General features: G+C 40.6%; 1 protein-coding gene and 1 long non-coding RNA gene across 3 annotated transcripts; one reads left to right on the top strand and one right to left on the bottom strand.

Annotated features, from left to right (window-relative positions):
* Window positions 1-31,895: 31,895 nt before the first annotated feature.
* Window positions 31,896-49,819, bottom strand: ITM2A (integral membrane protein 2A). Of its 2 annotated transcripts, XM_074277460.1 has the most exons (6): window positions 49,439-49,819; window positions 43,169-43,294; window positions 42,632-42,826; window positions 40,922-41,032; window positions 35,600-35,750; window positions 31,896-32,919 (listed from the first exon to the last, which is right to left on the bottom strand). In XM_074277460.1, exons 1-6 carry the CDS (start codon window positions 49,517-49,519, stop codon window positions 32,831-32,833), a joined length of 753 nt encoding a protein of 250 aa, XP_074133561.1. In that variant the 5' UTR covers window positions 49,520-49,819; the 3' UTR covers window positions 31,896-32,830. The 2 variants fall into 2 exon arrangements, with proteins under 2 accessions (XP_074133561.1, XP_074133562.1); XM_074277461.1 differs by lacking the exon at window positions 40,922-41,032 and having other exon boundaries at window positions 49,439-49,772.
* Window positions 49,820-64,638: 14,819 nt separating this feature from the next.
* LOC141548874 (uncharacterized) lies at window positions 64,639-121,460 on the top strand. The gene is made up of 9 exons (XR_012484139.1): window positions 64,639-64,742; window positions 83,611-83,689; window positions 90,091-90,172; window positions 94,378-94,442; window positions 96,031-96,202; window positions 96,602-96,711; window positions 109,649-109,865; window positions 111,080-111,158; window positions 121,360-121,460. It is a non-coding gene; the product is annotated as an uncharacterized LOC141548874 (long non-coding RNA).
* Window positions 121,461-144,179: the final 22,719 nt, after the last annotated feature.

Raw genomic sequence — 144,179 nt, 5'->3', positions numbered from 1 at the left:
TCTTATTATATCCTCCCTTTCTCTTAGTAGTCCCTTCCCTTCCTACTTCCCTGTTGGGTAAGATGGATTTCTGTGCCCAACTCTCTCTCTCTCTCTCTCTCTCTGTGTGTGTGTGTGTGTGTGTGTGTGTGTGTGTAAGCTCTTCTTTTTTTGAATCAGTACAAGTGAAACTGAGGTTCAAGCACTGCCCACTCACTTTCCATTTCCCCCTTTATTTTAAAAACTCTTCCTGGCATGACTCTTTTATGTCAGATAATTTTCTCTTTTTTTTTTTTCTTTTCCTATCTCCCTTTTCCTTTAGATTTGTCTTTCTCAGCCTTCCATTTTTCTTTTGCTATCATCCCAGCATAATAAACTCATACCCATGCCTTCCAAGTACACTACTTCTCACTTCCCTAATGATGATAAAGTTCTTAGGGGTTACATGCATCATCTTCCCACTTGGGAATGTAAAGAGTCTAACCTTATTCTTCATTTCTCATTCATGTTTGTACCTTTTTATGCCTCTTTAAACTCATGTTTGAATGCTGAATTTTCTGTTTACCTATGGTCTTTTTATCAGGGATGACTGGAAGTCTTCTATTTCATTACATTTCCATTTTTATACTCAGTGTTGGGATGGGTTATTTTTGGTTGTAATCCCAGCTTCTTTGCCTTCTGTAATATCATATTCTAAGCCTTCTGCTCTCTTATGGTATAGATGCTAAATCTTGATTGTGGCTCCATGGTATTTGATTTGTTTCTTTCTGGCTACTTTTAATATTTTCCCTTGACCTGGAAACTCTGGAACTTGGCTATATTGTTCTCAGAAATTTTCATTTTGAGATCTCTTTCAGGAGTTGATCAGTAGATTTTTTAAAATTACTATTTTGCCCTCTAATTCTAAGATATTTGGGGAGCTTTCCTTTTTAATCTCTTGAAATAGTCTGGACTCTTATGAAGTATGGCTTTCAGATAGCCATAAAATTCTTTAATTGTTTCTTGAACTATTTTCTAGTAAGTTTTTTTCAATAAGATATTTCATATTTTATTCAATTTTTTATTCTTTTCATTTTGTTTTATTGTTTCTTGATGTCTCAATAAGTCATTAGCTTCCACTTGAATGGTTCTGATTTTTAAGGGATCATTTTCTTCAATAAGGTATTGTATTCCTTTTATCATTTGGACAATTTTGTTTTTTAAGGAGTTATTTTCTCCAGTACTTCTGTGCCTCTACTACTAAGCTGTTAATTCTCCTTTCATAAGTTTCTTTCCTTGTTCTCAGTTCATTCCCGTTTTTTCTTTACCATTCTTATTTGATTTTCAATTTTAAAAACATCTCTTTCTTTAGCTCTTTTAGGAGTTCTTGTTGATCTTGTGTCCAAATTTAATTTTTCTTTGAGGCTTTCCTTATGTTTTCATGTCATTGTACTATTGTAACTTTTCTATGGTCGGATTATTTGTTGTTGTTTACTCATTTTTAGTATATTTCTGGAATTGAAAGTTAAGAGTTGAGATCTGCTTAACTGAGAAGGGGGGGGGGACATCCAATATCCCAGACTAAGGGGTTTTTTGCCCTGCTTTTCCATCTAGTTCTGGGGGCCTGCAAGTTTTTGGTGTTTCCAAGGTTGTGTCATCTGGAGAAATATATGGTCACTGCTGTCCCACTACCTCACCATACCCACTACCATCATGCCTTTCCTGCAACTTGCTGAGTAGAATCTACCTTCTATTGGAGTGCTTTTCCCATATCCTTCCCTCTTCTTATAAATTCTATAGTGTGTCTGTAATAGTATCAATGAGGCTATTCCCATGAAGCAAATAACAATCCATCTAATGTCTACATATTCTGAGCTATTCGGGTCCATGTCCTCCAAATAACATCATTACAGGGGAGTCTATACTCAAGGACTTTTTCACTCTTTCCTAATGTTGTGAGAATACCATTCACACTGTCCATCATTTATCCCTTATTCTTACCTCATAACCAGCCCAGATTCCTTTTAATCTTACATCTCCTAAATGACCTCCTTTGCAGGAGTTATTCTTCATGCTGCCTTATTTTTTATGGTAACGGCCTGTCCCTGCCCACCATATGCCCTAGAGTGCCCTCTGAGTGAGGCTCATTTTTCATTCTTCAGAGACCATAGTGTTCTATAAGTCAGAGCCATACAACAATACTGTGTTTGTTTCAGGGAGAAGGTTGGGGTCATTAAAGGGGGTCTGCCGTTTCTAAAGAGAGTCCAGCCATTTTGCCTCCTCCTTTTTAATTCTTGGCTTAAATTTTCATCCATTTGCAAGTCAAGTCAAAAAGCATTTTTAAGCACTTATTATGTGCCATGTATTATGCTAAGTGCTGAACTGTCTATCAAAGATATATAGAGAAATAGATAAATAATGTGTAGTATATATAATATTTATGTATAGACCTGTTTTATGTTCTTTGAACCCTAGTGGTTGTTTTCAGGGTAACAGCTAATTAATCTGACACTTGCCTGAAGTTTTTAAAAGAGACTACCATTAATGCTACCACTCCCAGGTAATGGGGGGGGGGGGTGTGAGTGTGTGCACATGCCTGTGTGTGAGGAGTGTGTGTGTGTGTGTGTGTGTGTGTGTGTATCAAAAGGACTATTTTGGATAATATAGTGGGGTTTTCATAAACATAGGCAAATGAAATCTTTTCGGACAGGTGAGCAGTTTAGTATATCTCAAGTTATACAACATCAGCTCATTGCTTGTATAGTTTATAAAGCACTTTTATTTGTATTGTCTCATTTGATCCCCATAATAATTCCATGAAGTCATCAGAGCAGCAGTTATCCTCATTTGACAGATGAGGAAACTGAGACCCAGAGAGTTTAGATGCTAATTTTAAGTTATTTGGTAAGCTTATAAAATTTGGAAGTATCAAAAAAGAAACATAAGAAATGAATTAATGGTCCTGATTTTATGGCTAAGAATATATCCATTACACTTGTTCATCTTTGGAATATCTTCAATGAGCAAATCATCCTCTCTAGGTTGCAGCTGCCTCATGTAAACGCAGGAAGCTAGATTATGTGATCATTTGATGTGTATTCTAGCTCTAACGCGTATGGTCCTTGTTGCTGGTCAGTCATTTTTCAGTGACTTTTAAGTCTTCATAATTTCATTTGGAGTTTTCTTGGCAAAGATACTAGGATGGTTTTCCATTTTTTTCTTTAGTTCATTTTACAGATATGGAAATTGAGGCAAACAGAGTGAAGTGTAAACTCATAGCTAGTGAATATCTGAGTCCAGATTTGAACTCAGGTTTTCCTTAGTTCAGACTGCCCATGTATAGTCCAAGGTGCTAGCACTTGTTTACACAAGTTGGCCTAGAAAAAGGTAAGCTGGAGAGCATGTAGAGGAGTGCATCCAGGTTAGTACAAGGTGTCTAGTTGATGTCATATGATGATCAGTTGGAGGAAGTAGCAGTGTTTAGTCGGGAGAAGAGAAGGCCCAGGGAAGATATGATGGTTGCCTTCAAGTATCTAAAGAGTTGTCATGGTGGCCCTCAAAGGTTGCAGATGACTTCCATTTAGTCCCAGAGAACAAAATCAGGAGTAGTGGGTTGAAGTTTCAAAGAAACAAATTTAGACTTGATATCAGCAACAGTGATTATGGTTAGCATTTACATAGCACTTTAAGATTGGCAAAAATGCTTTACAGTTATTATCTCACTTGATCCTTATAATAGCTCTATGGGCATGGATGCTATTATCGTCATCTCCATTTTACAGAGGAAGAAACTGAGGCAAATAGAGGTTAAGTGACTTGCCCAAGAGTCACACAACCAAAAAGTGTCCAACATTGGATTTGAACTGGGCTTCCTGATTCCAGGCATCTTGCCGCAAGGAAAAGCCAAGGAAAACTCCTTTTGTTTTTTCAATAGACTTTTATTTTACCAAAAAGTTATAAAGATTGTTTTCAATATACATTTCTGTAAAACTTTGTGTTCCAAATTTTTCTCTCTCCCTCCCTTACCTCTGCTCTCTCCAAGATAGCAAATAATCTGATAAGTTAAATATGTGCAACCCTTGTAAACATATATTCATATTTGTCATGTTGGGCAAGAAAAATTAGACCAAAGGGGAAAAAACATCCAACAAAAGAAAAGGTGAAAATAGTATGTTTGATCCGTATTTAGCTTCTGTAGTTCTCTCTCTGGATGTGATTGGCATTTTCTATCCCAAGTATATTGGAATTACCCTAGAAAAGCTTCTTACCAAATCAAATTACTGCAAAGTAGAATAGACTGCCCTTGGAGATAGTATGTTTCCTGTCATTGGAGTGCTTCAAGTACAGGCTATATCATACTGGGAATTCTTTTTAGGTGCTTGCTGAGTTAACTTCCAACCCTAAAATTTCATAATTCTGGGGCTCATAGACATTCCCAAATAGATATGTCCCTGTTGACTGTGATCCACAAAGTTTTGGGGTTTGCAGTATTCATTTATCCATTCGTTTGACAGACATTTTACTTTATTTTATTTTATGTTTTATTTTATTTATATTTATTTGGGACACAGGATGCCCAAAAGTCTTTGATCAGTTTAGTAGCTTAAAACTGTGCTCAGACTTTTTAATGACAATCCCATATGTGTAAGGCATTGTGGATGACACCAAGACAAATCAACCAGGACCTGCTTCCCTCAGGGAGTTGCCAATATAGTAAGTCCTTACAATCTAGTGCATTTTAATATATAAATTTTAGTGCAGTTGGTTGATTGTTTTTAAAAGCTTCCAGCCAAATTTGTCTTGATAACTATTTAACAATTAGTTCTCTAAAAATGTATGCCCAACACACTTTAAAGATGAATTTTTTTTTGTTATTGTCCATTACTTTTTGAAATATAGACAATCACCAAAACGACAAATTAGGCCTTGATTTGTAGCATTTTTCATTTTCTGGATATATAAATGTTCACATTAAAAAGCAAATTCCAATATACCCCTGATTTGAGCTCTGCATTCCCAATTCCATGATCCCATGACCTCATTGCCAATTCTCAAACATGGCTGACAAAAAAAGGAAGCCCTGACTTAATGGTGATGCACTCATAGATAGTTTGCAAGAATGTCAGAGATGAAAAGACAAGTGTTCTGGAGATTACAGATCAAGCACAGGTTTGGAGCCTTTGAATTTGGTCTCAATCCAAGCCAGAGCACTGAGATTTCTTGAAACTATGAAATCACACAGTAGGGGGGACAGTGAATCAAAGGAGGAAGAAATTGTTCTAAAGAGAGTTGCATCTTGAAAAGCTGCCTGTACCTTATGAAATGTAACATCAGGGGCCAAGATGAAGCTGCTTATGTCGATGAACCAGCTACTCAAAAAAAGCAGAAAGTCCATTTTCAAACTCTGCAAACAGGCCTGCATCTCACTATTCTCACTATAACAGGGAAATTTATGATGAGTGAATGAGGACAGCAATGTGGACATTCTAGAAATGGGTTTCTCCAAAACCATCCTGCAGACCTAAGCCTCCTCAAAAGTTCCCCAAAGGAGTCTTCCCCAAACTGAAGAATTAAATTCTGGACCCCAGGCAAAAGTCCAAGAACATCCTTCCCTCTAGCTAAGTAAATTGGTTGTGCCCTGGGGAAGCTGCAGGAATGTAACCTTTCCATATAGTGGATGGTAAGGTAGTTTTTATATTATATCTATGCTAGAAATATGCTAGGAAATATGCTAGAAATGCTAGCCTGAAAATTCATCTGCCTTTTGTAGGATTTCTCACCAAGACATCCTTCCAATGGGCCTTTTAATGTGTCCTTGGACCTTTATCACTCTAGAGAAGCAGACCACAAGGAACAACCTATAAGCCCTGAACTGGATTGCCCCAGAGCTACATTCTACCATGGCAGTATATTTTCAAGAGCCTTACATTTGCAGTGGCAGGACTTCAATTCAAATCCCAGATTGTGGCCCTGGACACACCATTTAATGTCTCTGAATTTCAGTATAAAATGAGGGAGGGGAATTTGAAGCTGACCCAGGTTCCTTCTAAATTCAAACAAATCTGGGATGTTAGAGTCCTGGCTTCAAATCAGGGGTTCTTAATCTTGGGATCTGTGAACTTAAAAAAATATTTTGATAACTATATTTTAATAGGATTGGTTTTCTTTGTAATCCTATATATTTTATGTCTTTAAAAATCATGGTTCTAGAAATGAGCTGACTGCACCTACACCCAAGGCTTCATGACCCATTACCTTTCATTTAACTTTGCACTGTGGGACTCTGAGAAGTCACTTATTTTTTCTATGCCTCAATTTCTTCCTCCATAAAATGAGGTGGTTGAAACACATGATCTATCTCAAAGGGCCCTTACAGCTGTCAGGTTCAACGATTCCTCTCAATCACTTAGTGGACATCTGCTGAGTGCAAACTCTGCCCAAGCAACCAGGCTTTGGGTTTACAGTGACTTTTCCTTCAGTCACAAATGCACAAAGACAGTCTTGAACTGGGGGCCGCTCTCCACAGGTTCCCATTGGTGACGTACACTTTTGAAAATATTTACTTGGTCCTAGCCTACTTTGCAAAGCTAACGTACAGTCCTAGGCCATTGGCTCTTATTTCAGGCCACTTGCTGTCAATGACATTTCTGGAGTCTGACCTCGGTGTGTCCATGTGGACCATGAACTTGGCTTCAGTGTCTCCTCCTGCGGCTTTAAGGCCTTTGGAGGACTGTATGCTTATTTCCTGGGGCTTTGGTCCCAGGCATTTCCGAGTAGAGCAATATCAACAGATGGTTAAAACAAAACAAAACCAGAAACAACAGGGGGAAAAAAGGAAAAGCTTTTCATCTGAGAACAGAGAAGTTCTGACTGAGGAAAGGACTCGTAGGGCTGTGGGAACGTGAACCCTTCTCTGCCTTGCAACTGAGGCTCTGAGCCTCAGTTTCCCCAGTGAAAAATTCAAGATGAGAGGCAGCTTGGTTAGAGGGTGAGCCTTGGGGCCAGAGAGACTTGAGTTCCACTTCTTCCCATACAAACCACTTCATGGTGTCCCCTAGCGAATTTCTGAGACTATCATCTACAGAAAAGGTGTTGATCTGCAATGGAGAAGGGAGTTTTCATACTGGGAGATGACCCAGCACTACTGAAATCACAGGTCTAGACAAGAAGAGAACATCCTTGTATTACCTCTGAGTTGTTGTGAGAGGCATTTTTATAATAATAGCTTGTTATTTTTCCAAATACATGCAAAGATAGTTGTCAACATTCATTCTTGCAAAACCTTGTTCCATATTTTCCTCTCTTTTTTCCTCCACCTCCCTCCCTTAGACATCAAGGAATCCAATATAGGCTAAATGCATGCAATTCTTCTAAACATATTTCCACATTTATCATGCTGTACAAGAAAAATCAAATCAAAAGAAAAAAATGAGAGAAAAAAACAAGTAAGCAAACAGCTCAACAGGTGAAAATACTATGTTGTGATCCACATTTAGTCCCCACAGTTCCCTTTGTGGATGCAGACAGCTTTCTATGACAAGACCATTGGAAATGACCTGAATGATTCATTGTTGAGAACTGATCATCACATAATCTTGTTGTTGCTGTGTACAGTGTTCTCTTGGTTCTGCCCATTTCACCCAGCATCAGTTTATGTAAGTGTCTCCAGACCTTGAGAAAGCATTTAATTAAGTATTCAAGACCTTTAGAAATAGGAACTATGATGATGATGATCAAACTTTCATCCTGAATAAAAACAGTGGGGAAAATGGACTGAGGGGGAAGGGGAGAAGAAAGAGCCATACAAGTAGACGAACACTTATAGGTCATCAAGCCCAACTCCCTGATTTTACAGACTAGGAAACTGAGGCTCAGAGAAGAACAATGACTTACCCAGGGTCACAGAGCTATTTGGATCTTCCAGATGAATGGGCGCCTGCTTTGCCCCATGGAAACAAAGCTTGCATCCAATGACCAGTGTGTTGTCCTGGTTTCTGTTGAGTCCTACTCAGTTACCAAATACTTTTTCACTCTGAAGCCCTGATAAGTTGCTACATCCACTTGGATGGTCCTAAAACAAGGTGATCTCAAAGGCTTATGAAACCCTAATTAGCCAGTCCTCTTATCTCATGATCTTTTATTTTTCTCTGGAAAATCAGAAGAACACAGATTCTAATTGGAGGTATAATTAAAGGAACAGATTTTAAGGTGGTTATCATTATGATGAAGATGATCAAATTGGAAAACTCTATTCAGTAACATATTCAGGTGGCATTCTGGAGCATTTTATCCTGGAGGCAATAAGGAGCCACAGAGTATTCCAGAACCAGGGAGATTGAAGTCAGGCTTGTACCTTAAGATTATTTTTGCATCTTCAGAGTAGTTGGATGGAAGAGCAGGAGACTGATTGAGAAGCTACTGAAATATTCTAGTTAAAGGGGATAAAGGTTTGCCTTGGGGTGCTGGCCTTGCAAGTGAAGAAATGAAGAGGTTCTGAGAGAGATTGAGGGGCTGCTTTGGGAGCTATAAGAGAGCAGAGAAATAGGTGCCCCTCTTATTGGAAACTGGGAGAAACATGTGCCTCTTAAGAAATAAATGAAAATAAATGAGAGAGAAGAGAAAAAAAGAGTTAACTTACAGAAACTTAGCTTCCTTTCAAGATAAAACAGTAAGACTGTGGTTGATTGAAGGTTACTTAATTTCAAGCTATTTCTCTTAGCAGAGGGAAGGTGAACAGCAAATGAGGTTTATTTTTGTATACTTTGATCATTGAGTCCCCAGGGAAGTGCTTGGACAGGAACGGAAAGCTCCCTGAGGATTGTTTTCTTTTTGGTCAACAAATCTCCCGATTCAGCATTGGAAACAGTGGTTGGTAATGTGTAGAGAGCAGCAGGTTTCCCCCCCCCTCCCTCTCTTCCCTTCCCCACCTTGGAGAAATATTTTGCTTGCGAGTTTTCTGCTGCAAGGGGCCCATGAACATAGACATGATGGTTGCTGGTGATAACAGCTTGTTGCATAAGCCCTGCTATCTCCTCTAATCAGTAGGAACAGAGCCACCAAACCAACCAGGCTTAGAGATACTTCAGTTGGGATCTTCTCATTTGGATAAGACAGGACCCCTGTAGCCATAGGAAAAGTTCACCATGTCCAGAGCCCAGGAATTGATGTGGAGCCACAGAAGAATTGCTACTTTGACCCAAGTGAGGGCTCCATCTTCAAAGATCAAGTTTTTGTGATTCAAAAAGCCAAGTGTGATTTGGAATCCAGCAATGACCAAATCATAATAAGCCACGATCTCTCTTGCCACACCTGAATGTGACTTGGAAGTAGCAGTGTGGTCTAAAAATGAATCGGCCTTTGAATCAAGAGAACTAGGGGCCTGGAACCCAATTTACCACTAATTCAAAAGTGTGGCCCCAGCTATGGCATCCATCTCTCAAGGTCTCTATCACATCATTTGGAAAATGAGAGGATTGGGCTAGGTTCATTAAATGGTTAGAGTCCTGTTCTTTGTGTGATAAGGGAACAAGGATGAAGGACAACATAATTTCTGCCCTAACGGAGGTTACAGTCCAATAGGGTGAGGAAGCAAATAACTAACACATGAAATCAGAATGGCTGGAGACAGTCAATGAGGAAGGACACGTTCCTAGCTCGATGGTTCAGAGAAGGCATTGTGAAAGGGGTGAAGAAGGACTTCAGTGGGTAGAAATAGGAAGTAGGGGGAGTTCATTCTTGCCATGGGAGATAGTATATGTAAAAGTTCAGAGGTGGGAGAAGGCAAGATGAAGTTGGGTAACAGCCGTTGGTCCAGTTTGGAAAGAAGAATGAATAAAGCAGAATAAAGTGGCATAAAGTAAAAAAGATAGACTGAAAAACAATTCAGACCATTACTACAATAATTCAGGCAGAGGCTATGGTTGTCACATGACTTAGAAGATGGAATAATTTTGTTGGTGGAATTAGCAGAGCTTAATGATTTATTGGATGATGGGAGAGCTAAAAAGTTGAGGATAATTCTCTGTTCTCTCCATTCAGGGTAACTGAACCAACCATAGCACCTTCAACAAAAAGTGAAGTCATGAAGAGGGGCAAATTTGGGGACAGAGGTGTGGGAAGGAGGTCATCTGATGGAATAGAAAAAACATTGGATTTGGGTTCAGATACTAGCTCTACTAGTAACTAGCATTGTGAGCTTGGTCTGTTCCTTCCCCTCTTTGAACCTCAGTTTCTTCATTTATAAAATGAAGGGGTTACATTAGATGACTCATAAGGTCCCTTTCAGCTTGAAACCTATGTCTCCAAATTCAGTGTTCTTTCTGCTGTCTCATGCAAGGTCACATGGTAAATCAACAGTAAGATCAAACACAGGTCTTTAAGCTCCAAATCCATCACGACATGATTGCCCTGGTCGTCCTGATGAGAGATATCAGAACCATCCTTAACATATTGGTGATTTTCCAGTCGTGGGATAGAAGAGAATATTAGATAACTGCAATCCACAGTTAAACAAACCAGTCTTCATACTAGATAAAAAACACTTCCTTCTCCTTCTCCTTCCGCTACCCTACAAACATTTTAGGAAAGGTGCAGAGGAATAGAAAAAGATTGACATTCTTTTTATCAAAAAGTTATTTCCCCAATGCCTCCATATGTGGCAAGAGCATTTTATGTCAGTAGATAGTAAGATTCTTGAACATGGCAACCATATCAATATGGAGGCATGAAGTGAGCCAGCCCAGGCCCGACTATGTATCTCATGAGTGACCCTTTGTGGAATTGTTGCTTCATGTTTCTCATTGGTTACATCTGTAAAATAAAAATTGTAATGATAGTGACCACCCTACAGGCTTGTTGTGAGATCCAAATGAGCTGATGTGGGCAAACCATGCATGGAGCTGAAAGTATGCTAATAAATGTTAGCTCATTATACATCTCAGTAAAAGTCGATTGGAGAGTGGTTAGAGAGCTTTAACCCCAGTCCTAAACCTCGATACCTGCTTATACTCCAAATTTGACTTCTAGGCAGGGACCTTTTTTTTTTTTTTTTTTTTTTTTTTTTTTTTTTTTTTTTGTCTTTTCTTTTCAATAGAAATAGCAAAGCCTTAAACTTGGTTTGCTATCTTCAGAGGAAGTGTTTCCTGTAACTGCTTAAACAGGAACACCCAATAATTATTTGAAAACAGTAATAATGTGGTTTCATCATTGTGTGTCTGCACCGCGGAAAGGTCTAGCTGGCAGCCCCAGAGGGCTTCCAAAGGTTTGAGTGCCCCCTTCTGACTTGTTACACAAAAGGGAGCAAGGTTCAGAAGTTGGGAGCTACCCAATGATCTTTTCTCTTGGTGCTCCATTCAAGTTAATGAGCATTAGTTAAGCACCCACTATGTACCAGACCCTCTATAAGGACAGAAAGACAAATATGAAACAGTCCCTATCCTTGAAGAGCTTATATCTGTTGCACTTTATTCTCCAAGTATTTTAGACTTCAATCAAGAAGCATTTATTAAGGTCTTAATACTATCTGCCAAGCATTATGCTAACTCCTGAGGATACAACCAAAAAAGCAAAACAAACAAAAACCAACAGAGAAAAGGTCATTGCCCTCAAGAAGCTTACAGTCTAATGAGAGAAATGATATGTGTTTAAATACAAGATCAAACAGAATAGATAGAAGGTAACCTTAGAGGGGAAGGCACTCATAGATGGGAAGGACCAGGAGAGGCCTCCTGAACAATATGGTGCTTGAACTGAGTGTTGAAAGAATTCTAAGTAGTTGAGGTGAGATAATTCCAGCGGCATGGGGGACAGCCAGTACTAAGGCATGGTGATGAGCTGGAGTGTCATGCGTGAGGAATAATGATTAGATCAGGTAGGGTGAATGCAAGGGAGCAATAGGCAAAAAAAAAAAAAAAAAAAAAAGAGAGAGAGAGAGAGAGAGAGAGAGAGAGAGAGAGAGAGAGAGAGAGAAAGAGAAAGAAGAGGAAGGAGAAGAAGGAGAAGAAGGAGGAAGAGAAAAGAAAGAAATATAGAAAAGGACCAGGTTGTGAAGAGATGTGGATTCCAGAGTTTAGATTTGATTCTAGGAATAAGTCATTGGAGTTTATTGAGGCCAACTTAGTCAGATCTGAACTATTGGAAAAATCACTTTTTTCAACTAAGTGGAGGATAGATCAAAATAGAGAGAAACCTGAGGAGACAAGGTAACCATTTAGGAGGCTGTTGGAAAGTGAGGTGATGTGATGGCCTGGATTAGTGTAACGAGTAGATAAAAGGAGACACATATAGAAGTTGTAGAGAAAGAAACAAGTTTGGCAGTAGACTGAATGTACAGGGTCAAAGTAAGGGGTTGAAGATGACATTAAGGTTGTGATACCCAGGGAAACTGGAAGGAGAGTAGTCCACATTAGTAATACGTTTCTGAAAAGGGGTGTTGTTTTTGTTTAATTAGTCATTCATATCTGACTCTTTGTGACCCTTTCTGGAGTTTTCTTGACAAAGATACTGGAGTGGTTTTCCATTTCCTTCTCCAGCTTAGTAAGTGCTTGAAGTCAGATTTGCACTCAGGTCTTTCATATTCCAGGTTGGGCACTTGATCTGGTATACCACCTAAGCTACCTGAAAAGGGATGAGTTTTGAGTAAAAGATTATGAGTTCAGTTTTAGACATGTTGAATTTGGAAGTGCCCAGGGGATATCCAGATTAAAATGTCCGATAAATGGTTGGTGATGACAGACTTAAAGGTCAAGAGAAAATGTAGATCTAGATCTACATTATAGATAGATCTAGAATCATCTGCATAGAGATAAAAATTGAAGCCATGGGAGCTGGTGAGATCACCAAGAGATAAAACAGAGATAGAAAAGAAGAAAAAGTTCAAGGGAGTTCCTTAGAGGACTCCTGTGGTTAGTAGGCATGACACTGATGAAGGAACAACAAGAGAGACCGCAGAGTGGTCAGATAGGTAGGAGAACCAAGCGAGATCAGTATCAAGAAAACCAAGAGAGGAGGGAGTATCAGGAGGAGAAGAAGGTTTTTAGTGTCAAAGGCTGCATGTAGGTCAGGAAGGATGAAGACTGAAAAAAGGCCATAAGATTGGGCAGTTGATGAAATTGTTAATAGCATTAGAAAGGGAAATTTCAGCTGAATGATGAAATCAGAAGCCAAATCACATCACAAATAGCAACTATCCAGATTTCCAAAAGAAATCGACTCTTCTGTTCCCCAGTGTCCTGTGAACAGGTACGTCTTACTTGGTGGAATGGATTCATGTTCCTGAAAAATCCAGGCAGTCCAATAACTGCAGTGTATTCAGTACGTGCTAAATAAATGCTTCTTGATTGATCACTTAAATACTTGCTGGTAGATGGTAAATTTTTACAGCCTACGATATTGTGTTGGCAAGTTTCTAGCCTTTCTTTGAATAGTCTACATTGATTGCTAAGTCTGGTGATGATAAACTGGTCCTGAATTACCATCATAAATCTGTATCTACAAACAAATCTGTGTGACTCAGTCCTTTGTTCGATGAAGGAACTGTTTAATGTATTTTGCCCTGGGGCCAAATAGCTTGGTGGCATTCATGTTCATTTCACTTACTAAAGAAAAATTGTTTTTATTCAATTCCCTATTTGATTTAAAAAAGTCTTATTTACTTCTATTTGGGAGAAGTGACTATGGATTTAAAGCTGGGCAAAGCCATAATATTTTAAACTGTCTCCCTGGGGGGAAAAATGCCCTGTTTTCCATCAGTTTTTTGACATTATTACATTTGTGGCATGTTTTAAATAGAGAATAATTTCCCTTGTAGACATCAAATATTCTAGTATTTTCCCTATACTTATACTTTTTTAAAAAATATATTTGCAGGACTTGAATAATCCATGAGTGAGGAATTGAGTCAAAGGCAGAATGAAAATCACCAAAGGTACTATTCATGTTATAGCATTTTATGAAAGCTTTTCTAATTATTACTGGGGCAATTATAAGTTGATGTTTCCACCAGTGGGATTTTCTAGCATCCTCTTTTTGCTCCTCAGCCAATATATTGTTTTCTTGGAAGTATTTATGTGATATTCTTTTTAAGTGATACAATTGGAATGCTAAGTAGGACTTACTTGACTGTGACCTCTAATTTGGAGGGGTTGCTGGTGTTCCACCTTCTGGTGAAGGAACAAGAAGAGAGACGGCAGAGTGGTCAGATAGGTAGGAGACAAGCAAGATCAGTATCAAGAAAACCTAGAGAGGAGGGAGTATCGGGAGGAGAAGAAGGATAATTCCTTGCCTTCTGTTAAGAAAGGTGGGATCAATTTTGTGTCTGAGGGGAAAGCTGCTTTGGCTAACATAGCTAGTAATTCATATGCAACTGTGAAGTAATTGAGCCAATATTATGCATTTTATTCATTGTAACCACTTTCCACTTTTCCACAGCAACAAGTTTGGTTCCCTCTTTTGACAGAACCATTCTGTAATTCGTTATATTAACTTTATGGGAGCTTTGTTTTTCACTCGATCCAATTTATTTTTGTAACCTTGAGGCCAGGGAGACAACCAAAATTTTTTTCTATTTCTTTCTTTCTTTTGGGGGGTTTATCTCTTTTTTAAAAATTCTCAAGTCTCTGTAGTAAAGTTGTTGAATGGTATTGAATCGTTTGCTTTGTTCTTAGTGCTTTTTTCTCTCTATGTAATACCTTAACCTTGTGATTTTTGTTTTCAGTTGTTGATTAAGAGAATGCAAGGTTTTTTATACTTTTGCTTTCTGCCTTCCTTTCCATGCGTTTATTGTCGTTGCATTTAATTGGATAATTTGGCATTCACATACTTTGCATCAATAACTATTTGATACATATGGTAATCTAATGCCTTTCTGAACTTCTTCAATAGCTCTTTCATGTTGTCTTTGCCACAGTGGTATTTGATAATCCACCCTTAGGAGTATTCCTTAATACTTGCTCTTTTCCTCCTTTGCTTCTTACCTCATCGATGCCTGTTACATATACTGAGTACTGGTCCTAAAATATTTTTGCACTTTCTGTCAAATACTGTGGGAGTATGCATTTATTCATGATGTTTATAGAAGAAAAAAAACCAGCTAATCAAAATTATTCTGCTATTGGATTCATCATGTCAAACTTTAAAATGCCAAAAACAATTCAGCTGAGTATTCCCATCTCCTTTTCGAAACTATTTCAAATTGCCTGTTTTAAGAAGGAGTTCAGATAGACAAGGTCCTGGGACAAGTAGTTGTCCTATTGTTATTACTGCTTTACATTTAATGTTCAATGAACTGTTGCAGAGATGGATGCAATAACTGGTTTTTGTAGCTCCGAAAAAGTATTAGGAGTAAGGAGATGAAGAATAGGATTTTTGTATTAGTGTCTGTATTTGTGATTTCACAATGTAGGAATTCTCATTGTCTGTGGACACTTCTTGGTCCAGGCAGATCTGCAGGTACTAGTGTGTCGCCTAAGGCACTGAGAAGTTAAGAGACTTGCTGTCAGAAGCTAACTCAACTGACTTCCTGTATCCAAGACTGGCCCTCTATCCACTTTGCTAAAATGCCTCTCACTTTTATTATCTTCACCGTTAATTTACTCATGATTACAGCTACCCTCAGCAGCAAGATAAATATTGTTTTATTTAACTTCATTGTTACTTAAGACCCTTCTTCTTTTGACTTCTATTAGTCTAAGAAATTAACAACAACAACAGCAATGTAAAATAAAGAGCCCAAGATTTGTGAATGGAAATGGATCCTTTGGTATTGCTAAAACAAGTAGTGACCAGAATTCTTATAAGTGCCCATGAAGCTATTTTTTTCCTGGCAGGTTTTATTCATTCAATTCTTATAGACTGTAAGCTACTTGAGGGCAGGGACTGAGTGATTTTTGTTATTCTATTCCCAACATCTTGCATGATCTCAGTGGAAATGAATTATATTGAAGGTGATAAGATTAAAACTATCAAATGATGGCTTTAAGTTATTAGTATTTGCTGCAAGAGCCACCTCCTGGTGGAATTTTGCATTGGAGCCAAATGAAAGATTTAACACAGCAGTTTAGTAAGATTAGCTGGGATTTTCAGCTTTAGTTTTTGATACATAATACAAAAGAAAACACATTTACTCTTAAGAAACCACTTCTGAGCCTTTAGGACTATAAGCAGTGAAACCACTTTTTTTCTCCATTATAGACTCATGCATCCAGTTTGGATCAAGTTCACTACCACAAGTTTGAGGCAAATCTGGACACTTGGAAGGGGTCAGACTCCTTCTTCTCACACTCTTTGACTATTTACATTCCCCAACTAAGAAACACTTGCTTAAGGCTTAGGTTCAGGGTTTAGGGTCTTTCCAAAGGGAAAGGGGAATGGAAAATTGGAAAGTACTCAAAATAATCTATGAATCCAATATGGGACAGATATTTATTTCCTGTAGGTCACAAAATGCTGAAAGACTCAAAGCTTGCATTGACAGAATAACTTGAAACAGGATTCATTAACTTAATTTTTAACTACTGTTTAATAGCTTGAGAGACTGGTAAACTTCATCAGGACAAAAAGCAGTTGTAAGCAGTTTGACCACTCAGTAGACATGGCCACGTTTCACCTCACTTCTGTACTATCCCACACAAATTATGGTCATCCTCCTAGATAATTTTCAACAATCAAGAAACTCCCCTTCATGTCAGTCCTGCTTACATGAAGCATGTAGTTCAGTAAGGATGTAAGCCTCAGGGAACGATCTCACAAAGTTACCTCTGGGTTCTAACAAAGCCAGTCTCCCTACTGCCTCTTGTAACTGGGCAAACTCTTTCCTCAGCTTGGATTTCTTTTTTCAGACCATTCCAAAAGAGAATCGGCCAGCTGGTAATCTCTAAAGTGGGAAGTGACAATTTAGGAATGACATGGTTACCCTGTTTGCTAGGTGCAAAGCCCCAGGGTCCCTGAGGCTACAGCTGTCTTTACCAAGGAACATGCAAGGGAAGTTCTATAATAAGGGAGCAAATTGACCTCAAAAGGTTAGATTTAATTAATGAACAGAGCCAAAAGTACCAATTAAATTGGGGGGGGGGAAATGGAGGCATTATGTGAGGGACAACTTGCTTACCAGAAGATATTGCTATAATTGTTATGCATTTTCATTTTTAAAAGAAATTTTATCTCTGAAAAACTCCTTCCTATGTATAGGCTTATTCCTGCATCCATCCTCTACAAGTGCTTCTAAGGGAGGTTTTTTTTTTTTTTTTAAACAACCTAAAACTTAGTGTCCAGCTTTTGGGCAGTAAAGATCCTGTGTTGACTTATGGGGTATTTGGAATGAACATCAAGCCGCAGCATTAATGATATTTGCCTCTCTTTCTCAAGTGAACACTGTCTCAAGTGAAAGTTCATTTTAAGATGCTTTTGATGGTAAAGCTACATTAAAAAAGAAAGAGTCCGTTGGCAAAATAAGGCAAAGTACTGTTTAAAATGGCCAGAGGAGTCAGTAATTTTTTTTTCTGAGAACACTCAGTACTCTTTGCATCTGAACACTCTTATAATGTTCTTTCATGTCCTTGTTATTTGCAACTGGTAAGTGCCTACAAGGACAGAACCATGTCTGTTTCAAGTTGTTTTGTTCAATATCTATTTGTGGATGATATATGATGGTTTGTTTTGGAGAAAGAAGCAAAACAAATTTTCAAAGTTATGTAATACATGATTTTAACAAAGGTACAAAATGGAAGCTGAACATTTCCATGTATCATCCCCCCCCCAAAGAGAATAAATGGTACAAAAAGTATTCACAATAATGATTAGAGATAGATTAAATAGCTGGGAATTAATCTACCAAGCTACAGGGGTTATATAAAGATAACTATGAAGCATTTTTATGGAAATGAAAAAGAAGTAAACAATTGGAGAGAAATCCAATGTGTACGATTATATCAAATTAATGTAGTCAAGATGACAATTAACCAAAACAATCTATGGGTTTAATGCTGTACTGAGCAAAATACCGTAGAACTAGATAAAACAATAATAAAATTCCTATGTTAAGAACAAATTGTCAAGAATATTAAAGGAAGATTTTAAAGGAGGGTTTGCAATGCCAGAGTGTCAAATTATTCTATAAAGCATTAAATACCTAAACTTTTCAGGACTAGATTAAAATGTAGATAATTAGATTAGATAATATTAAGTGAGAACCACATGCAGTATACTCATACATACATATACATATATGCACACACACACACACACACACACACACATATATATATATGTGTGTGTGTGTGTGAGGCAGCAAATAAGGCAAATGCTATTTAAAATGGATTAATGTAACTATTCCTCTCTCTCTCTCTCTCTCTCTCTCTCTCTCTCTCTCTCTCTCTCTCTCTCTCTCTCTCTCTCTCTCTCTCTCTCTCTCTCTCTGTTTCTATCTCCCCTTTCCCCTCTCCCCCCTCCTATACAGCAAGTAATCCTCTATAGATCAAACATTTGCAATTCTTCTATACATATTTCCATATTTATCATGCTGCACAAGAAAAATCAGATACATTTAAAAATGAGAAAAAAAGCAAGCAGCAACAAAAAATGAAAATACTATGTTGTGATCCACATTCAGTCCCCTCAGTCCCCTTTCTAGATTGCAAATGGCTTTCTCTCTCACAAGTATATTGGAATTAGTCTAAATCACTTCATTGTTGAAAAGAGCCAAGCCCATCACAATCAATCACAATTGATTATCACATTATCTTGTTGTAACTGTGTACAATGATCTCCTGCTCCTGCTCATTTCATTCAGCATCAGTTCATGTCTCCAAGCCTCTCTGTATTCCTCCTGTTGGTCATTTCTTACAGAACAATAATATTCCATAACATTCATATACCATAATTTACCCAACCATTCTCCCATTGATGAGCATCCATTCACTTTCCAGTCTCTTTCCACTACACAAAGGGCTGCCACAAACATTTTGGCACATATGGGTCCTTTTCCCTTTTTTTATGATCTCTTCGGGAAACAGAGTCAGTAAATAAAGGTTTGATAGCCCTTTGGGTATAATTCTAAATTGGTCTCCATAATGATTGGATGCACTGATGGTCCCAATTTTTCCACATCCCCCAAGACATTTATCATTATCTTTTCCTGTCATTTTAGCTAATCTAAGAGGTGTGTAGTGGTACCTCAGAATTGTCTTAATTTGCATTTCTCTGATCAGCAATGATTTTGAGCATTTTTTTTCATATGACTAAAAATGGTTTTAATGTCTTCATGTGAAAATTGCTTGTACATATTCTTTGACCATTTATTTATCAATTGGAGAATGGCTTGTATTCTTATAAGTTTGAGTCAATTCTCTAAATATTTTTAAAATGAGGCCTTTACAATTCCAATAGACTTGTCATAGACAAAGCCATCTACATCCAGAAAAAAGGCTGTTGGGATGGAATGTGGATCACAACATAGTATTTTCACCTTTTCTTGTTTTTTGTTTGCTTTTTATTTTTTTTCCCCGCTTTTTTTTCCTTTTTGATCTGAAGAATTGTACATGTTTAACATATATTGGATTATTTGCTGTCTAGGGGAGGGAGAAAAATTTGGAACACGAGGTTTTGCAAAGGTGAATGTTAAAAATTATCTTTGTATATATTTTGAAAATAAAAAGCTATTATTAAAAATAAGAAATGAGGCCTTTATCAGAATCCTTGGATATAAAAATCCACACACCCCCCCCCGTTTCCTGCTTTCCTTCTAAGCATTGTTTATTACTTAAGCATTGATTTTGTTTGTATAAAACCTTTTTAATTTAACATAATCAAAATTATCCCTTTTCCCTTTCAGAATATTCTCTAGATCTTTGGCCACAAATTGCTTCCTTCTCCACAGATCTGAGAGAGGTAGACTATCCCTTGCCCTTCTATTTTGCCTATTGTGTCTCCCTTTATGTCTAAATCATTTCAAGCATATCTTGGTATAGCTTATTAGATGTTGGTCAATTCCTAGTTTCTGCCATATTATTTTACAATTTTTCCAGTAATTTTTGTCAGATAATGAGTTCCTATTCCAGAAGCTGGAGTCTTCAGGTTTAGAAAACACTAGATTACTGTTGTGTTGATTGTTGTATCTTTTGAGCCTAACCTATTCCACTGATCAACTATTCTTTCTTAGTCAGTATCAAATGGTTTTGATGAACACTGCTTTATAATATAGTTTTAGAACTGACACATAATTTTAAGATTAAAATCCATTTTCCAATGGAAGACAGTTCTCAAAGATACACAAATTATCAAGCACATGAACATGTTTAAAATCTCTAATAATTTGGAAGAAGAGGGTGTTGGGGTTAGAGGAGAGGAGAAGAAAAGGAAAGGAAGAAGAGAAAGGAAACAGATAATCAGGATAGTTTTGAAAGTTACTAATTTACTTAAAAAAACCCACCAACTCTAAGTGATTGGCATTATTATGTATAATGCCCTCCCATTCTGCAATGTCTGTGGAAATGCATATTTCTTTTTTTATTTAACTTTTTTATTATAGCTTTTTATTTACGAGATATATGCATAGATAATTTTTCAGTATTGACAATTGCAAAACCTTTTGTTCCAATTTTTCCCTTCCTTCCCCCCACTCTCTCCCCCAGATGACAGGTAGACCAATACATGTTAAATATGTTAAAGTGTATGTTAAATACCACATATGTATACATTTCCATACAGTTATTTTGCTGCACAAGAAGAATCGGACTTTGAAATAGTGTACAATTAACCTGTGAAGGAAATCAACAATGCAGGTGGACAAAAATAGAAGGATTGGGAATTCTATGTAGTGGTTCATAGTCATCTCCCAGAGTTCTTTCGCTGGGTGTAGCTGGTTCAGTTCATTACTGTTCTATTAGAACTTTTTTGTTTCATCTCATTGTTGAAGAGGGCCATGTCCATCAGAATTGATCATCATATAATATTGTTGTTGAAGTATATAATGATCTCCTGGTCCTGCTCATTTCCCTCAGCATCAGTTCATCTAAGTCTCTCCAGGCCTCTCTGTATTCCTCCTGCTGGTCATTTCTTACACAACAATAATATTCCATAATATTCATATACCACAATTTATTCAGCCATTCTCCAATTGATGGGCATCCACTCATTTTCCAGTTTCTGGCCATTACATTTTCTTCTCATATTTTTCTTCCTGTAGTTGCCAACCTGCCAACATTGTTGCACATACAGGTCCCTTTCGCTTCTTTAAGATCTCTTTGGGATATAAGCCCAGTAGTAACACTGCTGGATCAAAGGGTATACACAGTTTGAGAACTTTTTGAGCATAGTTACAAATTGCTCTCCAGAATGGCTGGATATGATCACAATTCCACAAACAATGTATCAGTGTCCCAGTTTTCCCACATCCCTTCCAACATTGCACATTATCTTTCCCTGTCATTCTAGCCAATCTGACAGGTGTGTAGTAGTATCTCAGAGTTGTCTTAATTTGTATTTCTCTGATTAATAATGACTTGGAGCATCTTTTCATGTGGCTAGAAATAGTTTCAATTTCTTCATCTGAGAATTGTCTGTTCATATCCTTTGACCATTTATCAATTGGAGAATGGTTTGAAGAAATGCATATTTCATTGGACATTTGTTAAATTCAGAATAGAAAAATAAAAGAACAAAGTCTCTACTACATAAATGCACAATTTGAAAATCAGGATTTTTCTTCCTATACTCATCAAATTGGCAAAGATAATGACAAAATTCATTGCTGGTGTGGCTATAATAAAAGAGGTACAGTAATGTGCCTTTGTGAGTTGGTTCAACCTTTTTTGAAAGTAACCTAGAATTATATCAATTACAAAGATATTCATAAAATTTTGCCCAATGGTATCACTACTGAATTTATTTGCTAAAGTGATTACTGCCAGGGAACAACAGACCTGTTTAAAAATTCATAGCACTACAATTTGTAATAGAAAAACTCTGGAAATAAGCCAGGTATCTGATGATTGGGGAATAGCAGGACAAATTATGGTACAAGAAAAATGGAATATTACCTAATAATGGAATGGCAATGTAATATTACTTTGTCATAAGAAAGAGTGCATCTAAAAATTCAAAAAACCTGGTAAGATCTATGAAGTGACACAATGAAGAAAGCAGAAGCAAAAAGAACAATATTAATACAGACTGCAGTTACATAATTAAAGACAACAATAACAGCAGCAGCAAATGCATATTAAATACATTGAAAAGAAGTTCAGAGGGGATCTTGGAAACAGTCATTTCTAGACAATACAATCTCTTATGTTTTTTAAAAATTCAGGACCATGACATTCATTATAATAATTTCATACAGAAGTGCAACTGATGTTAATCAACTGTGGTAACAAGAAGTCCAAAAGAGCCTAAAGAGTGCCTTAGCCAACAAACATTTGACTTTCTTGCCAAGCCGGAGATAGGGCAGCCAAGGGCAACAGTGACTTAGAACATAAACTTGTATGTAAAATCTTATGGACAAGGAGAGTGGAAGATTATGAGCAGTATCACCTCATAAAACAGAGAGAAGCAGTGAAGGGTAAAACCAGTGTAAAGAAAGCTTGGCAAAGAGACCCAACTAAGCAAAGTTATCCTGGGGCAGTTAAGGTTGAATCTGGAAGGAAGACAACAACCAGACAAAAGGGTAAAAAAAAGATCTCCAAAGATTGCGATGGCAAACTCTTTGCATTATCTAGGATGGTGTAACTACTATGTTGAGACTTTCCCATGCCAGTGATGAATGTGCTTATAAGAAGTAGAAATAGTACTAGAAAGATGAGGTAAAGCAGCCGACTAGGCCAAGTAATGGATCGAAGAAATCTGGGATATGGGGCATTAAGAGATCACTTTTAAGGCAACAAAACAAGGAGGGAAAGATAGCAAGGAGAGGGAAAAATCTGGGATGGTATTAATGCCAAGAAATGTTGACAACATGAGAAAATATCAATGGTTATGCATTTATCTGCTGATTCTTCTATCTATAGAATTTTAATGAGAACAATCCCTTCTATGGGGAAGGGATTAGAAGGGTGCAAGTAAGCTTTGGCAAGCAATATTACCCAGTAGAATGCAGTAGAATGTAGAAAATGCAAGCTCCCACTGTAATAATCATTTGGTAACTAAAAAAAAGTCTCCTAGGAAGGGTAAGTATGGCTGGGCGGCAATGAGCTGCATGTTTGGAGGGAATATCCACATTGATTATAGCACAGAACAGTTTAAGTGGTTTTTATTATCTTTTCTTCTCATATTTTTCTTCCTGTAGTTGCCAACCTGCCAGTCATTCGTGTTTTAAAATCAAAGTTCTCATTCAAAAACTCACTTTACAATTTAGCAGAAATGGAGGCATAGTTGGTCATTGACCATAGTTGGGCATTGGAGAAAGGAAAGAATGAGGACCACAAATCAGAAGACCTTTGTTTCTGTCCATACTCTTACACTGCCTCTGTCCAAGTCATGTTCCCCTGCTCTCAATTTTCTTCACTGTGAAATGAGGGAACTACATGAGATTCTTAAAGTCCCTTCCATACGTACAAAAAGATATTGTATGAAGAAGGTAACTTTTGATTCTTTGAAGTTGATAAGGAGCGCATTCCTGGATGGCTTTTGGCTGTTTTCCCTTCCTCTTTGCTGCTGGTCCTTGGGTTGTTTCCCTCTATCATCAGCACTTCCACCAGATGGCAGGCATGAGCAAAACAACTATCTGCAAAACAGTAGTTGTATAGAATCCTTAGAGACACCCAGTCCAACTCATTTTACAGAGAAGGCATTTGAGTCCCAGAGGAAGGAAATGACTTTTTGAAAGCCTACTAGTAAGTAGAAGACTTGAGATTAAGAAATAAATCCAGTTTCAAAGATTCCAAACTTAATACTCATCTTTCTCTATTTTTCTGCATCTACCAGACATTTTCCTTGTGACTTATAAAACAGTCTGTGTAAATGCATTCTTTCTCCCTCCCCTTCTCCCCCCTCCCTCTGCCAAATACCTAGATGTTGGGAGTCGTGCAGAAAAATGTAAATAAAACGGTAGGGTGGATTTTTTTTTCTTTTACATCCAAACATTTTGAGCATCATACAGACACAAGAGAAGTGAAACAAATCAGATAATTGTGCTAGTTATTAACAGTTATGAAAAATGCTTAAAGGGGGATTTTTGGGATTTCAATTATGCATACCATCCAACCGACCATTCATTGACTGCAGATGACCAATAATCAACTTTGCCTTTAAGTTACAAAGAAACTCATAAGAACTGCTAAGGATTACAGCGTTAGTGTAACTGAAGCATTGTACAGGAGAAAACAGATGCTTCCAAAAAATTCCTTCAAATTACAAATCTGTTTTTGCAGCATTCCACAGCTATTTAAAGAGAAAAGAATGATGAGTTTCTAACTTCTTAGATTATTGGGGTTTTTTTAAAGGCTTTTGGGGAGAACATATCATATTTAAATCATTTTTGTTTTTATTAGAGAAGCCTTGCGATAGAGTTGCAGACAGAGAGTGGCCATGGAAATGTGAAGACCTGCTTTTGAGTCCTGCTTGTGACATATACTTGTTTTGGAAGAGTGGACGAGTAGCTTCGTTTGTTAGTGCTGCAGATCAGGGCTTCTTAAACTTTTTCTACTCACTTTTCACCCAAGAAACTTTTACATGACCCCCAGGCATTTAAGTACATAAAATAGGAATACAAATCAAGCATGATACAAATCAAACTGATAGTAAATCATAATTCTGCTACCCCCACATTGTTACAAGACCTCATGTGAGGTTCTAACCTACAGTTTAAGAAGCTTTGCTCCACACTTCACTTTGCTTCAAATTAGACAGGCTCCAATCTTTATTAAAGGGTGTTCCTATGTTAGGAGTAGTCTACACCATTGCAATCCCTGACCAGCCAAAAATAAATGAGTAAATCAACATATGAGGCTTAATAACAAAAGTGGAAGGAGAATGTCATATCATAATTCCAACAGGCTTCGGATAATGTTCTATAAAATATGCCCCATAAACAGCTTGCTCTCATTCTTTGGCACACATGTAAATGTCTAACTGTGTTGTAGCATATCCTATGCTGAATTCCTCCTCTGATGCCTTTTTATGGAATGGACGTGTATTGAGTTCTTGAAGGCTATAATAGTAGAACTCAAGTTCTGACAGGCTGTACCAAGCTGGGAAGAGTAGCAGTGCCTGGGAATGGGCTGTCATCTGAGGATCAAGCTAAATTTGGAGAGGTTCATCACCAGAAGGTTGGCCACCAGGTGATGATTTTTTTTTTTTGGCCACAGGAATGTGGTCAGGCATAGACAGAGCCCGACAGACGGGCAGACGGATAGCGACAGATGGGCGAAGATGTAGACAGGCAGACAGAGTGTGACAGATGGGCAGAGGGATACAGACAAACAGCCTGATACAGCTATGCAAATATAATAATGGTGGGGTGGCTTCCTCAAGGGGCTCAGATTATGAAATGGCTTCTCTTGTACCTAAAGCAAACTGATAGTTGAATTCTGACTTAGAAAAGGTACTTGGGTTATTGGGGAAAGAGACAGAGGGTACACACTTAGGAATGGCATACATGGCAATTTGTGCAGAAGAGAAGCCAAAACTACAGTAGGTAGGGACACCCTTATTTGTTTATGTGATGCTGGTCAGGAAGAACTAGCCTCTACACTAGGTACCTGTGCTGTAAAGGTACCCTCTACAAGTTGCCCAGGACTCACCCTTACAGGGAAAAGGAGAAGGGTACCATCATTTCCAAGGACTTCTTTAGGTGCTCTATTGTTTTTAACAATTTCAATGCGCTAAATTCTAAGTCTAGAAAATAGAGTATTTGTTCATACAAATAGGGAATGGACTTGGTTTTACTGATGAAAACGATCTCCTGGATGAATATACTACTGCCAGTCCAGCTCTGTACTCTTCTTTCATTGTATAATTTTAGAGAGCTGCCTAGAGCATTAAGAGGTAAGAGACTTGCTCAGAGTCACACAGCCAGAAAGGGGTAGAGACAGGCCTTGAATCTAAACTTAGGTGTTCACATGACATCCTAGATTAGTTTCATTCTTCCTGCAATTGGAGTTAAGTGACTTGCCCATGGTCACATAGCTAGCAAATATCTGAGGTCACATTTGAACTCTGGTTCTTCTGACACCAGGACTGGTGTTCTAGCCACTGTCGTGTCACCTAGCTGTCCCTCAATGTCTATCTGTCTAAAATGAAGGGTTGAACTAGACCTTCAAGGTCCCTCCTTGCTCTAAATCTGTAATCCTAGCAAGCACAAATAGATGTTGCCATTGTTCAAAGCATGTTTGGAAGCCCTCCATTGAAATTATCTTCAGAACCAGTTTATTATTTTGTATATTTTCATTTTACTTAAAAATTTTCTTTTTTATTATGAATGAAACATCAACAAACATGAACATTCCATATACAAAGAACAGAGAAAGGATTGTATATGAAACCATGACTCTCTATTCTGTGCCGCTTGTTTTTTTAAGTATATATTAAAGTTAACACAATAGTAACAATCCTTCTTTGCTTGTCTGTGTCCTTTTTGGAACTTCCTTCTGCTCTTTTCTGTGTATTTTTTTTAATGTTGCATTAATGTTTTTTTTGTACCACTATACTCCCTCAACAATTCTTTCCACTCTACTCCCCCCTCAAGAAAGCCTTCCTTTTTTTTAAACAAATAAGTACAGTAAGCAAAACAAATTCATACATTGGTCACGTCCAAAAATATGTATTATTTAGCAGCTATAGTTCATTACCTCTCTACCAAGAAGTGGGAAGTATGCTCCATCATCAGTCTTTTGGATTCATTATTGGTCATTGTATTGGTCAAAGTTCTTAATCTTGCAAAGTTATATTTTTTAATATTGATGTTACTATATTAACCGTTCTCTGCTTCTGTTCAGTCTAAATCAATTCATATATGACCTCTTAGACGTTATCCCTTGAAAATCTTAATCTTTATTGCCAAAAATAACAATGGCAATAATAATTGCCAATAATGATCATGATGATAATGATGATGATTTTTGAGGTCTATCAAATGACTTGTCGATTGTTTTGTTTGCTATGGCACTGAATCTGTAAATCACTTTTTTTTTACTTTATTAATTTATAGTTTTTATTTACCAGATATATGCATGGGTAATTTTACAGGATTGACAATTGCCAAACCTTTTGTTCCAATTTTCACCTCCTTTGCCCTCCCCAGATGGCAGGTTGACCAATACATGTTAAATATGTTAAAGTATAAATTAAATACAATATATGTATACATGTCCATACTGTTATTTTGCTGTACAAAAAGAATCGGACTTTGAAATAGTGTACAGTTAGCCTGTGAAGGAAATCAAAATTGTAGGCGGACAAAATTAGAGGGATTGGGAATTCTATGCAGTGGTTCATAAATCACTTTTGATTATGTTTTTATTATGCTGATGTACATTTTGTACATTTGTTTTATTTCATACTACTTTATTGAAGTTATTGTTTTAATTTTAGTTGTCTCTGTAGGGTTCTATTAGTGTCATATCATTCTGCAAAAAAAAAATTTGATTCTTTACCAGTGCTATTTTTTTCAATTTCTAACTCTTGTCTTATCTAAAATTTCTAAAACTATTTGAAATTCTAGTGGCAATAGTAGATAGAGTAGCTTTTCCTGGAAATTAAGGTTAGATCAGGATCTTCTAGTATTCCTCCATTACAACTTTTAGTTGTAGATAAATACTATTTCCCAAATTAAGAAAAGGTCATTTATTCCTATTTTTTTTATCTTTTATAACAAAGATGGATGCTGTATTTCATTAAACACCTACATCTATTGACAAAATCATGTGATTTGTATTGTTTTATTATTTTTATAATTAAGCCAATCCTACATTCCTACTATAAGCTTCCAACCTGGCCATAGTATATAATCTTTTCCTTTTATTCTGTAGCCTCTTTGCCAATATATTTTTCAATATTCATAAAAGATATTGGTCTTTAGGTTTTTTTCTCTACTTTATCTTTCCCTGGTTTAGGTATCTGGACCATATTTGTCTCATTGAAGGAGTATGGTCGGATACTTTCTTTATCTTCACAAACAATTTGTATGATGTTGTCACTGATTGTTCTTTGAATGTTGTATATAATTCCATTGTCAAGTCATCCCTTTTTATTTTTTTATTTTTTCCTTTTTTGAGTTCATTTATGGCTTGTGCAATCAATTATTTCTGAGACTGCATTTTTAAAAATTCTTATATTTAGGTTTATCTTAGCCTTTTAGATTTTTCTAAGTCTCTATTCTTTAATTTGTGATCCATTTTACTGGTATTTAATTGGGGGAAAATGGTTTTTAATAATATTCCTTATATCCTCTTTATTACTGGGGATTCCTTTTTTCCAAAGTATGTATTTTGAGCATTTTTTTCATTTTTTTAACAATCTTTTTTGAATTGTTAGTCTCCAATTACTTTTGATGGTTTTTTGAAGGCTTTTTATTGAATGTAATTTTATTTATTTGTAATTAGTAAGGCATATGTTTAGTAGTTCTGTGTTTCTGAATTTGCTTATGAGGTTTTTATGCCCTAGTACATGGTGAATTGTTGTAAAAGGTACCATGTACATCTGAGAGAAGTATATTTTCTGGGTTTTTTTAATCATTAAACAATTGCCAGAGATCTATCATTTTGAACTTTTCCAAAATTGTACTCAGGTCCTTAACTTATTTTTAAAAATCTTTTTATTAGTAGTGTAGAGGTCACTAAAGACACATTTGGTTTCCTAATTCATAGGTAGTTTCTGATATATCCCACAATAGCAGTGCAACTTGATAAATTATACCTCCTTTGAGGCAAAAGTTGAATTAAGCAAATAGATTACTCAAACTACTCCAAAAGAGCCAGTTCTGCATGGTCTTCAAGAGTGGTTATTATTTTTAGAATCAGTCAGAAATCAAAGATTAGTCCTTCAGAAGATTCAAAAGACTAGGCACAAATTTATTCTACAAGAATTTTTTTAAATACTTTAGTTTTTTATTAATTTTATAATTATAACTTTTTTTGACAGTACATATACATGGGTAATTTTTTACAACATTATCCCTTGCACTCCCTTCTGTTCTGAATTTCCCCCTCCTTCCCTCCACCCCCTCCCCTAGATGGCAGACAGTCCCATACATTCTACTAGAGTTTTGAAAGTAGTCTAAAAGATAGCAGCTTTTTTTGGAAAAAAATCGATGACCTTCCTAGGTGATTATTTTAAAGGTAGTGACATTCATTTGATTAAGTTCTGATATGTGCATGTTAAAGAACAAATCAGCCTTATTAACATGTATTCACATAGAGAGGACAGGATAGATATTTCTTGGAGATCTCTTTCATATATGATTATCTAACTTAGCAATAAAGAAAACAAATCTGGACTGTTTAAAACTTATGCTCAGTTATGATCAACATTTTTCCTAAATGAAAATGATTTTTTATAATGTAACATTGTGAATCTCTGTTACGTGCCACTTGCTTTTTTTTTTCTTTTTTTGAAAATAATTTTTTTAAAAGCTGATTTAATGTTATTATACAGGCAACAGTATTAGTAAATACCTAGTCAAAACTGAAGTAGAGAGCTCTATATAGGAAGACTTGTTTGAACTGATGTAAAGTGAAGTAGACAGGACTAGGATGACCACATATACAATGATGAATTGTAAATAGGAAGAAAAAATTTTTAAAATGCTTTCTCATTATTGTGATGAAGTTCAGCTGTGGAGAAGAGAGGAGAAAAAAGTATTTTCCTCTCTTTCTTAAAGAGGTAGGAGACAAAGGATGTAGAACACTGCATAAACTATCAGGATCTGTTGATCTGTTAATTTTGCTGAGGTGATTTTTCTTATTGTTAGAAGAGATGAATCTCTGGAGTAGGGAAGGAAAGGGACATATCTGGGAATGAAGGTGATATTTAAAAAAAGGTCAATAAAACTTTAATAAAATATAGGGCTTTTTAATGTTCACAAAAGGCTTTCATTGTAACATCTCTATAAGGCAGAGGATGTTCACTTGACTCAGAGAGAGGGAAAAATGTAAGAACCAATGAAAGAACTCAGATTAATCAAACTAATGACTGTTTCCCATCCTACTTTAGTCTCATATTTTCCATTCCTGCCATTTAAAACACATCCTGTAAGAAAATACCTACAAAATAGGTAGCTGCAGTTGTCTTTAATGGATAGTTAACTTGGTTTGGATTTCTTGGTGAAGAAAAAAAAGGGAAAGAATGCTTATCCACTCATATGATTGACACAATCAATTTATTAAATAGTACTATTCTTCTGAAAGTAATAAAAATCAGGGTAAAACACTACTTGCAATTTATAATTAACTTGAAAAAGTAACATCTGAGTTTGCACGGAAATCTATAAACCTCAGGGAAAATAAAATTTAAAATTGCTTCCACTAGTATTTGGAGGTAAAAGACTGAGAACCAGTTCTCTCATTCATACTATGAAGGATATAACCTAGGCTGAAAAATCCGCAAGCAAAGGATAAAAATGATTGTAAATTTTAAAGAAGTGGGTTTCCTCTCTCTCTCCCCTCCCCCCAATCATGTTCTTCTACAAATAGGTTTCTACAAATAGAAATGAGGGGATCATTATAAGTTCCTATTACCCGGTTTTCTTTTTGCCATTTTCTCATTTATTCAAATGCTTCTTTTTATCTTGTAGTAAAGATAATCATTCAATTCTGTTCATAAATACATACCCCACTTAAATAATTGAACACAAAAGCTGGAACAGTAAATTTGACTTCACTTGTGAGATGGCTCCAGTCTAATATTGGTAAAATTAGACCTATTGCCTAGAGCTCATGTGTATCCCAAACTATCCTCTCCAAGTGAGGAGTCATGTACCCTAAGGATTCTTGATAAATGTTTGTTGTGCTATTGAAGGTTTTGAGGTTAGTTAGGCTGGGTTTTAAGACACTTTAAATTATTGAAAAGAAATGTAATAAAACAAAGGAGAGAAACACCGAAGCAGTGTAATTATCTGGGCAGTAAAATGTGGGGAATGAGACTCTTAAGAAAATTAGGAATATGATGGTCAAGACTACTAGTTTTTGAAAGCCATGGGTTCCATCCAAAGAAAAGATGAAGTCGTTTTTGGGAGGTTAGTTTTTGTGTACTCATATATTTAGTTTTCATTTAACTGACAAACTGAAATGTTCAAAATCTCAGGTATACAGGGATGCAGCAGTGCCATTCTAGGTGGGAGGAAAATCGTCTGATCTGTGCTTTAAATGAGTTATGAGAATCTGTTTATAAGGATTTATGTTCTCTGAACAGTTATAAAAAAGAAATGATACAGGATCTGAAGGAAGACCCTTCTATCAAAACAAGCCCATAGATACCCTATCAGGGGTCAGAACAGTAAAAAGGCAACCTGATCCTAGGCACAGCAGAAATAGATTACAGTATTAGCCGCCCTGGTGTGACGCCAATTTGGGAGGAAAGTCTATACCCTATGGCGGATGACCAGCAGGGCTCACCCCACATGAGGCTCCTAGAAGAGCAGCTGCCTTGGCTGGGGTTCAATTGGCAAAGTTAGTCTTATTGACCTACTGTAGCTTACATAGACACTTATTTTCCTTATGTGGAGAGAAAGGTTGAAAGACTTGAAACCTGGAGATACTCTAAAGATCAAAAACCCACAGACCATGGATTCTTTGTAGAGAAGAGAACAAATGAAGACCCAAGGGGAATCTGGATTTGAAAGGACAGGAGGAAGGAGAATAGGCAAAAGGCTTGGGACAATATTCCACTAATGATGAAAAGGTTGACATAAAAAGTACAAATATTAGAGTTCTCTTCTTAGCTAGATAAGAAATAACTGAATTGTTTCTTGTGCCCCAAACATAATATCTGTGATGAAATAAAAGTACCACTTCTTTTGGAGAAACATTTATTGTAAGGGTATCAAATTTATGTACCCATATAAATGCCTTTACAGTGTGTAGCACACATACAATTCTTTGCTGGATTTACGCTACAGATCTCAGTGAAGAAGAATCAGTTTATTAAAAACAGACCGCAGTGAAAACGACTTGCTCATAAGAAATTCTGCTGATCTAAAAAGTTTACATATAGGCCAGAGGAGTTAGAACTTTATGAATGCAATCATGTTCATAAAATGGGCCTTCCTGGAATTAACAACAAGTTGTTATTAAAAATTCGGTAAGCAAATAGACTGGATAAAGACTTCTTCAAAGTATCTGTAAGTGAACATAACCGGTGAGCTGAAGAACACTTGACAGATAAAATATTTAACTTGTGGAGAATTCAGGGAAGTTACCAAATGCAGACAATCACAAAGTACAGCAAAATGTACAAGATGGAATCCCCCAAATAAAGGTATGTAACCTTAGGTAGTTTTACATGCCTGACAAAATCTTATCTGTAGTTAACATTTGTATTAAAAGCCAGAGGAAGCACTCTGAGAATTATATAGCATGGGCAAACCAAATAACATAACTTTATTCTGGCTTGAATTTTCTTTCTTAAGAAAAAGATTAGAGGTTATTCTTACCAAGATGCTAACTAACATTTATTATGCGATTATTAGAAAAAGCTAAAGCCTGTATTAGTTAGTGATTAAATTTGATTATTTTCTATGTTAATTTCAAACAACTACAGATGCTAATCATACTAAGTAAAGCAAGAACTTCAAGTGGGGAGTCTTTTTATTTTCTTTAAAAAAGTATAAGCAAGACACACAAAAAAGCATAACAAATTAGGCTTTTGATTATCACAGCACAATTTAATTTTGAAGTCACATTGTAAAGCCCCACTTTATGATTATGTGATTTTTTTCACTTGGAGGCTTTTACTGCCGACAAATTCTTGTCTCGACAACAAATTCATTGGGAAAATGTCTGATCTTCAGGCAACGTTCAGCAGAACGCTTCTGGAAGCCTATGTGAAAATAAACAAAGTTGAGCATTTAATTAGAAAATATATACATTCAAAGTATTTTCTCTAGAAAAAAAATCACCAGAGTAACTCAATATTAATGCAGAGTAGCACTCTTTTTTATAAAGTCAAAAAATTTGCGATAGCTGGAAGCAAGATACAAGTATTTCCCACTCTTATGTTGTATCACAGAAACTTAGAGCTGAAAGGGACCTTAGTTCAACCCACTCATTTTAAAAACAATGTGAAGTAACTTGCCCAAAGTCACAAAACACAGCCAGGAATAGAGCCCAATTCTCCTGACTCCTGTTCTTTCCAATACACCACATGACCTTTCCTTAGATCTTCAAGGTCCTTCCAGCTCTAAAAATTCTGATTGTAAACATTCACACCAAATCTCAAGGATATAAAGCCAATTGCAATCTGGGACAATTTCAGTGAGCTCATCTACTTCATTCTTTAAGAAGTATTACAGCTGTCCTCCAAAACCTAAGGAAAAAAAAACTCTTAGCTAGGAAGAATGGAAAACTCTTTTACTGTTCTCCTTTGATGGCATTTTTTAGCATGTTTAAGAAGCGGAACTAAACTGAAACTGATGAACATCATTTGACAGTGTTATACTTGAGTATTACACAGGAAAGATTTGAGTCACATGTGGAAAAAAGGAGAAAGATAAGTTTTAGTTAAAGACCAAACTAGAAATTAAACTATTTTCAACCAATATTGAGTTACATGATTAGATGTCAAAATTAAATTAGGTGTATTTCACCCATTTTTTCCTAGCACTTTTCTTCCTATGAAGAAGGGTACTGCTCATTTGTTGACAAAAGTCATTAAAAGTCACTAAATCGCCTAGTATGGAAAACCTATTTTGTAATTCTGGACTAAATAGACAATGTCTCAATTAAAAAAACAAAAACAAAAAACAGGGAATAAGATTAGAATGTTCAAACTATAGACCAGCAAGTTCAATGTTAATTCCTGGCAAAATTCTATCAGATATTAAGAGGATGGTATATATAAAATTATATAGTGATCATGAAAAACTAATATAACTTCACCAAGATTAGGCCAATTTAAAGAATCTTAGAGATAACTGTGCCTGAATTTGAGATATCTTGTCCTTGTGGGCATGGAGAAATCAAGGCTATATAAAAGCCAAACCCAGTAAATAGTTATTAATGTCACCTTGGAGGGAGTGGTCTTTAGCAGAGTGCTAGGGAACTGCCTTTGGGTCCATGTAGTTTAATACTGTTAATTAATCATTATTTGTTTGAAGATAAAATTAGGTTCAAATAGGTGCAGAAAGTACAAAGGGGAAGTTAAGTTTCATTGTAGAAAAAAATTTTCTAACAGAGCTTTATCCTACAGTAGAATGGGCTGCTTTTGGACATAGGGGATTCCTTTCTAATCCAAATTTTTCAAGCAAATCCTGGATTGATCATTTGTATACTGTACAGGCAAATTCTGTTCAGATACAGTTTAGATGAGATAGCCCCTGTCCGTTACAATTCAGATTCTGGGCTTTAGGTTGGAGGCACCACTGGGAAACAATAAGACTTATGTTTGGACCTCAAGGAAGGAACAACAACCTAGAAATAAATGAGGAATGAAACACTGTAAAGCACCAAGTGATACAGACATACCAGGTGTTAGGAGGAAAAAAAGATGACTTGAGGTTAGGAAGGTTAACAAAAATGTCCTAGAGAAAAGGAGATAGGCATTGGGATTTGAACATGATTTCAGGCTATGGAGAAAGGGAAGAGACAGAAGGAATATAATTCTAGTCCCGAATTCCAAATGGAAATCTCTTCAATAGGTAAAAGATTACTGATTAAATTACCAAAAAGGAGACCGTGTCTAGGGTTGTATCCAAGAATGTAGATATTCTTGGATATTTAAGCAACAGTTGTTCATTTTTTTGGGGGGGTGTTAGGAGAAGGTTGGGGAAGAATGAGTGTTCAAATATGACTTCACTAAGTATCTACCCAGTATGGTAAATTTTCCATTCTACTTTGGAATTACACAAATCCTCCTTTTTTTTTAGTTAAAACCACATGCAAATTCAAAAAGCAATCATCAATTAAACTGTTAAATATCTCTGATAAAATTCTGGCATGTATGTCACAAGTATTACCAATGCAGCTGCAGCTTCTTCTAGTAAGTTTTTTCTTCCCCTATTTCTCCCCTCTATTCTCCTGTACACAGGAGTTTCTTGATTCTGGATTGCTAATGATTACTCTAAGACCACCTACCCACCCACCACATATTCGCACAGAATGCTTTGTAGTCTTTACCACCACTAGAAACTGAGTCCTTACTTTTCATGCCAAATGAATGGCCCATGAAACTGCTCTGCACTGGAACTATTTAAAAATAAAACAAACTGAAAAAACCTAAACCACACTCAAAAAAGTATTTCTCATAAATAGGAAACCCAATGATTTGGAGGGAGGGGAAGAGCTGCTATTGATGTGGTAGCAATGCTTTCACTTTTTGAGCCTTTAAGTAGACTCCAGTGGTGACTTGTTTCAATTGAGTCACTGTAACTTCTTTATAGAACTATAGGAAAATTGCTACAACAGCTCAAGCCCAAATGTGAATGGAGAAAGAAATTTTGGTTAACTTGCCAAAATGTGAATGGTAGAAAAAGGAGGGTTTTGCCACAAAAATAAACACCTACCAGTTATTGGCTCCCGGCGTTGCAGTCTGAAGGTCTTCTTCCCTCCACAAATCTGGTAAATAAAGATGCCCAGATCAGAAACATCCTCTATTTCTTCAGCAGCTACCAACTCTTCACGAACCAAGTAAGTCTGAGGGAGGTAAGATCCAGTCTAAGAGAAGAAAACAAACAAACAATCAAACTCAAACTGATGAATTCCTAAAGGTACCATCATTTATACTTTGCCCATAATGGAAATCAACTCATAAGGTTAATATAAACATTATCACATAAAAAGTTTTAAATAAACCAGGACCCCATTAATAAAAAAAAGTTAGACCAAAAGCTTTATTAGATAAAATGTAATGAGCCCATTAATGAAAAATGAGGTCACATCTAAAACAAATCAAATCATGCCCCTAAAAAGATAACTATATTCTGAAAAACCTTAGATGACATGGATACTTTGATTATATAGTATCACCACTCTTTGGGGGATTCCCAATAGTTGCAACAATTTCTGTAGCAAAAAATTATCAGGACAGGTAGTTCCTGACTTAGGCTGTCCTGATGTTTTATCCATTTGGCTTGGCTAATACAACTTGGATTCCTGAGTACAGAGTCTTGTTTCCAGCTCATATCACTTGAGGATACCTTGTCTTGTATGGGTACAAATACTTAGAAAATAAAGTTATAAATTATAGTTTTAGACAAGAGAATTCATGTAGGTTGGATTAAAAAAGCTATTGTGAACTGACCTGGGTTGCTGGCTGCCATTTATAACCCTGTTCCTAGGGAGAAACTGTTTTGAGGATTCCAAAAAGACTTCAAAACAAAAGGTCAGGAACACAACCTATTGTTTTTTGATGCCTTCTGTTTTTACACCATAGTCATTTCCGATTATATTGTATATCACCCTTTCTGCAGGGCCACCTGGCCCACTTCCCCTCTCCTCCATGCCTTGTAACAAAGAGAAAGTTAAGCAAAACCAAGGAAGTCACTGTATCTGTCAGTGTATACAAAATTACACACCCATAGCTCTCCAACTCTCTACCCAAAAGTCTGTTTCCTCATCAGTCCTCTGAAACAGAGATACAGGTCACTGTAGTCATACATTACTGCCTCCTTATGGACATCATTCTCCTGGTTCTTCATCAGTTCATTTACAAGAGTTCCCAAGTTTCTTTGAATAACTCATATTCACTGTTTTTTTACAATGTGATTTTTTATTGCACATTTTTTATTGCAAACTATCATATAAGATAGTTTGTTCAGGCATTTCTGAAAGGATGGGCACCCATTTTTTTTGCAACCACAAAGTGCTGCTCTGTAAGTTTTACTAGTAGACAATTAAAAGCTATCCTTAAAAGGGGTTTTATTCTCTTTAAGTAGATTAGCGTGACTCTCTGATAGAACATTTATTTGCTTAGTGAAGCCTTTTATTGATAGCACAGAAGTAACCTTAAGCCCAAGTGAAGGGAGCAAATTCTAAATTAGTGGAGGGTGTCCAAATTAATGAAGTTTTATTCCGTTTTCAGTCTGGGCCTTCTCTCCTTTGGAATGGGGAGCTGTGTGTTTCTAGATTACAATTTTAATTGTTGACTTTCACACCTCAAGTGATGGGTATTGCTTTTTGGAAGCCTCATGAAAGTGCTGCCATAATCTCTCTAAACTGGCCTAAATTCTGGCCCACTGAATGGTATGGGTCCCAAGAACAGTGAGTCTGACCAAGGTTCCAGCATTCAGAGGGAAATTACGTATTTAGTCTAGAGATGCTTCAGGAATATCTTTTGCCAAAAGCCCCAATCACCAGGTACTGTGCCCCACATTCCATACCCTTTGCAGCAGGGCTGGGTTAGCTAAAGGCTGACATATGGGATTAAGTGAATTAGTCATCTCTTAGAGCTTGAAGGGAGCAAAACAAAGTCTGGCTTCCAGTCTTGAAGAACAAATTTCATCAACTCTATTTTCCTTCTCAACTGGAAAGCCCTTTATGGGCTGAATCCCTTTCTTCTAAAACCCTAACATGTCCCATCCTCAAGCATTTGGTGTCTGCCTTATTGGCTTCTTCCTCCTGAAGTTTGTGCTATTTGGTAACTATGGGCATGACTATGTTATACTTTGAAGCATTCAGCACCCCAGATCATAAGACAAACATGGCTAAACAAGGCTTGAAAGGAGCAGAACTGTCCCCAAACATTGGGGGAATTTAGGGGTGAATGCACTACTTTGCATACTGTCAGGCCATTCAAGCTCCCCTTTAAACAGACTCTGTTCTACCAAAGGGCACAACTATTTAGGGGCAGGGAACAAGAAGGAGCATGTGTATAAATTCTCTGGATTCTGAAGATGGGGAGAGTTGCAAATGGGGGGGGATGGAGAAAGGTTCAGATCACAGCCCTAGTATCAGGAACCAAAAAGGAAAAAAAAATCTCAGGCAGTGGGAAAGTATGTACTATCTTTAGAGGATCTGTATCCCTTGAAACAGTCAAAAACAGCTTTAAGGAGAACAGAGGCAATATGCTTCATGTAATAGCTAAATTGAGGCTTTGTAGCTTTGGAGACAGAAATATGTTTCCCTCTGTATCATGATGATACAATGGAAAGAATACTGGCCTGGGAGTTGGGAGATCTGTTTTAATTTCAGCTCTGCCACTCACTGAAAGATCTCTTTGCATGGCTCACTTAGTTTTTCTCTAAAACAAGAGCCTTGGAGTAAATGATCTCAAAGGTCCTTTCCAGCTGTGATGTTTTATAGTTACTTTTTTTTACCTATTATCTAGGTTCAGCAAGGAATCTCTGTTTTGATCCTTCACTTTTAAAGAGGACACTATTTTATAATGGCTGCTGTCCAAAAGAAAGATTTACCAATTGTATGTACGAGGTCTTTTTTTCTTTTTTTCTTTTTTTTTTTTTTTGTAAATTGCTGCCTACACTCAGAAACTAATTTGTAGTTGCTCTTCATATTGCTCCTGTTGCTGTTTGTTACTCTGCCTCAGGTCTGTGATGTATATGAATTCTTGTCTCTAAAAGAACCTTGCTCCCGTTTTCTGTAAAACCCAGCTTGCCTATTTGATGGCTACTGATAAACTGCCAGTCTTTTAAAAGACAAGATGGTCTTTGCAAATTTATTTTCTACTCTTGCATCAGTCAGCTGCTATCTAGTTATGTGTGTATATATACTCTGAGGGCATAATCATCAATATTTATTCATTCCTGGGATTAGTCAAGCCACCGATTTCTGCTACTGGTCTTAATCTAGAGAAATGAAAGAGCGAAGAGAAGTAGAATCGACGGAAATAGAGCTCGAGGGTCAAATACTAGGTTCTCTGTTCTGTCATTCCTCATGGCTACCCCGAGCAGACTAAATAAAAACAGGCTGATTAGGTCACAGCCTCATTGACACCAAAAAGGACAAGCCAATGAAGCTAGCAATACCACCTGCTACTGAAGGGGCAAAGTCTATATAGCTTGCTTTGGCTTCAACCTTTGAAGCCGATGTTGCAGTCAAAGAAATAATAAATAGGGAAGGCCCTGGAATGAATGGCAAGCAGCAGAAGAGATACTACTCTGATCTGTGAAGGCTGGAAGAAATAGCCTAAAGGTTTCAGGGGTGCATCACTGTTTACAAAGGTAAGAAAATCCACCCCAACCATAAGCATAGCTATGACTAGAAAGATCTGTCCAGAATGTTTTTGGATTAGTTACCAAACATTTGGTTTCTTGGAATGGTAATGGACAGCAAAATACACAATACAGTTAATATGAATTTTATAGCATACCAAATACAGTAAAAATATTAGGAACATAAAGACATTTAAGTTCTTAAATGATTTTTACCAACAAAAACACCAAATGCCATCAGCACACTTGAATTGTGCTACTTACATACCATCTAACTTTAGTTACCCAAGACTAAAGATATGGTTGGTTGTGTCTGTCAAGAGTTAATACAACCTCATCTGATCTATTTCTTCTCCACAACTGAAGCAGTGCCTGTTTTGTTTATGACCACTATAAAAGAACAATAATTATATAGACAATTCATGAACTGTTCATTTCTATTGCCAAACATTTTTAAGCCCCTCTGTCTAATGAGAACTGTTAGCATATGAGAAAAGTGCAGAGTCTGGCTCCCTGGTAAGAAAACTTGTGAAATTCAAGCATGTTTTTATTCCCTATGGAATAAAACTAAGGCAGCAGGCCTTAACCAGTTAGCTTTGGCAATAGACTAAATGAAAACCCAATTCATGAATTAACTGAAGTTTAATCTTCAGTCATTAAGCAGCTCTAAAAATAAAAGCTCTTAACCAATTGCTTTTCATCCATTCTATCATTTGATCCTCATAATGACCCTATGGGGTAGATGATGCAAGAACTATTGGCCCAATTTCTACAGATGAGGGAAATGAATCTCAGAGAGCCTAGGACTGCCCAAGGCACAGAGCTGCTTGAGTGGCAGAGGGAAGGATTTCAGAAAATAGGTTTTTGGATCTAAAATCCAGTGGTCTTTCTGTCATCCTGGTGTATTAATCTGTGGTTGAAAGAATTCATGAAATCCTAGATGTCATTGAATCAGTTGAGGCTAGAGATTCCATAATCCAAGAACGTATATGAAAAAATTGGAAGTCCTTTCTGCCTATCATCTTCACATTTCTACTAAAAATAGGAGACTTACAGGCTTTCCAGTACAGTGTTTGACTGCCGCTGGGAAAGCATCTTAGGTAGTTCTCACCCAGGTAATAAAATGTCCAAAATATGCTCTGGAGAGCACATGTGACTCTATTTCCGATAACACAAATGTATGAATGAACAATTTAGGAGTGTTGAATCGTAAAGCAAAAAAAGAATGTTGGGATGGTGGAGACTGTGACAAGGACAAAGGTCAGAGCTTTAGCTTGCCAGGGAAATAGCAAGTTTACCAACACTGACCAATGAAGGGTGGTGACCTGGGGATTTAGCAGCTTGATTCCTGGACCTCATGCTCTGCCATTATTTATGGAATCTTGGGCAAGTCAGTTTATGCTCTCTAGGGCTCTCATTTCCCTTCATACATAAGATTAGAGAGTTATCTCAATGATTTCTAAGAAGGTCCTTCCCAGTTCTGATAATCTGTAATTAAGAAGAGCCTATTTGGTATCACTCATGTAGCTCAATGAAATTCTAATGGAAAATACTGTTTTAGAGATAATTTTCAAAATGATCTCAAGAAGCCATGTTAGAAATCATATCTCTAATCTAATCTATTTTCTAAGGATCTCTTCCCATATTTCCAAATAAAAATGGTGACAATTCAATTTGAAACTATACTTACACCAAAACTTCTATCCAAAAAGTACATACCGAGAGTTTGGCAAAGAGGTCCATAAGATTTCTTGGAGGCATAACAATGGAAGTATTGAGAGGGATTACATAGCAGTTGCCCAGCTGCAGGTCTAGGTAAGCAGTCAGAAGCTATTGAAAAAGTTAGTCATGATCAATATAATGATGCATCAGAGTGCTGACAATGAAATTTCTGTTATTAACTCTAAACAGCTACAGCTTAAGTCAACTAAGCTGTGGGTCAAGGTAAAACATTCAAATTGTTGATGAAAGCATGAGAACGCATTTCTTAATTGACAAGCTCGACTGTTTCTTCCTTGGGATGATTTTGGAAATGTTAAGGGGGGAAGAAGTCAGGGATGACTTCAGGTCCCTGGGGTAACGTTCTCCCAGTCTCCAGACCTGGAAGCGTCCTTGACTCTTTCCTTTTCTTTATCATCCCCTCCCCTTTGCCCTCAGCCCTTCTAGGCATCGTGGATTATATTGATTCCTCCTTTAAATCTTTTTTTATTTTTTTTATTTTTTATTTTTTTGAATTTTTGAAAAACTCCAATACGGAGTCTTTATCACCCCCTTCCAGCTACAGTGGTGATTTCTGAATCCCCCACCAAAACACTACTCTGATGATTCATTGAGATGCAAAGGTGACCCATGGGTTTTTAAAAGACTATGCTAGCAAAATGCAGCTTCTATCAAGAAGGAAAGGCTTGAAGAAGAGACCCAACAATGTTTGTCACCTGAGAATTGGCCGAAAAATACTAAGTTCCAAAAGGCTCATTAAAAAGAGAAGGTCGGCCACCAGGTGATGAATATTGTTTTGGTCACAGCTACCAATGTGTGAGGAATGGAGGAGCTGATATCTGTGTCAGTGGAGAGGCGCCCATGCCAGTGAGCTAAGTTCTTTTAAAGAAAACAAAGCTGGCTTCCTAACAAGCTTTGTGATTTCCATTCTCTTCTCCTAAGTGTCACCTAGGATATCCTTATCAGTTTAATCTGCCTATGTCACTTTCATGTCATTCTCTTGCTTATAGACCTACTATGGTTCAAATTCAAACTTTGGTTTGAAGGTGCTCCATCAACTGCCCCATCCTACCTTGTGCCTCCCTATCAGATATTGACTCAATATACTGCATCCTCCCATACTCACAAAATTCATTTCTATTTCTGTGATTTTTGCTCACATAATTCTCTCTGCTTGTAACATCCACTCTGCCGAGCTAAATTCTAGAATTCCTTCAGGTATTAGTCAAAACCATAACTGATTCAGTCTTAAAATAATCTTTCCCTATTTTGAATTATTTTATCAATTTTGGCAGAGATTTTGTAACTGAGGCAAAACCAGTGGACTCTATATGTGTCCTTGGTTTCTGTTAAAGTTCTCATCTGGCTTTCTAGATGTAAAAATCAGAACTTAAAATCATTTTTAAGAGAAATAGCTTTGTCATTAGCATGTCACATGAGAGATCACAGGAGCTGTCTAGTGGCTATTGGCAAATGTTTTATTTTCATGAAAGGACTTAAGCTAAGATACCTAACAAATAACCTAACAAAATTTTAAGCCCAATTTTATGTGGAATTTAGTCCTGAGCTCACAGTTGGCTGCAAATGAACATTTTAGGAGCTGTGAGAAACGAACTACTGTGTGAACTCAATGAAAAGATGTAAGTGATTACCAAGGGAACAAAGCAAAAAGCAGCTAGTATTAGAGTAAATGCTGAATATTCAACTTACTCTATCAAAGTCATGAACAATAGCAGCGGGGTCACTATCAGAGAATTTGGGAACAGGTACATCAATGATCGCTATGTTTTCATCTTCCCGGATGTCAGCTTCTTCAGAAACAGGGAGGAAATAGGGCTCTGTTTCACCATCCATGCCATTATCATCATTTTCAAAGTAGCACATTTCTCCACGGAATACTCTGTGCTAAAAATAGAAAAAAAAAAAAACCCTCCAACATTTAAAACAGTGAAAACTTAGAATTCCAATCAATTCACTACATTGTTGTTATCTCTTAGGCCTCATGAGACAATGGCTTAACATTTGGCACAAATCAATTTTATGGCAGTCGGTTTGAATGGTAATCTTAAATTTCATAATTATGTTATAATAAACCTTTTTATTATGGAGAAATTACAAGCTGCTCCTTTTAGAGCTATATGAAGTTTTGCTTTAGATGTTATTTGATTGAAGTGCTAGTAAAATAAACAAAACAAAATAAAAACAACCTTAAACCAGCTAAACTTTAAAAAACTAAAATGACTTTACCCTTGGCATGAAGTATTTATAAATGCAAGCTCCACCAACAATAACTCCTGTTAAAATGAATGCAAGACCCAAGAGGGTCAGCAAGCATCTTCCAGATGAACTGTCATGTGTCAGAATTTCTAGCTCCTGTGAAAATAAAGGAATAAAACAAACTTAGATGATTCTGTGTAGAAGACTTACCTTTAATTCTAAAGGATATAAAACTTGTATTGTTAATAAATGTAGATATTAGGTTATTATGAACACACACACACAGGCCTGAAACTGAACTAAAACTGCCATATTTAACCATCTACAATTTATATCTGCTTAGTTAATTAAAAAAAAAGCCCATAGAATTTCACAAGTCTCCAAATAGTGACAGGGGGAAAAATCATTTAAGAAAGCACCCAGGCATTTTAAGAGTCTTTTGGAGAAGGAAAGAATCTATTGCATTCATAGTGTTGCTGCCATATTGCACACTTCATAAAATCTACCCCAAGTCTGTGTAAACTGTTTTATGAGGAGAGACAGATGGGGCCAGCAAAGCTGACAGGAGAAACTTTTATATTGAGTAGATGTTATTGATGTTCCTAATGATTCTCCAATCAGTGTTGTTTCTCTAGCCTTTTCTAGTTATTCCCAAGCTCATCACCATTGAGAAAATGTGTACACATTCCTAGCACAAGGATTTATCTTTTTCAATTCTTATCAGCATCTTCTCTTAAATAGTTGTATCCATACATCTACTAGGATTTAAGCCTTTGGATGTACTTTTACTTGAAAAGAAGTTGCCTATAGGAATAATTTTTGCCACTACCTACTCTGAAGAGATGCAATGATATCCTTTTAGGTCAGTATCGGCAAAGTGCTTTGGGTTCTTCAAACAAAGGGAGTGAGTTATTTTTCAGACAGCTCTTTGCAACTACTCGTTTGCACATAAAATGGTCTTGGGGAGCAGGCTACCATGTGATATAAGACTTTGGAGGTTCTGCTGGCTGGCTTTTTTGTCCCAAAGTGCCATGCCTTAGATACAAACCATTCTTTTGTTCTCAGGTTATTTAGCACTTTCCTTCCCAGGGCACTCTGATGTTTTCCCCCAAGCTTCTCTCTTAAGTCATCTGACTGGTCAGAGAATCACAGAATTGTTCTTTGCATCAAGAAAGACCTTAAAGGTCATCTAATCTAGCCCCCTTGCTTTTGGAAGGAGGAACCTGAGGTACAGATACATAATGTCTGGCCCCAAATCCCACAGCTAACTGAATGACAGAGCTGGAACCCAAACCCATGGCTCCTAACTGCAAAGGACAATTCTCTTTTCTTCTTTTCATGCTACATTCTCCTGCTTAGAAGCCTTCGGTACCTTTTTAAGCTGGTATTTGAGAAACCTCTTTCAGTCTTGCTCAACATACTTTTTCAGCTTGAAACCAGAATGGTGAAATTCAGTGACACTAAAACACACCTTGTATCTATGTTTTTTTCTATAGAAGCTGCTTCTGAGGGGAATGTACTCCCAAATTCTCCTGAACCGCATCAGTCCTTTCTTTTTTCAGATTCAGTACAGATCTCCACTCCTTCCCTGCCTATCCCAACTCTAAAGAGGCCGCTCTCCTCTGAGTTCCTGCAGCAGATACTGTCTAAGTAGTCCATTTGACAATTAAGCATCTCCCAACTTTTGAGTCCTATGTATTAATTACTGAAATCCTTTGTTATTTGACTTCTTGAACATTTATAGAACCTCAAAGGCCATCTGGTCCAGTCTGTCCATAACAGACTGACTCCATATTTCCCCTTATAAAATCATCAAGAGGCCACTTGGTCTTTTCTTGAAAATGTCTAGTAAAAGGGAGCCAGCAACTGCGCAAGGCAGCCCCTTCTATTACTGAACAACTCAAATGATAGAAAAGTCTTCCTTGTTCAAGTCTAAATCTGCCTGTGTCCAGTGTTCACCCATCAAGACAAGTTTGGTCCTCTGATACTGAGCCAAACAAGTCTAGCCTCTCTTTCCATGTTCAATCAGTTATAAACACACCTAATTAATTATTATCTAGTCTCCAGTACTCTACTTTGTCCTCAAAAATAGCATGAAAAACTGTGTCAAATGTTTTGCTAAGGTAAACAAACAAATCAAATCGATGTAAGCTCCATATACATTTATGTGTAGATACAGCTATACACACACATACCACCTTCCTGTAATCTGATCTAATAACTATGTCAAAAAAAAATGAAAGCTTGGTCTTGCATACTATGGTAGTCTCAAGCTGGCTTTTGTGTTTAGCACTTTGTTTTCTAGATGTTCCTTAACGCATTCTCAAATTCTGTCAAGAATCAAAGTCAAATTGTTGGAGTTTGTACACCCTACTCTTCTTTTTTATTGAAAAATCGGAAAATTTTTCCTTTCTCCTCCTCTCCTCCTTCTAAGATCTTTGAAAGAATATTGAGATACATTAACAAACACATTCACTAGTCCTGTCAGTGACTGTCAGTATTGGTAGTGGTTGTACATCAGGTTACCCACTCTATCTTGATTACTTTGGGTTTGATAGGCTCACAGACTTTGGAGCTGACAAGAGCCCTCCTGAGAAGTCACCTAGTCTAACACCCTTATTTTACTGGTCTGAAATTACCTTACCCAAGGGTACCCCAACAGGTAGTGCTTGTCAGAGTTGGCAGCACTATGTAGTGGTTAAAGTGCTAAACCTGCAGTCAGGGAGCTCTAAGTTCAAATCCCACCTCAGATATTAGCTGTGTGACATTTGGCAGGTCACTTACCTTCTATGGGTCTCAGTTCCTCATCTATAAAATGAGGTTATTGGATTAGATGGCCTCTGAAATTCCTCCCAACCCTAAATATATGATTCTGTGACACTTCTAGAAATGACTATGCTTCTTTAGTGGTTTTCTAGCCCAAAAAAATAGAGGTTCCTTGAATGCAAAGTTCACCTCACCTATTTTTTTGGGGGGGGATTGCAGATGGAAGATGGGAACTCTGTCAAGCCCAGTAGTAGCTATTTAATCACTGTTTGATGAAGTGTATTTCTCTTAATGGGAAATCAAAGTTGTCTGAGCTCTCATGAGAAAATCATCCTTTAGTCTATTTGTTGATTTTCCTTCCAGAGTTGTTTCTTAACTATTAAGCTTTTGTGATGGCTAGAGATACTTTACAGATAAAAAATATGAAGGTAACCAGATTAGCTTTACCAGTAGGAATCTCTCCCTTAGGGACAGGAAGGAATTCTTACTTGTCCTAAATCCTCAGAAAAAGGAAAACAGAGTATAAGTTATATCGATACTTGTTTAAGTAAAAGTTTTATCCTTCTCCCTCTCTTCCATTCCCTTCCCCATACCATCATGGGGAATTTTTCTTTTTGTTGGAAATTACCTATGCATCTTTCATAGAATCTCAAGAACGTTCACAGTCACAGAAGTTACCAATACAAGGACTGTTAGGATTACAAGGTGAGAACTCAGGTTGTCTGGACAGTGACAAGGTGAGAACTCAGGTTGTCTGGATAACAGAACTTTACAAAGGACATGCGACTGCTAATTCATTTTGCTGACTGCGATGGTGAGAAACGCATTCCAAGTCTGGAAGAGCCCTCTTTTTTCAATCTGAATATTTAAGATGGTCAGTTATAAAGCTAACTGTATAAAAGTGATTTTATTTCAGTGAAATCAATCATTTTCTTAGGAATTACTCTCAAAGGTCCATAGCAACTGAGTAACTGATTAACCGAGAGCAACCTCCCAGGGCAGAGGACCTGGAGGCCCTCACTGCCCATTCTGTATGTCACAATATGAGCGTACCAGCATGATGACATGAGGATAGAAATATGAAGTCAGCAAATATAGCTACTGGTAATTGGTGAGTAAATCATTCAAGCTATTAAGTCAATAGATGCATCTGAAAGATTTCTTTCATTTAGGTACTTGCCATGACAAGATAACATCTGTAAGAGGTACCTACCTTGACAACTTCATGAAAATAAGTGTGAGGGATTATAGAGGTGGAGGGGATGAGGAGTGAGAAGGCACATATCAATTGTTTACCCTCAGACAAAGGGTAAACAATAAGTTTTTCTTTCTAGAAAGTCCAAGGAATTGGGATTTTTACATGCATGGCTAAAAGACTCTGCTATCTTGAATGATTACTTATCCAACTTAAACAGTTATATTTAAAATCAAAATTTAGGTATATAAACCCTAATAAAGCAAGTATTGCAGAAGGACACAACCCAGGTCCTTAGAGATCTTCTAGTTCCACACACACACACACACACACAATTTTATAGCAAAGGATGGTTTTAGAGAAAGCTTTTCTGAGGGCCAGGAAAGATAAGTGACTGGTCTAAGATAACATAGTGAGTTAGGAAACTAGAAACTGTCAAGGAAACCTTCCTTTATTGCGCCTGAAAAACAAAACAAAACAAAACTTCCCTTTACTTTCAGTTCTTCTAATAATTCAAAGTTTATTACTAAGCATATTATAGATCTCTACTGTTTTTTTCTCAGTTCCTCCCTGGGTCTCTGCAACCCAGGAATCATGATTGTTGCCTACATTTCAATCTGTTGAGCTTTGGGCTGAGTGGCTGCTATTTTATCTCTGAACTGTTTTTACAAGTCATAACCTCTGGACTGTTTTATAATAGTTGTATTGAAAGCTGTTCAGAGGTTGAATACATCACTATATATATGTTGCCAGGTATTAAGTCAGTCGTTTCCCAAAGTGGCCAGGTCAGAATCCCTCGGGAGATTATTGTACACCTGATACAGAAACAGTCACTGTACAAAGGGTTACTTTTGTTTGTTTCTCATTGTTCTCCTACAGGACTAGGAGAATTACTTGGATATTTGGCTAAGCCAAATACAAGTCAGAGCTTTCAGGGAGTAGGAAAATTTTAAGAGGACTGCTGGGTGGCTATATTTAACTATATAGTTATTTATTGATATATTTAAGTATATAACTATATTTAACTAGTCCCATTAGGCCTCCCAAGAGCTGGCCAAGTTTCACTCTTAGTAAATTTGGTGACAGTTAGATGTTGGAGCTGTAGTTTAATCAAAAAACTTCCAAACCTGCAGGAAGATGTTCTTGAAAACATTTTAGAATGTTTTCAGGAACTTGTGCTGGTTTCACTGAGGTCCACATAATGCTAGCCCTGGCGGGTTATGGATGAGATTTCTGTAGAGAGCATCTAAACATTTCAGAGGACCTGATCTTAGCAAGTGGCCAGTTCACTTCTCTAACCCAAGTTGCTGAATACGGCAGTCAGAATTTACAAGGACCTGTGAATATAGGTTTTGAGAGAGACACACAGACAGACAAACAGACACACACACACACACACATTGCAGAGAGTCAGAAAGTGGGAGACGGAGAGAGAGAACACCTACTCAAGTAAAACAAAGTTTTAACTAAGAACAGAAGAGTATGTGTTTTGGAAATTAGGTGCCCTTTAAGTGTTTACAGGAAAAACAAAGTCTAATAATAATACCTTAAGATTTGGGGGAAATCCTCTCACTGAAAGCTGAAAATGAGCCCTGTTTTTGGACCTGAGTTGGGGATTGAAGGATGCCTATTGGGGAGGGGGAGCGGAGAAACTCAAGTTCCTTTCTGCGGAAGAAGAGTGTTTTCTTTTAGAAACGCCACAAGGAAAATATGCAAGGCTCCCCGCAGGAAGAAGAAGGAACAGTAAACACCCCAAATTTATATCAAGACAAACTTTTAACTCTAACAGCTCCTCGACTGGATGGTCTGAGAGCCTCTCCTCAGGGAGGGGATTCTTTCTGTATGGAAGAGAAAAAGACTCACAAACTCTTCAAAGTCAAAGGTGCCCAGGATGTCCCTCAAGTCCCCCAGCCCGCCCATTGCCGCACCTGGGGAACAGGATCAGAGCGTCTGAAGTCTCTCAAGGGCAGCGAGGCCAGCTAGCATCTTCCCCGTATCCATCCCTTCCCAGCTGGGCCCCTTGCCCCTCCATCCCTCTACCCTCTTACCTCCCTCCCCTCCCCCCCCACCTGGGTCCCAGAGCTCAGAGCATCTCCGGGGCCCTGCAGGGGGAGGGGGCAACGGTGCCGGGTACCTACCCAGGGACTCTCCCGTCTCACTTCCCCATCCTCGCAGGGTGGGAGGGGGTGCAAAGGCAGGAGCTAACGAGTGCCCGTGCCCATGCCCGCCGGGCGGGGTGGGGGGGCGCTCTGAGGAAGTCTCCATTTTGTCCTTCGACAAGTGCCCCTTTTCAGCCCCGGTCCGCCCCACGCCCCCCACCGGCTTCCCGTCGGCCTTACCCTCTCGGCCACCAGGGCCTCGACGTCCTTCTTGGGGCCCGGCTTCTGCACGAAGGGCGTATTGAAGGAGATTTTCACCATGATGAATCTTCCGCCTTTGGCAGCAGCGGAGGCGACGGCAGCGGCGGCGGCGACGAAGGCACGGCTCTGCGACCGGGAACGCGGATCTGCGAGGGACTGGCGGGTGGGCAGAGGCGGCGGCGGCGAGGCAAGGGAGGACGGAGACGAGCAGGCAGGACGGGAGGAGGACGACGGGGCGTGAGAGGACAGGAGAGGGCTGCTGGCAGCTCCGAGCCAACCTCCGCAAGTGGCTGGCTCCCGCCTCCACCTAGAGAGATGTAGTTAAGGCCGGCCCGCTGCCGGGTGCGAAATGGGGCGGGGTGGGGCGGGGCCTGCGCACAGGGGTGGGCCTGGCTCGCCCCGCCCCCTCCCGACAGGCAGGCGGCCCGTGAGGCAGCCGGAGGGGAGGCAGTGCAGCATCCGTCGGCGCGGCCGCCGTCGTTCAGTCCATCCTGGCGGCAGTCGCCTCAGAACCGCCTCCGCCTTCCACTCGCCCGCCCCCTGCACCCCGCAGCTCAGGGCCAAGTGCGAAGAAAGCGCCATGTAGCCTTCCGCGCCTGGCCCGGCCCGGCCTGGCCTGGAGTCTTCAGCCCTCAAGTCTTCTGCGCTGGCCCCCAGCGGCTTGCGACGTGAGTTGTGAGCTTCACACACACCCACGCGCGCACACACACACACACACACACAGACACACACACACACCCCATGCGCGCGCGCACCCGCACACATTCGCCGGACCCCCCACTCCCCAAATGTCATCCAAATGTCCACTGTGGCTTCGAGCCACCCTGCAATGAAAGGGGACGTCTAGCAGCTCTCTAGGGGCCCTTCCAGCTCCCCCTCTGCCTCTCTCTCCCCCACACTCGAAGAATCCCAAACCCCAGCCTCTGGGTCCCCGCTTCCCCCCTCCCCCTCCCTTGGCTCCCACGGGGGCTGGGTGGCAGGGATATGTGTGTGGCTGTGGCTGTGTGCTGGGGGGGAGGGAGGCTATGTATTGGGGTTGGGGTGGATACAAAGCAGTTGCAAGAACTGGGAGAGAGAGGGAGGGACGGCAGGAAAAGAGAAAAGCAGGGAAGGAAGGAAAAGCACAAGTCTAAGACGAGGCGCTAAATTGAAAATTCTTTAGTCACTCTACTTAAGGACCTCACTTAGCTTAAAAATCCATGGGGAACGTAATTTTCCAGACCAAAAACAGAGACCTACTTAAACCGTGAAGGATAAATCGCTTGGTTAGAGTCTTGTTTAAAGTAAAGCGAGCCTTCGTTTTTTGTTTTTTTTTCCCCCTAAAATATGAGGAGTATCCCCCCCCACCAAAAAAAAAAATCTGGTTTTCTATAGTCTCTCTATCTCTGTCGCACATGTACAGCATTCAGTTACGTGAGGTTCGCCCTGTTTAGGATGTGCTAGTATGTGGGGGTTATAAATAGCCCTACTACCTAAGACAAGAGAGGGCCTGTTTAAAACCTAAAAACCAAGTCTGTGCCCCAAACACCCAGCCAGCTATAAGCCAAAGAAGCTTTAATATGCTAAGAATCTAAACCCCACTCTATCCAAGTTTAAAATAATGCCCGATTCATTTATCGCTGGGACATTCCCCACCAGAATGTGCACACCAGTTATTTCCCCTTCACTCTGGGAGGCTGGTAACTATGGGCCCAGGTTTTTCTAGGGTGGTCAGATTCTAAGAACCCTGATCTAAAAGAGGAGGGAGCCTGTGCATCTCGGGCAGCTGTTGCCTAGGTTTCTAGGAACCTAGAAGAGTGGCCTACTATGGGGCTCAATCAGAGCCTAACCGTAATAATAATAATACGGACAAAGTGTGAGTTTTGGTTAACTCAGTCGTTTCCAAGTATCCTTTTTGTACCCCAAAAGCAACTTCCCTTGTAAGGGACCTCTACCCTGTCAGTAGTCCTAAAGCAGCCTGCTCAGATTGCAGTGAACTGGTTTAGAACTACTTTTGAAAAGCCTCTGACTTCAGTACTAAAAAAGTCACACGACCCACCTGTGAAATACTGCAGGCTATAATCATAGACCATATTACTCCAGAGCTTTGCAACGTCCTTAGTCAGCAGATTACATAGAGCAGCACCCTGTCTATTTCTGGGTACAATTTGGAGTGGGGTTTTGATCTTTATAGAAACCATCTTAACTATTTCCCTACATGCTTAACCAGAGCTTAAAATCAGATCTATAGCTGCTGACCAAAGTCAGTAGAAGCAGCCGTCACTTTGTATAACAGCTCCTTGTTCCAAGACTCCAGTTAAGCTTCTCTCAGGAAGCTATAAGAAAATGAGCAAAGGAGCAATCACTTTTTTCTTAACTTAGAAGAATACAGTGGAAAGAGCTGGATGTGGAGACAACAAAGCCCAACCTGGGTTCAAATCCCAGGTTTTCAGAATTGCTGGCTGTGACAAGGTAAGTAATTTCACCTAAGTGAACCCCCCCCCTTTTTTCATCCATAAAATGGAGATTATAACAATTTATCTACCTACCTCACAGGACTGTTGTGAGGAAAGCCCTTTTTAAACCATAGAACTGTGAACTTAGCTGTAGAGAAATGTCCATTTTTGTTATAGTTAGGTGTAAAAATCCATTTCATCCTTAGGGTGGATTAATGAAGTGGCTATGCATGTATGGGCTCAAGATTTCCAGTGGCACCCCACCCTCCATTCCTCTTTAGTCCATAAAATAAAAAAAAAAAAGAATTTGAATGAGGACAAATTGTTTCTTATTTGGAGAGACAAATCTAAGGAGACTGTCCTCCAAAGTATAATCTTGCTGGAATTCTGATTTCATCTAAGCCTAGCCTTGGTGATTTTTTTTTTCTGCTTTCTTAACATAGTCTCAGACTTATCTGATCATATTTTTTTTATTTGCATACCTGTTCCCATCTTCAGTCGTATGCATGAGAGTCTCAAGTATAGCCAGGGAACCTTCTGAGAATTCTTTCATATGCCTCTTTGGTGGTAGCTGTAGTCTACCAGAATGTAGTTCAGAATAATATTCAATTTTTTTTAAGTGACTTTTAGAGCGACCTTCTGGGGAAAGTGATATATATATATATATATATATATATATATATATATATATATATATATATATATATAAGGGTATTTGTATTTTTAATCAACTATTGCTGAATTGTGTTGTGCTTTTCTAATGAATCAAACTCTTAATTTCTCACTTTGATCGAGAACAGGTCATGCCAGACTAACCTCATTTCCTTTTTTGACAGGGTTATTAGACCGGTTGATAAGAGGAACGCTGTAAATTTCTTATAAGTAGTTTTTAGCTAAGCATTTGACAAAGACTGCTGTTATCAATGTATACAAAATGTAGAGATGTGGACTAGATAATGCTGCGCTTACGTGTGATCACTGGTTAAATAATCAGACCAAAAAGTAGTTATTTATGGATCTTGTCAACTTGTAGGACCAGCGTCTTTCTCCTTTTTTGTGTGTCATGAATCTGTTTGGCAGTCCTGTAAAGCCAGTTGGCCCCTTGTCAGACCTTTTCAGAATTGTGTTTTTAAAATCATTAAATAAAATATGTAGGATTATAATGGAAACCAATTATATTGAGATATAACTATTTAAGAATTTTTTTTTTAAAAAGGCAGTTTACAACTGGGGTTGAGAAGCTTTACTGTGGCATGATCTTTTAGGAGAGTTACCCCCCAAGGACACTGCTTTAACTTTTTCATCAGATCACCATAGATGGGATACGCTTGTCAGACTTACAGATGGTAGGTACATAGCTGAGAGGGAAAGACCAGGGAGAGGTTCAGTGGGAGAGTTAAGATCCAAAAATATCTCAACATACTTGAATGTTAGGCTGAAATGAGTGAGGTGAAATTTAACAGATCTCAATGTAAAGTTCTACAAGGCAGTTCAAAAAATCAACTTCACAAGTGAAGAATAGGATTTGGGGAAGGGGGGAGGATCTGGTATGGGGAGTAGGTGACATGACTAAAAAGCATTTCATCTGAAGAATGATCTGAGAATTTTTAGACAGTATAAATGCAATATCAAAATCAGTTGGCAGTGTGATATGGGAGCCAAAGAAACATGAAATGATCTTTGACGGCATTAAGATAAGTATAGTATCTAAGAAGAGGGAAGTTAGAGTTCTACTGTATTCTGCCTGTTTCAGACCAATACTAGAGTATTGTCGCCATGTTCCCAGGAAAGCCTTCGAGGAGGGCAGCCCAAATAGTAAAAGTCTTTGATTTCTTGCCATGAGAGGATTGGATGAAGGGACTGGGGGTGGTTAGCCTGGAAAAATTCGACTCAGAGGGGATATACTTAAAGTTTGGGAAGGGGGGAAGGAGGAATAGATTTGGAAGGAGGGAATAAAATTTTTTTTTCTGCTTAGCAAAACTGGGAGGGAAGACTAGGAGCATTACACTGTAAAGGGGAAAACTTAGGCTTGGTGTAAGGAAGAACTTCTCAACAATCAGAGGCATTCAGGAGTAGAATGTCATCAGAAACTAGTGGATTTTTCTCCTTGGAGTTTTAGAAGAAGGCTGGACGACTTCTTGGCAGGGATTTGCAGAGGGTATTTTTATTCAGGTAGAGTTTGGGCTAGATGCCTCAGAGTTCCTCTCTAATTCGGATTCTGTAGTGTTGAAGAAAACAAAATTCGCAATTTGTCACATGATTTACTTTTAAATATTTCTGTACTGCACTGTATTCCAATCATTTGACCTTTATTAAATGTCTGCTACATACAAGGATATTGTGCTAAATGCTAGGGATACAGTTTTCTCCTCTATTTTTCACTTAATTAGAATTTCATGGAATTTCTTTAAATCACACCATACCTAACACCTCATGTAATGGGAAAAGATCACTGAATTTGAGGTCAAAGGACCTGTCTTCAAATCTTAGTCCTCCTTTCTTCCTGTGTTACCTTAGACAAATGCCTTTGCCTCTCTGATTCTTAATTTGTTTAGCTATAAGATGGGGTGATTGGACGATTTAGGTCTAGAAGGCCCCTTCCAGCTCTGAAATACAGTAATACTATGAGATCTCAAAGTAAGTCTCAGACCCCCAACCAAGTCCAGCAGGCATTTGGGACAACTGGAACAGGTCCTAATATGGAGACCAGCAGTGCAGACAGCAAATGAAGGCTCAAATATGGATTGCCTTTAGGCTGATGATATTACTCCACCCATGCTGTGACCAGAGAGAAGTTTGAAGGTCATGATTTGAAAGTCCTTGTTGGGAATCTCCTAACTGCAACTCCAGGTTGATAGGAAGTAATGTTTCAGACCCAAGGAACAGTTGTTTTCATTCTCAGCTTGCCTAAAAGCTTTTCTAGTTGAGCTGGTAGTGAACTGCGCTTCCACGAAAATCGAATTAATTCTTCGTCGCCGTTGGCTCTATGAGGATGGTGCAAAGAGTTACCTGGCAAGTAAGTGGCCCTGGGCATTTAAACGTTGTACTTTTCAGTATGATCTTTGAAATTTACAGATGACTTAATAAAGTACATGCAGAAGAGTATGAAGAACAGATCTCACCCAAGCTTTACAGGACAAGAAGGGACCGTTCTGTTATGTATGTGCTCTGGTTTGGTAGTTAACAAAGGGAAAAATGACTTTTCTGAAATTTTAACTTGAGAGCTCTTTTAGATTTTAATTTTGATTATCCATTGCATTGGTGATGAGAATACCTGGCATTATTTCAGTATTTTATTGCTTCTGTGTACTGTATACGTAGCACATATTGCATATATGTACTGTAGTTTACTGTATGTTTCAGCCTATCCATCCATAGATATGTAAAATAACCATAAACTATAAAAGCTTAACACTGCACTAAGACTTTTGGGATACCCTGGGAATCTATGGAGCTATATAAATCATCCAGAACTGGGTTTTCTTTATTTTGGGAAACTCTTGGTATGGAATATCAGTCCATTGCTGCAGATCAGCAGCTCCTGAGTTCAGGGATTTCCTAATGCTCATGTAATGTTTATGGGCCAGAAGCATTCCCGACTCTAGACTTTTTGTTCGTTACTCCTCTTTGTGCTCTGGCTCATGGTGTTTTAAAATATCAGATAGCTAAGCCAGTAAATTCCAAAGACCATTCTAAATTATGATACGGATAGGAATTGTTTCCCTCCTCTTTGGAATGTCAGCCTCTTCACCTCCCAGATTTCTAAATGCCTTCTACCAACTGGACTCTGAAATGCTGATTTCATGGAACATTGTTGGTGTGAACAGGTGGAAGCCAGAGGGGCTTCTGGCCCATCCTGATTTTGAAAAAAAAAACTGGTCCCAAAGCCCGCCTCCCATTCATCCTGCTTACTGGTATGAAGTTTGAGGTCCAACAACAGTGGTAATTTAAGTAACTTAGGAACACTGATACTAGTGTAGAACTGTGCAAAGAATATTGATGAGAGGCAGAAGTTCGGGCTTTGCTTTTGGTGACCAGATCTGAGGTCCTTGCCACCTTTTTCCATCAGTTATATGTGATCCTGGACCTACGCTTGAAAATGGGTATTTATGTCTTTCTTTTGCTGATGCTTGATGAGAGTGGAGGCAATGTAGTGCTGTGTCAAGAACGCCAGACTTAGAGTGTGGAAACCTGGGGCAGAATCCTGTCTCAGACCCTTCCTAGCTGTGTGACCTCTAGGCAAGTCACTTTCCCCTATCAGAGCTTCCCTTTCTTCATCTGTAAACCGGGGATAATCATACCTGCACATTTATAATGCAGGCTTGCTGTAGGGGAAGTCTTTGAGAAACCTTGAAGGTGCTATGGAAATGGGAATTGTTATTCATTTCGATAAAGGAATTATTATTATGAACAATAGAAAAGGACACAATTAAGAAAATAATCATCTGCTTTTATTCAAGAGCCCCTCAGGAAGTTTGGTCTCCCTGGAGAAAATTATATAGCACGGAACTAACTCCAGGAAGCTTGGAGGAGGCTAGAAAGAGATGGTGACTACTGATTAGCTAGGTAGTCCCTATTAAATGTTGTAATGATTCTGGGCAAACTAGAGGCAGAGGAGGATTCTGCCACCCACACAGCACTTTGTTTCTGGCAGCTCTACAAATTAAAAAACAAAACCAAAAGCTTTTAAATTCCCAGATCTGCAGTTCCAATGCAGCTGAAAACCTCATAGAATCCGAGCTTTTCAAAGACGTACAGACTGCTTCTGGAAGAAGAATTATACACTCCTTTTTGTATCTGCATTTAAAGCTCTTCCCAATGTCTCCTACCCATTAAACCAGATTCATTCCATATTATTCCTCTCCATTCTGTCTCCCAGCAGAATGGGACTTCTTATCAGCCCCATGCTTGAGATGCTCTCCTGCTTCCCCCCATTTCAGCATCATTTCATGTACCCCTCTCGCTGGGAGGCTCTCAGAACTGCAGTCCCAGTTTGTAGTGAATTCCCCTGCATTTATATTGACTTAGTGTACACTTTGATAGACTCTATGTATGTTCTGTTTATCCTTTTTTCGGCAGTAAAATATATGCTCATTGAGAGCGGGGACGGCTTTTATTTCTGTTTTTGCATCACCAACTTCTTAATGCCATGTTTATCAATAACCATGTCATAGGTCCTTAATAATGCTTGTGTAATTGAATAAAACAGAATAGAATTTCAAGGAGCCGTAGAAGTCATCTAGAACCATTGCTTACCCTCAAGTCAGAATATATATATATATATATATATACATATATATATATGTATGTGTGTGTATATATTACATATATGTATATTTATAAAACTCAGAATATATATTATATATGTATGTGTGAGTATGTATCTTTATCTCTATCTCTTATACACACAGAATTGTGTATGCAGACGATCCACAGAAGGAAATTTTCTTCCAGAATTGACTAAGAACATGTAGATTGTTTTTCACTTGAGCATCCTCATGATCTTCTGGGTTTTTTGTGGCCCATCACCTCCTTTTTGGAAAGCTTCACCCCGACATCCTAAATGGCACGTCTCATTGGCTTTGTATTATTGTTCAAAATGGTAGAATGAGGATAAGGTTTTTCCTGTCATACTGTACCTTAAACTAGTATAGTACTGAGATGGCTTCTTCCCCCTTGGTTGTTAATATTTTTTTATTTTATTTTTGATTCTGCCTAAAAGGGTAGTAGATGTTCCAGGATTCCATGCCTGTAATTAGAAAGGACAAAGATATGGAAGGGGTCCATTCAATAGGTTCCCACCCTGCTCTTTGGGATCTTAGACCACTGCTATGACTAGCAGTTAGAGAATGTCTCAAGAAGGTAGCTTAGTAGTGAGAGAAGGTAGTGGGTGGAGCCTGCTGGTGCTAAAAATAAACTGAGGTTCATATAAATATAATTAGCCTGTAACTATGCACAGAGAGACAGACTGTCCTTCATCTTTCCCCTCCCTTTCCAACAACTTCTGCCATTCCACTTCATGTAACACACAATCAGTTCAAGATTTCCAAAGATCTCTTCGTTGCTAAATCTATAAACTTAGGCTATCTCCTGGAGCATTGGACCCTGTCAAGCAGTCTCTCTTCCTGCATAATCTCTGCTCTTGGCTCTGTCTGACCATTTCTTTCTAGTCTCCTTTGCTTATTGTTATACATGTCTGCTTCCATATCAGAACTATCCCCCATGGTTTTGTCCTCTTGAAACCTCTTTGCTTCCTTCTCTCAGTGATCTCATCAGTTTCCATGGATTCAATTATAATCTCTGCACATAACCCTCAAATCAATAGGACCAGCCCAAATCTCTCTCTGCAGCGCCAAGCCTGTATCACCACCTGCTTGCTACACAGATCTTCATGGACTTCATATATGTGTTTCAAATTCAACATGCTAATTTATCTCCCTCCTCTAATTTACTGTTTTAGATTTTTATTTATTTCTGTCTTACAGAGATCTGTTGACTCTACCTCAGGGTAATTTCACACACACCACTCCAGACCAAAACCTCCCTTATGATAAAAAAAAAAAAGGCTACAACACCCCCCTCCAATCAGAAGTGACCATATCTGACAAAAGATTAAGTATTTTGCCCTTGTAATAATCTTATTCTTTGCTGTGAGGGAATGGGTATGTTTCATATGCTTTCTGGGATCTTTTAAAAAATTTATATCAATTTTTGTTAGTTCTCAGGTTTTCCTTCTTTCTCTCCCCCTCCCCGGCCATGCCATTGGAAAATTTAAAAAACCAAAGACTTTGTAACAAATATGCATAGTCAAGCAAACAAATTCTTGTATTAGTCATGTCCAAAAATGTATGTATCATTCTGCATCTGGAATCTGTCACCTCTGTGTCAAAAGTGAGAGAGATGGGTTAAGGATTTGAATCCCACTCAGATACTTACTGGCTGAATAACCCAGAGCAATCCCTTAATCTCTCTCACTGCCCAAGTCCTCATCTGAAAATGAGGAGATCTATGCCTGCGGCACCTCCTTACCTCACAGGATCCACACAGGATGATTAAATTAAAACCCTTTATGTAAAGCACTCTGAAGACCTTAAAACATTAAATACATGCCAACTGTTATTATAAAGCAAAGCCTTCCCTGACCACAGTCAGTGATTACTTTTGAACCCTTGAGACTGATCTCTGAGGTTTCTTCCAGCTCTAGATGATATTATTTTGGGATTAGAAAGACTGATTTCAGGCCACAAGTCTCATAACTTTTCTATAAAGGTTGCATCATTTCAATTTTGAGGAATTCTTCTAGAAATGGGAAAATACCATTGAGTTATTCAATCCCCACATGTGCAGTGAGAACCGTATTCACTTCAGCACCTGTTTGCTTGCAAACATACCTACCAGAAAAAAGGGTTCAAAAGGAGGAATGGAAAAATCTATCTGCGTTTGGCTTCAGGAATAATGTCTCCGATAGGTTTTTATGTTTACAGTTGAACAAATCTTTAAACAGCTAAAACCTTTTTCTACCTTATGTTTTAACCTTTTGAGTGAAATTCAGTATTCAGTTTTCACACTAATTTTAAAATCTCAGCATTTCTCATTTCCAGTTTCAGTTTTGCAAAAATATATGACAGCCTTGAAAATCTTGGCTTTTGTTTTCTCTTTGTTGTTCCTAAAAGGTGAAGATGTACTTTAACAATCATAATTAGAATTCTAATGTCAAGGTGTTCCCTTTGGATCCAGGTTTAGAATCTGTGATGTACTTGTTCTTTAGACTTGCAGGTTTTTGTTTGTTTGTTTGTTTTACCACAAATTCTCATCTCATGATGATAAATTGCACTGGATTAGGGAGTCAGGAGTCCCCAATTCTAGTTCTGGCTAGTACCACTTACTAGCTGTCTGAATTCAGGAATTAGCCCCTTTTTCAGAGTCTGCTTCTTTAACTGTTAAAAAGAATGGGTACCATATTCTCTACTCAGTTTGACACAAATGAGGTAACTAGTAGCTACTTTGTAAACAAGTAAAAATACTTTAACAGAGTGAAAGATAGAAAGTATATCTCTAATAGGGCAACTTGTTTCCTAGATATGTGGAAGAACAATGATGGCTTAGACTGGTAGTTCCAGGAAGGCACTTTGACATGCTGGTGGGATAGATAGAGCTAGCCTCGAAGAAGGGAAGCTCCGACAAGTCTTGCCTCTGACAGATACTGCTGTGTGATTCTGGGCAAGTCATTTTAATTCCCTGGGTTCTAGGCAGCTTTCTGAAGATTGAAAATTGCAGAGATGGTACCGAGCTATATTGGTAAAGGGATTTCCTCACTTAGGACTCCTTTATCCCACTATTCCTATCACTTAACCTTAGTGGCACCAAATCACTAGAATATCCTTGGGATTTCTATATCTTACTAACAAAACCCTGAAGGAAGGGAGAGAGAATTTCCATTTAAAATAACTGTAGACAAAAATCAAATATTTGAGTGTCTACCTGCTAAGACAAACCCAGGAACCATATGAATTACAATCACAAACTACTTTTCACACAAATAAAGTCAGATCTAAATAACTGGACAAATAGCAGTTACTTACGGGGGGATTGTGCTAATATAATAAAAATGACAATTGTACCTAAAAAAAGTCATTAGAATAAAGCAAAATCTCTTCCCCGTCTCTGAAAGAAATGAGTGAGGCAAACTGGTTTTGTGGCAAAAGATAGTCTCCATAAGACTAGAATAACAGAAGCAGAGTTGGGGTTAGATTCAGGAAGACGTGCATTTGAACAGTATTTCAGATGCTGCCTAGCTGTGTGGCCCTGGCCAAGTCACTTATCTGTTCTGGGCCACAGTTTCTTGATCTGTAAAATAGAGGCAATAATCCCTATGGTGCCTGCATCGCTACTTGGTTCTATAATCATTCAGTTAATTAGCAAGCAGTCTATTAAATATCTGCTCTGGGTCAGGCACTGTGCCAGGTGTTTCTCAGACCTTAAATGTCAGCTGTTAATATCATCCAACCAGTCATATGAGCACGTTTACATTTAATATCCAGTGCAAGACAATGCTTTGAGTTGCATTGGTAGTGAAAAGGATCTTTGTGCAGTTGTGTCGCCATAAATCAGGGAACTCACAGCTGGAGCATGATAGTTGAGCCAAGATTATATCAGGAAGAACAGGTTTCTTAAGGATTTCTCATGTAAGTAGATCCTCTCCATATTCCCTGTCTGGAGTATGAAGGTCATAACCCCAACACTGGCCAAGGAAAGGATCGGCATCGGTGCAATTGTAACTAATCAGGAATTCCTTTTGTAAACCTTCCCCCATTCCCTAGTTGTTAAGGACCTCCCCCCTCAGACCTCATGTTAACTCTTGATTTTGTAACTCACTTTTAAAATATTGTATATTTTATTGGCTGTATTGGGTTTTTGTCCCCCTCTTGGACTTTAAAGGTTCTTGAGAACAGGGAATGTGTCTCAGCTAAGACTTCAATTTCTCTCAGGATGTTAGTACGCTATTCTGTGTAGCGTAGTCGCTTAAGAAACCTTGGCTATGTTTGGGTCTATAACCAGGACAGGGCATCGACTTGCCATATAACTGCACAAATCATTTCCCCTCCCCAAGCTGGAAGTGAAGAGGTTTGCACTATGTGGTCTCTAGCTGAAATTTTATGATATTGTTACAATGAATTCTGCACACCTGTGACATCTTGGAGTTGGAGGGTGCCTCCTACTCCTACCAGGAGTAGGTACAGACTCCTGCAGTTGGAGTCTGTACCTGAGCAGACATCCTCTGTGCCCCATCTCTGACAAGTAGGCACCCAGCTCTCTGGACGGGGGGCCTACTACCCCTGGACATGACCCATTCGACTTGATAGGTTTTAGGGAGTCTTTCTTTGCAGCTAATCTAAATCTACCTTTCTGCGGCTTCCACCCATTACTCCCACTTGTGACCTCAGAAGCCAAGCCAAACGAGTGTAAGACTTTTTCCACATAGCAATCCTTCAGATACTTAAAGACTGTTAGAGTTTTTTAAGTCTCCTGCAGCATCCCCACTGGCTATTCCCTCATCCCATCTTTGTACTGCATAACCTCTGGGTTCCTTGTCTTTTCAGTTGCCCTCTTCTGGATGCTTTCTGACTGATTGATGGCCTTCTTAAAACAGGAAGTCCAAAATTGAACACCGTACTCGATTTGTAATGTGATCAAGAGGATAGCAGGATAATCGCCACCTCCTTCTGGACATTCCTATGCTCTTATTGCAGCCAGAAATCATTAGCTTTTGACTCAAGTTGAATTTATAGCCCCTAATACCCTCCTGACGTTTTCACACAGTGTTGTCTAGCCACAGTGTCTTCATCCTACACTTTTGTAGTTGATTCTTTGAACCTGAGGGTAGGATTTTACACTTACACTTATTAAATTTCATCTTAATCGATTTGACCCATCATACTAGCCTACTGAGATTTATTTGCATCCTGACTTTTTCATCCAATGTGTTAACAACATCACCTCCCAGCTTTTCATCATCTGAAAATTTGATAAGCATTCCATCTGTGCCTTCATCCAAAGAACTAATAAAATGCTGACTAGTTTAAGCCTGGGACAGTGCCTGGGACACACCACCCTTCCAAATCAGCCTATTGATGCCTCCCCATTGGATCCAACATCCTCAGACCTTTTGTGGATAAAACTGTAGTTTAGCAAGCTACAAAAAATGAAAAAAAGATGAGTTGTGATTGCTAGGATTCTTTTCCCCTTCAGAACCAGTGTGTGTAGTCCTCATGTTTGAATATCACAATCCTTGATGTTCTGTATGCTCAAGTCAAAATAACATGAAAGAAAATAAGGGTGGGAGCATACTAGGTCTTGTACAGCTAGCGAAATCCCATCCTGAAGCTGACTCAATTTGGAGGGCACACAGGGATTGATTCTGAAGATGGCTGAAAGAGAGGAAGGAGAGGGTAGCAATTGCCAAAGGAAAATAACAGATTTTTGCTACTAAATTTATTAGAGATTACTATCAAAAATAGATGGCTGAGAAAATAATCAATATCAACCCATATACCTGTGATTTCCCATTTCTATTAAATCTTTAGGGGAACTCTATATGTGTAATCACAGTCATTCCCCATTAAAGGTTTGAGAACAAAACAAGCAGACTTTTGCAAATAATATTCCACATTAGACTACATCTAGTAGTGACATAGTTGAATTTTAAAGTTATTTATTTAATATTTTCCCCAGTTATATTCCAAACAACTTTTTTTTACATTGGTTTTTATGATTTTTGAATTCTAGGTTTTCTCCCTTATGCCCACCCACAATTAAGAAACCACATGTGAAGCTATGCAAAACATTTCCATAAAAGTCAAGATGTAAAAGAAAACAGATCTCCCACCCTCAAGAAAACAAAAACTTTCAAGAAAAATTAAGTGAGAGAGAGAGAGAGAGAGAGAGAGAGAGAGAGAGAGAGAGAGAGAGAGAGAGAGAGAGAGAGAGAGAGAGAGAGAGAGAGAGAAATAGAGAGAAATAGAGAGAAATAGAAATAGAGAGAAATAGAGAATTCTTCAATCTGTACTCGGGCACAATCAGTTCCTTCTGTGGATATGGATAGGATGTTTCATCATAAGTCCTTCAGAGTAGTTGTGGATGATTGTACTCCTGAGAATAACAAACTCATTTACAGCTGGACATCCCAGAACGTTGCTATTACTTTGTATACAGTATATTCCACTTTGTTCATGGAGGAATTTCCAGCTTTGGGTGTTTTTTTTTCATGAGCACATTCTACTCATCACTTTCCAGAGAACAGTAATATTCCATCACAAACACATACCACAGTTTATTGAGCCATTCCCCAATTAATGGGCATCCCCTCAAATTTTTTTTTGTCCTGAGAAGAGAGCTGCTATGAATATTTTTTGTATGTGTAGATCAGTAGTCACATAGTTGAAAGGTGCAAAGAATAAAAGTTTCCGCTGTGATTTTTCTTTGTTTACTATCAAAAAATTTGATTCAGTTGCATAAACTGCTGTGTTAAAGGCTGTCTTCCAAGAAGACACACACACATAGGCGTGCACATACTCTTTCTCTCTCTCTCTCTCTCTCTCTCTCTCTCTCTCTCTCTCTCTCTCTCTCTCTCTCTCTCTCTCTCTCTCTCTCCCATGCATAAGTTAAAATTGGAGATTCCTTGAAAGATGCAGCATCAAAATTTGTCCAAAGCTTTCTGATATGTATAACACCAGAGTGCAGAAAGAAGTGATGATTTATTTTAAGCCTCAGAATATTGCAGAATTTCCTAAATGAAATCCATAATTAACATATAGTATGTAGAATATTACTACACCATAAGAAGCAATATAAAGAATTCAGAGAAACTTGATGACTTGTATAAACTGATAAAAAGTAATCAGAACCAAGCAAACAACTTAAGAGTTCCTTCAGTAATATAAAATAAAATAACATTGAAAGATATCAGAACATTGATCATGGCAGAGACCAGTTTCAACTTCAGAGGACTTGAGGTGAAACTTTGTTCCCTTATTTCAGTAGAGAGATGGTCAACTATGAACGTAAAATAGGATATATATTGTAAGATGCAACCAATGAATTCATTTAGCTCAACTTTATATGATACAATGGAAAGATACGTGGGGTGGAGGGGAAGGCTACCGAGAAGTGATGGTACTGTCTTTAAAAAGCATTAATTAATATGTTTTTAAATGTTTTTTTTGTTTTGTTTTGTTTTGTTTTAAGGCTCAGCCTACCTTTCCACTTTGGAAAAAACCAACTGTTGAAGATTGTCTATCATCTGCACTTTGTTATACTGTTGGATGGATAAATGAAGAGTCAGTAAAGCAGTATGTATACTTATATATAATAGATCACATATAAATAGGCACATGTGACACAGCATCTGTATATATCATGTGGTACACGTAATATGTACATATGTGTACATATATGTACATGGTGTGTGTTGTATATGCGCACATGTGCTGATGTACAATGAACTGGGCCCAGAATTAAGTAGGAGGAAGAGAGTGGGCTGGATTCCATTTGGGAAATTTCACAATGCTTTTAACATCTCAAAACTCCTCTCTGAAACAAAGGCTCATTTTTAAAAATCAGAATATATTTTTTGGCGATGCTCTATGGCAGCAAATGATGGAATAACATGTTCTCTGAAGAATTTAAGTTCAGGCTATTCAAAGGGTAAGAGAAAGGCATCACCAAAGCTATATACCAAAAGCTATGTGAAAGGTGTAGGCTCAGCATAGGAGGTGTATGAATGGAAAAGGAGCTGGGCTTGTGCCATAGAAAAGAATGAGAGATAGCAAATGGATCACCCAGGTATTCCATTATGAAGATCATTGGTGTTCACTTTGGTACAGTGGAAAGAGTGCTGGTGCTCGGGGCAGAAAACCTGGGTTCAAATCCCATCTTTAATGCTTATGACCTGTGTGATCTTGGGCAGTTCATTGAAATTTTATGGGCCTCGGTTACTTCATCTGGGAATGAGAGGGTTGTACTAGATGGCCAGCTGTAAAATAAAACCAAACACAAGTCAAGCCAACAGTTTGCACAGCAGGCTTGAAACCAGTTCCCGAGAAACCAAAGAGAATTGCAAGTTATCCTAATGACAAATATGACTGGGGCCTTTGGATGGGGGGGCTTTGTCCCTTGAAACTGGCCTGATTTTCATTTAGTTCTTTACCTTTTCTCCATCATAGACCTTTTGGGTAATCTGGTGAACCCTGTCGATCCCTTCTCAAAATCATGCTTGTAAATTGTTGAAGGAAATGCTAAATTTTACTTAGATGTTAATTAAAATAAAGATATAATTTGTTTTCCTATTCAACTTCACTGAGATGTCCCTTGAAATTTAATCGTGGATATCCTGGGGGTCCTCACTACTCCACATTTATATTTGCAATATGTTTAAGTATTGATACTTTGGGGGATTTTTTTCCCATTTGGAAGCAATCAGGGTTAAGCGATTTGTCCAGGGTCACATAATTGGTTAAGTGCCAAAGCCAAGTTTGAGTTCAGGCTCTCCTGTCTCCAGGGCTGAAGCTTTATGTACTGTGTTACCAAGCAGTCCCTAAATAGTAAGATTTTGTAAGAAGAACATTTGAAAAGAAGTGATTTGGGGATGTATGTGACATATATAAGTGTGATTTTTATTATGTCTTGAGGCCAGTTTGTCATCTTTTCCCCCTCCCCTAAGGGACTTATTTACAATTCTGTGATCATCAGGATTGGATGTATTGGGGGGGGTCTGTTTAGCATCAGTATGTGGGTAAAGTCAGAGTGCCTTTGCCTTTGCCTAAAGGCTTTTTAAAAAGACATTTAAGTGAAGAGCAAGGGGGAAAAACAGGCTTCTAAAGAACATGTTGCAGTCAATTCTTTTTCTGAAAAGTTCTTTTTGCTAGATCTTCATGTCTGTGCAGGAACTGAGGCATTTCACAGGGACATTATACCACCTTTCTTTTCGGTTGGATCACTAGCCAATCTCCAGATACCTCTAATGGATGTTTCAAAATGGTTTAAAACTCTTAAATAAAAATTAAATCTCTCTAAAATATAGATTTCCTTGCTTCTAGTCTTTACCTCTTCTGATTCATCCCAAATAATTTTCCCAGATAACTCTCCCTGAAAAAAACGAAACAAAACAAAAAAACAAACCATTACTTTCCTTATGTCACTTTTTTGCTCCAAAACTTTCAGTGGCTCCCTATTGCCTACAGAATAAAGTCCAAAACTTCACCATCCTGCACAAAAGGACTGTTTTCTTCCTCCGTGTTTCAGGTTTTTATTCATTCAGTTCCATCCATCTGGAATAACCTGTTGTTTCCTCTCTCTCCTCCTTCCCACACCTCTCTAAACCCTACCAGCTTTCAAGCCCTACTTCAAATTTAACCTTTTCCAGGAGGTCTTCCTTGATTTCATACTTGAGTACAAAGTGCTTTTCTGAAATCCTGTGGGAGTTACTGTCTCTTGGACATCAGTCTGAGATTCGAAACCATAGCAAGTCGGAGGCACTACAAGTCCTCAGCCACATCAGATTCTTCACGTGACATCTCCTGGGGTGGGCCATGTTCCGTGCCATTTGGGGAGGAAGCCATGGAGCTGGCACTGGGGTTTAGGAGGACTGGTCACCATGTATCTATCGCGGTGGATGCTTGGTCAGAATGGTGAATGGCCTCCACCGATGTTTAAAGTGACAAGGCTGGCCTCATCATCCCTACCCTGGAGGCCCCCAATCAGCTGCTTCTTCCTCCATCTTAGGCTGGAAACCTACTATTTACTATTCTCCTTTTCCCTGTGGTTCACAGTCAAGAGTTGTCTTTTTTTTCTTTTTCCCTTATTGTCCAATTATGTCTGATTCCTCCTGACCGTGGACCAACTCTCAAGAGGGGTTTCTTGGCAAAGATACTGGAGCAGATTGCCATTTTGTTCTCCAGTTTTATGCAGGAAGAGGTTAAGTGACTTGCCCTAAGTCACACAGCTAGTACTTGTCTGAGGGCAGGTTTGAACTCTGGTCTTTCTGATTCCGAACCTATTGTTCTATCTACTTTGCCACCTAGCTGCCCCTCTTTTCCCGATTACCTCTCCCTTAATTACTGTGCCTTGCATTTCTTTCCTTGGTCTTTCTCCTTCATTTAGATGACACTGCAGTAGACAGAGTGCTAGGCCTTGAATCAGGAAGATTCCTCTTCCTGAGTTCAGATCCTGCCCGAGACACTTGAGAGCTGTGTGACCCTGGACAGTTTATTTAACTATCTGCCTCAGTTTCCTCATCTGTCCAATGAAGTGGAGATGGAAATGGCAAATCACTCTAGTATCTTTGCCAAGAAAACCCCAAATGGAATCACAAAGGGTCAGAAGTGACCAAACAGCAACAATCCTTCTCTGGTTTCCATTCCATTGTGCTATCTGGAATCCCCACTTTATCCCTGACCCATGATTCTGCTAACTCCACCTGCCCTTATATGTTTCACTTCAGATTGTTGTTATCTAGCCCTCATGGGTAACTCTCTAGACAGACACCTCACTGGTGGTCACTTTTAGTTTCTTTTTTTTCTCCTATTCACTAACCATATGTGTCCCACAGGGCTCTATCATGGATCCTCTCGTCTTCTCCCTGTATATAAGTTGTCATTCGTCCTTTGTTCTCCAAGGGGACCATTGACTTCAAGAGGGTGACATCATGACTTAGAAGTGAATTGGATTTAAGTGAGGCAGGGCTGTGCAAAGTCACCAGCCTTATTCTCTCCTCTCATCCTCTGTAACATTTCACCTGGAAATCGGCTCCCCTTAGATTTAATTATCACCTCTGTGGCAATGATTCTGAATCTATTTGTCCAGCCCCGACCAATCTGCTGGCTCCAAATTTTGTTTGCATCTGTAACTGTCCAGTAGGCAGCTCAAAATGGCTGTCCAGTATACTTCTAAAATTCACCATGTCCAAAATTGAATTTATTATCTTTCCCACCAAAACCCTTTCCCATTTCCCTGTTAATATCAAAGTCCCTCCCAGTCCCTATCAGGCTCCCAACCTAGGAATTGTCCTGGATTCCTCAATCCCTCTCACCCCCCACATCCAAAGTGTTACCAAGGCCTGTCAGTTCTGCCTTTGTAACATCTTTCATGTATTACTCCTCTTCTTCTTTGATATTGCCACCATCCTGGGGCAGGCTCTCATCTCCTCATGCCCGCTCTATGGCCTCCTGATTGGTCTGCTTGCCACAAGTTTCTCTTCAGCCCGGGGCATACTCTACTCAGATGTCAAAAGTACCAGTCTGACCATGGTACCTCTCTCTTTGATATGGCACTCTATCACCTCTAGGATCAGATATAAATATCCTCTCTTTGACGTTCAAAGCCCTTCATAATCTATCTATACCCCCCACCTACCTTCTTGGTCTTCTCATATCTTTCCTCCCTTCCTTTAAAGTACTCTTCAGTCATTGGAAACTGGTACAATGGGTAGAGCAGCAGGCCTGGAATCTGAAAGACTAGAGTTCAAAAGTGACCTTAGACTCTTACTACTTGTATGACCCTGGGCAACTCCTTAACATCTGTTTGTCTCAGTTTACAATTTCTGTAAAATGGGGTTAAGAATAGTACCATCCAGGGTTGTTTGCAGGAGCAAATGAGATAATGATTGTAAAGTACTTCGCACAATGCCTGAAACATAATAAGTACAATATAAATGTTACCTATTATTATTTTTATTGTTGGTATTTTCATATTCATTATTCTTGTTGCCTTCTTCTGAGTATGTTCCACCTTTTTAGTGCCCCCCTATATTGTGGAACCCCAAAATAACCATCTTATTATAGATGTAATCTGACTCAGACAAAGTACAGAGGGACCATCTATCATCATCTTGTTCTTAGGAGTTGAGCCTCTTCTAATGCAGCCCAAGATTGCATTAACCTTCCTGGCTGTCGTATCATACTGGCAACTCATTGAGCTTGTGGCCCACTACAACTCCCAGATCTCTTTCAGGGAATCACTGTGAAACCAATCTCATATTTAAGTTTATTTTTCTAACCTGAATATAAGAATTTATACTTTGTCCCCATTATATTTTTGATCGGGCAATATTGGATCAGGATGATATTGGCTCCTTTTATCTGTTGTGTTAGCTCTCCCTCTCAACTTTGTATCATCTGCAAATTTGAGAAGCGTGCCATCTATAGCTTTATCTAAATTATTGATAAAATTGCTGGGCAGACCAGGGCCAAGCAGAAAACCACTTCTGGTATTATTTTCATTGGATTGGCCCGTGTCATTGTGTTCGTGCTGTGTTACTTGTCTTTGCTTTTGTCTTCCCTACATGACTTTTTTTTTTCCCTGAGGCTGGGGTTAAGTGACTTGCCCAGAGTCACACAGCTAGGAAGTGTTAAGTGTCTGAGACCAGATTTGAACTCGGGTCCTCCTGAATTCAAGGCTAGTGCTCTATCCAATGTGCCACCTAGCTGCCCCCCCTACATGACTTTTTAAAAGCCAAGTTTGTTGGTGAGTTCCATGTGCTTCTGCATTGTTCTTTCTAGACATTTGCCCTTCCTCACTAGAATTTTTTTCGTTATGTCCTTAGAATTTCATTCTCAAGAGCTTGCTAATCTTTCTTCTTATTTCCACTAATCATTTGAAATCTCTTTTCCTGTCATCTAGAATGCAAAATAGCTAGTTCCAGGCTTTGTTTTCTTCTCCATTTACAAATTAATAAGGAGTGATTACATTGTCCTAAGGTTCCCATCATTCCCACCCTACCCAGTCCTCTATTGGTAACAAGTGATTCTTCAATGGAATTTCCCCATGTTGATTCTCCTATTTAAATATGAAGTTCTTTTTAAACCAAGACACAAAATTATCAGTTACATTGCATTTGGCAGAAAGAGACCTTCCACCAATGCCCAAATAATTACCATTATTACTACGTAATGCTTCTGTGTCAGGTTTGTGATCCATTTCTCAGAATCCTCATCTTACTCCTTTTTCATTATAGGTAGTCCAGAGGACATACTGATGGCTAATTTCTTTTGTTTCTGTCTCCACTAATATTTGGGCAAATACTCTTGATCGTAATCTCCCTCTGATTCTTGATACACAAATAACTGTGTGTACACATAACATGCCTTATATGTACATAAATAACTTATACCAGGGAGAGTGAGATCAGTGCTAAAGAAAGTTCTGGCCAATGTGCTATAAAAATCAAGGTGGAGGGGAGATCATTTTCACTATGGAATGATCAGGGAAGTCTTCAAGGAGGATATGGAATCCAAGTTGGCTTTTGATTAGGGTAGTGGGTCCATTATAGCTGTAGGGAGAGTGTCAGAGGGCAGGACAAGAATAAAAGTAGTTCAGTTGGGCTAGATTAGATGTCGATAATGAAGTCCTACAACATGTTGAATGTTAAGAACTTTTACTTTTTTCTTAGGTAATGGAGAGCCATCATTTTTTCTCTAAGTATTGGAATGCCATAGTCAGAGTGGCATGTCACAAATATTGTGGTCTCTGCCCAAGGCACTACCACTCTTCCCCCTGCCCAGAGGGGTGCCGACACAAAAGCCAGGCCCCGTTCAGCCAGTCACCCCATTGCCTCAGGCTTGCCCACTACCCCATCTACGGGGCTAAACTGAAAAGACCTTGTTGGAGAACCCCCAGACTGCGCTGTCTTATTCATTTGACTTTCTCCTTACTGTCATCACTGAGCTACCTCGCTTCCTTTGAAGTTCATGCTATTAAAATTTTCCACCCAGTACAGATCCTGGTGGTCAGGTCTGTTGGCCTTCAGGTCATTTTGTCTACTTTCTGAAGAAGTTTGCTACCCAGTTCGCTGTTCTCTTCTCTATCCAGGGCTTGTCTTTATATTAAGGGACTCTGATGTACTCAAACGCTCTGGATCCTCCTCCAGTTTTAATCTCTTCAAATTCCATGGCTTTCTCCTCCATTCCATCTCAACCAGTTATAGGAAAGGGCTTAGTGAAGATATCACCATTACCCACAAGTGTTCCACTTTCATAATGAACCCTGACATCCTTCTGGTTGACCATATCCTGCTATCCTTCCACCTCTCCCTATATGTCTTCTCTATACATCAGGACTTCCAATCCCTTTAGTACCCAATACTTTCTCAGACTCTGACCAATGCTCTACCTTCGTTTTCTTCGCTTAGGGGTTTTGATCCTAGAGCTAATCCCTTTCTCTTTATGAATTATTCTCATCACCTTTCCCATTCTTAGAATATTTGGTCTTACTGCTGAATGGAATGGAACACTTGGCTGGAATGCTCTAGTCTGTATCATCCTTCAGCTTCCCGTTTGGTTTTTCTGGTTGGCTCTTCCTTAAATTTCTTAAACTTTACATATCTAAAACAGAACTCATTGTCTTGGGAGAACCCCACATCCACTCCTGCCAACTTGCTGATCTGAAAAGGGCACCATTTTTCTTTTGATCTCCTAGGTTTGTACCTTCCTTGTTGTTCTAAACTTCTCATTCTTTTTCACTCCACAAAGCCAGTCACAAGCCAGCTCTTCTCATCTCTTCTGACGTCTCTTGCATCTGGCCCTTCTCTCTCCTTACACAGTCATTGTCTGTCTGAATTATTATCTCTGTCATATAATATATACTATTGAATTGGCCCTCTGATTGGTCTCCTCTCTGCCTCAAGTCTTTTTCCTCTCCAATCCCTCCTCCACATGGCGGTCAAATTGATTTTCCTGAAGTACAAATCTAACTATATCATTCCTCTAATCATTAAATTCTAATTCCTCCCCATTGGACCAAGGATTAAATATAAATATAAACTCCTCCATTTGGCTCTTCTAGACCTTTATAACTTGACCCCAATGGAGCTTTAAAGCTCTTCTTCTATAAATTCTGAGAAATAGGAAAACATTGACACCAGTCCCCATCCTGCACAGAATGGTCCTGCCCATCCTGACCTCTCTGCTCCTCATGCTCAGCTCCTATGTCCACACCTTTGCACAGGCCATCCCACATACCTGGAATGAACTCTTTCCTCGCATCCTCTCACGTCACAGAATCCTTCACTTACTTTAAGGCACAGCTCAAATGCTACCTTCTTGAAATCTTTTCTGTTCTACTCCTCTTCCTCTTAACTGCTAGTGTCTTTCCTTCCCAAGGATCGTATTTTTAGCTTACGTTTATTGCATATATTTTCTGTTTATATATTACATGTCTTGTACGATGTAAATTTTTTGAGAGTAAGGATTGTTTGACATTTTGTCTTTGTAACCCAGTGCCTGATTAGCGGGTGCTAAATGAATGCGTGTTGATCGATTACTTGTTTGACTGGGTAGCGATGTGAAGGAAATATTGGAGGTGAGATTTGTTATCAACTTAGGAAGACTAGTTACCATGTTTTTACAGTCTAGGCAAGGAAAGATGAGGGTTTAAATAAGTGTGATATCAGTAGGAATATAGAGGGAGGAGCTAGAACAAATATTGGGGAGTTGAGATCAGCAGGACTTGGTGCCTTTTTAGATGTATGGGGTGAAGGACAACATGGAACAGAATATGATTCCAAGGTTATGAACTGAAAATCCTGGGTTATTTCTTTATATCCACCATGGTTCTTCACATAGGGCTGAGTATGCATGCTGTTGGGACTGAATAAATCTTTGTGGATTTGGTTTTTGATAGGGTGTCATAACTCATAAAGTGTGAGGAATCATTGAATTGGATATTGACACTAGCCATGATCCAATGATTAACATTAGCTGGTGCTTTAATGATTAATGGACACTGATCTTAGGCTATGATAAAAGGCCAAGAATTCACTATTATGGACAAATTTTGAGGAATGCATTTATGTCACAAATTGTGGGATCTCCGTCCATAATGGTATGGTGTCCAGAAGTGTTGAACTCAATAATCCCTAAGGTCCCTTATGATTCTCTTGTTCTAAATTGGTGATTACCTGGATAATCAAGACTTGGTGGTGGATTTTGTTTGTCTTCCTTTTTTCTTGCAGCTCCCAGGTGGGCTTTTTAATGAATTTCCTTCAAACCTGTTTTGCTAAGAATAGAAATACCACAGTGCACTTACAAAAATAACACATTTGGAGGGGCTTTCAGTTAGAGATTTGTGGCAACAAAAGAGAAAAGCAGTACTACAAGTTTTTCTGTCTTTCTGTCTGAGACTTAGTAGAACCTTGCATCTCTCATAAGATGTGTCTCTTCTTCTGCATGAAGAAACTCATCAGCATGAAGTACTAAGCCATAGCTGATAACATGTATCCCAAGTCACAATTGTGAGGATTTTATTTTATTTTTATAAAAGGTTTTTTTTTTCAAAGAAAAGTTTCAACATTCATTCTTATAAAACCTTGTGTTCCATATTTCCCCCTTCCCCCAGACAGCAGATAATCCAATATAGGTTAAACGTGTACAGTCCTTCTAAATGTATTTCCACAGTTATGCTGCACAAGAAAAATCAGATCAAAAAGGGAAAAAATGAGAGAAAAAATCAAATAAACAACAACAAAAAAGGTAAAAATACTATGTTGTGATCCACATTCGGTCCCCTTAATCCTCTCTCTGGATGCAGATGGCTCTCTCCATCACAAATCTATTGGAATTGGCCTGAATCACTATTGTTGAAAAGAGCCACATCCATCACAGTTGATCATCACATAATCTTGTTGCTGTGTAAAGTGTTCTTTTGGTTCTATTCACTTCACTCAGCATCAGTTCATGTAAGTCTCTCCAGGCTTCTCTAAAATCATCTTGCTGATTGTTTCTTATAGAACAAAAATATTCCATAACCTTCATATTCCATAACTGATTTAGCCATTCCCCAACTGATGGGCATCCCCTCAGTTTCCAGTTTCTGGCCACTACAAAAAGGGCTACTACAAACATTTTTGCACACATGGGTCCTTTTCCCTCCTTAAGATCTTGTTGGGACCAGTCGAGACACTGCTGGATCCAAGGGTATGCACAGTTTGTTAGCCCCTTGGGCATAGTTTCAAATTGCTCTCCAGAATGGTTGCATCAATTGACAAATCCACCAACAATGTATTTATGTCCCAGTTTTCTCACATAGAATTTTATTTTTAAAAATTAATCTCAAAAATTTAATCTCATAGATTTTTCTTAATGTTTAGTACTTGATGAAAACAAGTTGCTAATTATAGATTTATTTTTACTTACATTTGCAATGAAGCTCAGTCTGTATTAAATTCTACTGAAAAAAGGTAAACATTAAATTTATCAAAATACAATTTTGGTACTTGAAAATTTGCCTCCCTATACAGTAGTTTCCTTTCCATATAATATCAATAAATAGAAAATTAAATTAAGAAACATTCCAAAAACTGACACTAAAGTTAGAACAGATAACATTTGTGTGCTTGATTGGTACATCACTGCATCCTTTTTCAGGAAGCACCTCTAAAGTCAGGATTTTGTGCCATTTGGGATTTCTTACAATACCTTTCACAATAGGTTACCAGCTTGTTAGGGAAATCAATGAAGGGAAGGATAGTTGATTGACAGCCATGTGCACAAGAATCATAAAATCCCAGAGTAGCAAGGACCTAGGCAAAATCGGGGCATTACCTTATCTGAGTAGGAATAGTCTCTATTTATACTATGCCTCTACAACTTCCCAGGCTCTGTGGAAAAACCCCAATTGATGGGAATCACAAGAGTTAAAACTTCTGTAGTCCTTTCAAGTTTGTGAAGCACTCTGCAAATAATCTCACAACAACTCTGTTGAAGATGCTATTATTTGAGGCAAATTGAGATTTGATAGAAAAACTAAAGATTTGAGTTACCTAAAAAGTAGTGAGACCCCCCCTCTTTGAAGGTTGTGTTAAAAGCTGCACAGCTACTTGTTGGGTATGTTGGGGAATCTACCAGTTAAATGGGAGTAAATGGCCAATAAAAGCCTCTCTCTCTCTCTCTCTCTCTCTCTCTCTCTCTCTCTCTCTCTCTCTCTCTCTCTCTCTCTCTCTCTCTCTCTCTCTCTCTCTCTCTCTCTCTCTTTCTTCCTCTATCTCTCCCTCCCTCCCTCCATTTCTCCCTCTCTCCTTTTCTCTCCCTCCCTTCCTCTCTCTCCTTCTCTCTCCCTCCTTCCTTCCCTTCCTCCCTCCCTCCTCCCCTCTCTCTCCATCCATCCCCCCTCTCTCTCCTTCTCTCCCTCCATTTTAGATGTAAGAAAAAAGACTGAGAGATGTTAAGTGACTCTCCTAGGAGGGTAGGCATTTACCATAGATGGGAAATGTCAGAGGCAAGATTTCAACGTGTGTCTTCCTCATTCCAGGTCCAACACTGTATTCACTTTCCTCCTCCCCCCCCCATTCTACTTAGGGTAAGGTCTCAGGGAGAGAATTCTTCCTTTCTCCCAGCCTAGATCGGAAACCTCTATCCACTGCTCTCAGCTGTGCTGTTTGCCAGCAGCACATATGTCTCTCTCTGTAATGGCACCTACCAAGTTTGTTGCCTTTGAGGGTATGTAGTAATCTATGCTACTTGGAGAATAAAAGAGGGGAATGAATAGAGGAATAATTGCTAGATGGGGTTAAAAAAAAGGCTTTGCTCTGCGTTCATAGTATAACATGGAAAAAAATGAGCAGAGGCAGAAATAGGAAAGTCTGTTAGCCTGAGCAGAGTGGGAGGGAGGGAACAGGAAAGGAGCAAAGAAATTGTAGGGAAGACTAAAGGATCCTGGATCTAGAGCAGCTAAGGAAGGGATCTCGGAGGCTGTCTAATCCAGGCTCCTGATTTTACAGACTTTCTCTTGTGCCAGGCTTTTATCACTGAGAGGATGGCTGGGACCTAGGGATTAGGCAGCCCCATCAGGGAGGCGGATGCAGTCGAGGCAGCAGGTCCTAGCAGTTAGCAGTATGAGGAAGTCCAGGAAAGCAGGCAGCCATTCCATATCGGGAACTTGAGACAACTTGTAGATAACTGACATGTCTCAGGGGGCAGGCAGAGCAACAAGAACAGGGGAATCTGGCAGAAGGCAAGGTGGGGCTCTAGACCAGCAGGTGGTTAGAGTCAAGGGAGCCTGGCAGCAGGTAGGATGTACCCAGCAATGGGGACTGGGGTTCAGAGGCAGAGAAAGACAAGAGACAGAAGCAAGGCCATCTCCCAAGCCTAGAGGTGCCAGGGAACCAGATGGGAAACTGGACCAGGGACTTAGGAAAAAGGGATAAGTGGAAGGATGAAATTTTGGGAAATTACAAGGTCCAGATTATTTGTCCAGAGAGAAAGATGATAATGTAGTTACTGCAACCCACTTAGAAGGCCGGGGGGGGGGGATTTGCAGTTAGACTGATGAGATGCTGAGCCGTTGAATTGTGGAAAACAGGGGGTCTCTAAATCTCTTCTGCCAGTCTCATGTGAGGTGGGACCTTTAGGTGGGGCTAAGTGACCCCATCTGAAGAAAATGGAGGGCCATAGGATCAAGAAACCTGTTGTCCTTATGGATATAGGATGATCAGTCTGTCCTGTATTATTTTATTGCTAGTCTGTGAATTTCATAAGTAGGTTTTCCTATTTAATATTAAAAATATGTAATGAATTTTTATTGTGGTTGTCCATAAGCTATCTCATTAAAATTAAAGTTTTCCAAAGAGTTTTCCTAAAGAGATCTATATTCCTGTTTTTACCCCCAAGAAAGATGTTTTTCATCTATTTTGGAATTTTTTCATATTTCTAATTTATTTATGCAATTGGCAGGGAAGCTAACACAATGGTCTTTCAAGCCAGCTTTTGGGCTCAAGACCAGATGCCTGCTTTGGAATGTAAATAGAGTGAAATATGTAAATAGACTAACTGAAACAGATAGTGTTATGGAAACAGTAAATAGAATGGTAAACAATAATATTCAGAAGGAAACGTAAATAGAGAAGTTTGAGGAGATGGACTGAATTCTGCTGGTCCAAGGAAATACAGCTGTTAAATCAAAATAGATTATTTACAATTTATTTTATCATTCATTTATTAGCAGTTGGGATTGTGTTTTTCTTTTTCTTTTTTTTTTCTCCACACATCGAAAGCTGGCCAGTATGACTATAGCTGAATTCAGGATTGGCCTGTGGCCTTGTAAAGTCGGTATCAAATGAGATAATCTCTGTAAATCACTCATCACAGTGCTTGGCACATAGTAGGCTCTGTATTCATACTAGTTGTTATGAAATGCGCTCCATCCCCAGTGGCTTAATTGCGTCCTCCTCACGATAGAGGGAGGATTGAGTGTGACTTGGTGTCAGGGTCTTGGAATTCTGGCTGGATAACCTTGGCTAAGCTGTTTAATCATCTCTCTAGGGCTCAGCTTTCTTATCAGTCAGTGGGGATAAGAATCCCTCTTCTGCCAAGCTTACGGGACTCAAGGAAGATCTCAGTAAAGGTTGTTTTGCATTGGGTTGGTCTCAAGGGTAACTATCTGAAGCTGGTTTTGAATTCACTTCTAAGTCTCCAGAACTTTGTCTACTCTGCTACATTTTCCTTGTACAGTTTCTCCTTTTCCCTTTTCTTCTAACCCCTTCCTGTTTGTTGTAAACAAAAGACTTTCTTTTGCTAGGCTATTGTTTGTAGTAGAACCAACAGTAAAAATCTTAGTGTTTAGGAATCTTGTCAAGGACTAGTAATTTTCCATGAAATGTTGATAAGAGCATAAAGGCACAGAGTTCTTCTCTTGTATTTGTTTTAGACTCATATTTTGTATTTTATATTTTTAAACTAGTGTTAAAATAATTACAGACATTCGTTTGTAAGGCACATCCAGATGCTGGCCCTTTTGCCTTCTCTTAGGTGACTCCCAAATGCCGCCTTCTGACCTTGTGCATTTTTGTTCCCTTCTCTCCATGTCTCTGTGCTTCTCCTCATGCTGTCTACCATCTTTCGGGATCATTCCCTCATTCTAGCATCATTGCCTTCCTTCAAGGCCCAACTCGGGTATCACCTCTTCTGGGAAGCCTTCCCTGACTCTTCCCACTAGGTTTATGGGATCTCTGCTAGTTACTCCCCAGAGCACTTTGCATCTATCTTTTTTGCACTTTCTATATTCTGCCTTGTAGTTAGTTGTGAGAGCAGGGACTAGTTATAATTTCATCCTTAGTGCCCAGGATGTTAGAGCCACTAGGTGGCTCTGTAATGGATAGAGAACTGACCCTGGAGTCAGGAAGATATGAGTTCAAATTTGCCCTTATACTTAAATAGCTGTGAGACCCTAGGCAATTCACTTAACCCTATTGGCCTCAGTTTCTCATCTGCAAGACAAACTAGAGAAGGAAATAGTAAATCACTCCATTTTCTTCACCAAGAATACCCTAAATGGATTCATGAAAAGTCAAACATGACTGAAATGACTTAACAACTGTAACAATACCTTCTAGTGAATGGGAATATATATATATAAATATATATAAATATATATATATATATATATATATATATATATATATATATTTAATTTAATAACTCATGGAAAGGTACTAAGTTTGTGGGAGCTAATGTTTATGATATGAGTTAGCAAAGCTGATCTGTACTTTTCTCATTAACACTCAGAGCACAAAATAGTTTGAGAAATGTAACAAAAGTTTCAGAATAAGAAAGTGTTGTTAAACTACTATAGTCTGTGATGCAGCTGCGTCAGGTGGTGGATGTAAACCCAATATTCGTGTCACTAAGTTCTTGGGGTCAATACTGGATCAAGTTGATTATAGACACACGGAGGGATTTTAATTGCTCAACATTTATTACTGTTATATGAATCTAATTTCAATAACAGCTTAAATCATGAAGTGCAGTTCTTGTTGAATTCTGCCCCAGTTTACAAACACCTCATGACCTTAAGTAGGTAGAAAATTTATTCAGAATAACATTCTTCAGGGCTTAATTCTTTCAAGGCTTCCTATCCAGAAAGATCTCTGAGCATTTCTACTCTACTTTACATCCATTTTGGATGGGTGGATGGGATGGGTAGGTGGGCAGGGGGGACAGTAGTGAGAGTCCCATGAGCTAAGTAAAGGTTGGCTCTGATGGTAATTCAGCATTTTTTGAGGACATACAGAAGAAGCCAGAAGCCCAGAGAGAGTGATCATTTCTGAGACCTTCTTTGGCTCAGCTCTTAACCTATGGAGTTGGGAGCGTTCCACCAAGGCCCAAGAGTAGGATGGTCGCAAGCAGAGGAGGGCAGAACCCACAGAGACATAATGCTTGGAATCTCTGGGGTGTGTAAGGAACTGCCAAGAGACAGAGTTGCAAGCTGGGCTGAGTGTTACATAAACAACTGTAATAACCTAAGCACACATCAAAGTAGTGGTATTTTCTTGGCCTAGCTGTGCAAAGACTGTCTCTTTGGACATACCTACACCTACCTGGATCATTATCAGGAGCCATATCTAAAGATATGGCTGATATCTAAAGAAAGCAGTCTGTGTGCTGAATACCATTTTATACAGCTTTGTTTACCATTTTCTACAAGTTGAAGTTTTCAAGTACCTTGCCACCAGTGTTTGCTGTACAGAAAACTAAAGCTGATGGAAAGATTCTGAGGGTAAACTATTTGAGAAATAGAGAATATTTAAAAATCCTAATGCAATCAATGCATTTCTGTATTGGAAATGCTCACTTCATAAATCCACATGGATTCTCAAGGACCCGTGTGGACTTCAGTTTCTCTTTGTCTTTCTGTTCCTAGAATCTAGCAAAATGTTTCGTATGTAGTCAGTGCTTGATAAATGCTTATTGGATTGGGCCAAGATAGACGGAAAACATTTCATATGTGAAAGTATGACACTTTCAAATTGATAGTGTGGGTAGATGGTTGTTTCTGTAGAGAAGGAGGAAGGTTTGGGGGAAATTCTGAGAAGAAAATAAATTTTCCAAAGAAGGTTTTCAGATGTGTTCTGAACAATGGCAGTAGCATTGTTGGCATACGTATATGGCCTCCAAATGAAACGGCACTCGTTTGGATGTCTCCATTCTTGGGAGTTTGTCAAAAGGCCAGACTCATTATATTACAGTCACACCCCATCTATAGCATCATATTCTTATCCTGCAGCTGTTCATTTCAGTGAAAGGGATTTGACATTTGCTTTGGGAATGGGGGGAGAACAAGAACGGGAAAGTAAGAAATGCCCAGTGATCATTTAGTAAAGGAGTGATACACATATGTTGTATCTAAGTTATACTGTAACACATGTAAAATGTATGGGATTGCCTGTCATCAAGGGGAAGGAGTAGAGGGAGGGAGGGGATAATTTGGAAAAATGAATACAAGGGATAATGTTTAAAAAAAATTTACTCATGCATATATACTGTCAAAAAAATTATAAATAAATAAAATTTTTAAAAAAAGTAAAGGAGTGATAACTCCTGGGATAGCACAAATATCTGGGGCATGTGGCTATGTCACATTTTGGCCAAATGGTATTTCAGGTTAATGATCTCAATGATTTAGATAGTTTGGAAAGCCCGCCATTGAGGATAGAGACAGTGAATCCTTACTCGTCTTAATCCGTTGTCTTTTTGTGGCCCAGAGGCTCGGAGCCTGGAGTGCATGAAGGTTAAGCTGTGGAGTGGGAATCCTGGCAGAGTTCCACTGTGCTACAAAAACTTCTGAACGTGGACAGATTGACATGATGAGGGGCCAGCTAAGTACCTAGAGGTTGCTCCTAGGTGATGAATCCTTCTGCTGTGTCAAACCCATTTTTCATTTTCATTTTCTAGAAGTTCCTCAGGCCTCCACTTTGCTTTGGGTAGGAACAATCAAGGGATGTGAAAATTGAATTGCTCTTCTATTTGTCTCTTGGACTCGTAACTTTACCATTTTTAGGAAAGTACAAAAGACGAAACAGAGGGCCTCTTTCTTCAGTTGGCACTCAGATTCCATATATGGTGTCCTTTCAAGGAATTACACCTTCACTAAATGACTACTTCATTTTGAGTGTGGATGTGGTCAATCATTAACATCACTGAATTAGCGCTAAGCCTGGGTAAGCAGAGGCTACCACAGAGCAAGTGTTGCAAATAGATATTAATCTAAGAAAATAATAACTACTACAACTCATAACAATGGTTAACTTATGATGGACTGTGCTTTACAAAGCTCAGCATAGGGGAGCTTGATTGCCAGAATAACCTGGAAGTACCTCAGATATAATCGAATCTCTTTTATTGTAGCCATTTTACAGATGAAGGCAGTGAGGCTCAAAGAAGATAATTGTTTTTCTTTCATTTAGTTCCTAAAATTTTCTTTTTTATTATGAACTTAAGCATCAACAAACATGAACATTTCATTGTACAAATGGGAACCAAAAATCATATATGAAGCCAAGAGTTCTTATTCTATACTTTTTTAAGAGTGTAAATAATTTGACATGATAGTAACAAAAAAATGTTCTTTGTGTTCCCTTTTGAACTTTTTTCTTCATTGCATTTAAAAATATTTTGAGTGCTTCTGTCATCATTTTTTATCTCTATTGCTACTCATAAATTCATCCTTCCCTACCCCCCATACACAATCAAATTAGAGACCCATAGGTACGATGGAGCCAAACAAGACGTTGACCATGTTTGAAAATGCACATCTCGGTCTGTACTTCTAGCCTGTAAAATGCTTCTTTATATCAGCCTTCTGAAATCATGACTGGTTAATTAAACTTCAATAGACTTTCAAAAAAAATTTTTAAATATATGTTTTATAAGTTTGTAAGTTTTCTTTTATGTTATTGTAATCATATAGATTTGAGTCCTAGTTTTGTAAAATTACTCTGCATCTGATCATACAAATCTTTTCGGGTTTCTCAAATTTATTGATTGGCCATAGTAGAAAGCATGATGGACTTGGAATTAGAAACCTGGGATTCAGTCATGTGAGGCATTTAACTGGCAAGGGTGATAGGCAAGGATGATACTGATGGTTGACTGCTTCCAAAAAAGTGTAGGGTTCAGACATCCAAGAACTTTTTGATGTAACTTTTAGATAGACAACTAAAGACAGTGGGGAAAAAATAGAAGCTTGTCGTGTTCTTGAAAGTTGCTCCTTGAATTCAGGGGCTAGATTTTTGATTGAGGTTATCTGTATTTAAAGATATAAAAGAAACTGAATGCTCTAGTTTGTGAGTTTTCATTTCTTACAATACCGAATACAGGAAGTAGTTGAAAACACCCCAAGAAAGGTGGTTCAGGAGGAAGGAAGTTTACTGAACCAAGACACCTGGAAACATTAAAAGCCTTGATGCAACTTGAGTGTTTAGAAAGTTCCTCTAAATGTATCTTTAAATCTGTCATCTGTTTTTATAAGCTATTGCATAAAGCTAATGCTTAAAAACAGAAGGAAAGCAAGCATAATATAGATGTATGAAGAAAAGACATCTATGTGGAGAAGGAGGTGTGAAATGATGACTAATTTAGTTGAAATTTGTTTTTCTTGTCTGGGGACGTTATAACTTGATTATAGTAAAAACAATTAGTTTGATTTTCCGACTTCTGGGCATGTATGAAATTCCACTAAATTCAAAATCCACTAAATTCAATAACAACATCCCCTCCCAAAAAATTTGAAATGGCAAATGTTAGAGTAGATCAAGTGGTACAATGTAGAAAGCCTCATCTCTGCTTAAAACATACGCCAAATGATTTGCCGTCTATGGTAAGGAAATGACACTAGAATTGATAAGATGTATTTGGAAGTGAATTGAAACCCTTCTACTCAGCTAGACTGCTTTTTGCCACCTTTCATAGAGGAATCTGAGTATTTTTCTCAAATTTCAGTGCCCAAGTTATTTTAGCCTCATTAGTAAGTATGATCCCCGTCTTTATGTGGAGGTTATATCTTGAAGGAGCCTGCTGAGATGAGACCCTTCTTATTTCCTCTATATCTTCTTAGTGAGGTGTTTAACTACCTTGCTAAAGTTATATTTTGGTAAAGTATAATACCACTTGGAAGTCCTCCACTTCCTATCACCCCTCTGAATAGTATACAATAATCATATCGCCGGTGAATGGCCAAGACCACAGAAGTCCACTCAAAATTCAAGCCGAGAAAGGTCAGACTATGCAGGTGGAGACATGGAGATATAGAAAAATTCTTAGAATAAATACTTTCATAAAGATTGACTTTTGTTAGTAACCCTATTCTTTAGTTGTCAGAACATTCTAAACCAAAGATATTAACTTATCTTTAAAATATGCAGTTGTACAAAGAATCAACTAACCCTTTGTCTTTCAGGTTTTCATTTCTCTGGGCACTTCCTCTCATTTCTCTAGAACATGCCACACCATGAGAAGGACAAGTTGGAATGCCAAAGGTAAGTGAGGTGTGATATTTAGGGCACAGAGTTAGGGGGACAGGGCAGGGGTGGATTAACAAATTAATTATCATTTTAAGGAAGCTGCTGGCTAGAAATGGAGTCAGCCGGGCAGACTTTGTAAGACTACATTAGGATCGAGTCTCGGACAGCACTGTCATCCTGTAGCCCAGAGGTTCATGGTTCTGGAGCTGGTGGAAACCTTAAAACATGTCTAGCCCAGCCACATCATTTTACGGAGGGGGCAGTGAAGACCCGGAGATGGGAAATGACCCGGGAAAGGCTAGTAAGTGGCAGAGCTGGGATTTGAACCCAGGTCTTCTGCTTCCAAATGTAGCACTCCCTGCACTACCACGCAGCCTCCCATGTTAGCTTATGACCACCCCAAGAGAACATGCAGCTAAGTAGGATCTGACTTACTCTACTGTCCAAAATGAGATGCATTCTCAAGTGCACATTTGGGAAAAGATCACCCAAAAATCTTGCATGAGATATAGCTTTACTATCAGCGGGGAGGTTCGACTCAGTTAAGATGTTTTATTTAATTGTGAGTAATACCAGGCATTCCCCAGCTGACTGCGCATAAGAACCTGAAGCGGCAACTCAGATGTGTTAGGGGAATAAAGGGGGTAGAGTTGGGCCAAACTTTGCCCATGATTTAAGCCTCTTTTAGCTATAGATGTACATATAACTGTACATACATGTAGATGTGTATGTACATGGATACTATAGCATGTGTATGCACATGTGTGTTTGTAAACATGCCCAGACAGGTTTACATATATGCCTGTATATATAGAGCTACATATTTAGATTTGATAATTGTTTTGATATAATTGGTTTCATTTATTTTATTTTATTTTATATACTTAGAAAGATAATCCCCAAAAGGGCATTTCTAGGCCTCACAATACCCTCACCAGAGTCTGCTTGTCTGTCTGTCTCTGACTGTCTCCCTCCTTCCCTCTTTCCCTCCTTCTCCCCCTCTGTGTGTATCTGTGTGTGTGTCTGTTTGTCTCTGTTTCTCTGTGTCTGTCTCTGTCTCTCTGTGCCCATCTCTCTGTGCCTGTCTCTGTGTGCCCATCTCTTGCCCCTGTTGCCCTTCTCTCTCTCCCCCTCTCCTTTTTTCTCTCTCTTCCCCCCTCTCTCTCTTCCTCTCCTCTCTCTCTTCCTCTTCTCTCTGTCCCTCCCTCTCCTCTCTGTGCCTCCCTCTCCTCTCTGTGCCTCCCTCTCCTCTCTGTGCCTCCCTCTCCTCTCTGTGCCTCCCTCTCCTCTCTGTCCCTCCCTTTTCTCTCTGTCCTTCCCTCTCCTCTCTGTCCCTCTCTCTTCTCTCTGTCCCTCCCTCTCCTCTCTGTGCCTCCCTCTCCTCTCTGTGCCTCCCTCTCCTCTCTGTCCCTCCCTCTCCTCTCTGTTCCTCCCTCTCCTCTCTGTCCCTCCCTCTCCTCTCTGTCTCCTCTCTGTCTCTCTCTTTCCTCTCTCACACACATACACACAAAAAACCTGCTTATAACTTTAATAATAAAAGCATAAAAGTCCATGTTATATAAATACAAGACTAAAATAATTTAAACAGTGTTCCGGACTTAGGACCACATTTCCAAAGATCATCCTGTTATCCCAATATCAAAGGGTTGGAGGACCATGAAGTTCTTTCCGGCTGGGTGTGCTCATGCACACACATATCTTGGGCCTTTCAGGATAGGGCAGATCCTCTGCCCCCAGCTTATTTTCAAAAGGAATTCTTTGGGTTTGAGGCAACCCAGAGAATGCTATAGTTCACACGCAGGTAATGTTCTGAAGGCCTCCCCCCACACTTCCTGCCCTCGCCCACAATATGTGCAATATGTTGGTGCATTTTTCACTGAAAAGCGGCTCTGTGAGATCTCTCTGTGTAGGACTGAGGTAAAGAGATTTTTAGTTTCTCAAGCTTATGGGCAGTCTGCTCTGAGACCAATTTTGTTACAAATGGCCCACCAAAATTTTAAAAAGACCACTATCACCTTGTTGACTTAAAAGTAAGGAGAGTGAGATGGAACATTTTTCATCCCCAGAAGAAATGTGATATGTGTGTGTGTGTGTGTGAATAGCACAGCAGATTGTTAATGATAAGTAGCTGTTGAATCTTAGACTTGACTCTTCTCATTTGTGCAAAGTGGGAGGCTTCATCAGAATATCTTTGGTTTAGAGGTAAAAGGAATTGCAGAGGACATTTAGTCCAACTCTCTCTTTACAGAAGAGGAAACCAAGGTTAGAAAGGCGATATGATTTGCCCAATGTTACCTGGGTAGGGTGCGATTCAAATCTTCCAGCTCTGACACTAAAATGACTTCCCCATTATTTTACTCACCTAATGTTCCCAGAGTAGCTATCCACAAACACTTATTGAACATGTCTTATGGGAGCCTGTACTAGCTACTGTGGAAGAGTACTTAGGATACAGTTCATAAAGATGAGTGAAATGCTTCCTGAGATGCAGTCCCTGCTCTTAAGAAGCTTTGATTTTGCCAGAGAGACGGGACATAAAAGACAATCCCAAGATCTGAGACTCTTAGAGTGAGTCCGAGGCAGTCTGTGCTTATGGCTTGTATGCTTTATCTGACATTAAATGCCTTGGAATTTGAGAGGCAGAAGGAGTCAACATTGGCTGGACCAGTTGGGTTGGTCTTGTGAAAGAGGTGGAGACTAGCATTCCCAACCCTTGTATCAATTTCTCCGATCGATCAACAGCTCCCTAATCCTTGAGTCACCAAGCATTTACTAAGCACTTAGGTGCCAGGCACTGTGCTAGGTATTGGGGGTATAAAGACAAAAGCCCAGTTATCTCTCCCCTTGTGGAGCTTACATTCTGTTGGAGGAGACGTGTTCATATGTAGTTGTATGCTGTACACACACGCATTAAAAATATGAGGCCATTTTGAGAGAGATGATTAGTAGCAGAGAGTGGAGAAAAGGAGGGAGTAGATTTCAGGCAAGGAGGAGATCCAGTCCAAAAGCACAGTGGTGGCAGATGAGATCTATGAAGAAACAGTTAGAATTAGAGGGCCTGAAAGGGAGTACTACATATAAAAGGTAGGTTGGGGCTGGGTTGATGGGCTTGAAATGCCAGACATCAGATTTTGTGTCTGATCTCTTCTGCATCAGTCTGACAACCTTGATGCTAGGAGCTTATTGCTGAAGCTCTGTGTTATCTACTTTGTGGCCAATGCCATGGAAAGCAGTTTCTTGTGAAAAGAGCAGGTTTCTGAAGCTGTTGGGATGGTCTGGGTTTCCAGCATGAAACTGCTGAGCCCTTTGACCTCAGCTGTTTAGCAACACGGCGTTTGTCCCACTAGATATCCAATTCCTGCTCCTTAGGGACTATGAACTTGCTTTCGTTGGCAATTCAAGTGAAACCTTTTTCAAACCAAGTTCGATCCCCAGATGGCTGGTCGCATTTATTATGACCTTATCAGCCTACTCTCCCACTACTTGTTACCCATCTGCATCTACCCTGTGTTCTGTCCCGACTGGCCTGTTCATTCTTTCCTGAATACTCCCTGGTCTTTCTAGCTCCATAATTATAGGAATTATAGGAATAGCCCTGCTGCTATGATGTCATTGCTCAAGTCAGCCCATTTCCAAAATGGGTTATTGGTTCACAGCAAACTGTTCATAATGTTTTCTTATCTGGGGTTGGGGTTGCAGTCGCATGACTAACATTTCTACAACTGTGACAAGTGATCCCCCTTTTTTCCTCGGTCTGACACATTGTAGATCACCCGACCTTGCTGGGGGAGGGCGCGGGGGGGAGGAGAAACACCTCTTTGAGCTCATTAAAACTGCTCCCAGGAGGTTCTGCAGGATGTTTCACCAGGGAGCTCTTATAGCTCCACCCACGAGGACTGAATGCTAGTTCGGCAGCAGTCTTCCCTTGAGCTCTCCTTGGAAGCCAAGATGTGAAACAAGAACTTGGATTCTTGGAGTCTTTCCACGGCATTGCTTTTCCTCATTCCCAGAACTCTAGGCTTGCCTGGGCAATCACCCAGTGGGATCCCAGGGAACCAGTGGTACTATAATACCTCCATTTAGATAGAGATGAATACTGTAGTTCTACCACACAGTGTCTGCTATCATCTGCCTGTTCATAAGATAGCTTAGTGTTCCGTAGGCTTTCCCACTTTTAATTAAATTAATTTACTAATAATCCCAATGGCCTTAAATGCTTTATCAACCTCTAACTTACCCTGGGAGCAATGGGTAGGTGATGGTGTCCAGAGATGTCCAAGAGGGGTCTGTGGAAGGCACACAAGGTAGTCAGTCATTCTGGTTTTTCTTAAATGGACACGCTGCAGAGCTCAAAATGGGCCGGGGAGGAGGGGGGTGGGGGCAAGTGGTAGCTTCTCTCCTTAGTGCAGGTGGTTCTCCCATATATGCTGATGAATCGTAGAATTCTAGAGTTGGAGAGAAGCTTAGAGGTCATCTAGGATTTTCTTCACTCTGTTTTCACTTAAATTGGATCTAAGCAAGTCTCAGTTACTAGAAGGTGTTAATTATCTGTAACGATGTTCTGTTTATCACATAACTCTTCCTAGCTATGTTCATTTGAGAATATGATTTATTGAGGAGAGGACAGTTAGAAGAGAAGTCCAACTCTGAGTTTCTTTTCCTACTTGTAGTGATGTTAGCCGTGCTGCCATATCCTCTCGGTGCCCTACTGCTGATATGAATGTGGTGTGAATAGATTGGCACGAATCGGTACCGTCAGCCTGGAGTGACCAAGCTCCGCCAAGCTTCTAGCCTTACTTCTGTAGTCTTGGCTGGTAGCATTTTGTAGTCAGAGGCGCTTAGTTTGGCTCTTGGCCCCGGGCCTCAGCTTTATCTCTCTGTTAAGTGAAGGCTAAGGGCCCCTCTAGCTCCAGACCCCAAGAAAAGGGAGCTAGCTTTAGGGGAGATGGTGATGGAGTCCAGTTTTGTCCTCTCTATATTTTGTTAGCCCCATACTCCTCAAGCGAGTATTCCAGTGGCCCGTCCTGCTATATCTAATGCTTCATCTATGTCCCAAGACATGTGCTCCCTCCTCCACGACTTAGGGTTGCCATACCCTGCTCCTCTTCTCACCCGCTATATTGTTCTGAGGAAATTGCCCTGTCTCTTTAGGCTCTTTCTGCTTCCTGGGGTATTCGACAAACTAATCCCTGCATTAGCAGTGCCCAACACATCTGGGTGGAAGATTTTCTCTACCCTGCCCTGCTTTGAACAGTGACCTAGAGCCACTGCCTTTGTTATCTAAGACATCAATTCTTTGAATAGTGGTGATTTCCAGGTGGTCCTGATGGGAGGGGAGCCCAATGCCACTACAATTAGATGGGGCCCCATTGGGAGGGAGGATCTCCAATTATACTCTATAGGTGACCTCTTAACCAACCTAGATGCAGGGCCACCCTGTGGATTAGCTCCAATAACCTAGTAGACAGTAAAGTATGTCATCTTGCTGGTGAGACTGTCAGATGGAAACATTTCACAAGATGAGGGGAGTATCTTGATGGCGTGCATAGGATGGGGCCCAGATCTTGTCTTATCCTATAAACATCAGTTGTTCTTTTAGAGTAAATGTTTTTCTCAGGGAATGATGAATCCTCAGTCCTAATTTCCAAGTGTTTTAGAGGAAAAGCAGAATTTCTTCTTTATGTTTGTACCAAATACTCTTCTGATATTTAATCTGGATCTATCCTCTTTGAGGGGCATCGGACGGAGTCCTCTTCACCTCTGTCTCTCGCTTCTTTGGTAGCTGATGCAGAGCTTTGTGGCCAGCACGTTTTTCTAAGTCTGCTCTGTCATCTCTAGATGATCATCCTCACTGTGTCACATGAGCAGAGAGTGGACCTTTAGCCGAGTAGCTATGTCCCAGTACGGGCATACATTTTAGTCAGCTGTGACTTGCAAAAGAGATATCCCAAGATGCTTTGATTTAATAGTTGGCCTCATCAGGTTTCAGGGCAGATCCAGACCTGCCCTAGCCTGCATTACCAGTTGCCTCAATCAGAAAAGCCATAGGGGATTGAAGTCCATACTGACTCCCACTTTAACTTTGTATACCTCAAAAGATCTTCAAATGCACACTCACGCTGCTTGACAGTGAAAGCCCTTCATTTTATTAGCCCTGCCCAGCACTTAGTAGGCCGCTTGACTGGCTCACTGACTTTGTTTTCAGCTGCTGCCCACATAAGAGTGATACCTCAGGAGCCCCATGTTCTCATCCAGGTTCTGTTATTAATTTCCTGTGTGACCTTCAGTAAATCGCTTCCCCTCTCTGGGCCCAAAGGGATTATCAAATTAGGGGGTCGGGTGAGATGATCTCTACCAGAGATGACTTAAGCTACTTTCTAATCTTCTATCATCTTTCTCTCTAATATCATCCACAGCATGACTTCCATAGCCCTTGTCACTCTGGCTTTGGCTCACCAGTTGGGTTCCCCACATCACAAGTCATTGGCATCTTTGCAGGTAAGGGAAATCTGTCCAGCCACTAAGTGAGTCTTCAAAAGGGATCTCCCTTATTGTCCCTGTAAACTAAATGGTATCTTGAGACTAAGACTCCTTAGAGTACAAAGCACTTAAAGGACGTAATTATCTTTTCAATTAGAGAGTAGCTCCTGGCTCAGACAGAGCTTTGCTCAAAGAATAGCCCCATGGAGATTGATTCTATTCCATGTGATTATAGCAGGCACAACCCCAATGAATTGTTTACCAGACAATATTCACCAGCATCTGTGGTTTTCCTTGTTGAAGAGATGGGGGTTTTGGGTAAATCCAAGCCCATCAGCAAAGCCTACTTTCAATGAACATTTTCCCTAGAAGTGTATGTATATTTTCAGTTAGAGACATTTATTGAACAAACTTGTTCCCTGAACGAACTGTGTGCCTGTTCCAGTCCAGGGGTAGGTTAGTTGTGGTCCTGGCTGTGACTGGTAATATCGAGCTCTTCATATAAGAAGTCCCACTCCATTTGAGAAAGGTCATGGCGGCTTAGTCCCAAATCACCCTCGAGGACTTGGTTTGGGTTTTTCTCTACCACAGATGTTTCCATGTCTCCTCAGTATGAAAAGGAGGGGATCTCCTTAATCTAGATGAAGGGACACAATGGATGCATTTCCTTAGGCACGACCTAGAAGATGGTCTAAAATCACCAAAGCTATTGCTGAGAAGAAAAACTCCATACCTTTCTCCTACCACTCTGTCTTCAGAGACCTCTGGTCTCAGCCCAGATCCTAAGGTTTGGCTGGACCAATTCCTTCTGATGTTTTCATTTCAGTGTCATAATAGAAGAAATATTCAGTAGCCTTCATAAAAGTTGAAGATACCTTAATCTCTCTCTAGTCTGTCCCACAAATGGTCTAGCCCACATCCCTCATACCAGTTGTGTTGAAGTAGCCTCAATGTTTATTTCCTTGCCACCATGATCATCTTAAATCGCTACTTTTTGTCATAAATTTATAGCAGCTACCATTTTCCTCTTGTTTATATGATAAAAGTTCAAGTTTCTTAGGCAGGGACCTTTCTAGCTTGATTTTTGACAGTTCCCCATGCCCTGTACTCTACCTGGGACCCATCTACTGAATAGTCAGTAAACATTTATTAAGTTTCTCCTGTGTGCCACATAGCACGTTAAGCACTGGGGATGCATAAAGAAGCAAGGCACAGTCCCTGCCCTCAAGGACCTCATATTTCTGTCTTAACACCTTTCCTAAAGACATTTCCCCAGCTCAGAATGCCATCTTCCTTCTCAGTGGGTCTAGTTGAAGTCCTTCCTCACCATTGTAGGTCACACGAAAGTCTTTCTGCTTTGGACTCCTTGTACCTACTGAGTTCAGAATAGCTGCATTCCTTACCTAGTGTTTGTTATATACTGCTTTAGAAGGCATAGTAGTGTTCTCTATTTCCCCCAATGTTTGGGGTTGAAAGAAGATTCATTTATTGGCAGAAATTAACTGATAGTGGTAGGGGTGAATGCAAAAGAAAAGATAACCTGGCTATAGGGAAAGCAAGCAGCCTTGGCTTCCTATCTGGTGCCACCTGAGAGAATGTGAGCTGTTTTAGTGTTCTTTTTAAATTTTGATTATTTTTTTTTACTTTAGCGTTCTTTTAACCCAAAGAAACAGCTGAGACCAAGGGAATCTCATTAAGCTTTGGATGAGTGTGATCTCGCTCTCTTGTGATATGGAAAAAAGCCATGGGGATTTGGGGAACGTCGCCCTAGTGTTGTGGATGATCGCAACTGTTGATGGGATAGTTTATTACCTGATTGAGTTCATTTCTCTTCTGTTCTAATTATTGCCTTTTGTTTTCAAATACATGTCATTTAATATTGTCTGGCATAGAGATGGATTGGTTGTGGTTAGGAATTGATACGATCCCAGCAGTGCCCTGAATTTGGCTGTACCTGTGAAGAGGGTTGCATTGCCTTGTATTATCATTTAACTTTTGGTGTGTCTTGGCTCCCTTTAGGAGACCCACAGATCTCTGAGGTCAAGGATTGTGTCATACTTCTCTGTCTACTGGCAACACCTAGCACAGAGCCTTTGGCAAAGTAATTCAGTAATGTTTGTGGAATGAATGAACAAACTAGCTTAAAATATAATTTTAAGTAACAGCAGTTTGACATTTAAATAATGTTTGAAGGTTTACAAAGCATTTTCTCCCATTAGCCCTGGGTAATGGGTTGTGTAAACATGACCATTCCCATTTTAGAGATGGGAAAACTGGCTCAGAGAGTGGAGTTAAATGACTTGACCACTGTCAAAACTAACAAATATCAGAGGCAGGTTTTGAACCCAGAGCTATTTTGCTCCAATTTCAACATTCTTTCCTTATACATAAAATGACTTTCAAAGTGAGCAAAATAATATTTCTAAGATTTCTTATCTATAGGTGACAATGAAGTGGGCCAAATTCTAAAGCGATCCAAGTATAGCCAGTAGTTATTTCAAGAACTAAAACAAATGGTCCTGGTGATCACCTTGTTTATTCTGGCATTGTATACTCTGTAACTCACTCTATACATTGTAATAATTCCCATTTTAATTTGAGAGCTGTGGTTTTGGCATCTGAAAATGATATGGATTTTAAATCCTGGTACTATTGCTTAACTAGTACTGTGACCTTAAGCAAATCATTTCCCATGTTTGGGAAAAAGTTTATTCTTCTGTCCAAGGAGAGGGTTGGATTAGATCTTCTCTAAGATCCTCTGCACTTCCAAAGCCTGTGCAAGAGATACGCTTGGCAATGCCAAGTACTCAAGCCATTTTCAGTGTGTAATAGGGTCTCACAGTAAATTTGGAAGTACTGACAAAAATGACTCCTTTGATCATGATCCCTTGCAGAAGCAGCTACTGTCACAGATTGATCCTGCTTGCATTGCATTTTGGGACTACAGACTCTTTCTGGTTTATTTTTTTATGGTTGTTTAGTTGTGTCTAACTCTTCATGATGCTGTTTGGGGTTTTCTTGGAAAAAAAATTCTCAAGTGCTTTGTCATTTCCTTCTCCAGCTCATTTTGCAGATCAGGAAACTGAGGCAAACAGGGTTAAGTGACTTACCTAGGAAATATCTGAGGCTAGATTTGAACTCTGGTCTTTCCACCTAGCTGCCTAGTCTCTTATATTTAGAGTTTTAAAAAAAACATGTCAGTTTGATTTGGGCTTGGTAGGATATTTCAAATGTAATCATTTTCATTTTGGAAGGCTCTTCTCTTCATGGAAGCAAGGACTGTTGAAGCAGGGAGGGACCTTAGAGATCATCAGATACCTTCTGGCAAAGGACAAAGAAGCTTTTTCCAATTCCCATTTGGTGTTTCTGTGTGGCTTGGTTTTGAGTTTTTTAAAAATTATTATCCCTTGGAGGAATTCTGGGGAATCGTTTAAAGATTTCAAAGCAACACCCAGTGAATTTATGAAAGGCCGATTTGTTTATACCTGTTTTGCATAAAATCTTTCACATTTTCCATTAAGACCCGCAGATTCAAGTTAGTTCCAAAAATTAAAATAAATAGACCTATACGCTACTGAAATGTCCTGTTCATTTAACATTTGAAAGTGCATCCAAAATGTAGGTTTATGCTTTGAAAGATGCATGTACAGATCTTTATAAAGCTTTTTTTTTAATTACAAATTCAAATAGGGGAAAAAAATCAGTGCTAGAATGAGAAAATGGAGTGGAAAAACCTCTTCCATCTATTGGCAGTAGCTTTAAGAAAGCCAGATTCCCAGAGCATTTTCCTGTCTACTCTGAAATACCTGTCTGTTAAAATGACAGTCACAGGCCTGCTCAGCTTGCTTTTTTCTTCATCCAGCAAGTTGCAAGGCCTGAGCAACTTCAGAAAAACAAGGACACTATTTTCTCCCATCCAAATTCAGGGACGAATATGGAATGACTTAACGTTCAGCCACCCCGAAGGCTCCGTGCAACGGTGCTTTACTAAGTAAATAGACCCAGAGAGAAATCAATCATCTTTTCAAACAGTACAACTGTAATTTTTCATCAAAGGCCTTTTATAAAGCCCCCTTAGTAGTTTAGTTCATGATGCCATCTTGTGGCCGATTGTGGGAAAAGCCACTTTTTCCAATTCCAAATTGGAAATAGATGTCTTATTTGCAAAAATAGAAAAATATTTTCTTTTTTTTTCTTAATAAATGAGTATTCATTTATTCCAGTTATCTTGAAGTTGAACAGGCTACTAGAGATCTTCAAGCAGAGCCTGGATGACCACTCATCAATGGTATGTATGAAGGGGATTTTCAGTCCCCATCTGAATGATTTTTGAGTGATCTTTGGTGTTCTTCCTTTTCTGCAGTTCTGAGATTTTGCAATTCTTTTTTTTTTTCTCCATAGTATTGTATTTTTCCAAATACATGTAAAGATAGTTTCAATATTCATTTTTGTAAAACTTTGTGTTCATTTTTTTTCTTCTTCCCTTCCTTACTTCCTTCCTTCCCCAAGATAGCAAGTAATCTGATAGAAGTTAAGTATGTGCTATCCTTTTAAACACATATCCATATTTTAATATTTTGTGCAGGAAAAATCAGACCAAAAGGAACAAAAAACAAACTACAAGAAACAAACAAACAAAAAGTTAAAAAAAAAAAACCTATGCTTCAATCCACACTCAATTCCCATAGTCCTCTCTCTGGATGAAGATGGTACTTTCCATCCCAAGTCTATTGGAATTGGCCCAAATCACCTCACTGTTGAAAAGAGCCACTTCCATCATGGTTGATAAAGTTGCTGTTACAATGTACAATGTCCTCTTGGTTCTGCTCACTTCACTCAGCTTCAGTTTGTGTAAATCTTTCCATGCCATTAGAAAAAATATTTTCAAAAATACTTGTGAATGTCTCCAGATGGTAACAGTGCTTTTTGGTGTAAAACAATAGCCAAATACAGAGAGATTCTATCAGGAAAAATAATGAGTGGCTGACAAAGAAAGAGGATAGAACTCTAGATTGAGCCATTTTAAAGAAAGTTATTTTCTCCAATACTAATATTGCTATCACCTTTTTCAAAAAGCATGCCATTCGATGCCCACCAATTGGAGAATGGTTGGGTAAATTATGGTATATGAATGTTATGGAATATTATTGTTCTGTAAGAAATGACCAGCAGGAGGAATACAGAGAGGCTTGGAGAGACTTACATCAACTGATGCTAAGTGAAATGAGCAGAACCAGAAGATCATTATACACTTCAACAATGATACTGTACGAGGATGTATTCTGATGGAAGTGGAAATCTTCAACATAGAGAAGAGCTAATCCAATTCCAATTGTTCAATGATGGACAGAATCAGCTACACCCAGAGAAGGAACACTGGGAAATGAGTGTAAATTGTGAGCATTTTTTTGGTTTTTCTTCCCAGATTATTTTTACCTTCCGAATCCAATTCTTCCTTTGCAACAACAACAACAACAACAACAAAATTCGGTTCTGCACATATATATTGTACCTAGGATATACTATAAGATATTTAATATGTATGGGAATGCCTGCCATCTAGGGGAGGGGGTGGAGGGAAGGAGGGGAAAAATTCAGAACAGAAGGAAGTACAAGGGATAATGTTGTAAAATAAAATTACCTATGCATATGTACTGTCAAAAAAAGTTATAATTATAAAATTAATTTAAAAAAACTGGAAAAAATGTTTTCTAAACTCAAAAAAAAACCATGCCATTCAGAGACTTGGGGAGGTTATCATTTGTATCAGGGAGGGTAATACCTACACCATTGCCACTAACTATTGAGATCTTAGGATTTTAATAAAGTTCCTTAAGGATCATCTAGTCTAACTTTTTTTTCCATTTTTTGTACAGAGAAACTGAGACTCTGCAGTTTAATAACTTGCCCATTATCATTTAAGTTGTGACTAGCAGAACCCAGATTGGAACTTTAGGCTCCAAATGCCATGTTTTTTCCACTACAACCCAATCGCAGATCCATCTTATTTAAGAGATTCTTCAGATGATTTGGAAAGGCTTCTGGAAGGTGAGAAATGTGTTTTGCCTATTTGCCTCTTTTTGTCTATTTGCCTATCTTTTTGTCACTCAAGATCTTAGCACAGTGTCTGGAACATAATAAATGCTTAATAAAGTAATGCTACTTCATTTGTTGTCCGGATCAGATCACATCAAGAAGATTGTAGTCCTGTCTAGGTGCCACATGTTTAAGAATCACATAGCTAAGCTGGAGAACCCATAGGGTAGGATTGGTTTTCACCAAAAGGCCTTTAGGTTGTGCCATACATGAATCAATCAGAGAAAGGAAATGGGGATATTTAACTTGCAGACAAGAAAGCTTGGGGGGTGGCAGGGAGGAATATGATAGTCTGTAGATATTTGATAAGCCGTCTGTGAAATGGAATTTGACTTGTTCTGTTGCCTGCAGAGGAGCAGTCGGCAAAAGTTGCAGGACAGAGGATGAACTAGATGCATCACAGAGTCTGTGATTCTGTAATGGAAACACTTCCCAAAATGGAGAGAGCCGCTGCTGGCCAGGTAAGAGAACAATAAAGAAAGACAGCTAGGGTAATGGAAAGAATACTGGACTTGTAGTCAGAAGACCTAGTCACTAAGTTAGTCCATAAGCATGTTTTCATCACCTACTCTGTGTACCATTCCCTATTCTAAGTGCTAAATATTCAAAGGTAAAAGACAGTCCCTACCCTCAAAGAGATCATAATCTAAGTGGGGGAGCCAACATGCAAACAAATATATACAAACAAGCTCTATATATGATAAATAGACATAACTAAAAGAGGGAAGGCACCGAAAATAAGAGGGATTGGGAAACGCTTCCTGTAGAAGGTTCGATTTCAGTTGGGACTTGAAAGAAATGGAAGAGGGAAAGCAGTAAGTGAAGATTCTAGACCTCAGAAAGTGCCTAGACCCAAGAGATGGCGTGTCTTCTTCATAGCACATCTGGGAGGCCAGGGTCACTGAATCAGAGTCCGTGGGGTTTGGGAGAGTGTAAGTTGTAAAAAGACTGGAAAGATTGGGAGAATGCAGTTATGAAATTTTGTGTTTGATCCTGGAGATAATGGGCAGCTTTTGAAGTTTATCAAGTAAGAGGGGTGATGCCATCAGACTTTCGTTTTAGGAAAATCACTTTTATGGCAAAGTGGCAGAGTGGGGGGATATTTGTGTCGGGCAGACCCACCGGCAGGCTGTCGCAATAGTCTAGGAGTAAAGTGATGGGAATTTGCACCCAGAGGTGGTATTGGTGTCAGAGGAGAGAAAGGGCCACACCTAAGAAATAGGCTATATTTGAGAAATCAATGGCTCTTGTTAACTAACTGGATATGAGGAGATGAAAGTGAGGAATCCAGGACGCCCCCTAGGTTGTGAGTCTGGAGAACTGGGAGGATCCTCTATAGGGATATTCTGCTCTATCATCCCCACCCTCGCTTGTCTTCAATCTCTCCCTTTCTAGGATAATTCCCAGACATGTCCATGTATCTCTCATGCTCTAAACCGGTCACTTAATCCTTTCCATTCTGTTATCAGGAATATTGGGAAAATAGGAGTGGGGAGAGTTTTGAGGGGGAAGATGAGTTTTGGTTTGGATGCATTGAGTTTAAGATGTCTGCTGAACATCCAATTTGAGATGTCTAATAGAAGATTTGGGATTGGAGATTAGTAAAGAGATTAGGACTGGATAAGTAGATTTGAGAATCATCAGCATAGATGTGTCAACTGAATCCATGGGAGCTGATAAGATCACCAAGTGAAATAGTAGAGAGGGAGAGGGGATCCTCAAACTTAGTGGTTGTTACCTGGATGATGATCCAATGGAGACTCATAAAGAATAATCAGTAGGAAGAAAACCAAGAAAAAGTAGTCTCCTAAAAACCTGGAGGAAGAGCTTATAAGGGCTCTTTAGATAAAGGAGAAGAGGGTGATTGATTGAGGGCATCAGAGATGTCAGGAAGGTCAAGAAGGATAAGAATTCAGTTAAGGCCATTGGATTTGGTGATTAAGACATCACTGGGAACTTTGGAGAAAGCAATTTTAGGTGAGTGATGTCAAAAGCTTTATCGTACAGAGTGAAGAAGAAGAGGGGAAGTGGAGGCATGTATTGTGGATGGCCTTCTCAAGGAATTTAGCCACAAAAGAGATATGGAATGATAACTGGAATGAAAGGAACAAGTTTCAGGTTTGGAACATGGGAGATACATGGGCATATTTATAGGCATTGGGGAATTAGCCAGTAGAAAAGGAGAGATTGAAGACAAGTGAGAATGGAGATGATAAAGCAGACAATCTACTGGAGGAGTTCAAATAGGATCATTCATGCAGGAAGAAGAGTTTGCTTTGGCAAGAAGGGCTGCCTCTTTAGGGGTGTTGGAGTGAAGGAGGAGTAGAAGCAAAAAGCATCTGAGTGTCATCAAAGGAGGAGGAGGGCTGAAGAGGGAGCTTTTAATAAATGACCTCAGGTTTTTTTTTTTTTCAGTACAATATTACTTTACCATTTGCTTGGCTTTACTTAACCTCTCTAGGCCTCAGTTTCCTTTTTTGTAAAATGGAGTCGTTAGACTAGATGATCTCTCAGATCACTTGTAGCTCTGGATTCTGAGTATAGAACTAAATATCCCATCTCAAGACATTTAAGTGTACTAATGAAATTTAGTACTCAAATTGGGTAAGCTGGAGGAATGAGACCAGAAAAATGGGTATGAAATTGGTTTTGCAAAACAAAACACAGGTGCTTAAATCCCTTCACTAAGTGCCAATTGTTCAGGCACTAGTGACTCAATTGAACTATCTGCAGGGTATTTCCAAAAAATGGAGTGTGATAGGAAACACAAGGCCCTATCCCCAAAGGAGCTTATTCTGGAATGTCAAGGGGAGACAGGGCAGGCACAAGACAAAGCCAAGGCACATGTGAAAGGGAAATCTGTGAACAAGTGGAAATTAATGTAATTGTCAGGAATTTCAAGTTGTATAACCAGGTTATCCAGTAACTTAGGAGGGGCCCTGGGCAGAATTGTAAAATAAGCATAAACTAATCCTTATCCTCTTCTAGTAACCTTTTCCTCTAACCCCTTCCTCAATCCCTGATTGTCCAGGAAACCTACCACAGTGACCACCCCGAACAAGCCCCTGGCTTTGTTTAGGACCTATCTTGACCTTCTTAACTCATCGGTATTTAGCTACCTGAGTCCAGGTTCTTCAGGGCCTCATTAGGGAACAACAAACTAATCTGAGTTAATGGATGACAATTATTTTAATGTGTTATCCCTCCCAATTACCGTGTTCATCTTAAAAAAGGATCAAAATTGAATTGTAGACATTTCAGGACCAGTGGGGCAGATATTTTTCTTTTCTTTGTAATATTTTATTAATGGGGTTTTTCTCTATATGGTGTTTTAAATGGGATGGTATTCCACAATGGCATCCATGTCTCTGACCGGGAGATCAAGCTATAAAGTTACCAGATCAGCTTTTTTGAACTCCTTTGTACAACTTTTTATACTAGTTAAACTTTTGTAAGGAATGGTGGTATGAAATCATAAAGTAACTATCTTTACTTAAAATTAAAACAACAATACTAACATTGATAGATTTAATTTTAACAATAGACACTTTCCAAGAAACATACAAGCATCCCTACAAAGTATACTTCCTGAAATGGATTCTTAAGAGTGTGCATTCAACATTGATCTGGGTTGTTTTGTTTTTTTTTTTTTTTTTTTTGGCCAATGCTTTTTTGCCATTATTTATACTGTTGCAATCATGTTGCCTATTATTCTTTCACTCTTTTTTTTCACTTTGTATCATTTCACAGAAAGTCTTCCCATGTTTCTCTGAATTCTTTGTTTATCATTATTTATTGTTGTTCAGTCATTTTGAGGATTCTTTGTGTCCCCGTTTGGTTTTTCTTGGCAAAGGTAATAAAACGGTTTGCCATTTCCCTCTCTAGTTCATTTTCATAGGTAAGGAACTGAGGCAAGCAGAGTGTAGTGACTTGCCCAGGATGACATAGCTAGTAAATGTCTTTTTTCTGCATTTGAATTCAGGAAGATGAATCTTTATAGTTCCAAACTCAGTGCTCTATCCACTAAGCAAGTTAGCTGCTCCATTATTATATCATTACTTATAACATAATATTCCATTCTATTCATGTGCCATAGTTTGTTCAGCTATTGCTCAATTGTTAGTAAACTTTTTTCCTTCATCTGATTCAATCTGCCTTTTGCGACTTTTACCTAATGCTCCTATCTCTGCTGTCTAGGGCCTAGAAGAACAAGCAGACTTTCCCACCTGACAATCCCTTTACTTAAAACTCAGTTATCATGTCCCTATTAAGTCTTCTCTTCTTCAGGCTTAACATCTCTGGTTCCTTCAACTTATCTCTATGTGATATGAACAAGAAGACTTGAGTAACCAAGGGTACACCTTTTTTATTCCCCCTTCCCTTTCTTTCATATGGCTGGGCAGACTTATATTATTCTATTTGTAAGCCCTGAGCCTCAATTTCCTTCACTCTAAAAGGAATAATAGTAATTGTACTACATGCTTCACGGGGCTGTTATGGTAATAGCATATTAAAAATTTTGAAGTAGCAGAGAAATGTGAGATTATTATTGTCAAATATTAGTACAGATGATATTTGCAGTTATATGAATTGGAACCAATTATGTTGCCTCTAGTCCTACACATTCTATGACATCGTTGCAACTATTGTTGCAATTATTGTTGTAGATTGTATATAATGTTGTATATTGTTGTTGCTGTTGTAAAGCGTGAAAGCTGGAAGGGACTTGGGTGTTCAGCTAATTCTTCCTCTTCATTTTATATATGAGGAAACAGAGGCCTACAGAAGAGAATAAAATTGTCCAAGGCATGTTTTCCCCTTAAATGTTCTTATTGATGTCTTTGATTATTTTTTTAAATTTTCATTTCCAGTTTGAAATCTTTCCCTTGGCCTTTCCCAGAGCCATACCTTGGAATTAAGTTTAAAAAAAGAAATAGGAGGGAAAAGCCCTTTGACCAAAATTAACTAAATCATTGACCAAGGGTTAATGCATATGCAGTATTCCATATCCAAATTGTCCCAGTTTTGCCAAAAAGCGAGAGAGATGTATTTTATCTTTTCTTCTTTGGGACCAAGTTGGATAAAAGTGTTTCTTAAGTTCTTTTCATTTATATTGACATAGTCATTGTGCATGTTGTTTTCCTAATTCTATTTGCTTTACTTTATATCAGTTCACATAGGTCTTTCCATATTTTTTATCCTCCATATTCATCATTTCTTAGAGTGAATAACATTATGTTATTTAAGTAGTCATTTCATCAATCAATAGCCCCAAATGATTCTGAATTCAGTTCCCATTGCCATTGCTACACTAGATTGGGGCTTCTGAATCTCCCCAACTGAATACTGGCCGAGGCTCCAAGAGCTTCTAGTGCGCTTGTCTCTTCTGGCCCTGAGAGCTCCTCCTTATATGTTCCACACTGAGTATACACCCATCATTATATCACTAGGAAACCATTATTTATTGTAGGATTAAATCAATGCTAAACTAGATTTAACCACTGTCTCCTCAACTCCATTTAGTATCTTGTTTCAAGTTCTGGCCCAGAACATCTCCTAGTAGGATTAAATCAATCATCTGACCCATGCTAAATTAGATAATTATTGTGTCTATCAATTCCACTGACTTAGTACCTTGTTTCAAGTTGTGGCCCATAACACTCATTCCTTCAAGAGCCTCTTTGGCAAGCAAATGAAGTTAAGGCCAGAACCAGAGTCATTTCATCCACAGGGTTTCCAGTCTTACCTTTAAAATGGTATCTGTCCAACAGCACAGAAATACCAGCCCTCTACACCAGGCTTCTTAATGTTCTTGATGCCATGGACCCCTTTAGTGGTCTGGGTGAGCCTATGTATCCCCTTCTCAGAATCATGTGTTTTTAATGCTAAAATAAAATGCATAGGATTAGGAAATCAGTTATGTTGAAATGCAGTTTATAATACATGTGTGTATGCATGCATATTCATTATCCATTTCCATATCCACATCCATATAATTTAATGAACCCCAGATTAAGAACCCTGATCCATAAGTTATTATTTACAAAAAAAAAAAAAGTTTGACTTTATGGAGCAAAATGTAAATAAAATGCACATCAATACCATAAAAATTTCCTGATAAATGTAATCACCAAGATAATTCAGATCATTGGCTCTCTGGTTATGATCAAAACAGAAAAGAAGGTAATATATGTTCCCCTTAGGTGTCTGTTGAGGTGATGGAAAATGTTTGGTGCAGAGTTCAGATGGAAGGGGGATTCCATGTAGACAGTGAAGTCCTCCAAATGCTTATTTATAAATATTATTGTATTGACTGCATCAGTCTCTAAAGCATTATAGTGCCTCTCCCATTAGATTCGTTATTACTCAAAAGAGATCGGCCTAGGAGGCAACATAGAAAAATAATGGAAATTTTTAACACATCTCTTATCCTGCTACAAGAAGATCTCTAGTGAAAAAATCCATTTTGCTAGCAGAAATGGTCTCCTCGCTATACTCTATGTTTGTAAATCTTGAGACACCATGACATTTAAGAATCAAAGTTGCATGTGAGCCAAAGGTCAGTGGAATCACAGATCTTTTGCAATTTTGAAGTTGATTCTCTGATCCACCTATTCATGTTTTTCCCCTTTCTCCTCTTACACATTAATTTGCCTTAAAAAGGGCTTTGGGAACAGTTGTTCTTATCTGGTTCTTCATTAAGAACCTTGAGATAGGCCTGTACTTTGGGATTCTAAGGTGGGGAAGATCAAGAGTTTTAGGGCCACCAGACCATTGTGTATTCTAGACAAGATAGGAATCCCACAAACCAGAGATTTACTTTCAGATAGGGCTGAATTGGCCTTAGGGGTTTCCAGGGCTTGAATTAGCCTCAGGATATCCCCAGAGAGACTCAGAATGAACTGACTGATTTCCATATAGCCTCTTAATCAGACCCTAAACCAATCCTGGTCTCTGAAGCTCTGGCACTCTGTTAGGTCTTTATTTGAACCAGACTCTGGGGATATGGATTTTAATAGTGGTTCTCAAAGTATGGTCCAGAAAATCCTGGGGATCTCTGAAACCCTTTCAGAGGGTTTACAAATTCCAAAGTAGTTTTTATTTCGTACTAACCAATTGTTGTCTTTGGTATAATGTAGCCAAATAAGGAACTTAGTTCAGAAAAGACTGGAGGGAGATCAGACCGGATTATATTTGGGGTACTGCATGGTGCTTTCAGTGAACCTAGGTTTCTCCCTACCACCAAACCTCATCTTTTCAGCAACATCCTGTTGATGTCGGATGGTTATGAATCACAGAACTCTGTGATCTCAGAAGACTCACAATGAAAGGTGACCCAAAGGGCAATTGTGAAAAATACATGATGGGTATAAGTCGGCTGTAGCTTATTAGCAGTGATGACTTACACATGGGAAATGACCAAAAAAAAAAGTAATTACCAAGGACATGTATTCCCCAAAAAGGAGTGGGATGGGCATGTAGTAAGAAATGGGGCTAACAGATGTACAGTCTAAGTGCTGTGTTGATCTCCACAAAACATTGGGAGAATCAAAGATTAGCAAGCAGCACGCTGGGGAGGGCAATTCTTTATGGAGTCTGTACAGAAAGACATGTCCAAGATTCATAGCCAGTGAGAAGGCAGGCAGGAGTTAGGACTTGCCTCAGTGGTAGAAGTGTTTGATTGAGATCATGGGGCCATAACAGTATGTGCAGAACCATGGAATGGTTGTTTTCCTTGGCTGGGAACAGCAAATGGAAACTGTATATATCTCTTTGAGACATGCCTTATCTACATTGCATCAGGATAAGGTTCATTCTGTTCGACTTCCTTTAAAGCTCTTTCTTTCTTAAGGATTCCCAGGGACGGACAGCAGCTTCACACATAGAGGGGAGAAGAGACATGAAGCTCTAATCAATGTTAGGTTTTTGGAAGGAATGATGCTTCTCCCTTCCCAAGGGGCCTGTCGCACATGTCAGAATGTCTCTTGAATCATGCCTTCCATCCTGAGAAATTCAGCATTTGGAGATTTCAAGTTTTTCACCAAGGAAGTGTGCGAACCTAAAACTTATAGTGTTAGGGAATCACCTTCAAAGGGCTTTGTGTGCTTTTCATAGGAGTGGATGTTGTAATACAGTTCCTCCTCTCCCCCCTCCCCAGCTTGTCTGTCTGCTCAGTTTCTCGTGTTGTGCAGATCCTCTGGAGATGTCAGGGGAGTCTAAAGGAATCAAGTCTGGAGAAGAAAATCTAAGCTTTTACCAAGTTGGGAAAAGATTTAATATTCTTGTTTTGAGAGCCATTGGGGAACTAAAATCTTAACCCCTGCATCATGTCTCTCCCTACTCCAATCCATTTTTCACACAGCTGCAAAAGCAAGTTTCATAAAGCACAGGCTGGACCATATCACTTTTTACTCAGTGAACTCTAATAGTTCTTTCTTATCTCCAGCATCAAATAGAAAGACACTTGGCATGGAAGGCTCTTCACAAGCTGTCTTCTCATGCTGTTTCAGTCTTTTTATATACTTCATACCCCACCAGGGACTCTACAATTTAACCATCCTAACCTTCTTGCTGTTCCTCTCACCTAATGCTCTATCTCCCACCTCCATGCCTTTGTAGTAGCTGTCCTCTGTATTGTGAATGTCATGTCTTCTCTCCTGTGTCTCTTAGAATCCCTGGCTTTTGCAGGTAGCCTTTGCTATTTCTCTGAGTTACTAGTCTTACCTTTTAAGGTTACTTTCTATTTTCTCTGTAGCTATCTTGTGTATACCCATTGATTTATATGTTGCCTCTCAAGCTCCTTGAGGAGAAGGACTGTTTGTGCCTCATACCATTCAAGTCTGTTTGGTCCAACAAGCATTTATTAAGTGCCTACTGTGTGCCGAGGAAACCCCAAATGGGTTCACAAAAAGTTGGACATAACCAAAAAGGACTTAACACACACTATGACCTTGGTACTACAGGAGCTGGAGATACAAAGATAGCACAACCCCCTGACTTCATGGAGCTTACATTCTTTTTGGAGGCTGCCACATTTTACACAAATGCAGTACATACAAAACTAGCGGCTGCAAGCAATGGCGTACATAGGGCCATGTGTCATAAATGTTGTGGAGAAGGTTCTTGGATCAGGTACAGGTATGGGACTGGGTTAAGTACAAAGAGGGGGGGCTCTTTTAACTCAGAGCTTGTAAGACTCCTTCAGTGCTTAGCACTGTGCACATTGTAGGCTTATTTGAATAAATGTCAAATTTTCCATTTTTCCATTATAAATCCTCTCTACTAACCTTTCCCAGGAGAAAGGTGAGCAAGATATCTCTTGAAAACAAAGAGTTTAATCTGTAGACCTCTTTCTTTCTTTTGTAAGATTCTAGTTGAACAACTTACTGCCTTGTGACAGCCCGCCATGAAATTGCATCCAGAGTGAGTAGTGAAGAATGCCAACTTCATTCCCTGTACTACAAACATAACCTCTGTGGGAGGAAGCTCCTGATGAAAAAACAAAAACAAAAAGTCGAGTGTGGGTCCTCATGTTAGAAGACCTCTTTATCAGGTTCTTCAAGCATCTTTTCCTTTCTTCCCCCTTACTTTGTTCCACACTTTGCTCTTTTGATGGCGCCCAGCCTGGACCTTATCATCTCGTCTTGTTCCATTCTACTTGCTGGGTTCCTGATGGCCTCTTCCCCCTCCTCCTTCCTCTGTAGGATCCCTTAGAGTTTATGCACACAGCTAAAGTGTTAGATCCTCCAGAAACTTCTTTTGCAAGACGTCTGACTTTTGCTCTATATAGAGGTGTAATGCAAGTAGATATAAAATATCTTCCTGTGGTTATTGAATATAGTTCCACGTGTCCATATGTTCCTCCCACACACACGAGTTTTCATCTAATACTTATTCAAACAAAAGGCTAATGTGTTGGGATTCTTTCTCTGCCCCTCCTCACAAATGTTTATGACCCTGGACACATTTAAAATCCACATGGGCCAGAAAGACTGAATTTCAAAACTCAAAAAAATACAAATCAGCATATACTTTATCGTCATTTCTCCCAAGTCTTAGGCATTTATCCCCTCTGATTCACATCTCAGGCAGGAAAAAAAATCGAACTACTTTTAAAACTGGTTTAAGAGATTGACTTTTGTAGAGATGATTGACCATTTGTTTCACATTTTAACCATCCTTTGTGGAGAAATTCAGCCTGAATTGTTTACAGACTTTTCCATCTCCTTCATTTTAGTCAGTGACATTGGGTCTACTTTTTTTGTTTGGGCAGAACCTCCGGCTCAGGCATAATTTTCATTGAAGTCAAATGTTATTGACATCAACAGTTCTGTCTGAATAAAAAACACAAAATTGAACCCACTGAACTCTTAAAACCTGTCAGTGTCCATAGGAAGCTTTTTTTCCCTTTCATATCTGATACTCTTCTACTTTAAAAAGGACAGCCTTCATCTTTTTCTAGACTACAGTAGTAGATACATTTGATTTTCAGCTTCATATATCCCTTTTCCAGATCTTGAAATCTTATTGCACTTAATTCAGATATCCATCAGAACAGTCATATAATTATTGAATTTTAAAGCTTAAATTATTAATATATATTAATAGATTATAATAGATTATATATTTAATTATATGTATAATATAATAATATAAATAATGATTTAAAAAATCATTTTAGAAATCTAGTTCCAACTACTTTAATGAACAAAAAAGAGCTTCTGATCAAATGTGTTATATTATAGAAAGCACCCTGGCTTTGGAGTCAGATTATTTGGAACTAAGAGACATTAGATGTCATCTAGTCCAACCTTTTTCTTTTACAAATGAGAAACGTGAAATGCTTTGTAAATGTGAGCCATTATTTTTAATCACTGCTCTAATTCAGATGTGAAATGGCAGCACTAGAATTCAAAGCTACTTTTTCTAGCTAAAAATTGAATCTGATATCTCTAATATCACATGCCCAGAAACACAAGGGATTGGGTGGCAAATAAAGTAAGACAAATAAGAATGAAATAAAGAACTTTTCAGGAAAAGGGAACACGTCCAGGGCAGAGACAGCCTGCTACTCAAAGGAAATTTTATGAGTCTCATAAAGTCTTTTTAGTTGATCACAATAGCACAGGACCAAGGATAAATCCCTAGGACGTTCTGTTAGAGATCTATTTTCAATCTAGCATCAATCCATTAATGGTTTGATTTAATTAAATAATTTGATTAATTAAATAACTCCATGAATATGGGCATTTAATCAGTTTTGAATCCATTTTACTATACTATCCTCTAGCCCAGGGCTTCTTAAATCTTTTTCTCCTTATGACCCCTTTTCACCCAAGAAATTTTATGCAACCCCAGGTATATAGGCATATAAAATAGGTATACTAACTTAACATTTACTGATAATAAATTGTAATTTTGTGACCCCTATATTCAGTAACATGACATATATGGGGTCACAAAGCACAGTTTAAGAAGCTTTATTTTAGCCTGCATCTATCTATCTTATCTACGAGAGTAGCATGAAAGGTTTTGTCAGAAGCTTTGAGAAATACTATCTGCAGCAGTCCCCTCCCCTACTTACTGGTCAACTAAATCCTAGGTTACTTTGGCTTGGTCCATTCTTGAGAAAGTCTTGCCCGCTGGCTCTTGGTGATTTCCAGGGGGTTACCAATCAGTCCTTTGATAATATATGCTAGAATTTTGTCAGAAATGTAAATCAAGATGCCTACTACATGTTTTGTAGACTCTCTCTCCTCTCTTCCCTTTTTTGAAAATTAGGATAGTATTTGTCCTAAGTTCAGTGCCAGGCTCCACCAGGGCTACCATCACCTCTTTGATGTTGGGCAAGTCTCAAAATGGCTCTGATTCCTTATTCGTAAATCAGAGATCATCATGCTTGGACTACCTATGTAGCAATCAATAAGAATGTATCATAAGTATGCCTGTTATGTTTCGTGTATTACATCAGACTTGGAGGCTGAAAAAAAATAGCATCTACATAATGTTTTACAGTTTGCAGAGCGCTTGACAAATATTTCTCATTTGATCCTCACTACAGTCTTGGGAGATAGATGCTATTATTAACATCCCCATTTTACAGATGAGGAAACTGAGGCAGGTAGAGGTAAAGTGATTTTCCCAGCATCATGCAGCTAGTAAGTGTCTGAGGCTGCATCTGAGTTCAGTTCTTCCTGAATCTAAGTCCAAGACGAATTACTGTACTGTATCACCTAGCTGCTTCTGAAATAGTTCCTGTCTTCCATTGGTGGCGACAATATGCACGTATTTGAGATACAAAATTAAATCAAGGGTCATTTGGAGTGGAGGGAAGTGGAGACAGCTTACAGTGCAGGGGCTCGGGAAAGACTTCATGCAGAAGATGGTGTTTTAGGTATGACTTCATGAAAACAAGAGATTCTAAGATGTTGACTTGAGGCAGCAGAAAGAGAGCTTGAAGGGATGTGGCGGGGGATAGCCAGTACAGAGGCATAGAAGGAAGCTTGAAAGGTAGACTGGGGCTAGATTGTGATGAGACTCAAATGACAACCAGAAGAGTTGATATTTGATTCTACAGCCATTAGGAAACCACTGATATTTATTGAATAGGAAAGTGACCAGACCTGCCCACTAGGAAGATTACTTTGGCAGCAGTGTAGAAAATGGATTAGAGTGAGGAGAAAGTTGAGGCAGGTATGTTGATTGCAATCATGTAGGCCATAGAAGATGAAGACTTGAACCAGGGTAGTAGCTGTGTGGGTAGAAAAGGGAACAAATGTAGGAGATGTTAATGGAGACAGAAATGACTAGACCTAGGGATCCAATTGGACATGAAAAGTGAGCTGAAACGAGGAGTCAAGATAACGCTGAATTTGTGAGGCTGTTTTTGACTGGGGTGATGGCAGTATCTTGGAAAGAAACAGGAAACGGACAAAGGGGAATTTGGGAGGGAGGAGATAATGAATTCTGGATAAAACGCAAGTTTGAGATGTCTGTGGGATATCTAGTTTGAAAGGTTCGGTTGGTAATTGGTGGTGTGGATCTGGGCTTTAGGAGGAAGAGGTGACCATTGAACCATGGGAACTTACAGATCTTTTGTGAGATCAAATGAGATCATGTAGTTTATAAAGGGCTTTATGATCCTCAAATTACTATACAAATATAATTTGTGGGATAAACTCCAAATTTTCCAATCAATACAAATGATAGAATTTGAGTGTTAGAAGACTCCTCCATGGCCCATCCTATATATGAAAGAAATACCCATTATCATATACCTAAAAATGGTCATCCAACCTCTGCATGAATCTTTATTACTTAGCCTGATGTATCAGCTTGTCAAGAATTTTTTTTTGCATTCTGACTCAAATCGTTCAATGTGCTGACTGTCCCTCCCAGCTTTGTGTCATCTGCACGTTTGAAGAGCATCCCATCTACGCCTTTATCCAAGTCATTGATAAAAATATTAAGCGGCTGAGGGCTAAGACCAGATCCCTGGGGTATCGTACCGGAAACCTCCTGTCACATTGACGTGAGCCATTAACGACTTACTGAAGGAGACACAATTCACATTTCATCAGCAGTACCAGCCACCAACCATACTAGTCTACTTAAGGTACCCAAACATCCTCTTAAATCCTGAGATCCCTTCAGTTCAAGCGTTAGGTTAAGGTTTGGTTGTTGGGCCCCACAAACTTCTTGCATATCTCCAAAATAACACTTTACCACTTTGCTGCTTCTCAGTCTGTCCTTTGAGCCCCTTGACATGTGTTTTGCCTGCCTCTCGTGACTATTTTCTGTGTGTTGGGACTTGATGTGGAGGGCTAAGCCTTGTGCTCTTGTCTCCCCTCACTAATTCTCCTCGCTGGTTTATCCATGTGTTCCAGACTCTTTGCTGTTGGGTTCTTCATTCTCCTGTCAATAAACTCACAGACTATAATCACACCCCTCAATTATACAGACTTAACAAACAGTATCGGCCATCTCTTGTTCTGGGGAAGCCGTAATTTAATGCAACAGGGCTCTGTTGGTCGACATTTTCCAGCACTTTCATTCATTCCTGCCTGGTAATTACAGCTGGCTTATAAATAAACATGCAGGATGATTTCCGAAATATTCTGTATTTCCTTACAAGGCTGGTACTTCTATCACCGGGCCACTTAAGTGGTTTTGAAAGATTGTATACGGGTTCATTTTACAGTGCATTTGAAGTTTGTAATCCTGCTTAAATACACAGAAATAGGAAGGATTAACAAACTGCCGCTCAGAGGGCAAAAGAAGACAGAGCATCAGGCAATCAAGCCACGGCCTATCAGAAATGCAGAATTAATTGGGGCAAAAGTGGGCAACTGTCAACAAAAATAATATGTTACGGACCCTCAAGCCTTTCTGTTTATGCTAGAGGAAGCCTAAAATAATCTGTGGTTTCTGATGCTTGATTTAGTTTTCCACAAGGCTAATTAACACCAGATTAAGTCTGCTGCCACTTTGGTTTATTGCTGAGATTGACAAATGCTCACTGTTTATTTGTCTTCTGTACAGAATGACTTGAGGCCATAACAGTATGACACATTTAATAACATTGAGAACAACTGGACCAGACCCATGTTCATAAACTTGGAGGCTGTTACGTTAATAACACAAGGGAAAGGTCCATCAAAGCAAACAAAGCCTTGAAAAGGAAGAACAGTGCCCTGTTTCATGGGTGCTGAGTTGTGTGGGTATAAGGCAAGAGAGAGCTCTTCCCCTTGAGGCAGGTGCTAAAGTCTCTCTGGGCCACAGAGCTGACCTCAGCATCTTGTTTAATACCTCTTTCCCTTCACTTTTCAGATGAGGAAACTGAGGCCCTGAAAGGGAGAGGAACTTCCCCCAAATCATGGAAATACTAAGGAGAAGATCCTGAATTGGAGTAAGTGGCAAAGCTAAGACTTGAATGGTACATGGGTACCTTGACAGACAGACAGACACATAAAGCAGTTCTGAAGTGCCCACTTTGTGCCAAACGTGGTGCTAAACATTGGAGCAAACAAGACAGTTCCTGCCTTCTAGGAGCTTGTAGTCCAACAAAGGATAACTCCATGGTCTGGGGGGGGGACAGAAAAAAATAGCTGCATTGTTTAAAGGTGCCAGCTAGAAGTGAGATGGAGACTTGGGTAGGCCCAAGCTAGTTTGCTTGGGAAGGTGCCCTAGTTTCCTGTGCGTTGGAGATAGCAGCAGTATATACTTCCTGACATCAAGCCAGTGTGTTAGGCAGTGAGGTGGAGTTTTGTTCTGGGTAAGATGAGGTGGAAGTTCATCCGTGAGACCCCCGGGGACTCTGGAGCGGAGTCCATGTGTTGGTCCATGATGGCAGAATGGAGGGGTCGTGATTTTGTTTAGTATTCATTTGTACATGCTATGTGGCAGAAATGGTAATGACCAGGGGTAGGGGAGATCTAAAAACAGACATGAAACAGTCTCTTTGTTCAAGGAGTTTATATTCTAAAGGAAAATAACCTGTTATTAGTACAAGAAAGGGTTTTTAGCTCCAAAGGCCAGCAGACTTGCTACTCTCCTATTTTTATTGCCTTTGGGTTTGAGTTTTAGTCATCTGCATCCTAGACACATGGGCTTGGACAGGACTGGCCACCAAGACTCCTTTCCTCAGTCTTGTTGTGAAGTCCCAATAGGATAATGGAGTTAGTGTTTGCAAAACCTGAGCTAGCCTGGAGCCTAGCTGAATTGTCTTTCAATTTCTCAGAATGGGGAGCCCTCCCTAGATAGTCTCCAAAGAATAAAGGAGGAGGAGTACATGGTAGGGACAGAGCAAGCCCATAGTTTCATTTTGATCAACCCAAAGCAAATTTTCTTAGTTTTGCTTGACTACTTCTTTGTTTCAAAGGAAGGCTTTTATTGAGGGATTATTGAGGGATATTAATGTTGCGGGGTGAGTAGGGCATAAAATAGTGATGCAAAAAAGAAAAGAAGGACAAGGGTATCTGAGAAACATTTTTAAAATTCACAGAAGAGAGCAAATGATCTCATTGTTAGAAGGGGACACAGAGAAGCAGGGCGGTGATGATACCACCATGTGAAATCGGAAGTTATTGAAAAATTATACATGACCGGTTCATAGTTTCATCTGGAATCTCCTATTTCTGTCCTTTGTAAGTGAAATTGTTCCCATCTGATGATGACTGTCAAGTTTTTAAGTGTTCTTTATTTGTTGTTTTGCAAGGCATTTGAGGTTCCATGACTTACTTCCCCAGGGCCACACGGCTGGAAAGTGTCAAATGTCAGAAGATTTTGAGCTCTGCTCCTCCTGAGTCCAGGACTAGGGCTCTATCTATGGCCATGACACCCAGCTGCCTCCAAAATGTTCTTTAAAGGTTAAATGAGGAAAGTACATTATAGGGGACTCTTCTTTGGAGCAGCACAAGTAAGAGAGCTTGGGACTGTCTCTGTCAGTTTCCATTCTCTTTGGCTGCAGCTTTTCGCTTTTCCCAGCCCAGAGCAGGCTCCCTAATCCCACTCTGAAAGCTGTGGAAATACAATGCATTGCAAGGTCAGGTAGGAAAGAGCCTTCTTATTTGCTTTGCTTTGATTCTTGATACTCTGCACCACAGTTCAGAGGAATCCAGTAAAACAGAAGATGTTTATTTACACATGTGAACAAACTATCGGCCAACTTCTCTTCCTGCTCCCTGGACTTCAAAGAGACCTCTCTATGTGGAGAAATATGCAAGCATGTGGAGCAAGATAGCAAGTTGATCAGAGAAGGGACACGACTTTCAGTCCGTAGAATGAGGGACACCATAGATGTGTATTAAGAAACACTGCTTAAGTCTCAACTAAGGAGGAGAGACGTGAAATAATGCAAAGCATTGGAGAAGTCCTCCCGCAATCATTGTCTGGTTTTAGTAGACACACATACTTTCATGCAAGCGTCCATACACACATACCCCTATATACACACACCCCTCCCTAGACCCCCTCCACACACACACACACACACACACACACACACACACACACACTGCCCTCTCCCTTTGTCTCTGGTCCTTCTTCATTCAGCTCTCTTTAAATGATCCCCTGATTGAACAATTAGCAACCGTGTGACTATGGGGAAGTTGACCTCTGAGCCTGTGTTTTGGCATACAGAGAATGGGATTAAGCAAACCTCTAGTACCTCCTTACCAGAGCTGTTGTGAGATTCAGATGAAGTGATGAATTTAAGACACTAGATAAATCTTAAAACATTCTAGAAATAGCAGTTAATATTACCATAATTATCCTCTTGGGTTAAATGAGGATCATCATAATAGTTGTGGAAAAGTGCTTGATAAAGGAAGAATGGGAAGTGCTCTTGAGGGGGTCACAAGTTCTTTCCGGAGCAGATTGTCTGCTCTTAGGTCATGGAGAGTTGCCTGTACTGTAATTCTAAATACATGAGAATCCAAACATGACCCTAGAACCCCAGCAAGAGCCATGAAAGAGAGTGGAGGAAACTCTCCTCCCCCATTGTTTGTTTGACTCCTCAGACTATTTGTCTTCACTCCCCTGCTCCACCCAGAAGAAATGTCCTTCCTGTCCCTTCCCAGATCCTCTTTTTGAAAAGCATCAGAAACACCAAAGCGGGCTGATTCTAGCTTGACCTTGAAATGCCCTGAAGTTCCACAGTTGTCCATCTGGGCCCCATTCCCTCTCCGTCTCTGGCCCCTGAGCTTCACAGGCAGACAGATTTGACAATGAAATAACCTGGGCCCAGAAGCTGGAGGAGAGCTCCTGAGGTCATGTGTGCCATCTTTTTCCTTTTAAGCATGACCCAACCTTGACTACAGAGGTGGCTGCCCCATCACAAACATGTAGCACAACACTTAGTAGAGTCGGTTCAAAGTCCAGTTCCACCACTACTCCCCATGTGTCTATAGCGGGTTTCCATTTCCTCATTGGTAGATGGGCAAAGAGTTGGACTGGATGAGTCTTAAGTTTCCTTCAAGCTGTATATCTCTGATGACCTTTTATTTTTAAAGGTGTTTAAAAGGATCTTAAAGACGATTTTTATTATGACAACTCTGAGTGAGATACACTGTCAGGTGCCACATTTTATCAATTCTGCTTCTACAACTTTTTGCACGCATCTTTCTCTATAGCCTCTTAGTTGAAGACTTTCTCATGTATTCTCTCTCCTGTACTCTCATCATATCCTCCATATTGATGGCCTTGCCTCAAGTCCCCCGACCTTACCGATCCATCCTTCAAAGAGCCACCAAATTTGTATTCTTAAAACAAATCTGAGTGTACCATGTCACATGCCTATTCCATAATCTTCAGTGGTTCCTCATTACCTTGGGTTAAAATACAAATCCTGAGCCTCCATTTAATAATTAATAATAATGGACAACTAATATATGTAGCACTTCAAAGTTTATAAAGCACTGGTAAAGTAGGTGCTATTATTATCTCCATGTTACAGATACCAAAACAGGCAGAGGGAACCAAAGTGATCCACCTAGGCTCACATGGCTATAAAGTGTCTGAAGAATTCAATCCCAGGACTTCTTGACTTCATGTTAAATGACAAATAACCAGAAATGTTATAGAGATAAAAATCACTAAGATTTGAAGATGTGAATAAGATGGAGAGTGAAGGGTCAAGGATAATTCAAATACTGTGAATGTGGTTGATTAGAAGGATACTAATGTTTTTGACAAAAATAAGAAAGTTTGGAGACCGTTAGATGGTTCCGTGGATAGCTCTGGATCTAGAATGAGGAAGACCCACATTCAAATCTAGACTCAGCCACTTACTGGTTGTGTGACTCTGGGCCAGTCACTTAACCTCTGATTGTCTTAATCCACTGGAAGAGAAACTGTCACACCAGTCCAATGACTTTGCTGAGAAAAACCCATGGATAGCGTTGGTGTGCTATGGTCCACAGGATCACAAAGTCAAACACGACTAGATGACCAAACAGCAAAAACAACACGAAAGTTAGGAATGAGGGCGATATTTGGGCAAAAATTTGAATTCTGTTTGGAACATGTTAAATTTTAGATGTTCATTGAAATGTCCAATTAGGCAGTCCTGTGGTACAGGACTGAAGTTCAGGAGAGAAATTTGAGCTAGCTAGATAGCACTGGAAACCATCTACATAAAAATGATAATCAAACTTAAAGGAACTGATGAGCTCATCAACAGACCTCTAACATATGATAGGAAAAATCAAGTAAATAAGACAATTTTAGTTAAGCTAAAAGAGGATTTGGTTACTTTGAATGTTCCAAATTTTGTTGTCTTGAATTAGAACACGGCCTTCCAGCTGCGATCTGATCAGAGCAAAACTCCAATAGAACAATTATCTCCCTATTTCTGGAAGCCGTGCCTCTCTCCATGAAGGATAATTTTCCTTGTGCTTTTTCAGTTGCCACATCACACTTTTGTGTGATCACAATCACAGTCAACTTCCATTCCAATAAATGCCCCAATCATTTCCAGATGAAGTACTCTTTAGCAATGCCTTCTCTATTTCATACATGTGAAGTTGGTTTTTTGAACCCAAGTATAAGATTTTACATTTATCTCTGTCATATTTTATCGTACTATTGCCTCTAGTGTTCTAGACTTTCAAAATTATTTTTAATCCCATCTCTGCCATCAAATGTGTTAGACGCCCCTCCCAGCTTTGTCTTGCTACTTTGCTAAAGTTGCTGTTTCACTTAATTTTGGTTGATTTTCTTGGATCTTGGAAGTAAACCATCATGTTATTTGCAAAAAGCAAAATTTTGTTTCCTCTTTGCCTATGTCTTCACTCAATTTTGTTTTCTTGGCTTATTGCTCCAACTTGCATTTCTAGAATTTATCCCATTATTAGTGGTGACACTGGGCATCTTTGCTTTACCCATGATCCCATCAAAAAGGCCTCTCCAGCACTTTTCTCTTATAAATAATACTAAACCTTTGTTTTAGATAAATGTTACTTACTTTATTAAGGAATGGTTAATTTATTCCTATATTTTTAAAATGTATTGTCAAAAAGCTCCTTCTTCCACTCATATAATTGTGTGGTTTTTGTTTTTATTATTAATATAGTCTATCATACACTTCCATATTAAAACTATCTTTCATTCTTGCCATAAATCCAACCTAATAATAGTACGTAATTTTTTGAAGTGTGTTGTTGTGACCTCTTTGCTAATATTTTAATTAATGTTTTTCATTGGTATTCATTAAAGATATTGGTTTATAGTTTTCTTTGCTTTATCTCTCCTTCATTTAAGTTCCAGGATTTCTTATACTTTTCTTTATTTTCACAATTTATTGTGAAATTATTGGAAATTTGGAAATGGGAAAATTGTTTGAATGTTTTGTAGAATTCACTTTATAAATCTATTTCCTCCTGGGTTTTTCGTTTTACTTTGGGAGCTCCTTTATGGCTTCTTCAGTAGATTTCTTCTGAGATTAGGTTACTGAATTTGTTATTCTGCAAACCCGAGTATTTCATATTTTTGTAAATATTCTTCTATTTCAATTAAGTTATCAATTTTATTACTATGTAATATAGGAAAATAGCTTCTAATAATTCCCTTTATTTCTTCATTTGTTGTCTCCTTTTTCATTTTTTATATTGGCGATTTGTTTTTCTTCTATTTTTATTGGATTAGGTAATGATTCATGTACTTTATTGTTTCCCAAAAGCTTCACCAATTCAATATTTTTGTTGTTGTTTTTAATTTTTCTTATTCTTGTTTGAGTGTCAGAATTTGTTCTTTAGGATTAGGCCAGGAAATTTTTTTGTTGTTCTTCTAATGTTTTAGTTATATGTCCGATTAATTGATCTGTTCTTTTTTTTTAATTAAAGAATTTAGAAAGATAAATTTTCCCATAAGGACTGCTTTGGTAGTTTCTATAGGTTTTTGGTATATTGTCATTTTATCTGATGAAGTTATCTATAGTTTTGTATTCTTTGACCGAAATATTATTTAGCATATCATTTATCCTCCATTCAAATTTAAATACTTTATTTCAGGATCCTTTATTGATTATAATATTGATTACATTATTTTCAGAAAAAGATATGCTTAATATTTTTGCTTCTCTGATATTACTTCAGAGATTTTTATGTTCTGGCACATGGTCAGTTTTTATAAAGGTGACATGCACAACTAAGAAATGTCTTATTTTTTTCTATTCTCAGTGTCCTATTGAACACTGACTTGAAATATAAAACTAGGAGCTACCTTTGAGAAAAACAATTTTAAGTTATGTGGCAATAAATTGATTACACAAATGAAACAGGTGAATATATACAAAAATATAAAAATATTTATACTGACAGAAAAATATATAGAGAACTCAAATAAACCAATCTCAGGAAAACAAATTGAAGAAGTCAAAAGGATCTCCCAAAGAGGGAGAAAAAGGATCTCCCAAAGGATCAAATGGATTTACAAGTGAATTTGTGAAACGTTCAAGAATTACTGTATTATGTAAACTGAAAAAAAAATGGAGACAGAAGGATCCTTTCATCTTCCTTCTAAAATTTATAGTCGTGATGCTTAAACCAGAGAAACAAATGTTGACACAAAATATGAAATAAAATATGGGTAACAGGTTGCAACAACATATTTTTAAACTATTTCTGGATGGTTTATATTAAAAATAAAGGATTGGTACTTATTTTTATTCTTCTTTCTAGTATGTTCTATTGATTTATTTTCTATTTTTAATCAGTACTAAATAGTTGTATTGGTTATTGCTTTATGATATAGGTTGAGGCCCAGAATACTATTTCTCCTCCATTCTTACTTTTTTCATTGTTTGTCTTGATATTTTAGATTTTTTTGATCCTCTAAATAAACTTTATCTTGTCTAGTTCTGTAAAGTATTCCCTCTGTAGTTTGATTCTGCACTAAATTCAGAAATTAATTTAGTATAATCACTTTTATTGTATTGGCCTAGGCTAACCATGAGCACTGAATAGCTGAACAGTTAAGTTGTTCTTTATTTTTAAGGTGTATTTTATACATACATGCATGCATATATATATATATATATGTATATATATATATATATGTATATATATATATATATATATATATGGATCTTGACTGTGCTTTGATAGATTAACTCCCAGATATTTTACACATTTTGTTGTCATTTTGAATGGACTTCTCCTTCTTTTCTTTCTGGATTGTGGTATTGCTATGTGGAAACAAACTGAGTTGTGTAGGATGTGTTCTTTCAAAGGCTGTGTTTTGGAATGGGTTTTTATACTTAATCATGCAACAGATTTCATGCATTTTTCTTCGTGAGTCATTGGCTGCCAAGCTAGATACTGTATATCACACTAAAGTATCTATTGGTAGAAACTATATTATTCCAGATCCAGTGCTGAGTGATGATGGCAGCTAGGCAAGAAAAGTACTGCCGGAATTCAGCTGACGGGATTACTCTTACTAAGCGAGTTTTCTGGATAACCGGGCTTTTAATTCTCAAAACTTTTTTGTTTCAACATTTGATGGCAGAAATATAATAATCATAATAACAACCAAATTTTGGCTTGTTTTATATAAAGCATCTTTAGGCCTCACCACAGCCCTCTGAGTCAGGTACCACAGGTGTTATGATCTCCATTTTAAAGATGAGGACAGTATAACTTGGAGATTGTAATTTGCCTAGACTCCCCCCCCCCCAGCAAGTGTTATATCCCTGTAGTTTACATTCTCTGTACTGAATAGAATTTTATATTTCTTTGATTTCGCTAGAGGTCATGTTGTAATAATCAGTCATCAGTTTTCTTGGGTTGTTGAAAGTGTTTTTAAAGTAAAAGACCCTTCAATTAATATAATGAATAGGAGAATGATGGCGAGTGATACTTCATATGAAATTGTCTGTGCAACAATTAGGGCATATTTTGAATTTTATGCTCACCCAGATCATGGGATTGAGTATACTGAGAGTCCTGATAGGGAGAGGATAAAAAGAAGTCCTAGATTTAGGTCTAGAAGTGTATTTGGTATGGGTAGCGGGGTTCAAATTGTTAGGGCTAAAATAGGGGTGAGAATGAATATTAAAATGGAAGAGGTTAGGGGGTGTAGGGGTTCTTTGGTAAATAGCTTTACAGCATCAGCAAATGGTTGTAGGAGGCCGTAGGGTCCTACGATGTTTGGTCCTTTTCGAAATTGCATGTAGCTTAGCACTTTACGTTTGATAAGAGTAAGGAAAGCTACTGCTAGGAGAATTGGGATAATATAGAGTAAGAGATTTAAAATAAACATTTATTAAGCCAAATATGTCTTAGGCACAAAGAGCTTGTGCATAGTCCTGAGGATATTGCCATAAAAACAATATGGCTCTTTCATTCATAGGGCATAGAATCTAATAGTGACGATATGAGTCGTATGCTTGAAAGTATGATCATGATATAAAGTAGATGGGTGAAGGAGGTACCTGAACAGAGGAGTTTTAAGCAAATTGAAGGGGAGGGTGACACCAGGCAAGTCACTTAATCCGTTTGCCTCCGTTTCCTCATCTGTAAAATAGGGCTAACAAAAACACCTACATCCCATGATTGTTGTGGGGATCAAGTGAAATGATAATTATAAAGTGCTCAGCAAAGTGTCTGTCGCATTGTTTTATCAATATTAGCAGTGACGATAATGATACATTTAGAATAAATGAGTAATCTTGGAGGAGAAGGTACTAGAGTCTGGAAAAGGGAAAGATGGCTATTGGATGGGGACATGCTCTGTACATTTACAGATCCAAGAAAATGACAATCTAACATATATAATTTAACCCAGCAGAAAGAGGTGACCTATCTGAAAGTACCACAGAGTGTCAGAGATAAAAGGAATTTTAGCACATAGAATATCAGTAGTAGAAATGACCTAAGAACACCTAAGAATGTCAGGGCTGGATGAAGTTTAGAGCCCAAAGTATTAGTCAGAAGGAACTTTAGAATGTGATCCTCAAGTGGAGGTTGTATCCTGACTCCAGCGGGTATGTGATCTCCCAGAGGGAGGCCCGAAAAATGGCTTGATTTCCACCAGCCCCACAGAAGCCGATATGCTCGTCTCCAGCATTAGGCCACCCCACTTTTCTTTACTGGCACTTTTCCTGCCCTCCACTGTGCAAGCTCCCAACCCCCCCCCACTTGTGAGCCAGAGGTCAGTCGCATCATGGCCATGGCAGGTATCCATTGGAAGTTAGAGTCTGTGTTTGACAGCTCTGACCAGTGAGTTAAAAGATTGATTTTTCTCTTTCATTTTGGATGGGGCAAAGTAAGCAGGCATCTGTGGTGGATGATCTTCATGACACATCTTAGAACATTGCCTTTTGTCCTCCACACTGAATTCTTCCTCCACTTCCCTGTCTTTTTTGAGGGCCGCCATCCTCACAGTCACCTGGAGTCATGATGTCATCATCATCATCATCGATTCCTGTCTCCATAGAGAGCTCTTGCATTAGATCTCTATCCATTCGGGCCACTGGACTCCCATAAGAGTCTTCTAATTTGCCTTCCTACCTCAATTTCCAATGGTTTCATTTTAAGCCCAGGATCAAATGTATTTCAACCTTTTCCATCTCTGTTGAAGGTAACTTTTGTAACATATGTAATTATTGGAATAGGATTCACAGGCAAATATAAATTTAGAAATAAGTCAATATATAGCCATTGGGGTAGTCCTCAGTTCTTACTACTAGGGTGTCAGAATTTCCAAGGGACGTTGGAACATAGGATACCAGGGCTGGAAGGGCTTTAGAATGACTGTAGGAAGGTCAGCCCAAAGGAACCATAGAGTATAAATCTCAGATTTCAGAGAGGGGAGAGTTTTATAAAGTCGGAACTTAGCCTTCCATCTGACAGGGCAGGGAGTAGACGGAAGAGGACAGAAGGAAGTCCGCTCTTTCAGATAGGGGCCTGATCTCATTTAGTGCTATGAGGCCCTAGGATTCCTCCAGATTCACTGCCCCCTGTTGGTCAATAGTAAATCTAGTTCTACTTAAGCAGGGTTTCCCCTCAGTAGCAGTTCTTTGTTTTCTGCTCCAGTAGCCCAGTCTGCTAGGGGAGTGATGGGGTGCAGTGTTTGAGCAGCTCTCTTATCTCTCATTACCCAACATCTAGGGCTCTGCTACCAGAATTAGCTTTAGGAGATGGCCCCTGGACCTGAATACCAGAAGTATCCTGGACACCCTCTGTGGAAAGCCTCTAGCCTCTCAGTAGGTAAGGAGTTGGGGGGGGGGGGATTGGATAAAGTATAGATCTGACACTTGGGGTTCCGCCTCTGGGCCCATATCTGAGATCTGGAATGCTCACTGTCCTGGCACCCCCAGCCTGGTAGATGGGCTCAGGGAAAGAATCGAATTAAGGTGCACAGACCCCAATTTCTCCTGTACCTGGATTGTTCATCCCACCCCACCTCGTTCTTTGTTTTTTTTTTAAACTGGCCATCCTCTCAGTGACTCCACCCAGTGAGCTGCTAGTAAGGGCAGAGTCGGTTTTGTGCAAAGAACTCTGGGTGTAGGAAAGGAAAGGGAAGGGAAAGGAAAAAAAACAAAAAACAAAAAAACCCCACCTAAGACCAGGCAAAGAACTTGTTGTAACTCCAGCCTGCTCAAGCATGAGGCCTTTTAGCAGGGCCTGTAGCCTTACAAAGCAAACGTTCAAGGTGGCAGCTTTGCTGAGCTCCTTATAAGGCTGTGTTGCAAGGCAGGATCTGTGCACTACGTGCTTGCAAGGTGAGCCCTAGAAGGTGGGGTTGCCCCACTGTGCAAGGCTGGCTTATGAGGCAGCTTGGCGGGACTATGCGCAGTCCTGTCACGTGGGCTTTCCTCAAGTGTCCATGAAGAAACCCCCTGGGCCAGGCTGGCAGCATCCTTCCCAATGATCCCTGAGCCATTTGGTGCTTTATGGTGTGCTCTAGAGCGCCCTCTGCCGGGATAGGAAGCCCTGCCCCTTCCTAGAACCCTGGGCAGCCTTTACTTTGTCCTGAACAGGTAGGGTGTGTGAAGGAGAGGACCTGTTGTGCAAGGAGAGAGAGCTATGCAGTATTGGAGCAGCCAGAACTCTGAATCTGAGCTGGGTCAAAGAAGAAAAGGAAGCGTGAGAACAATCCAGGTCTGGGAGAAACTACGGCACCAGATGATTCCAGCCTGCAGGTAGGCAGGTCCAGCCCATGGGGCCTCCCCTTTTTCTGATCAGCCTCCTCTTCTCCTTCTTTCTGTTCCCCCTTCTCTACCCCTTCCTTTCCCTCTTTTCTCCCTTTCCATCCATTCTCCCCTTCTTTTCCCCCTTCCTTTCCCTCTTTTTCCCTCCCCTCCATTTTCCCCTCCTCTCTTCTCCCTTCCTTTCCCTCTCTTCTCCCCTCCCTCTCATTTCCCCCTTTTCTCTCCCCCACTCCCTCCTCTTCCTTTCTTCCTCCAGTGTCTCTTCCTCCTCAATGGTCAGTGTCCAGAGGTCTATGGGAACTCAGCCATACAATCTACTCTCAAGAAAGGGATGAATTATTCTAAAGGTTCTGGAAAACAGAAATTATTCTAGGAAAGTAAGTAAACTGTTCATAGGGCTGGGAAGGACTTTAGAGGGCATCTGGTTAAAGCCCCCAGATTTCCCTAGGAGGACGGTGGGCTTCTCAGGCTACCTGATGTTAGCCAGCTCCCGAGGAAGCCAGGTCACAAAGACTTCTGACTCCAGAGGAAGCCATCTTTCCATGGAACTGGCTCTTCAGGTTCCCTGACCCTCACAAAGAAGAATCCCCATATAGATGTGACTGAGGACGTATGTGTATATATGGAAATAGACAAACGTGTCTATACCAACACTTCTTGTCATGATAAAAATGTAAACAAGGTCTGTGCCCTTTCATGAGGTAAGGGGTTCATTGGGAGCTGGGCAGGAAATAGTGCCCAATCGCTACCGCTGTAGCGCTTAAAAACTGTACTGTTTTACTGACGGCATTTTACTTGAGGTTTAAAACAAGCACGTAAGTGTTATTTCAGTGTGTGGAGATAGGCTCCGAGGAACTTTTTAGTTGGGAGTCACAGAGTCACAGACTGCTAAAGTTTGGGCATGAACACTTCACTTCAGCCTTGATTGATTGTTTTGACGATTTTCTAAACTTAAGAAAGTGTCAGAAAAAATGATAATAGTATGGATTAAACTTGAAAATGTCTGGCATGTACATTTGTTGGCGAGGAACCAGTTGTTAAACATTTAACTGTATGCACGTTTTCCGAAGAAACACTGAAAAATAGAATGTCGGCATCAGAAGGAATCTTGGGACCTCTGATGCTAAAACCGGAAAAAACTTGGACAACATAGATGCTAGAACTAGAAGCACAGAGAACCTAAAAGCCACAAGCTGGAAGAGGACATCTTAGAACACAGTGGCAAAGCTAGTGACTTTTGAGAAACAGCCTCAGGCTGTACAGAAGCAGCCCCTCCTCCTCCCCCCTGTGCAGGAAGGATTTTCAGGACCTTCTTCAGAGTTTGCTTTCTCTTCCTGTCCCCCTCCCCAGACTTGTTTGTTCTCCAGGTGCCAGCAGGGTAGCTGTGGCTAGCTCCCTGGATATGTTGTCAGAGAGCTTGCCACATCTCTGTCGAGCACATCCAGGGCCTTCTTGCTGCCCCAAGAGGCAGTGATGATCATGAACTTGGTTGTCTGGCCATGCACACCAGTCCTGGTCCAGGGCTCTCAGAAACTGTGCGGTCTCCAGGGCTGTTGAGAGCCGTGACTTATTCATGGTCACAGTGTGTTTGTCCCGGTAGTGACTGACAGCCCGTTCCCAGCTTCTCCGCTTGGTCCTGCTGCTTCTCTGAAGACACATTAGACTGGAGGACATGGAAGCCGAAGGAGCCCTTGCCAGCCGGGCTCAGAGCCAGGTGCCTGAGGAGCCCCAAGAACGGAAGCCACGGGCCAGAAACAGGCTGGGAAAGAATCTAGAGCTTGGGATTGGACCTCATGGGAAGGCTGTGATAGAGACAATCCAGGACTTGGATCCAGGTAGGGAGCCAAGAGAGGGCTTTGGTTCCTGGGGAAAGCTCTTTCTAAAATCCTAGAGCTTCTTGTGGATACCTTCAGACTGTACAACAGTGGGGCTATCTTCTGGTAGAGGCAGTGCTCTGGCTGGGGACAGTATTCTCTCCCATGAGTACACAGGCTTTCCCTTGCCCCTTCTATCCTTCCTTCCTTCCTGCTATTTTTCCTCCCTTCCTTCCTCCTTCCCTCCTTCCTTCCTTTCTTCCCTCTTCCTTTCTTCCTCCACTTCCTTTCTTCCCACCTTTCTTCCCTCCATTCTTTCCTTCCTTTCTTCCCTCCTCCCTCCCTTTTGTTTCCTTCCCTCTTCCTTCCTTCCTTCTTTTCTTCCTTTACTCTCTCTCCCCTTTTCTCCCTCCCTCCCTTCATTTCTTTTCTCTCCTTCCCTTCTCTCCCTGCTTGTCTCTTGAATTTTTTCATCCAGATGCCTGGTAGTTTAGAGGGGACTGAACATCCCATATATATTCTGTCAGGTACCTTTGACTCTTCCCAATTGAACCTCAGGACTATACCCAAAGAAGGGCAGGAGGACATCAGCCCCTGGGCTTGAGCCTGCCCTCACAGTGCCCCCGATGAGCCCTGGCTGGACATTATCTTCTGAGAGTCGCCCGGACCACCGGCACATGTAAATATCATGTCCGTTTTCCCGCCTGCCCCTTTCCTGGTCTGGGGTTCTCTCCCTTCTCCCCTCCTTTCCCCTGTCCTTTAGTTTGTCCTTTCTCTCCCAGGTCCCTAGCAGTGTTGAGAAGGGGAGGTGCCCCCCCTCACTATTTCATCTCTTCCTGTTGAGCATCCAGGGCTCTGCTGCTGGAGCCGCCCAAAGAGGAGGATGGTCCCTGGGCCCGGATCCGTGTGGATGGTGTGCTGTGCCGCCAACTCCGGCTCTCAGGTACGTTCTCCGAGGCGTCTGGTCCCCTCGAGACCTTAAACGACTTCACACGGTCAGGCCTGCAAACGAAGTCCTTCTGGGACCGTGGGGCCGAGTCCACAGCTGTGATGCTGCATTCTGACCCGGAAGGAACGTCAGAACACGGGCTAGTCGGGGGCCGGGAATGTCAGAGCCCCAAGGGCCTGAGGGAGGAGGAGGGGAGAGTTGAGAGGGCCTTAGAGCATAGGATGGCAGGCCTGGAGTCCCTTAGTTCTCTCTCTGGGATGCAGGTGGGAGTTTAGAAAACAGAATGGAAGCTTCCTTCCTGCACGTCCGAGGCTGAAAGGACAAGAGCCAGAGGCCAGCGTCAGACTTCCGTCGGATGCCAGACAGCAGAATCGGGGCACGTTGCGCGTGAGTGTCCGAAGGGACCTGACGCTTGAGCCGAGGGTGAAGTTCAGGTTGGGGGTAGGGGAGCAGGGATCTTCTCGGGGAGATGCTGATCCTCAGCAGCAGCACTAGGTCATCCCCCTCTGGCAACCCTCTGTCCTGCCTTAGGTTCCTCCCCCATTCTCCTACTTCCTTCCCCTCCACCTGCTGGACACCTCGTTCTTGGTAGTGGGGGAAGGAGATGGGGTGAATGTTGGAATGGAGGAGCCTGGGGCAGGGGAGGGTGACATGAGATGGTTCCCCATCAGCTAACTGTCCTTTCTCTCCCAGGCAGCTTGGACTTTGGATCTTTCTTCAGATTCTTGGTGTTCATTCCTTCATCTTTCTTCTTCTCCTTTCTCATCCAGGTGCCTGACAGTGTAGAGAGGGGTGAAAATGCTGTGTTTTGTAAGGTAATTCTCCCTTCTCTTACTGTCAAGCATCTAGGGCTCCTCTACTGGACCTTGCCTGAAGAGGGAGCATTAACCACAGGTGTGAGTCCATTTGCACACTCTCCAGCCCCCCAGTCCCATCTTAGGGAATTGCCTTGGCCATTTAGAAGGGAAAAGTCTCCCGCTGGTCCCCCAGTTGCCACACATCAGATGTCTAGCTGACTCCAAGCTTGGGTTGCACTATGGTGCATGGATAAGAGGAGGGAATGATAGAACACAAATGTCCAAGTTGGAAGGGACCTAAGGATCGAGTCTGCAGCAGACGAAGGAATGATGGGACTTAGAGGGGCTTCAGCTACAGGAGGGCCATTAGAACAGAGGAGATGGCGGGAAATTCCGACCTTCCAGGCGGCTTCCGGCAGGCTTCCACTTGGCTTCCCAACTCATTCAAGCCAGAGCAGCACAACAAGAGCCAGTGAGGGATAGAGTTAAGAGAATCAGAGACATAGTCAGAGATAGGAGGCGAAGAACTGGGCCATTGGACCCAGAGGGTTCCAAATACGAAGAGTGTTCTAAGGTAGATCAGGGAGCATTAGAACCAGGATAGAGAGAGGAACTTTAGGACATGTTTTAGGGTGAGGCAGAATCAGGAGAAATGAAACCGAGAACATAGAATTGCCCAGCTGAATTTCACATGGTGGGGGGTAGGGAGGGAAGTAGAGGTGAGAGGAATTCCTCAGCACGTAGCAGACGACATCCAATCATAAAAGACTTTTGGAATATGGTGCCCATACTATCAAAAGAGAAAATAGTATCAGAAGAGAAAATATGGGTCACAGGGTCAGAGCATGGAGGTGAGAATACAGGATACATTGTTGGAACATGGCAAAGCACATTGGAGGATGGAGGAAGGGGTTCTAGAACACAGTTTGGATCTGAAGCGATGTGCTTTGCCATGTCCAAAAGAGCCTAGGGGCCATCGTCCAAGCAGGCAGCCGGGGTGGACAATTGGCTGATTGACAGGAAGCTTCCCTAGGAATCTCTGCTCCTCACTAATGGCCTCAGGCTATAGCACTAGGGTGCCCCTACCACTGGTTCCCTTTTAACCCCTAGTAACTTCCTCTCTCCATTTTCTCCTCCAGGTACCCAGAAGAATGAAGGGGGGCTAAGGAGGCCCAGTGCCATTGGGAATGTCAATAAAATGTCAAGGGCCATGATGCTAGAAGGAGGGGACTGGCCACTGAAGTATCTCTCGGATCTTAGCCTTGCCTCCTTTGGTAAGTCATAGTGTTAGTCAATTTACCAGGGCTATTATTAGGTAAAGTGACCAGCCAGATAATAGGACTGAGAACCAGGGCTTCAAGTTCAGGCCCAAACTGGCAACCAAGCTGAGCCAATTCATGAGGAAAAAACCAAACCAAAATGGAAGGGCCACTTGGAACAGAGTGGCAGAGCTCCAAAGGCCCCAGGAAAAGCCACTGAGCTACATGGAATGTTGATATCTGACTTAACAGGAGAATCTAGACTCCAGTAGCAAAGCAGAAAGGGCTTTGGCAGCATCAGGAGGGATATACCTTGGAAGTTAGAAAAATCTGAAGAAAGAAGGAACTTCAGCATTGAATGCTAAAGTCTTTATTATGCCATTAAGGCCCTCCCTGTCATTGGTGGCACTCTTTGTTGTATGCCAGGGTGACAAGAACCTGAGAAGATGGAACATAGAATGTCAGAACCTAAAAAGAGGGAATCTGGAACCTGGAACTTGAGCTACTTTAGCACAGGACTCTATCTGAAGGGGCCTGAGGTTGGGCCTAATGGGGAGACTAGGCACGTGACAAGGATCTTCCTTGATGGGCTCCTTTGTAGTAACCTCAAGCCATGCAGAAGGAGCCCTAGAGCCTCTAACAGTAGCAGCCTCTGCATGAAGACTTTCAGCTCTCTTTCCTCTCAAACTTACCTTTCCCCATCTCCTCCATTTCCTGCCTCCAATGCTTTGGCCACCAGCTGCCTGGCAGCATAAAGGGAGGGAAAGACAGTTAGGTGGGTAGGACTATTCTTGTGTCTTATAGACGAGCACTTGGGGCTCTGCTATTATTCTTCACTTAAGGGTGGAGTAGTGCCCTGGGTCGGAACCCCCCTGGACCCTGGTACCACCCCTGCACTTTGGCTGATATCAGGGCTACTGAGATGCTAAGGGACTAGGCACAGTGAAACAGTGATTGTCTCTGAGGCAGCAGGCCTCTTCTGGCTTTTCCTGACTTGAGGTCTACCAAGCAAGAGAGAACTTTAGAATTTAAAACGTCAGCCCAAGTGTCAGAGATGGGAGAGTTGGTAGAAAAGAGGATATTAGAGAACATTCTAATTAGAAGAATATTAGAAGGCGCCATTAGGATTAGGATGTCAGAAGCTCGAGGGCTAGAATATAGGCTACAGTGTGTGTCAGGGTCTATAGCAAGGCTTTTTGTCTGTCCAGGAACTTTTTTTAGTGTTTCAATAGATAGACCTATTCCATCTTAATTGATTTCTTTTGTAATCCAAATGTATTTTCTGTATTTAAAAACATAGCTCTGAGAATAAGCTTACCAGATTGCCAAAAAAGAGCCAGCCAAGATACCCAAAAAAGGGTAAAGAAGCATTGTTCTAGAAGGCAGGATCTCAGAATGTGGAAATTGGGGGTACAGCAAGCATGTACCTGAGCTACATCCCGGTGAGTGATTTGAGGCAGGGGCTAAGGATCTTCTGTCAGAAACCATGATACTCTTTGATGACCTCGTAACTGCACCCTTTGGCTGCAGACAGAATTTCCAGTCTCATCACCGGACTCTGATCCCTCCGCTGTTCCCCCTTTTTTTTCCCTATGTTCTCTGAGCTGCAGGTGCCCAATAGTATAGAGGTGGAGAAGATGCCATGTTCCCTCTCAGGATTTCCTATCCCATTACTAATCTTAAGCTTTTCCCCTTCAACCTTCCTCAGGTACTTTAACTTCCAGGTGCCTGGCAGTGTAGAGGAGGGTGACAATGTCGTGTTCTCTCAGGCAAATCACTCTTTTCTCACTGCCTAGCGTCTAGGGCTTCTACACCCGGCTTTAGGAGCAAGCGAGGAATCTGAGCACCAGCGCACCTAGAGCCTGCCTACTTCTCCAGCCCCACAGTGCTTGTAAGTGACAGTCAGGGAGTTTCCTCGGCCTCTTAGGTTAATTGTCTTGCTCTGGTCACATGGTCACCATGTGTCTCAGTGGTGGGATGTCAAGTGAAATCCAGCTGACTTCAAAGTTTAGATTTTTCCATGCCAGATTGCGTTCACTCGAGGATGGAATATTAGAAGAGATCCAGGAACCCTGGAACAAAGACATACAATGACGCAGCCTCGAGGGATATTGGACCATAGGGCACACTTGTCAGTGATTGGTGGGATGAGTCATTTGAACATAAGCTCCAGACTGCCAGAGATGAGAGTTTATGGCACCAATTAAAGCCAGACCAGTAGAATACACGGAGTTGAGAGGAAAGGATCTTAGATGAGAGAACACGGAGTATCAGAGCCAGGGCGATAGTGGAGCACATGATCTGAACTGGGAGGAAGGGAAAGGGAATACTAACTTACCATGTGCTAAATGGTTCTACAGGTATCATCTCATTGCAAACTCACAATGCTGGGAGATAGGTGTCGTTATGATCCCCATTTTACATATGGAGAAACTGAGGCAGACCTGCTCCAACTTGGCCAGGGTGGCACAGCTAATCTGGATCTGAACTTATGTTTTCCTGATTCTAGGCTCAGCATTGTGCCTTCTAGCTGCCACTGAAATACAGAACGTGGAAGAGGAAGGAGAAAACCTAGGAGAGAGGATGTTAGAATACAGAATGGCAGGGCCAGCAAGAAGAGCCTGGGGTAGCTAACAAAGAGTGGCAGGCTTCCCAGGGAAGGATCTTAGCATAAAGAACAGAAACAAAACAGAAAGGGAAGGGAAAATTTGCAACACAGAATTAATTTCCAAACAAGCCAAATGGGTTCTGAATGAGAAATGGAGAGTGTCCAAGTCGGGAAGGGCCTGGGACCCAGAACACAGATGATCAGGGCTGGGTGGGACAAAGCTTAGAGAAGATGGGATGGGTGGACAAAAGCACCATGGCTGTGCGTGAAGGAAAGCTCTTCCAGAAAAGGGGAATGTGCTATATCAATGCCCAGAAGGAAGGCTGGCAGAAGAACATCAAGAACCCAAAAAGGCAGCCTACAAAAAGGCAGAAGGGACTGTGGAACCTAGCTCTTCAGCCATGTGGCAGGTGCAGATCTAAAGACACCCTGGAGGGCAGTCTGGGGCAGGGATATGGGGTGGTCCAGGACAGGGCCGCAAGATTGGCCCTGGGGACTATGGTTGTCTGTGCAGCGTCAGTCCCGGGTGCCCATCAGGAATGGCAGCCTTCTGTCTGAAGGCAGGATTTTTGGCTCCATTCCTGCCCTTGCTTTCCCACTGTGCCCCCATTTTGTTCCTTCTGGTACTTCCTTTCCCAGGTGCTGAACAGTATGAGAGGGATGAGGATGTAGTTGACTTTTAGCTAACTGTCTTCTCTGTTCCAGTGAATCACCTTAGACTGACTGGATCCAGCCTGAAGAAGGAACGCTGAGCATGCTGGGACGCCAGATACTTCTCCTACCTGTCCTGAGCTGTAAGTTTTAGTCTGAACATGTCCCTGGGCCTCTACGAGGATGAATGCGTGTCTGAGATAGCATTTGAAAGAAGGTTTTTGTGCCTCTCCAGATTGTTTTAGGAAACAGATTAAAGGAATTTCTGGAGGCCAGAATATCAGAGTTCTAAAGTTTCTTAGAACATAGAATAGCAGGTCAAGAAGAATCTCTGGAACTCGGTTCCTATGGATAGAGAACCTGTTTCAGATCTGGGGCAGGGGCCAAAGATTTGCCTTGGAGTTCCTGATTCTTTGGTGACCCCAGGCTGTGTGGAGGAGTGCCTAAGTGACTCCAACACTGGTAATGCTCTGTCTGAAGGCAGGGTCTCCTGTTCTATCAAGTGATCAGATGTTTTCTCCCTTTGGTGGCTCCTTTTGCAACTTTTCATGGGTCAGACCATGTAGAAGGTCTTGTAGTTACACAGTGATCATGTGACATTGACAGGCTGTGCAAAGTGAGGTCCCCAGGACTCCAAGGTTGGGTCTCGATGCGCCAGACCAAGCTAACTTGAGGATGGCTTTGGACCAAAGGTGTCAGAGGAAGAAAAGGCCTCAGAGCAAAGATTGCAGCCGGGAAAACAAGTATGAAACAAGGAATGATTGACCTGGAAGGGCCTTGGACACAGACAAATAGTGTAACAAAATATCCCAGATGGGAAGGAGGGATTTTAGAATATGCAACACAAGCTGCAGAGCGGGGATGGAAGGGCCTCCAGACATATAGGGCTCGGGATGTGAGAACACAAAAGAATCACAGTGTTGTGTAGACTAGTGAGGATCAGAGGTATAGAGATCTCGTGGTACAAATCGTCAGAGGGACAGCAGTAGAAATGAGTGTCACCAGTCTTCAACGAGAGCTCCCAGGGGATTAGAGCTGGCAGGGTGAGACCTCAGGACATAGAACAAAGTGAGTGAGAACCAGGGTGGAAAAAGGTTAGAGCCAATTATGGGACTGGTGATGGGGGTGGCGAATGGGCTTCTGGTGTGAGGCCTTCTTTCTAGTGAGGCCTTGGCTTTAGAGAATGGTTCAGATGGTAAGGGCCAGGGATCTCTGGGAGGCCCACATTCTGGTCATAGGCCTTCAGCAGTGAAGCAGCCCAACTAGATTTCCCATGCTGCTGGCTATCCTTTCTCAGAAGAGAGGATGGCTGCTGCCCTCATTGCACTTCAGGATTTTCCTTTGTGTCCCCTTTTCCCTCTTTCCAAACTTAGGGGTTCGTGGCATAGAGGTAGAGAAACTGCCGTGTTCTCACCTGTGGCTCTGCTACTGTCCCCATGATGAGTGAGAAGTAGGCACACCAGGCCTGTGCCAATCTTGAATTGGGCAGGTGGCCATGAGGCAGAGTTGGGTGCAAGGGTGGTAGAGAGGTGATGGACGCCATGATGCAGAGTATCTGAAGCAGTCCTGGAAGCCGTTGAGATGTCTTTTGGTAGGAATGCTAGAAGATTGACTCAGAGGTCTCCAGAACACGATATCAGAGGTTGGCAGGAACGTGAAACAGAGCAGCACACATGATGGCATTCTTGAGTCTTGAAGAGATACAAGAGCAGAGGTCAGAGAAGATCTGAGACTGGAAGGAGGAATTCTGGACATGGAAGCTGGGCTTATAGGATGTGCATGTCTCCTTTAGGAAGCCCTCCAGACTGTGCAGCAGCAGGATCAGGGTAATTCCACAACCGGCCAATCTCAGTGTGGCGACGGGATGTCCGGTGCCATCGGTGGACTTAGGATTCCACCTGTACTAATCTGTCCTTTCTCTGGTTATTTGACCTCCAGGTCCCCACTATGTAGAGGTGAGAAAGTGTCATGTTGTGTCTTGGTAAATTTCTTACCACTGGCAGTTGAACATCTAGGACTGCTGCAAGAGGGAGTAGAGAGCACAGTCCTGAGTGAGGTCCAGCATACACACACACACACACACACACACACACACGCACACACACGCACACACGCACACACACACGTACAGCATGTGCAACTTGCACCTGGGTAGTTAGCTTTGAGAGTTGACTGCATCAGTGCAAAGCTTGCACCGCGACCAGATTTCTCTACCACACAAGAGGAAACCATGGTTTCGCCATCCACTGAGGCACACTGCCTTTCTGAAGGAGAATTAGAATTTAGGAGGGGAGACCAGGACAAAACAACGTCAGGAAGGAGGCACCATAGAACATTAGGTTGGATCGGGTCTATAAGTGTCAGGATGTTGTTGTCTGAAGAGACACGATAACTGAGATCAGAGACTGAGTCTGCATGTGGAACTTGGGCTTCTAGCGAGAGTGAATGTCTGAAGGAACCCTGGCGCTAGCTCCAAGTGGGAGAGTCTAGAGCAGAGGTTCCAGGTCCCTCTTAGAAGCCTGTGGGTGCTGGTTAGTGTCCTCAGGCTGTGCAACAGCAAGACCAGGCTTGGTTTTGTGAGTGAACCCCCTCAATGTGAAGGCAGTATTATTTCTGCTCCCACGGCTGAGTTTAGTTTTCCCCTGTTCTTGCATTTCCAGGTATCCAACTGTGTAGGGACAAGAGATACGCTGTGTTCTCTCTAGGTATATTTCTTGCCTTAACCACTTAACTAGGTCCCTGCAACTAACTATCCCCTGTGTCAGGAGGGAATATTCTCCCCAGATCTGAGCACACCTAGAACTCGGGGGCCGATCTTGAGTTTTGAGTTTAGTTTTTAGCACCAGGTCATGTAGGAACTTTTGTGTCTATCATTGGAAAGACTTAAAGCCACAGTTTCCTGTCCACTGAGGCTGATGGTCTTCCCGAGGGAGCATTATAAGACAGGATGTTAGAGAACATGGTGGCAGGAGGAGCACACTAGAACACTATAGAATGTTAGATGTTTTAGGGTGATTTTTGTCCTAGGATGGCCCCAGCTGAGGATATGTAAAAACAGAGATCAGAGAGCATCAGAACCTGGAGAGAGGGATGCTAGAACTGAAATTTGGCCATATGTTAAGTGCATATCTGAAGAATCTTGGGGCCGGTTTCAAGTCTGGAGTCTAGGACAGGTACAGCTGCTCCTCCTTGGGAAGCCTTGGCTGCTGGCTCCATGCCAGCACGGCTAGGGGTACCGACATCACTAGCCGCCATCGCTCTGAAGGCAGGATTTCCAGTTCCATCATTGGATTTAGGCTCTTTCTTCTCCCTTTCCCTTTCTCCTGTCTTGTGATCACTGGATGCTTGACTGTGTGGAGGTAAGGAACTATGCCGTTTTCTCTCTCTCGGTAAATCCTTGCCTCTCACAGTTGAGTGTCTAGGACTCTGCAACCTTCCCCTGCCCCAAGAAGGAGGATAGGGTCCCCATACCTGAGCCCACCTACATACCCTGCATGTCACCCAGGGGTCATCTCTAGGCCAAGGTCACACAGCAATGCTGGAGCTAGCATTTCCACGGGCAAATGTAGGCACCCAGAATGTCAGACAGAAGCACCTTAGAACACCTTAGAATGTTTGAATGGCTATATAGCCTGGGAATGTTGTCTGATGGAGATTACAGAATAGCACCCAGAATGTGGCACTTGGATGGACAGTGAGAGCAAATGTCTGTGGGAACCCAGGTTCTAGCTCTGAGTGGGGAGTCTCCCTTAGGAGGCCTCGATGCTGGTTAGTAGCCTCAAGCTGTCGAGGTAAAACACTAGCGCTGGCCACTCTAAATCTGAAGGTGGCAGGACTGCTTGGTTCATCAACAGACTTAACCTTTTTCCTTCTCCCTTTTCCCTTCTCCTGTTCTGTGACCTCCAGGTGCCCGACTGTGTGGAGGTAAGGAACTACGCCGTGTTCTCTCTCTCGGTAAATCCTTGCCTCTCACTGTTGGACGTCTAGGACTCTGCGACTGCCCCTACCCCCCCCAGCCCACCTACACCCTGCATGTCACCCAGAGGTTACACGGCAATAGTATGTCTTTCTAAGGCAGGTCTTGAAGCCATAGTCTGCTTTCCCCTGTAACTGGTGGTCTTACCATAGGAGCATTAGCAGATGAGCTGTTTGACCGAAGACCTGGGGTGTCATAGAGGAGGCATCTCAAAGCACCTTCATATATGAGAGGGGAGGGGTGCTAAAAACTAAACTCATATATGAGTGCTAGAATATCTGAGAAGAAAGGAGTCTGAAAGAAGGGGTGGTAGAGCACGGAACAGGGGTTTACAGCAAATGAAGATGTCTGAGGGAATCCCGTGCTAGATCTGGGTGGGGAATCTAGGGTACCCACCACACACCTGCCATAGGAGCCCTTTGATTCTGGTCAATGGCCTGACGCTGCACAACAGTAACGCTTGGTGTACCCGTGTCAGTGACCACTGACTCTGAAGCCAGGATTTCTGGTCTCCTGTCATCAGGATTAGGTTTTCTTTTCTAACCCTTTTTCCCTTCTCCTCCTTTCTGACCTCCAGGTGCCCAACTGTGTGGAGGTAAGGAACTACGTCGTGTTCTCTCATTCGGTAAATCCTTACCTCTCACTATTGGGCATTTCGGATTCTCCGACTATCCCCTTCATCGTTCCCCGCCCCTATACCCCGCATGCCACCCAGAGCTTATGTTTCTAGCCTCAGTCTGAGGCAGGGTTTGGAGCCGGCGTTTCTGATCCGCTAAGGCGCATTATCTTTCCAAAGGAGCAATAGAAGACAAAATGTTAGATGGGGAGATGGGAGAGTGTCAGAACTTCTTGGATTATCAGTTCTGCTAGGGACCTTGAGTCCTGCCATGTCATGATCTGAGGAGGTGGAATTACAGAGATCAGAGACCATCAGAGTCCGCAGGGAGGGATGCTCAAATTTGGAAGTTGGGCCACGGGTACGAGGTCCAAGTGGGATGTTCAGGGCGGGGATCAGGCTCTCCATCAGGAGGGAAGCTGGTGAGCCCGGGCAGCTATAGCCATCAGAAATGTTCTCATAGCTGGCCACCCCCATTGAAGGCAAGATTTCCAGTCTGCATAACAGAATTTTCCTCTCTAACCCATTTTCCCTTCTCCTGCTCTCTGACCTCCAGGTGCCCGACTGTGTGGAGGTAAGGAACTACGTCGTGTTCTCTCATTCGGTAAATCCTTACCTCTCACTATTGGGCATCTTGGACTCTTCGACCGTCCCTGCATCACCCCCCGTGCCCTGCATGTCACCCAGAGGTTAGGTTTCTCATATAGGGTCATACAGTAAATATTTGTCTTTCTGAGGTCATATGTGAAGCCAGGGAGACATGTTATTTTTTCTAAGGGATCATAAGAAAGTAGAACGTTAGATTATAAGGACACAATGTCAGACTGGAGACACCCTAAATCACCTTAGAACATTAGATCAGAGAAGATCCTTCAGGGCTGAGGAGTCATAATAACCAAGATGAAAGGAGCATCGAACATGTTTGAAATAATCATCCTTGTATGAGCTGCGTCAGTTTGCTTGTTGTCTTGGGGATTGGGGAGGTAAAGGAGGAAGGGAGGGAGGGAGGGAGAGAGAAAAAAAATTGGAATTCAAAATCTTACAAAAGCAAATGTCGAAAACTATCTTTACGTGTAATTAGGAAGACTAAAATACTATTAAGTGGGAGAAAAGAATGTCCAAGTAGGTCGGGGGAAGGGTACTAGACACAGAATTTGGTTTACGTGGCTAAAGGAACTGTGGTGTTTGATGTGCAGGGACTATCCAGGCTAGGGCTCATGGGTATCCTTTAGCTGGCCCTAGATGCTGAGAAGTATCCTTAGGCTGTGACTGGTCCTCTTTAGTGTAAAGGCTGCCTTCATTTCATTTAAGTTTCCCCATTAGCCATTTGGATCTCTCCTGTTAGCCATCTCCAGGTGCCCAATTGTGTAGAGGTAAGAAATATGCTGTGTTCACAATTGGTATATTTCTTGCCTCTACCAATTGAGCATCTTGGACTCTGCCGCTGCCCCCTGAATCAGGAGAGAGTAGGGTCCCCACCCCTAGCCAACACATGCTCCACAAGTCACACTCAGAGGTGAAGTCTCAAGGGTTCGTTAGGTCATCCAGAGCCTATAGCTCTGTCTGATGTTTTCCTGTCAGCTGTGGATATAATCTTTTGGAAGGATCATTAGAAGAGAGAATATTAGATCATGAGGACACAATATCAAAGGGGGTGCACCTTAGAATGTTGGTTCTAATAGGGTCCTTTAGTGCTAGAATGACTCTGAAGATCATAACGACAGTGTTGAGAGAATAGCAGAGTCTAGAAAGAAGGATCCTAGAACATGAAAGTTCCTTCTCTGAAGGAACCCTGATACTAGATCTGAGCAGGGAGTCCCAGACACAGCCCATAGGTGTTAGGAGGTGCTGGATGCTGGGGAGTGACCTGAGGCTGTGCAGCAGCACCCCTCTCACTAGCCATCCTCATTCTGAAAGTGACATTTCCAGCCATATCTTAGGATGTTGGTTTTCCACTTTTTCCCGTTTTCCTTGCTCCTTTACTTTCACCTCCAGGTGCCCAATTGTGTAGAGGTAAGAAATATGCTGTGTTCTTGGTTGGTATATTTCTTGCCTCTACCAATTGAGCATATTGGACTTGGCTGCTGCCCTCTGGGTAGGGAGGGAGTGGGGTCCCCATACCTGAGCCCATGTCTACACACTGCAAGCCGCCAAAAGGGTAAGCGTTTTGCCTCAGAGCGACTGACACCGAGTCTGCGTGAGAGGTCTCGGAAGCCAGGGTTTTCTGTTCACTGGGGTGCTTTTGTTCTGCAAGAGCATGAGATGGTAGACTGTTAGGCCGTGAGCAGAGCCTCAAAGAGAATGCACATTGGAATGCTGGATCTCCGAAAGGCCCTGTAGAGGCAGAATGTCTGTGGAGACAATGATAACGTATGGCAGATAAGTCCGGAGGAAAGGATGCTAGAGCATGGAACTTGGGCTTATATATAGGAAGTACGAGTATCCGAAGGAACCTTGGTGCTAGGTTTGAGTGGGGAGTTCAGGGAAGGGACTGCTGGTCTTCCTTAAGAGGCCTTGGATGCCGGTGATTGGCCCGAGGCTTAGGAACATTAACACCAGGGGTACCACATCAATGGTCGCTGTCAGTCTGCAGGTGGGGTTTCTGTTCGTGTCGTCGTATTTAGAGAGTCGATCTCCCTTTTCCTCAATCCTGTAACTTGACTTCCAGCTGCCCACCTGTGTAGAGGCAGGGAAATATGCCGTGTTGTGCCTTTCGGTAAATCCTTGCCTTTCACAGATGAGCATCCAGGATCTGTCTACTAGCCTCAAGCTAAGAATGGAGTAGGGTCCCTAGTCACGAACCCTCCCTGCCCTGCATTCCACCCAGGAGTCAAATTTGTAGCCTAAGGTCATGCAGTGTCCTGCCGGGCAGCTTAGAACCCCCCCCCCGCCCCCCCCCCCCCGTCACCTATCTATTATACTCTGCAGCCTTTCTGAAGGAGCATCAGGAGATGGTTTGGAAGGAAGCGCCTGCAACATTTGTTGTGATAGGCTCTGTTAGTACTGGGATGTATTCGAGGAGATGTCATAACACAGACTAGCAGAGCGCAGAGGGAGAAACGCTAGACTGTTGACCACGGGCTCATGGGAAGTACGTGTCCGAAGGAGCCTGATGGAGAGGACCGACGAGAGGCCCTGGAGCATGGGAATTGACTCTGGACTGTCAGCAGCCACACTAGAGGAGACTCCATCAGTAACCAGCATCAGGCAGGAGGCAGGATTTCTGATCCTCTCACTAGATTTAGGTTTGTGATTTTCCCATCTTTTTCTTTGATCCTTTAATCCCAGGTGCCCAACTGTGTAGAGGCATGAAACGTGCTGTGTTTTCTCTACTGGTAAATTTCTCGCCTCTCACAGTTGAGCATCTAGGAATTTTCTACAGGCCCCTGCCCTGGGAGAGCCAGTAGGGTGTCCTAGTAGGGTCCCCCTGAACCCACCTCCCCTGCATGCTACCCAGAGGGGACATTTCCTGGTGCAGGTCACACATGGCCTGTGCCTCTGTCTGAGGGCGGCCTTGGTGCCAGGGTCTCCCATCCAGAGAAGCATTTTTGTCTGTCTGAAGAAGCATTACAACATAGGGTGTTAGCCCACGAGACACAGAAGACAGGAGGAACTGGAAAATGCCAGGTCTGCTGGGGTTCTATGGTGTTGGAAAGAGCATAGTCTGAAGAGAGAATAACAGAGATCAGAGAACATCAGCATGTGGAGGGACAGAAGGAGGGACATGAGAAGATAGACACTGGGGTTATGAACATCTGAAGGAACCCTGGTGCTAGATCTGAGTGGGGAGTCTACGCTGGAGGCCGTGGGTCTTCCTCAGGAGGCCCTGGTTGCTGTTTAGTGAACTCGGGCCATGCAACAGCAACAGTAAGGAGCTTCCCCGCTCCTATCACTGGCACCTTCACTCAGCAAGAAGGATTTATGGTTGTAACACTGGACTGGACTTGGGAGTTCCCCCTGTTCCTTTGTGTCACCCTTTGACCTCCAGGTGCTCGACTGTGTAGAGGTGAGGAGGAAATGTGCCGTGTTCTCTCTGTAGGTAAATCCTTTCCTTTCATGGTTTGTCATCTAGGATTATGAGACTGTTCCCTGCATCAGGAAGACGTGCAGTCCCCAGACCTGAGCCCACCTGCCCCTGTACCATACCTGGAGGCCCAAGGGGCTGCCTCTGTCTCTCTTCAAGGTGCGATCTGGACCTGGGTTTCCTCTCTTGTTTTCGAAGGCACATCTGAAGACAGAACTCTGGCCACTAAAATAAAGGATATTGGCAATGATGTACTTTAGAACACCTTAGAACAGTAGACTTGAGGGGTCCTTTGGTCCTATGATGAAAGAACAGATATCAGGGAATACAGTAGTCTCGAGGGAAGGAGAGAAGGAACTTAGGTTTGTTCTAATAAGTGCATGTCTGAAAGAACTTCTCAGCTAGAAATGAGTGCAAAATCTGTGCCATCTATTGGAAGCCCCTAGTGCTGTTTATTGGTCTCAAGCTGTGCAGTCAGGTGGGATTTTTGGGTCTGGACCTGTTTCTCCCTTTGTTCCCTTTCCTTTCTTTTGCCTCCGGGTGCCCAACTGTGTAGAGGCATGAAACGTGCTGTGTTTTCTCTACTGGTAAATTTCTCGCCTCTCACAGTTGAGCATCTAGGAATTTTCTACAGGCCCCTGCCCTGGGAGAGCCAGTAGGGTGTCCTAGTAGGGTCCCCCTGAACCCACCTCCCCTGCATGCTACCCAGAGGGGACATTTCCTGGTGCAGGTCACACATGGCCTGTGCCTCTGTCTGAGGGCGGCCTTGGTGCCAGGGTCTCCCATCCAGAGAAGCATTTTTGTCTGTCTGAAGAAGCATTACAACATAGGGTGTTAGCCAACGAGACACAGAATGGGACCGGAGAATGCCTGGTCTCCCTTTTACCTCCAGGTGCTCAACTGTGTAGAGGTGAGGAAATATACCGTGTTGTTTCTCCAGGTAAATCCTTACCTCTCTCAGTCGAACGCCTCGGCCTCATCTCTTCTTCCCTCTTCTCAGGAGGAAGCGAGGGCTCCAGACCTGAGCCGGTGTGTGTCTTCCATGACACCCAGAGCTTTAGTTTCCAGCACAGGCTCACACAGTGACTGTGTTTGGCTCAGGCAGGATGTGGCGCCAGTTGCCCATCCACTGAAGCATATGAACTTTCTAAGGGATCGGAAAATAGAAGATAGCATGGGGGGGGAGGGTCAGAAGAACACGAGGTGTCAGGCTATACCTTGGAATGCTTTGGAATGTCAGATCAATTAGGGTACTGTGGTGCTGAAATGGCAAGATGTAGTAACGGACTAGAGGTGTTAGGAAATTTTCTTAGCAAGCACATGCTCGGTTGGAGTGGGGATTCTGGGACAGATTTCCCTTTAATGCTGGTCATTGGCTCCAAGTTGGGAAGCAGAATACCCTAACCAATGGGCACTCGGTGTGGGTGTTGGGTTTGGAGATGGGTCCCCCTTGTTCCTCTTTCTCTTTCTCCTGTTCTTTGTGGAGAGGACAGAATGACATCAAGTTTCCTCTCCCAGTAACTTTCTTGCCCCTTACAATTGAACATGTAGGACTCTGCTACTGTCAGGAATGAGTATGGCCTTCAGACCCGAGCCCACCCTCACCTGCAGGACGCCCAGAGGTGACATTTCCAGCACAAAATCACACACTGCCAATGTGTCTGTCTGAAACAGGACCCGGATCCGTGGTTTTCTAGCCATTGTGAAATACTGTCTTTCTGAAGGTACGTACTTCTAGACTAGAACAACTGATTGTGTCGGATCCAATAGTGTCTGTGAAGCAGCAGAACTAGGCTCCCCCATTCCCTGGCCACCATCAGCGTGGAGGCACGATTTTGGAAAGTATCATTAATCTTGGTTTGCTTTTTCCTTCTTCCAGTTTTTAACCTCCAGGTACCCAATGGGATAAGGTTAGGCAAGACACTGTTTTCCTTAGGTTAATTTCTTGTCTGAACCCTGGATCCATTTGAGGCAGGCCCAGGGAGGCATGGAATCTTTCCGAAGGAGTCTTAGAAGTTAGAATGTTGGATAGCGAGATCACAGAATTTCAGCCAAATGGTCCCTACTATCAGACTATAAAGTTCAGTTTATATGCTTCCTTTTTGAAGAGGAGATGCCAGTGAGATGCCAGAGTGATGGCTTGACTCTTGCCCGATTTGGATTTCAGTGAGGGTGGCAGGGTTACACAGTCTTCCTTCTCTCTTCCAGAATCATCAGAGTCCAGCGGCAGGACAAAAAGCAATGGCAATGGCCTGCGATGCAGTGGATGACCTTAATTACCTTCGATGTCTGACCCAGCTCAAAGCCTTCCACAGCGCCTGCTTCAGCCACCTTCATGGCTGTGTTGGAACAAATTGTTTTCATGCACCCATTCTGCTGGAGGAAGTCTTCACGTGCTGGGGGCAGACAGCCCCCAATTCACCCACAGTTTTGAGGCCCATCAGCTATCCTCAACCTGCTTTAGGCCATCTGCAGGGAAGATTTTGCCAGGATGTCAACACTGCGTATGCTACAGCTTCTCGGAGCCCCAGGTGAGAGTCCGTAAATAAGGTGGGCACCCAAGGTGAGCAGCCCTGAAAAGAGTCCAGCAAACCCTTATGCCAGAGGTGCTAGTTCAGATGATCATCTACATACCCCAAAGCAAGATGATTGGTGCACTCATTGGATGTAGAAACTCTACCTTTGACCCCTTTTAATTTTTTCTGTTCTTTGACTTCCAGGTGCCTGATTGTGTAGAGGTGAGAAAATTACTGTGTTGTGGCTTGGTAAATTTCTCGCCTTTTACAATTGAGCATCTTGGACTCGTCTACTGTCCCCTCCGCCACAGGAGGGAATTTGAGCCTAGGCCTGGGCTTAGGTGCACCACACACACACACACACAAAAAAAAAAAAAAAAAACAAAAAAAAAAAAACAAACTCTGTCTCTCTCTTTTTTGTTAGCCTCTTTGTGAGTCAACTTGTGAGAAGTTGATTTTGTAGCACTGGATCATATGGTGACTGTATCTGTCTTAGATGGGCCTTGAAGCCAGGGTTTTCAATGTAGCGAGACCTGAGTTCTTTCTGAAGGATCGTTAGAAGTTAAAATGTTGGATGGGAGAACATGGAGTATCAGACAAGAGGCGGTACCTCTTATCACTCTGTAATGTTCAATTTCTCTCCTTTAAGTGCCGGAATATCGTTGTCTGAGGAGACATAATACAGATCAGAGAACATTAGAGTATATAGGGAGGGATGCTAGAACTTGAAATGTGGGATTATACATTAAGTACAAATGTCCAAAGGGCTGCCGGTGCTAGATTGACGTGGTGAGACCGTGGTAGGAACCACGTGGATGCGCATTACCAGCCTCAGATTGAGTAACAGCAACAGTAGGGGTAGCCCCAACACTGGCTGCCATCAGTCCATAGGCAAGATGAGTTTATTGGCTCCTTCACTGGACACGGGCTTCCATCTTTGTCTTCTTTTTCTTTCTCACAATCTCTGATCTCCAGGTGCCCGATTGTGTAGAGGTGAGAAAGATGCTGTGTCGTGTCTTGGTAAATTTCTCGCCTTTCACAACTGAGTATCTTGGGCTCTGCTACTGTCCCCCTGTCAGAGGAGGGAATATGGGTCTAGGTGTCCCACACACTCATTTTCTTTTTCCCTCTTCTTCCCCTTCTGCCTTCCTCTCTCTCCCTTGTTCCGTCGCTCCCTCTTGTTAGTGTCTTTGAGAGTCAGCTGGACCGTTTGAGAAGTTCACTAACTAGTATTTGGGGTTTCCAATGTATCCCCTTTTAATTTTTCCTGTTGTTTGACTTCCAGGTGCCCGATTGTGTAGAGGTGAGAAAATTACTGTGTCATGGCTTGGTAAATTTCTCGCCTTTTACAATTGAGCATTTTGGACTCTGCTGCTGTCCCCCTCCCCACTGTGGGAGAAAATGTGGGCCGTGGGTGTGTGTGTCCCCCCACACATACATTCTCGTCCTTGTCTTCTCCTCTTTCTCTTCATTGTTAGTGTCTTTGGGAATCAACCAGACCGTTTGAGAAATGAAGTCATGCATGGGGTTCCATGTTTATGCCCTTTTTCTTTCTTCTGTTCTTTGACCTCCAGATGTCCAACTGTGTAGAGGTGAGAAAATTACTGTGTTGTATCTTGGTAAATTTCTTGCCTTTCACAATTGAGCATCTTGGATTCTGCTGCTGTCCCCTGCCTTGGGAGGGATTAGAGACTCCTGGTCCTCCATCCACACACATATAACCCCTTGGCCCCTTGGGTGTATGCGTCCTGGCAAGTTATCTGCACTGTTTGAGAAATTAATTAACTAATCCAAGATCACATAGTGACGGTGTCTGCGACAAGATTTGGGCTTCCAGTGCACTGAGCGGCACAGTCTTTCTGAAATAATATTAACACACAGGGCGTTAGACCTTGAGAACAGTGTCAGGCAGGAAACTTCTTTGAAAACCTTAAAACATTAGATATCCTAGTTCTCTTAATGCTTGGAATGGCTTTGTCTGAGGAAACATAACAAAGATGAGAGAATTACTGAAATCCATAAAGATGTTAGAACTTGAACTTGAGCTGATGCCAGTAGGAACCTGGATGCTAGCTGTGAGGGGAAAGTCCAGAACAGAAATCACTGGGCTTCCTTAGGAGGCCTTGATGCTGGTCAAGGACCAGCAGCTGTGCAGGAGCGATGGTAGGGCTCATGGTCAGTCTGGAAGCAGGATTTTGGGCCTCATCACTGGACATTGGTTTCTCCCGTTTCCTTTTTCTTATTCATTAACTTCCAGGTGCCCAACTGTGTAGAGACAAGAAATGTGCCGTGTTCTCTTTCTCTCGGTAAATTTCTCGCCTCTCACAATTGAGCACCAAGGGCTCTGCAACTGTTCCCTGTCAAGAGAGAGTAGGGATCCCTAGAAGTGCGGTTCCCTGCCCCTGGCATGGGGCACCAAGAGTTACATTTCTAGTGCAGCTCACTGACTCTGGGTGGTATCTGATTGGAAGGACTCCAAAGTCAAGGGTTCCATGTCTACTGAGACATAAGGCCTTTCTGAAGGAGCATTAGAACGAGTGAGAACATGAGAATGCAGACTTAGAGAG

The sequence above is a fragment of the Sminthopsis crassicaudata genome, chromosome X, assembly GCF_048593235.1.
Source record: "Sminthopsis crassicaudata isolate SCR6 chromosome X, ASM4859323v1, whole genome shotgun sequence".
Lineage (NCBI taxonomy): Eukaryota > Metazoa > Chordata > Mammalia > Dasyuromorphia > Dasyuridae > Sminthopsis > Sminthopsis crassicaudata.
This window is presented reverse-complemented; position numbering and strand designations above follow the sequence as displayed.

Excerpts from the sequence above, each read along its gene's own strand:
- ITM2A (XM_074277460.1), bottom strand. The coding sequence starts at position 49,519 with ATGGTGAAAATCTCCTTCAATACGCCCTTCGTGCAGAAGCCGGGCCCC. Across the intron at positions 41,033-42,631 it reads TTGTTCATGACTTTGATAGA|CTTCTGACTGCTTACCTAGA; the intron begins GTAAGTTGAATA and ends CTTTTTCAATAG. Across the intron at positions 35,751-40,921 it reads ACCTCTTTGCCAAACTCTCG|ACTGGATCTTACCTCCCTCA; the intron begins GTATGTACTTTT and ends TTCTTCTCTTAG.